We start from the raw sequence: 120,038 nt of genomic DNA on the forward strand, positions 1-120,038 counted from the left end.
TTCCCATATGCTTTGATCTTGTTTTTTATTTCTGTCTTATGCCCTTTCTTCCAATATTGATGGGGCTGAAACAGCTCATATGCCAAATGTCTTATTGTACTTCAACCCTAAACCCTGTACTAGTTTCTTTATTATTTTATTATGCTTTGAAATTTTGCATCACGGTTTTCTGAAAATTGTAAGTATAAACATGAATTGGAAGATGAAGTAGTTTCTTTAGATAATGCTGTTTATTTTTCAAGTTTTGTGACTCTTTTAGTAACCAATTTCCAATCCTCCAGGCAGCCTGTGAAGAGCTGAGGAGCAGTAGGTTGTTTCTCAAGCTTCTAGAAGCTGTCCTGAAAACTGGGAATCGCATGAATGTTGGCACTAATCGTGGTGATGCGCACGCCTTCAAGCTCGACACACTTCTCAAACTAGTAGACATCAAAGGCACTGATGGCAAGACTACACTTCTTCACTTTGTTGTCCAGGAGATCATAAGAGCAGAAGGCTCTCGCCTTTCTGGCACCAAACATCTGACAGCCGAAAACCTAAATACTCTGCAAGACGACCTCGAGTGCAAGAAGCTCGGCCTCCAAGTTGTTGCTGGCCTGGGAGGCGAGCTTAGCAATGTGAAGAAAGCAGCTGCAATGGACTCTGATGTCCTCTGCAGCTATGTCTCAAAACTTTCTGGAGGAATTGGTAAGATAACTGAGGTTATAAGATTGAACGAACCGTTGCAGTCAAACGAGAGCTTTCAGAGGTTCAACGATGCCATGAATGGGTTCCTAAAGAAGGCGGAGACTGAGATCGTAAAACTGCAGGCTCAAGAAAGCTTGGCACTCTCCCTGGTCAGGGAATTAACCGAGTACTTCCATGGGGACTCAGCCAAAGAAGAAGCTCATCCTTTCAGAATTTTCATGGTAGTAAGAGACTTCCTGGCCATTCTTGATCAGGTATGCAAGGAGGTAGGAAGGGTAAACGATCATAGCTTCATTACCTCAACTAAACAGCAACCAGCACCTGTAAACCGAACCCTGCCGCCACTGTTCCCAAGATTACATGCACTGCGATCTGAAAGTTCCGACGAAGAAAGCTGACCAACATTGTCATAGATGATCTTTGTCAGTGCGTCGCCTGGTTATCAGCTGGTAAATGCGGCACGACATAGATTAGAAGCCAGGTTATTTATATATATTTTTTGTACCAGCAGAATCTTAATGCAACAGAATTTTGTGAATAATTATGGCTATATATATATATATATACATAAATCTAGATCATAGAAAGTGGTGGTGGGGAAGATGGCATTGTGTAGAAGGATCTTGTTTGTCATTGCATGATTGTTATCCAGAAACATTCATCTAGTTAGCAGCTCCAGTATTCTGATACATATTTGCATCATGTTGATGTGTAGCACACACAATGCCATGAGTTTAGGCTGCAGACAGTGTATCACCCACCTGTATTTATATCTCCAAGATGCTTTATTGTTAAGCCTGCTTCTTTTCTTATTTCTGTCCCTTGATAGATTTATATTGAATGATCTTGTTTGTAGATATTATTGAATGCAGCAGGTTGGATGGATGTGCATCAGAGTTTATGACAGAGAAAGAAATAAATGGTTAAAAATGCCTACCAGAATTGTTCCTCTGCAAACCCTCACTGACTGAACTCTTGCTGTTGGTTGCTCACCTTGCGTTTGCCCTACCGGAGGCCTCAAAGCACACTGAGATCCGACGATGGAGGTCATATAAAGGCGGAAGTCAAAAGCAGAACTATGTCGATGCGACATGATCTAAATCTCTGAGCCTAAGTTTCGATCGGTCAACGAGATCAAGCTCCATCTAGAAGTTCACCCTCCGAACAAGGTGTGTGTTGTGTTGCTGCAAGCTAATCCAATTTCGATTCTGCAAGTGCAACCACGCTGTTGAGCTGAACTCGTCCTGCTTTGTGGAATGCATTTATGATCTTTACTTTGCCATTGTACGATAATAGGGCCATAGGAATCCTTCATGATGGATGGATGGATGTTTTTGGATGCCAAGATTTTGCCAGTTCTTGGGGATTATGGCCTGCAAACTATTCGTTTTCATCATCGTCTCTCTCTCTCTCTCTCTCTCGCTGTGCCTTCGGGGTCATCAGCTAGCCCAGGAGACAGGAAGCATATATTTAAGGAGCATGATTCGGGGGTGTGATGGACAGCTTCATCTTGTTCCTTCCTCTTCCCCAAACTCCAAGAAACAGGAATGGTCAAAACAAGTGCTCATGGTCTTGGCGCTGTCCCATTAATGCCTTCGATCCCCCATCATTCATTACTCGTCCCCTTTGAACTGCACACACTTTTACTGTGAAGAACGAGCACAAGCTTTGACTGCTTTTGTTTTGCCTGCTCATGTGACACATTATTCTCTTTGCAGCCATCAGAGCTCAATCCTCCTCTCATTCTTCCTCCCTCCCTCAGGCCTTTTTGCACACACCTCTCTCTCTCTCTCATTCTTCCTCTCTCCCTGATAGAAGAAGACAAGTAAATTGCAGAGCAGGCGAAGGACGTGCTCTCAGTGCTAATCTTTACGCGCAGTTGGTGCAGCTGCGGCCACCGTTCCCCATACACGTGGGTAGACAATTCGGTGCCCGTGCAACGCTGCTCTTTGATCGGACGCATCGTGCGGAGGACCTTTCTTTGACTTCCACTGCTCCATGGAAGCTCAAGTCAAAAGCCGATGGCCTTCTCATGTAGGATGGAGTCGTCATATGTCCATAGGTAGAAAGCTACTGATGGATGCTCACAGCCATGAACGAGCTTGGAGTTCCGGTCGTTCCATAAATACGTCTCTCATCGAGTTTCGGGGATCACTTCTCTTCTCAAGTGTACGACTCATACGATCATCATGATTCCAAGAGTTTGAACTGTTCACGAGTTATGCTAAGCTAAACTATTGAATCTGTGCAATTCATGTATGAGAAAAAGCTCGCAAACAAGAAGCATAAATGATGACATGATCTTGCATTTATGGAGAACTAATTTAACCGGTAAGATACACGATCTCTACAGAGTAATGCCGAAGCAGAAGCAGAAGCAGAAGCAGAGAGGAAAGAAGAAGAGAGAGAGAGAGAGAGAGAGAGAGAGAGGGAGGAGGAAGAGGAGACGTGAGCGGATGTGGATCGCATTTAAGGACCGGGCATCATTGCTGAGGCACGTCATCATTATCATGACCGCGCCTTCCAAAGCTTATAGAACTCCAAGAGATATTATATGCATATATGAAAAGTAGGGATCGGTGATGGGTACAAATGGTGTAACGCATTTAACACACAATCTCTCTCTCTCTCTCTCTCTCTCTGCAGAACGGCATTCTGGGGAGGGATTTATGACACCTTTCATTGATGACTCGACCCCTTTCTCGCACAGTGACTTCTGTCTTTACTGATACGTCCCCTGCTATCCTCTGCAAACTGCTGTCTGCCTCCCCCCAACCTTAGGACCAATCTCTCTCTCTCGAGAGAGAAAGCAGTGTGTAATAGGCTTTCCCTTTTTATTTCTTCATCTCGAGCTGACTCTTCATTTTAGCTCGACGGGATTCCAAGAACACAGGGTTTCAGATCGACAAGAACATGATGTTTGTGTTTGAAGGAACGATCTTATGGGGATTCAGTCCTCAAATTCAATAGCTTCTGTTTGACTATGTCACGAGTCAACTCTCAAAAGCTGGCTGGGAAAACGAAAGTAATTTATGATCATTTGCATGCACGAAAAGAAAGCAAGTATAAGTCACTACTACAAGGATCGGATCATGATAGAGAAAGTAGCATTGCCACATAGCAAGAACAAGTAAACACATATCGTCCGACTTTGGATAACATAAAGCCAGAGGTAGAAGATGAAGACATCCTTCCTTTGTTTGTAGTTTTGATTGTGTAACATGGCAGGACTGTCACAGGGACACACTTCTCAGTTCTTTTCCTGCAATCAATCACGCTCCAAATGTTCAACCTGCAACTCGAAATTGTAGGAATACGATTAGAGAATGCACAGAAGGAAGCATAGAGGCATCGATACAGACAACAGTCAGTCACTGAAGAGGTATTTATGTGCAAATGCAATTCTTAATGGAGCCTTCGAAGTGCATTAGTATCATACAATATTCTTTGGCAGTGGACATTAAGTTTGTATGATTCATTCAATACACTACCTAATAAATTCTATGTCAAAAAAGAGATAATTATCCATTGTAATATGTCTAGTAATATCTTGTTATCTATTTTTTCAAGTTCTCTAATCAGCAGTAGTGCGAATAGGGAAGAAGCAAAGAGAGAGAGAGAGAGAGAGGGGGGGGGGGGGGGGTGGAACCTGCCAATGTTTTCTAGAGAGGCCCAATGCCCGGCCGCTCGTCGCCGCCGGCAGCACTCGGCTTCGAGAAATGCCCACTAAACAGCCCAATTGCTGCCGCGGAGGTGGCGTTCACCGCCGCCGCCAGGCCTGCATCATAAGCACCGTTGGCACCCAACCTCGCGGCCAGATCTGCGTCATGATTCCTCAGCATCATCTGGAGGTTGTGGTTTGGATCCCTCGCGGCGGCTGGGAAGAACTGATCCCGTCCGAACCCGAGGCAGGTTATGCCGGTGTGGTTGAGGTTGATGAACCCGTGGCCGGTGGCGGAAGTCACCGGGATGGTCTCGCCAAAACTGGCGCTGGAAGTTCCTGCAGCGGCGGTGGCGGCGGCTGCGGCTGCGGCTGACCGGTACTTGGAGAGCTCGGACTTGGCGCAGGAAAGGTCCATCTGGAGCTGCCGCAGCTGGTGCTGGAGGATGGAGATGACGCCGACGCATCCGTAGACGGGGTCGCGGAGGCGCATGTCGGCCTCGTAGGCGAGGGAGTTGACGGCGTCCTCGCGCTGGTAGGGGTGCAGCTCGTTGAGGAGCTTCGTGACGTTGCTGGCGCCGAAGACGCGGTGCACGTGCACGAACTTCTGCGGCTGGTCCGGCGGGAAGTAAGGGGCGAAGACGCAGTCGGGTTGGCACTTGCGGCGGAGGAACTTGCAGGCGGCGCACGGTGAGCTCGTGGATGAAGGCGAAGCGGAAGACGCGGCCGATGAGACCGGCAGCTGGGCCGATGACGACGCCATTGACAGACTTCTCCTTGTCTATGAGAGAGAGAGAGAGAGATGAGATGAGATGGTTGCGATCATAAGTAGAAAGATTTTATGGAAAGAAGACATTCGAATACACATTATATATACAAAAAACAATTAGAGATTCCGATTTTGATTTGCTCAAACAAATCAAAAGATAGAGGAAACAGATCTTCCAATCAATCAACTCTACGACTAAAAGAACATCGCACGGAAATCTCAGAAAAGAAATGGAAATCTATGTCCGACCAAAAAGGCAGAACCTTTTTGCTGAATCCAATCACTCTTTTCTTTCCTTAGCCGAAAAGGACATATCTTTTCGATCGAGAGTAGTCGAGCCAACACTTTGTACCCTACTACACTCTCTTTCTGAGGCATTCTTCCAATTGAGTCTTTGGCTTCTGATGTGTTCTACAAGAAAGCCGTGTGCCAGAGGACAAGGAGAAGAAGAGAAGGGCGACGGCGCAGTTGAAAACATATACTATATATTATGTATGTATGTATGTATGTATGTATGTATGTATGTATCTACCTTTCAGTTCCTGCCAATCTGGTCCGGTCCTCAGCTCTAGGCTGCGCCTTCGTTTTGCCTCCTCTCGACGTAGGACGAACTCCAACGGCAGCGGAGGAGAAGGATGCGCAGAAACGAGTTGGATGAGCAGATCAAAATCTGAGAGAGCGAGAGAGAGGCAGCGAATTTATAGAGAGTTGGTGTGATTACAGTGGGATATGATAGAGAGAGAGAGAGGTGAGTGCTGTGTGATGTCTGGTATTAAGGAAAGAAGGGATTTGATGGGATTGAGAGATGGTAAGAAAGAATGAGCATGTCTTGATTTGACGTTTACGTTACTCGACTCCATAATCTCTCTCTCTCTCTCTCTCTCTCTCTCTCTCTCTCTCTTGGTTTCACTTAGCAGGCATGTAGAGAGAGCAACAGCGACACCTCGACGGGAATTACGTCGAGCAGGTTGTACGACGAGGCCGCCATTAATTCTGCCATCTGTTCGTCCATGGGCGCTCTTCATGTGAAACTGGAAATACTTGTGCTATGGCCTTACAATCCAATTGCTTGTGATGTAGGCCCGAGCGAGAGCATAAATCCTTCGGTTTAACGCTCCTTCCATGGATGAAATCCTTCTCATGTGTACTTTGGTGCAGTCATTGAAGATGGAGATCCATCTCTAATTGCTTGCACATCCAATCTTTTCCATTTTATGGAAAGCACAAGGAAGCAATTTATTCTTTTAAAATTGATTCTTAATTGGATGATTAGTAAAAGCATAGGCAATTCAGAATTGGTTAATATCAACTACAAAACTAGTGTCGTGGTGTATCCATCCAACGTCGTCGTTGCGAAGCTCAAGCCGACGATACAATTCGAGATCGAAAGCTAAACGAAGAGTTTTGAAAATAGAACTACTCAAGTCTTCGTTAGCTATCATGAATGATGTGGTAGTTCTAATGAATAGAATCTTACATGTTAAGTCCTTATTCACTTGAAATATTCGTTATATCAAGTTATATGACGTCAAAGTGTTTGATTCAAGTGTAAAAACATCCCTTTAATTCCTTCTTGCGGGTATTATTATGACAACTCAACGAACTTCAAGAGCCCATACATCAATCACCATCTCCATTAGGCATCGCGTCACCTCTAACGATCCTAATAATGATTCATCCTTGCTAATGTGATATGGTTCTTATATCCCTAATCTTCATTCATGTTGCGAATTAGGTCAACACAAAAGTTGTCTACCATGACTTATGATAGCATTCTACTAAAGCTAAAAATAATAAGATGTTGTTTCAATCGAAATTAGTTAATACCTAACTATTAAGTCGAAAATTGATGTTTCGAGTCAGAAATTTATTCAGAGCCAATTGAGCTCTTTTTTTCTGCATTGGTCACAAGTGGATTTTCAAACTTATTCAAATTTATCTCGACTTCGAAAATGTTAAACCTCATAAAATTACGTCGAGGGTTAACTTAAATTAGTTTTGGGATCGAAAGATTCAACTAATGCTTTGAGTAGGATTAGAAAAAGTGTTCGAGGAATGTAATGCCAATTCTGAAGAACGATTGTACGCCTCTCTCAAGTTTAATCATGACTATGTCGCATTTAATATATGATATAATAACACCTAATCGATTTGTTCTCGTGTTGAGATGTCAACCACGTACCAACCATGTATTGATCATATGGCTCTGAGGTGTTGACTATATATAAGCCATGAAGAATCGAGGTGTCGACCACCTCAGCATCTCAGGATCATGTGTCTTATATCACTACTAAATACAACTTGATCGTGTCATTAAAATAAAAAAGATTCCCATTAAAATTATTAGATAATGTACTCATCGAACATTATGAATGTGAGAATTTGGATGAAATTTTTGTGAAGAAAACCAATCAAACACTTGCCATTAATGAGCTCTTGTCCTGCACTGCCTGCCTTCCCCCACTTGTCCTTGTTCCATTTAAATTCCCAAACCAATCACCATCCCACCTTCGTTTCATCTCTCTTCTTTCACGGCGGTGGATGAGCAAAAAGAAGCGTAAATTAAAGTTGATCTCGTTGTCCTCTCGAGGTGACCGATCCTTGAGCTGACCGTCACGCCGAAGATGTTTTGACTTCCTCGGCCGAAGGGACGAGACATGTCAACCTCACACGCTTCAACTCTTGGGTAAGCATGCGAGCCTTCTTTAGCATCTCCTCCTCCCTCCTCCTCTCTTCTTGGGATCGACGAGACAACTTACGGATGGTTGTTCAATAGCAAATATAAGGAGTTTAATGATAGACAAACTCGATTAATAGATTAACATCATATCGAAGAATTTTGATGATTATTCGATGCAGTCAATGTTTAATGTCGTCCTCCGATAAAGAAATGCTATAGCAAATTGGTTGATTTTTTATGCTAAAATAATTAAATTTTGGTTTACTTCGATGCAAACGAATGTACTAATTACATCTTAGTTAGTACAAGATTGTATCCTCTATCATCCGTTGAGGATGAAGATGAAGTTTGACTACTATTATCAAGCCATGTGCATTGGTTGATGTAATCGACATTCGTTCACCGATCGATTGTACAACAAGATTGGTCAATGATAAGCAATATAGATTTGGGTTGATAGCTTGATCACGTTGGTAGATTGGACTTTGATTGATTGATTGAAATCGAACAAGACTTCGTTTCGAAGGAACATGAATATGACTTGTCGGCTCATTGTGGATTAGTAATATTAAAAATAAATTGAAGAAGATGAAGATATTTATATTTATTTACAAAGAGGTAGTTTAGAAATATTAAAAAATAAAAAACTTATAAATGATAGAAGAAACTTAAAAATAGTAATATCCTTTTTGATTAGTGGATTATGTTGCATCTACCAACAGTGGATTATGTTGCATCTAACAACATAGTTTTTGAATGAAATGAAGCTAAAAAGTATTTCTATATCCGCATTGATAAATTTGTTCTAATTTTAGTCAATTATTGTTTTGCTTATTTTATATCACTTATTTGTGTACCATTTAGTGGTCTTTATTTAATATATATATTCTTAATGATCGTCTCATTTTCTTTTTTTTCTTTTGATTTACTTTGTTATATTTATTTTAACATTTAGTAATAGAGATACGAGAATAATAACTTAAGAAAGATCGTCAACATCTCAACACTCAGTACTATGTGACTAACAACTCTTTGCTACATGACCGATACCTTGATATCAAATGGACAATGCATCATCACCCCTCGAGTGCACTCTGTGATTACTGACTCAACCTTATAAAAATTAGTATATGAGATCTGGCTTAACTAGTTATTACCTCATGTTCCTTAAATGCGACGCAATATGATCACATATGTAGTCGAAGGAAACATGTAATCATTTTAGACATTAACGACACCATTAATCCAAAAATCAAATACTCCACTATAAATACCCTCCAGATAAATTACACCTTTTATATTCGATATTAGATCGAATCTTTCGAACTTTTTATTAATTTAAATATCGAAGAGGTCTTATCGGATATGCTCTCTACGTAATTCTTTTTCATAAGATATCTTACTGAACCTATCCTTTTCTTGACGTCAAGTTTGTGATAGATTCAGACTCTAATCAAGATTGACTTTATACCGTCTACAAAAACTCAAATTCTATTCAATGAACTATTGTCATCGTAGTTATAAAATATAAAACCAAAATCATGAATCACATCCTCAAATTGTTAGATTTTACTAATTAGATTTTTTAATTCTCATAATTTTATTTACTATAAAAGTACTTAAACTTCTCCAACTACACGTAAATGGAAGAGAGAGAGTGAAATCTATTATATTATTTGCTCTATGAGCCTGTCATCAATCGGTCTATCCAGTACATATCATTCTTTTTATTATAATATTAATTTTTAATAAAATGATAGTAATAATAAATATAATTTTAGAATAAATATATTTCTTTTTTCACATCAAATTAAAAATATAAAAGTAGATGCTTAGGCTAAGTTTAGATTGGGAATATGGAAACATAAATTCTTATTTGTTATTTTTATAAAAATAAATGAATAATAGTTGTTTGACGTAGTTAAGATGTTAGTGATTCCGATCAAAACCCAAAAAAACTACATCCAAACTTGGAGTTCAAAGGATGTCGTTAACAAGAGAAATATATAGCTAGTCTCGTATCTTACCCTCATTGGATAGACTAGAATGCCCATTAGAAATCAATAAATGACAAAGCATGTTAGATGAGAAGAAGGCATCACCAATGTCAATAATGGAAGGAATCATATTGGGATTTGACTACTGATGAGGGTAAGAATGGCGATAAAACCCGGGCGACGTCAGCTGCCCCAGATGACGCCTCGCACCTCCGTTAACCTGACAACACATGATCAACACAAATAGGACAACGACCGGGGCATGCCACATCCTGCGTAAGCCCGGTCGTTCACGTCATGCCAACACCAATGTCAAACGTTACCAGGAATACGCGCCTGCCCCCTGCAAGCAAGCACATTAGGAAACAGTAAGTTTCCCTATAAATACCCTCGCATTCTGAACGAGAGAAAGAGGAAAAAAAGAGAGGTAAAAACCCCTTGCGATTATCCACTAACTTGATCGTCGGAGGAGTCGGGTCAAGCTCTCTCGACTCGACCTGTGTGCAGGGACGAAGATGGAGCTCCTTCCCCCGAACACCCAGGCGAGGAACCTCCATCCCCCGGAGAAGCCCGGCGAGCTCCGACGCGACCCGATCAGCACGATCAACCGCCTTGGCAACCCAGAGGGACGTCGCACGAGACCCTCGCTCATTCAGACCCGAACCAAGCCATGTCGGCCCCGAGGCCACGGCGTAAAGTTGTTACCCGCAACAACTACCGACTACAATATGAACTTGGCTCGATGGATTGATTTGTGCATTTACTTCATGGGGCCTTAAGCCATGTTAAAGATTGTGTAATAGACCGGGTCGGATTTGCTTGTTGTTCCATCAATCCTACCAGCACAATGTGATAGAAAGTAAGACATGTTATTATATGATATTAGCATGGGTTATCCAAATGTACTACAACTATTATGGATAAGGATTCTATTTTAAGCACTTTGTATGAAGGAGACATTATAGTCCTTTTTTTATTTTTTTAATTCTATTTTAGGGTGAATTCTTAGAAAATTCATATAGTCCTTTTTTTATTTTTGATTTTTTTCCACCCTAATTTTTCTTCCTTTATAGAAATGTCAAGAAAGATTTTTTTTTTTGAAGTTTGAGAGCATTTTGGTATATAAAAAAAAGTAGGATGTTATGTCAAAAAGTTAAAAATAAATAGATGGTTTACAAGAAAAATAATAAAAAGGGGACCCTTCTAGGGATTTTTTTCTACATGCATTATACTTAAAATATAATATATAAATATTACTTACATAAGCACGTTGTATGAAGGAGACATTATAATTATAATAATTTCAATTATATTATATAATTTATTATAAATAAAATGATAAACATGTTGAGAATAAATATTATGTATAATATAATAACAAATATAATAGTTTTAGTTAGAATATAATATTTATTAAAAGTAATGTGATAAATGTATTGAGAATAATAATATAATCGACACTTCCTTACAATCGCATGTCGATGTCAGGTGATAAATATGTTGAAAATAATGACATAAATTATGCTTGCAATCATAAATGTGTTGAGAATATATAATATAATATAATAATTTTATTATAAAATATAATATAATTAAAAATGTCGAAGCAATGGATAAACATGTCGAGAATAATGACAATATAGATACTCTCTTGCAATCAATATATGGACGTGTGTCAGAGCTAATGTTATAATATAATATAATAATGTTTAATTATAATATAATATTTATTAGAATAACGACATTGCCGACACTCGCTTGCAATGACATGTCGTGTGTGAGAGGTTACAGCGGCAACTCTACAAAAACCAGCTGCATTTGGCCGGTCGATGACGCAGAGAGGGCATCTGTGGTTCTCCATGGAACTGCTGCAGCTCCCTTCCATCCCAGTCTTGGTGTTCTCCTTCCTCTTCTTGCTCCTCTTGATCAAGAAGAGAGGATTCACCGGTTGCAGAAATGAGAGCTACCTGCCACGTCGTCCCCCCGGCCCATGGAATCTACCCTTCGTCGGATGCATGCACCACCTGGTCGGGCAGCAACCCTTTCGCGCATTCCGCGAGCTCGCCCGCAAGCATGGCCCCCTCATGCTCCTCCGGCTCGGCCAGGTCGACGTCGTCGTCGTCTCCTCGCGCGAAGCCGCCGAGGAGATCTTGAAGAACCAGAGCGTCACCTTCGCTTCCCGGCCTCAGTTACTCGTTACCAAGTTCATCATCTACAGCCCAAACGACATCTCGTGGGCCCCCTACGGCCCTTGCTGGAGGCAGCTGCGCAAGCTCTGCTTGGTGGAGTTGCTCTCCGCACGGCGCATCCGGTCTTTCTCCTCCATCAGGACGGAGGAGACCCTTGACCTGATGAGAGACATCGCGAGGTCGGGCGGAACCCCCGTCAACCTGACCGAGAAGCTCTTCGGGCTGTCGAACGCTGTCGTCTGCCGGGCGGCGTTCGGCAAGCGGCGCGAGCACTGGGAGAGATTCGTCCCGCTAATCAAGAATATTCTGGTGCTCACCGGTGGCTTCTGCGTGGCCGACATGTTCCCGTCGCTCAACTTCATCGACATCCTCTCGGGTTTCAAGTTCAGGTTGCGGCGGCTCCGGCGGCAGCTAGACGAGATCCTGGGCGACATAATCAAGGAGCATGAGGGCAAGGCTTCCGCGAGCAGCGGCGACAAAGCTGGAGAGGTAGACGACCTAGTGGACGTGCTGCTGAGGCTCAAAGACGACCCCCAGCTGGAAGTGCCCTTGACGATGGAAAACGTCAAGGGTGTGATCGTGGTGAGGAACGATCCATCGATCGATCGATTCATTCCCGTGATACTAATCTGTTGACTACCCACATCGCTCTTGTTCTTGTGATCTGCAGGACATGTTCGTGGCGGGCACCGAGACGTCTTCGACCGTCGTCGAATGGGCCATGTCGGAGCTGATGAGAAACCCCGAGATCATGGAGAGAGCGCAGAAGGAAGTGAGGGAATTAGCTGCGCAAAGGAGGAACAGAGTACAGGAGAGCGACATCTCCGAGCTAAACTACATGAAGCTTGATATGACAAAAAATGGCAGACCCCACTCCCGGCAACGTCCCCCGCACGTGGACAGGCGCGGCGCCCAGGGGGAGCAATGAGGGTGACGGTCTGCGTCCGGACGCCAGCTTCACTGAGCCCACAGCCCCCTCGGTGGACCCAGCACAGTCGGACGAGACAGAAGCAGGTAACGGTTGAAGCTCGCCCATACCCTGCGATCCCCCGGTCCCCCACGCAACATCCTCGGCGATGTCGGACGCCATCAGAGGTACGACCCTGACCGACGGGATGGCGCGCCCGATAATGTCGAGCCCCCCTATAAACCCCCCCGAGCCAAGAGGAGAAGGGGGACTCTTCCTCCACTAAAAAACCGCCCCCCACTTCATTCTCTAACGGGATCGTCGGAGGGGTCGGGTCGAGCACCCCGACCCGACCTTTGTGCAGGTACCAAGCCGAGGCTCCCCGTCTGGACGCACAGGCGAGAAGTCCCCGCCCGGGAGAAGTCGCAGCATCTCCCCGAGACCGAGGCCGCCCCCGACCGCCTTAGTAGAGACGAGCAACGCCCCGGGAGATCCCCGCCATTCGGACCCCCGAACGAGCCGAGACGACCCCCCGGGTCACGGCTAAGAAAAAGGTGTTTACACTAACATAATGGCGCTAGAGGAAGGGTCGGTCCGAATGTCAAGCGATCAACAGGCTCACTCCGACGAACCCCCAGCCGTCAGGTCGCACCCGACCGACGCGACAGAAGAACATCCCCAACAGGAGGGGGTTCGGGACGAGCGCCCCGCTGCAATTTCGGAGCGCTATTGGCGATTGTTCAACGACCCGGGTCTATCGCCACCCATCGCCAATCCCGGCGGCCCGTCACCCGTGCCACCCAAAGCCTTCTACGACCTCACACACCAGGTCCGGGCTCTTACGGGGGTGATTCAGACCATCATCCCACTGGTCTCCCATCCGACGTCTTCACACTCAACCCTACCTCCGCCACGGCAACGGTCCGCCGCTCAGACCCCCGCACCGCTTCCCGAGTCCCCCGCTTCACCTCCGGGCCAGTCGACCCGACCCGGGAGTCGAGGAGCGGAGGATCCAGAGGCGCACCCGACGCCCGTGGCCCCGCTTTCAGACTCGGCGGAAGGCTTGTGGGCCCAGCTGCGCCTCGTAGGCCACCGACTGGACGAGGTGCAGCGTGAGGTTCGCCGAACCAGGGGAGACCCGGGGGCCGAGCAACACCAGGGGTCCCCTTTCACCCCCGAGATTCAAGAGCAAGCGATCCCGCCGCATTTTCGGCTCCCTTCATTGGATGCCTACGACGGAGCCACCGACCCGGCGGACCACGTAGCTGCTTTCTGCGCCCAGATGGCGCTATACGGGATGTCCGACGCCCTGATGTGCAGGGCATTCCCAACGACCCTGCGAGGCCCAGCCCGAGTGTGGTACAACAATCTGAAGACCGCGACCATCGCCTCTTTCGACCAGTTGGCCAAAGACTTCGAGCTTAACTTCCTGGCTCACGCCAAGCCGAAGTCGTCGGTGGCAATGCTCCTCGGGCTCAACCAGAGGGAAGACGAGCCCCTTTCTCACTTTGTGAACCGCTTCACCACACAAGTTCGCGGGCTGCCTGATGCTCACCCTTCTTTGATGATGCAGGCATTTATGATGGGCCTGCGGCCTACCCGATTCTTTTGGTCCCTGGTGGAGCGACCCCCCACTTCGGTACCCGAGATGTTCCAACGTGCGAACCAGTTCATCGCTGCTGAAGCATGGATGGTCGGGACGCGCGACGAGCGCAAGAGGGTCAAGCCAGAGCAGTCCCGGCAACAACAGCCCGCTGCCTCCCGGCGTAGGGCCGGAGGCCTCAATGATGCAGTGCCCCGGTCCCCCCCCCCCGGGCCTGAACTCCTCTCGGACCGAAATATTTCTCCACATCAAGGAGAAAGGCCTTCTCAAAGACCCCCACCCGATGAGGAGCCCGCGCGAACTCGCGGACCGCTCTAAATACTGCCGTTTCCACCGACAGCCCGGTCACGACACCGAGGAGTGTCGAGAATTAAAAAGGCAAATTGAGGAGCTCATCCGCCGAGGGCACCTCGGCCCATACCTCCGGCCAGATAAGGAGCTTTCACCACGCCCGGAGGGTCCCATCGAGCGGCACATAGATGTCATAACCGGCGGGCCCGCATCCGGAGGGAACTCCATGACGGGCGGAAAAGCCCACGCCAGGGCCTCCCGAGCCGAAGCTTCCAAACATGAAAAAGGACCCGAAGTCACCTTCCCGACCGGGGGACCTGGGCTAGCCGAACATGATGACGCGTTGGTGATATCAGCCAGAATCGCCAACGCGCAAATGAGAAGGATCATGGTCGACACCGGAAGCTCGGCCGATATACTTTACTGGGACGCCTTCCAAAAGCTCGCCCTGGTCAAGGAGAGCGTGAAGCCGGTATGCTCGACGCTCACGGGGTTCACCGGTGCCTCAATCTCGTCACTAGGGGTTATCACCCTGCCTCTAACTTTGAGAGTTTTTCCAAAGACAAAAACAGTTATGACCTCCTTTCTGGTGGTCGACCTCCCCACGGCATACAACGCCATCCTCGGACGGCCAACCCTCAATAAGATCCGAGCCGTGATCTCGACTTACTATCAAACCATCAAATTCCCGACCCGCGATGGGGTCGGGGAAGTAGCGGGGAACTCCTGGGAGTCCAGGCGCCGCTACTTGACTGCCATGTCGCTAAACAAGAGAGCGAGGATCCAATCCCCGCTGGAAGACCCCCGGGAGGGAAGAAAACCGACTCCCCGCCCCGAGCCGAAGGAATCAACCATCGACTTACCGCTGATCAAAGGCAGGCCCGACCAAACAGTCAAAATTGGGTCGGGACTGCCCGAACAGGAGCAACGGCAGCTCGTCGGCCTCCTGCAAGCCAACACCGACATCTTCGCTTGGACGCCGTCTGACCTAGTAGGGGTCCACCCGGAAGTCGCGATGCACCACCTAAACATCTCGTCCGACGCCCGTCCGGTGAAACAAAGGCCCAGGCGGCAGGCCCCAGATCGGCAACTGGCCATCCGAGAAGAGGTAAACCGACTTCTGGCGGCCGGTTTCATAGAAGAGGCCAGGTACCCACAATGGCTCTCCAATGTAGTCCTTGTCAAAAAACCTAATGGAAGCTGGTGGATGTGCATTGACTACACCAGTCTCAACAATGCTTGCCCAAAAGATTGCTACCCCCTACCGAAGATCGACCAGCTAATCGACGCCACAGCCGGCCACGCCCGTCTCTCGTTTATGGATGCCTTCTCCGGATACAACCAAATCAGGATGGCACCCGAAGACCAAGAACACACAGCCTTCCTCACCGAACAAGGGGTATATTTTTACAAAGTCATGCCGTTCGGGTTGAAAAATGCCGGGGCCACCTTCCAGAGGACGGTGAACAGGATGTTCGCCCGCCAGATTGGACGAAACATGGAGATATATGTCGACGAATTGATCGTGAAGAGCCGAACAGCGGAAGCTCACTCTTCCGACCTGGCTGAAACATTCGACACCCTGCGAAGGTTCGGCCTGCGCCTCAACCCTGCCAAGTGCGCCTTTGGCGTAACCTCGGGGAAATTCCTCGGATTCATCATACACAAGAGAGGGATTGACGCCAACCCGGAAAAGGTCCAGGCTATCATGGACATGCAGCCCCCTCGGACGATCAGAGACCTACAGCGCCTTAACAGGAGGCTAGTCTCCTTATCACGCTTCCTTTCCCGATCGGGAGATCGCTGCCTCCCCTTCTTCAAGGCCCTGAAGGATCCGAAGAACTTCCGATGGACGGCAGAATGTGAGAGGGCCTTCGAGCAGATGAAGCAACACCTGGCCAACCTCCCCCGACTCGCTTCAGTCTCCCCAGGGGAGAGATTGAGTCTCTACCTCGCCGCCTCCCGGCATGCGGTCAGTTCGGTTCTGGTCAAGGAGAACTCCGGCGACCAACTGCCGGTCTACTATGTCAGCCACATGCTAAGCGGGCCAGAGGGACGATACCCGCCAATCGAAAAGCTAGCGCTGGCGCTCGTCCTGTCAGCACGAAAGCTCCGCCCTTATTTCCAGGCCCACCCGATAGAGGTAATAACTGACCGGCCGCTTCGGCTTGTTTTGTCTAAATTCGACGTTGCAGGGCGTCTCCTCAAATGGGCAGTGGAGCTCGGCGAGCACGACATACAGTACGTACCTCGCACTGCCATTAAAGCTCAGTCCGTGGCAGACTTTATCGCGGAGCTTACCCCGAGCACAGGCGAAGAACTGGAGCCACCGCGTGACACGTGGACTCTCCACGTAGACGGGTCAGCCAACGCAAAGGGCCCCGGCGCAGGGCTGGTGCTAGTGACGCCTGACGGCCGCTCGATTGAGCGCTCCTTCCGCTTCGGGTTCAGGGCCACCAACAACGAAGCAGAATACGAGGCTCTCCTGGCGGGGCTCCAACTGGCACTGGAAATGCGGGTGACCGACATACACGTCATCACTGACTCACAACTGGTGGCTAGGCAGCTCGACGGCGGATACGAAGCCCGGGACCCGACCATGGCGAAATATCTGGCACAGGTAAAAAGCCTTGCCACCAAGTTCGCCCATTTTGAATTGTCGAACGTTCCCAGGAGCGAGAATCAGCGAGCCGACACTCTAGCAAAACTGGCATCCAGCTCGACCCCCTGGGCTCGACCCGAGACCGAAGAGCTCCCTCACCGAGCCATAGAGATCGTCGCCACAGTCACGGGCGGCGCGCCGGCCACTTGGGTACAGGAGATGCTACGCTTCAAGCGGGACGGAACCCTACCCGACAATGAAACCACGGCTCGACGCTTGCGTCGGACGCAGGCATGGTACTCTGAAGAAGGAGGACGGCTGTACAAGCGGTCTTTCTCGCGCCCCTTGTTGCACTGCCTAGAGCCGAACGAAGCCCGGACAGTTCTGTCCGACATGCATGAAGGGGCCTGCGGGGAACACATAGGCGAACAAGCCCTAGCGCACAAGATACTCCGACAGGGATACTACTGGCCGACCATGCGCTAGGACGCAAAAGCTTTCGTTCGGCGATGCAGCTCATGCCAGGAGCACGCCCGCACCGCCCGACGGCCGGCGGTCCTGTTCACCCCCGTCGACTGTGCTTGGCCATTCACGCAGTGGGGACTGGACATACTCGAACCTCTCCCACCCGCCTCCGGGCAGCGGAAGTACATCATCGTAGGAGTGGACTACTTTACCAGGTGGGTCGAAGCCGAGCCCCTAGCAACAATCACGGAGTCACAAGTGGAAAAGTTCGTGTGGAGAAACCTCGTAACTCGGTTTGGCCTGCCCCAGTCCATCGTCACCGACAATGGACCTCAGTTCGCCGGCAGGAGGTTCCAAGAGTTTTGCGCCAAGCACAAGATTCAGCTGAGGTTCAGCTCGGTGGCTTACCCCCAGGCGAACGGACTAGCTAAAGTAACCAACTGGTCCATCGTCGACGGTCTCAAGAGAAGAGTGTCCGCTGCCCAATCGGCCTGGATCGATGAGCTCCCGAGCGTCCTATGGGCGCTGCGCACTACCCCCAAGACCCCAACGGGGGAGTCTCCCTACAGCCTCACGTTCGGGACCGAGGCCGTGTTACCATCCGAAGTAAACGTCCCGACTCCGCGGATAGCAGGCTACGGCGAAGAGGCCTCGGGTGAAGGGCTCCGATCCAACCTGGATTTGCTCGAAGAAAGGCGGGCCGACGCGCACCGAAAAACCCTTTCTTACAAAAGAGCCGTAGCGAGGGTCTACAACCGGAGGGTGCGACCCCGATCAATAAAGCTAGAGGACCTGGTCCTGCGCAAAATCGAGGTCAGCCACCCGACCAGGGACGTTCCGACTCGCAACAATGGATGGCGATCCCGTACCTAGGACTTGGAACATACAGAACCTTAGGAAATACTTCATCTGAAGAGGTAGACACTACGCAAGCACAGAAATCGGAAGAAAAGATCATTTTATTTCAAAGGGGGTATAGAAGCGTAACAATGAGGAACAGACAGACCCCTCACACCCTCGACCCCGACTCCGACATACAAAAACCAAACTCTTCACTCTCCTGGAGTCTTTGGGCGATCGTCGAATGGCACGTCCTCCGGCATGTCCACCTCCAAGTCCACGGGATGAGAGGCGAACGGGTCCCTTTCCACCTCGGAGCCAGGAGGGCATGAGCCAAAGCGACCTAGGGCGATTCTATATCCATACTCGTAGGATACTCGCCCCATTCGGGTCAGTCCGAGCTCAAAGTTCTCGGACTTCTTATAAGCTTCGATTGCCTCTTTATCCTTTGACGGGCGAAGGCGAACGTCCTCGGCTAGCGCATCGGTAGCAGCGCGGGCTTCAGCCTCGGCCTTCTCCGCCCTCTTGGTAAGGCCAAGCGCCTCCGACTTCAATAGGCGAAGCTCGGCCCGATCCAAACGGAGAAACTCCTGAAGCTCCTTGACTGAATTGCCCGACTGCTCGAGCTCTGCCTTCAGACGTGTCACCTCCTCCTCAGAGTCAGTCGCGCGCTTTTCCGCGGCCGCTACCGCCTCTGGGCCCGACCCGGCGCGAACCTCCTCTACCTGACGGCACAACTCGAAGTTGAGCTCGCTGAGGTTCCAGATTACCTGCCCAGCGTCACACACTCGGTCCATCAGCGCCGTCGAGTAGTGGAGGCCCTACCATAGAAAAAGGAAGGTCAGCGCACGGTCACAGGGACGCCCGGAGTTAGCGAAACACTCACCAGTGTCAGAAACCTCCCCGCCTTATTGAGCATGGCCTCCGAGGGCAAGGTGTATAGGTCCCGAGCCAGGTCGGGGTGGAGCACGCCCCGAAGAAAAGCAGCCGAGGGATCTCCCCCGGCCCATACCTTGTCCCCTCGGGACAGCCCCTCCCAGCGGGCGACTAGCGGGTCGGAAGCCTCCCCCAGTGGAAGCTCGCCCATCACCAACGACCATAGGGGCTCGTCGGCCCCCGTGCATAGCCCGCACAGGTCATCCACCGTAGGCAGGGTCGACCTCTTCCCGGCCGCCCCTTGGCTAGGCCCATCAACTCGGGAGGGCCCTTCGTCCCGAACGGTCCGCTTTGTGCCCACGGTTGACGAAGGGGTGGCCCCCGCCTTGGCTTTCCCGGGACCAGCCGTCTTCGCCTTCTTTGACGGGCGCCCCTCCGGAATCTCTAATGGAGCATCCGCCGAGCCGGGCAACGGGTCGGCTGAGGGGCGCGGAGAGGAAGCAGCGGACGGGCGTGGGGAAGGAGCCGACGATGAGCGACCACCGCGGAGTGACAGAAGCTTCATTCCTACAAAGGAAACAAGCAAACCATCACAAATTGTGGAAACAAACAAGACACGGGGAACACCCGCTATAAACATACCCCCGAAAGCCGGGCTAAGACCCGCCTCGGCTAGCCACTCCTCGGTCATAGCTCGGATGGCCTGAGAACCGGGAAGGATTGCCCGAAGCCTCTTCAGATCCCGACGCTCCTCGTCATTCAAATCCGGGACTGTGTTATCTATCACCCTCACTGTCCACCGAACTCCGAAGCCCCAATCCTTCGACCAGCTAACATAGAAAAACCGCCCCTTCCACCCTTTGTTGTTCGAAGGGGCTCCCCCGACGCGAAAGCCAACCCGGGCTAACACGAAATAGCCCCCCGGCCCCTTGAGAAGGCGGAAACAAGAGAGAAAGAGGTTTCGGGTAGGGGTGATGTTGGCATAATGACATTCCCCTAAGAACGCTACTAGATAGCGCCATGAGTTAGGCGCCACCTGGGAAGGCGAAATCCGCCACAAAGAAAGACAGGAGACAATGATAGGGTGAAGGGGGAGGCACAACCCAGCCTCTAGGGCATCTTGGGTCAGCGCGAAACCTCGAGGGATCGGGTCGTATGACCGCTGCCCCGGATCAGGCGCAACCAGGACAAACTCCTCCGGGATGTGGAAACGCTCCCGGAGCTTCTCCAGCGATGACCCACTCACCACCGAGTCAAGGTCGTGCGGCCACATTAGAGCCTCAAGGGCCCGCGCCGCCTCCTCGTCTGGGGAGGGCGGAGGCGTGCTCTCCCGGACTCCATCAAGGGACAAAGGTGAAGAGACAGGCAAGAGGGACATCCTTACCGGCTTTGAAACGAACGAGAGAGACGACGAGGGAGCGACTGGGGAAGGACAGCGTATGAGAGGAGAAGGTGCGATGACAGAAGGGACGACGAGGTCCAAGGCTCAGCAGCAAGAATCGTGAAACGGGCCGAGTGCGCCAGTTATATAGGAAAGATCCCGCCGAGAGAGACGTCCCTTCGTCTCCCCACAGCGGCCGACAGCTCATCCGCACCCTCACTCTTCGCATCAGGGAAGCCCAACGAACACCCTATCATAAATGCGGACCTAAGGTCACTGCAGGGGAAGGCCAACGAACTCCTCTGCCGCATGTTCCCGAGACCACCTCCTCGGCGCGGCCAGCTCGCCCGAGACGTGCTCCTCGGCCGCATGTTCCCGAGACCATCTCCTCGGCGCGGCCAGCTCGCCCGAGACGTGCTCCTCGGCCGCATGTTCCCGAGACCACCTCCTCGGCGCGGCCAGCCCGCCCGAGACGTGCTCCTCGGCCGCATGTTCCCGAGACCACCTCCTCGGCGCGGCCAGCTCGCCCGAGACGTGCTCCTCGGCCGCATGTTCCCGAGACCACCTCCTCGGCGCGGCCAGCTCGCCCGAGACGTGCTCCTCGGCCGCATGTTCCCGAGACCACCTCCTCGGCGCGGCCAGCCCGCCCGAGACGTGCTCCTCGGCCGCATGTTCCTGAGACCACCTCCTCGGCGCGGCCAGCTCGCCCGAGACGTGCTCCTCGGCCGCATGTTCCCGAGACCACCTCCTCGGCGCGGCCAGCTCGCCCGAGACGTGCTCCTCGGCCGCATGTTCCCGAGACCACCTCCTCGGCGCGGCCAGCCCGCCCGAGACGTGCTCCTCGGCCGCATGCTCCCGAGACCACCTCCTCGGCGCGGCCAGCCCGCCCGAGACGTGCTCCCCGGCCTCATGCCACCCAAAGCGCCTCTGCAGCGCGGCCTATCTGCCCCGAACATGTGCCTCAATCATGAACCACGAAGAGAACCACCACTTACCGATCAAAGCCACACCTCGAATCCCCTCCATCCGATGTCGAGCCATGGCTTCCTTTGGGGGGGGGAATATGATATGACAAAATGGCAGACCCCACTCCCGGCAACGTCCCCCGCACGTGGCCAGGCGCGGCGCCCAGGGGGAGCAATGAGGGTGACGGTCTGCGTCCGGACGCCAGCCTCACTGAGCCCACAGCCCCCTCGGTGGACCCAGCACAGTCGGACGAGACAGAAGCAGGTAACGGTTGAAGCTCGCCCATACCCTGCGATCCCCCGGTCCCCCACGCAACATCCTCGGCGATGTCGGATGCCATCAGAGGTACGACCCTGACCGACGGGATGGCGCGCCCGATAATGCCGAGCCCTCCTATAAACCCCCCCGAGCCAGGAGGAGAAGGGGGACTCTTCCTCCACTAAAAAACCGCCCCCCACTTCATTCTCTAACGGGATTGTCGGAGGGGTCGGGTCGAGCACCCCGACCCGACCTTTGTGCAGGTACCAAGCCGAGGCTCCCCGTCCGGACGCACAGGCGAGAAGTCCTCGCCCGGGAGAAGTCGCAGCAACTCCCTGAGACCGAGGCCGCCCCCGACCGCCTTAGTAGAGACGAGCAACGCCCCGGGAGATCCCCGCCATTCGGACCCCCGAACGAGCCGAGACGACCCCCCGGGTCACGGCTAAGAAAAATGTGTTTACACTAACAAAGCTAATCATCAAGGAGACGCTGCGGCTTCACCCGCCGGCACTCGCGTCTTCGTCAACTTATGGGCGAACGACAGGGATGCGCGTTACTGGGACGACGCCGAGAGCTTCAAACCAGAGAGGTTCCAAGGCAGAGCCATGGATTTCAAGGGAGTCGACTTCGAGTACTTGCCGTTCGGGGCCGGGCAGAGGATATGCCCCGGAATCGGGTTCGGGATGTCGACCGTGGAGTTCGCCCTGGTTCATCTCCTCCTGCACTTCGACTGGGAGCTGCCCCATGGAATGAGACCGGAGGAGCTCGACATGTGCGAGACCATGGCGTTAGTCGCACCGAGGAAGACGGAGCTGAAGCTGATTCCTACCGTTCGAGTTCCTCTCCCCGTCGCAACCTGAAGCTTTACTTATATCGCGTTGTTTATTGTTGGTGCAGATACTTATCCTATATAATAAAACCGTTGGAATAGGCGAGTTGAAAAATAATATCCACGTCATTATCTGTCATGACAAATCATACTTCACTGTTGAAAATTAATTGAAGGGTTTTTTATATACCTAACTTAATCTTCAGAGTTAGGATACTGGTAGATTCTATAAATAAGATCATGAAAGGAGCAAACGATGTATACTGGCATAAGTTTTTCAAGTGTTTTTAGTTTTACCACTTGTTTAATATTAGTTTAATTTTCTTGATTTAAAGTATTCTCTTTTAATTACATTATCGTATTCTTTGTTTTTATTATTTTCTTACTTCTACGTTTCTAACATTTATGGTATCGGTTAAATTTGAATCGGACATTATGACTTTATAATTCTACGTTTCAACCCTTTATTATCATGTTTTCAGATAAATATTAAGAATTTTTCAATATCAATATCAAGCAGAAATTTCATAGAGTATTTTAAGGATTTAAAAAATTACTGCAGTGCATACATTAATATTTTGACGATAAGTGTCACATTTGAAAATTTTTTTTTTAGTTCTTCGGAAATAAAAGCAGCTATGTTTACCAAAATTTCTGCTCACACCCATCTAACAGCACTGAATTCATATATTATATGATGGGGTGAACAAGTACTGTTCCATACAAGTTTGTCATCAAAATACATTCATAAAGTCCACAATGTCTGTTAAACCAATGGAGGAGTTCAAAACGCAGGCGGCTGATCATCCAACATTCACCGATGTAACATTGATGAGGATAATAGAGAGAGAGAGAGAAAAGAGGGAGCGAATTTGTAGAGAGTTGGTGTGATTAGTGTGGGATATGAGTGAGAGAGAGAGAGAGAGAGAGAGAAAAGAGGGAGCGAATTTGTAGAGAGTTGGTGTGATTAGTGTGGGATATGAGTAAGAGAGAGAGAAAAGAGGGAGCGAATTTGTAGAGAGTTGGTGTGATTAGTGTGGGATATGAGTAAGAGAGAGAGAGAGAGAGAGAGAAAAGAGGGAGCGAATTTGTAGAGAGTTGGTGTGATTAGTGTGGGATATGAGTAAGAGAGAGAGAGAGAGAGAGGTGGATGCTGTTTGAGGGCTGGTATTAACAAAAGAAGGGATTTGATGGGATTGAGAGATGGCAAGAAAGAATGAGGATTTGACGTTTACGTTACTCAACTCTTTAATCACTCTCTCGCTCTCTATCTCTATCTATCTCTCTCTCTCTCTCTCGGTTTCACTTCGCAGACATGTAGAGAGAGCAACAACGGCACCTCGACGGGAATTACGTAACAAAAATTAAAATGTTAACGAGATTGGCAGTTCAAAACTTCATTCGATAAATATGAGGATGTCTCCAAGTTTAACCGATTAAGAAGTTGATTATTTTATAGTAAAATCTAAAATTAAAATGTAAAAAAAAAAGTCAATCGGTAACTGTACAAGCCATGCCTTTACGTACTAATTTATAATATTTATCCTAATCTATTTTATATTGTTATCTTTATTGATAAAGTTTACTATTAATAATAATTTTTTACTATTGACAACCCGCTTGCTATTGATAATTCCTTAAAAAAAATAAATTATTATTTTACTATTTATAGTCCTTGTATTAATGATTTGATCTGTTTTTTCATAATCTCTTATTTCATTTTCGATACCAACATCATCGCTCGTTATGTTTTCCTAGGAGAAGAAAAGAAGATATTTATATTCATTTGAAAATAAATAATTTATAAACATAAAAAAATAAAATAAAATAAAATTTATAAATACTAAAAAAAAAGAAAAGTAGTAAGATCCTTATTCATTAGTGGATTATGTTGCATCTACCAACATAGTTTTTGGATGAAATGAAGCTTATATCATTTATTTATGTTCGGTGATACATCAAAGACAAAGGAAATGACTCATTTAGATATCTTTATTTAATATATATTTTTAATGATCGGTTCATTTTCTTTCTTCTATCTTGATTGGCTTTGTTATATTTATGTTAGCATTTAATAATAGTGATAAGGAATAATGACTTAAAAAAGATCATCAATACATCAACGTCATATTATTGACACCTCAACACCATATGATCGACACTCAGCAACACCAAGTGACCAACACTTCTATGCTATATGACCGATACCTTGATATCAGATCGATAATTCATCATTACCCTTTGGGTGATATGATGATTGACTCAACCTTACGAAAATTAGTGTATGAGATTTGACTCAACTGGTCGTTACCTCACTTCCCTAAATTCGTATATATGGTTGAAGTAAACATATAACTGTTTTAGACAATAACCATAGTGTTAATCAAATACTAAACTATAAAGACCATTCAGATATGTTTTTGAGGGGTATGCTCTTCTTTTTCATACGATATCTTATTGAACCTACTCTTCTCTCGATATTAAATTTGTGACATATTCACACTCCAATCAATATTAACTGTGTGAATATTATTTATTTATATTTATATAGCTAATTAGATTCCAAGTAATGTTGGATTATTGGATATGTTTGCTAGTCTCATATCTTACCCCATAAGATAGATTATAATGCTCATTAAGAATAATTAAGCAAGTTAGATGAGAAGAAGACATCATTAATGTCAATGATGAAAGGAATCATATTGGAATTTGACTACCGTCTACAATATAAACCGATTTGTGCCTCTACTTCATGGGGCCTTAAGCACTCTTAGAGATTGTACAATAGACCGGGTTGGATTGGGTTGTTGATCCATCAATCTCACCCATCACTATGTGATAGAGTAGAGCATGTTATTATATGATATTAGCATAGGTTTTCCAAATGTACTACAACTATTATACGTAAGGATTGTATGTGATAGGTTGGTTTAAAGTTCATGTGACACTGAGAAGATGGATTTATGTATCATAATGTGTAGTAGCTATAGTTATATTATTAGAGGGAATATAGCTTATCTTTAATTTTTTAAAATTCTATTTTAGGGTGAATTCTCAGAAAATTCATATAACACCTTTTTTTATTTTTGAAATTTTTCGTTGAGTACCCTAAGTTTTCTTCCTTTATAGAATTGGCACGAAAGAATTTTTTTTAAAGTTTGAGAGCATTTTGGTCTTAAAAAAAAGTAGAATGCTGTGAGCGTAAACAACTTTAAGCCGTGGCCTCGGGGCCATCGCGGCTCGGTTCGAGTCCGGATGATGGGGGATCTCCCTGGGACGCTCCTCGAGACTGCTGAGGTGGCCGATTATGGTGTTCCGATTGGGACGGGGTCACTATTCCCTCCGGGCAAGAACTCCTCGCCTGTGCGTTTGGTGGGTGACCTCCGACTTCGCACCTGCACAAAGGTTGGGTCGGGGAGCTCAGCCCGACCCCTCCGATGCTCAAGTTAGCGGATAGTCACAGGGGTTTCTTTAACGGAGTTGTGTCTTCTTCTCCCCTCCTTTTTTTTGAGCATGAGGGTTTTTATAGTGAGAATTACCGTTGCCTGATGTGCCTGCCCGCAGGGAGTAGGATCGTACTTCTGGTAGCATCTGACATCGCCGTTGGCATGGCGTGAGGGATCGAGCCTGAGCAGGGTGTTAATGTGTCTTGGTAGACGTTTCGGTCCGCGTTGACCATATGCTGTCAGGTCAAAAGATGTGTGAGGTGTCATCTAGGGCGGTTGATGTCACGCGAGTCTTATCGTAATGTTATGTCAAAAAGTTAAAAACAAATATACAGTTTAAAAGAAAAAAAAAAAGGGGTCCCTTCTACAGATTTTTTTTTGACATGCATTATACTTAAAATATAATATACTTAAAAAATAAATATAGTTCCTTCCATGGAACTAACTAACTGCCGCAGCTCCCTTCCATCCCTCCCTCCCTCTTATTGCGTTATACTTGAAATATAGTATAATATAATAATTTGTCAGCCGTCGTGATAAATGTGTTGAGAATATATAATATAATATAATATAATAATTTTTAATTATAATATAATATTTATTAGAGATAAGTTGATAAGAAAAATGGGTTGAGAATACTGACATGAAACTTCCTTGCAATCACGTGTTTCAGAGCTCACGATAAATGTGTTGAGAAAATATATTATAATATAATATAATAATTTTTAATTATAATATAATATTTATTAGAATAACGACATGGCCGACGGTTGCGACTCTACATAATGCAGCTGCGTTTGCCCGGTCGATGACGCAGAGAGAGCATTTGTGGTTCTCCATGGAACTGCTGCAGCTCCCTTCCATCCCAGTCTTGGTGTTCTCCTTCCTCTTCTTGCTCCTCTTGATCAAGAAGAGAGGATTCACCTGGTGCAGAAATGAGAGCTACCCACCACGTCGTCCCCCAGGCCCATGGAATCTACCCTTCGTCGGATGCATGCACCACCTGGTCGGGCAGCTCCCCTTTCGCGCATTCCGCGAGCTCGCCCGCAAGCATGGCCCCCTTATGCTCCTCCGGCTTGGCCAGGTCGACGTCGTCGTCGCCTCCTCGAGCGAAGCCGCCGAGGAGATCTTGAAGAACCAGAGCGTCACCTTCGCTTCCCGGCCCGAGTTCCTCGCTACCAAGTTCATCTTCTACGGTCCAACCGGCATCGGCTGGTCCCCCTACGGCCCTTACTGGAGGCAGCTGCGAAAGCTCTGCTTCATGGAGCTACTCTCCGCCCGGCGCATCCGGTCTTTCTCCTCCATCAGGACGGAGGAGACCCTTGACCTGATGAGAGACATCGCGAGGTCGGGCGGAACCCCCGTCAACCTGACCGAGAAGCTCTTCGGGCTGTCCAACGCCGTCGTCTGCCGGGCGGCGTTCGGCAAGCTGCGCGAGCACCGGGAGAGGTTCGTCCCGCTCATCAAGAATGCTATGGTGCTCGCCGGTGGCTTCTGCGTGGCCGACATGTTCCCGTCGCTCAAGCTCATCGACATCCTCTCAGGTGCCGAGTTCAGGTTGCGGCGGGTCCGGCGGCAGCTAGACGAGGTCCTGGGCTACATAATCAAGGAACATGAGGGCAAGGCTTCCGCGAGCAGCGGCGACAAAGCTGACGAGGTAGACGACCTGGTGGACGTGCTGCTGAGGCTCAAAGACGACCCCAAACTGGAAGTGCCCTTGACGATGGAAGACGTCAAGGGTGTGATCGTGGTGAGGAACGATCCATCGATCGATCGATTCCCGTGATACTAATCTATTGACTACCCACATCGTTCTTGTTCTTGTGATTTACAGGACATGTTCATGGGGGGCACCGAGACGTCTTCGACCGTCGTCGAATGGGCCATGTCGGAGCTGATGAGGAACCCCGAGATCATGGAGAGAGCGCAGAAGGAAGTGAGGGAATTTGCTGCGCAACGGAGGAACAGAGTAGAGGAGAGCGACATCTCCGAGCTAAACTACATTAAGCTAATCATCAAGGAGACGCTGCGGCTTCACCCGCCGGCCCCGCTGTTACCGAGACTGTGCAGGGAGACCTGCGAGGTCATGGGGTACAGGATCGACGCCGGCACTCGCGTCTTCGTCAACTTATGGGCGAACGGCAGGGATGCGCGTTACTGGGACGACGCCGAGACATTCAAACCAGAGAGGTTCGAAGGCAGCGCCATGGATTTCAAGGGAGTCGACTTCGAGTACTTGCCGTTCGGGGCCGGGCGGAGGATATGCCCCGGAATGGGTTTCGGGATGGCCACCGTGGAGCTCGCCCTGACTCACCTCCTCCTGCACTTCGACTGGGAGCTGCCCCATGGAATGAGACCGGAGGAGCTCGACATGTGCGAGACCATGGCGTTAATCGCACCGAGGAAGACGGAGCTGAAGCTGATCGCTACCGTTCGAGTTCCTCTCCCCGTCGCTACCTGAAGCTTTCTTACATCGCTTTCTTGTCGGTGCACTCAGTCTATACAATCAAGCAGTCGGAAAATTTGAGTTGAAAAATGATATCAATGTCATTATCTGCCTTGTCAAATCGTACTACGATTGTCAATGCATATGGTAGAAATATATGAAGTCGATTAGATGATGTCTTTCCTTAAGTGGCAACTTGTCAAGCTTCACGGCGACAAAGACTCCATAACATTATAAAAGATACAAACTGAGCTTAGATACTCAATAAAAGAAAGATAATTAGTTCATACAAATATACATCGAACCAATAATCAACAAGAGGAAGACTTTTCAAATATAGAAAGAAAGAAATAAATAATGTTCCCATAAGTCACAAAATTACTTTAGATGTTTGAACTCTAACGAACACCATTGAAAGGTGGGGACAGAACCATATACCTCTCAAGAAACGTGCACTTTACTACAACCAGATGATCGTATTGCATTTCTCCCATGGCAGATATATATATATAGACAACAAATTGTCATGTCAATAATCAATAAGAAGAGACAACTACTTACTTAAATATGCTCAATCTAATTCTATACATTTATAGATCATCAAAGTGTTGTACTTATGGATAATATTCGATTTTAGCGGCTTTGTTCAAATCAATTGACCATTGTTGGCTGGCAAGCTAAAGACGATGTCATTTTCAAAGATTTTTTCTTCTTTTGTTGTAGGAAAATATTCTAGAATTATAACTTTTAGTTTCATTTTTGTTTAAGAGAGATGTTTTTCCCACACAAAAAAGAGACACTTAAAATCCATCATCACTAGAATACCACTGAGATAAGGAATTGCTTCTCAAAGAAAGCAACAAAAACACATAAACAAATAAATTTCATGAAAAAAATATGAAAATTGCACATCAGCATTTCCCTTTTATTCTCTTTTCATGAGACATCATTACCCAAAGTGTTCTTCTTTTCCTCATAAAAACTCAGTCACAAATAGAACAAATTCTGCATTCGGACAATTATGATCAATGTTTAACAATTTCATCTTGGTTCAGACATCATCCCTCTTAATGTATACTCTCGTAATTTATCACCATCTCTTCTTGGGGCATTAATCCGATCAGTTCATTGTTGGACTACAACAATTATACTCCACAAACTTTGCATCAAACTATCCTGCCTAAATGATGTTGAAATAAGTTTTTATTCAAGCAAACAAAAGAGAAACAAATTTATGCAAACTATCTATGCTGAATATGATAACATTGCTATCTTCATACTACCCATATCGTTTTTAATCAACCTCCTCTATGAGAGCGATGGAATCTTCTCTTCATCTTTGCCAGCAGTTTCATCTAAGCATGATGGCCTGACGGCTTTATAGTAGAAGAATGCCATTATCTTCGACCACTCATCTGCACTCCGAACCACTGAAACAAAGAAAACTTGGTGACGTCTACTAGAAATTATTCAGATCAGACACTGTGTGATGCAACAGAGTTATGTATGTAGTACGTACCTTTATCGCGATGCAATATCTTCCCCGCTTTAGTGAAGAGAATTTCCGGGTAGATGGACACTTGCAGTGCATCGACGAGGTCATGCTCGACACAAGCATCAATGGCTACACACTGCAATTTGCACAGTTGTTTTCGTTAATACTGAGTCTGCTACTTGATGCAAATTGTCATTGCAAAGCAAAGATTCAAATGTTATGTCACCCTCGGTGAAGGCAATCCGGACTCCCAGAACATCTCCACCGCTCTCTCTAGCTCATTCCTGGCCTGCTCGTTCTCTCGAGGCCTGCAGACAACATCACAAATGCTTTTACAACTCACATCGGTGACCATCACAGTGAAGTAACGGAATTGGAACCGAGGAGGAAGAGAGCTAGCCTTCTGTATCGGTTATGGACAAGAATAACCAGAGGGTTGAAGTCCTTGAACACAGTATCCTCCCACTCTCTTGCTGTGATGTCTTTGATGGGCCGAATGTAATTGTCGTCCTGCCACACGACCTCCTTATCGCTGTCGTAATTGTAGTCATCATCGTCGTTCCTGACATTCTTGATGGTGATCTTGTTGAAGAACTGATCAAGGTTGAATCCCCGGCCATCGGCGTCCTCAGGCCAGTTGGGATCTTCCTCTTCAACCACCAACGGGTAGTCTGCCAAGAGCTTCTGCATCTTGATTCTCCTTTGGACTGGGTCGGTTTCCTCCTCGACGTTCAGGTTCGTGTCGAGCACCTCTCTTATCTTCCTCCTCATTTCCTTCCTCTCATCCTCACTCATGAGTGATGGGCCATCCTCGTCTTCATCCTCGTCGCTCTCGTCACTCTCTGTCTTGGCGGAGTTCCATCTACGTGCATCTTCCTCGTCTCTCCCATCGCCAAGTACTAGCTCGACCGCTTTAGAAGCTCTAGCCTTCAGTTTGCATGCACAAGTGTACGAGAAAGTTGGTTGCTTGGGTAACGTGATCATGGCAGAGAAAGAGCTGAGGATTCTACAGTTACCGTTGTACAAGGCTTGGCGAAACAGAGACCGACAGAAACTAGTGAAGGTGAGCCCAAGCGCGCGTGTCTCATCTGGCGTCGGGCAGGCGAACGAGCGCAAAGAGGAGGAAGACAAAGACGGGTTACTTCTCTTGGAACTTGTGTAGAACACCTGAAGAGCAACAAGCAGTGCGGTGCCGCCATGACCTAACAGCACCGAGATTGCAGCAGAGATCGCAGCAATTCGAGTTGGTGTCTGTGGTCTTTGTTCTTGGGGACGATAACCGTGAGAAGTAGTGATCTTGCAGTGGAGGCGGAAGGGAAGGAAGGCGACGGCGTCGAACACGAAGCCCAGCTTGTCTTCGCGGACAGAGGAACCGAAGCGGGGATGGCCTCCACATAAATCCAACGCTATCTATTACTAGTGGCGGGGCTCATGAGATACACGCCGACACAGGAAACACGGTTCCCTCGCGAAAGTGGCGGGCCCACTTGTACCTTGGGTGGCCCCTTTCCCAACTCCCTGTATAGGCGAACACAGGAGATCTTGTCCCAGGATTTTTTTTTTCTTTTTTCATTAAGTTCCCTCTCACAGAAAATATAGAACTCACATTAACTATTGTAAATCCAACATTAGTTTGTGTAATGTGTACTGTGTGCTGTTGCATAATCGATAAGTTTATATATGTGTTGGTAGAAAAAAATATAGTTGATATCTTCACTAGCACAATATAATCATAATCCATATGCGAGAAGCCATTAGTAGCGACACACGACTTCTCCAAACTCGTTATCCGCACAAAGATCAAGGGGGGTGGTTTCTTTGATTCTTCTAACTCTTTAATCACTACTGAGGTTCTTCTTTTCTTCTCTCTTTATTAATCTAGAGTTAAGAGTGTATTTTTATACTAACCTTAAGGAGAAGGAATATCCCATAAAGATTTTACGGGGAAGGAAGTTCGTAATCGACTCGAATTGCCCTTTGAATTTTTAAAATTTTTTGTACGAATATTTGATAGGGGAGTTAGTTCGTAACCTACTTAAGTTGCCTATGGACCTTCGAGAATATTCTTGTAAATTTTTTATGGGAGAGTTAGTTTGAAACTAATCTGAGCTACTCCATGGATTTCTGAAAATATTCTTATGAATATTTTGTAGGGAGGCAGCTCGGCAACTCGGTGACTAATCAGAACTATTTGTAGGGGAGGCATTTTTACAACTTGGTAACTGACTCAAGCTATTTTTTAAATTCCTATCCATATGGGCAGAAGGGTGTTGGCCGACATTGATATGGTGAATGATGGCTAGTCAATTTTATATTTTCAATCACATGTAACAGTATTTTGTATATAATTTATTATGGGTAATGATAGATTACCCATTATAGTTAACCATGATTAACATTCTAATCCCTATATTTTAAAAAGTACTATTAGGATTCCTACACTTATAAAAATAAATATATAACCCTAATTCTTCTTAAGTCATTAATTTCGTCATTATGAAAAATCACACATGTTATGAAGTGAAAAATGGCATAAATGAAAAAGATAAAAATATAATTTTATTTTTTTAAATTATTAAATTTATATAAACTTCTGATTTCCTCTTTCTCTCTTTTTCTAATATGCTCGCTCGTCGCATTTGCTCATCCATCGCACCCGCTACACTTGCTTGCCCGCTACTCGTCTACCACGAGAGTAAGTGTAGCAAGTAATCAGATGTGATAGACGAACAAGTTGGAAAGAGAAAGGAGAAAGAAATTAATTAGAAGTTTATATAAAATTAATAAATTTAAAAATAATAAAATTATATTTTTATCCTTTCTATTCATGTTCTTTTTGCATGTTACAATCGATGAAATTAATAACGTAAAAAAAATTAAGATTAAATATTTTACTCTTGTAAATGTAATGATCTCAATGTTACTTTTTCAAGTATAGAGATCTAGATGTTAATCATAATTAATTAAAAAATATATATAATTATCTTAATTTATATATATATTAGATTACAAAATTGTGTTGGATTGCAGCCTAGGTGGAGATCTATTCGCAATCTAAACTAAAAGGTCTCCTTTGTATGCTCTTGGGCTCGGTCAGCATGACCAGGTCATTATAACGAGGAACTCCTCTTCTCTACTCCACCGTGATTTCGTCGAACACTGGAGAGACGTTCCCTTCCTCGTTAAATGGAGCAGTCCCTGCGTCCTCGGCAATGGCATCTACTGCTTGTCAAGAAGGTTGATGGTATAAGTGCCTTGTCCACTTCTGAAGGGAGGATGAGAACGTGGAGGAGGGATGCAGTGGCCGCTGCTGCTCACAAGAAACTCCATCAGAGATAATGTTACAGACTAGTGAGTTGATGTCTCGAAGCCGATGGCTTGCTTGTTTACGTTTAATGTTGAAGATGATATTTATTGTATCAATGATAATTTAATTTACATCCACAATAAATTTTCGAGAGCAATCCAGTAAGCACGAGATGTTTGACCCATATTTTCTTTGTTATAATCTATTGTTCTTTACCAACAAAAAGTTGACACATATTTGTCTTTGTGAATGACTAAATCAACAGCTTGAGGTAGAAGAAGGTGGAAGAATGGCGATGGGAGGATGTCATAGCTGTTGTATGCGGAGGAACCTTAATTGAATAAGATGGGATGTGTCCCATCCCCAATCTTAATTTCCATGTCATAACTTACTTGAGACAGATCAAGTCGGCTAGCTTTGCATTTAATTTCCAGATCTTGAATCGTACCAAGAAACGTGTCTATTACTCAATTATTTATCATCAAGAGGATTGATTAATGTGTTGTTCATGTAGCAGCGTTGGTGTGTGTTCAATACAGAGAAAAGAGATCATCTTGGGTTTGTACTCGAAGCAAGGAACCAGGATATCAGAAGACAATAGAAAATGAGATATGTTAGAGAAGACAAGATCTTCAAAGTGTGATCTCTTGGATTAAAGTCAGCCTTGCATGGGAAAACCAGATCTGTGCAAAGCTTATCAAGTGCAGAAAGCTACAAAATTCTCCAAGAGCACAGAATTTTAAGCAACCCCACACCAATCTGCAGGAGGAAGTCCAAACTTGATTGCTTGGGATAGAATAAGGTGCAGTGTATCCAACGCATGGCTTATTTAGCTCAGGAAGACAACAGAGTCATGATGAACGAGACAACCTCTTCCATATCATGATCGAAGTCCCCTTTTCCATCCTAGTGTCGAGAGATCATGAGAGGTAGCAATTGAACTCTTGTTCCTTTTTCTTTGGTCAAGCCACCCATGAACCCTGATCTCTATAGGATATGAAGCCCAAGTTGTGTTTCTTTAACTCCTCTTTCTTGGTAAACGATAGATTTGCCACCTACTTTTGTTTCTTTTGCACATGGCATATTCTTGAGGAACCTTCAGTTCATGGCTTCGCCTGTTGACAGGTTCAAGGCTGAGACACTCGAGGCTTTCTTCCCAGATCGATCTCAGGCAAGTCCTTGGCGATCGAGAGCGAGAGGCTGTTGTTTCCTGGAGACTTGGATGAATCTTGACGTCTTGACGGGAAAGCTAGCTGTGGTATGGACAGAGGAGGTAGGAGACAGAGGCGGTTGCGCTCACAAGTGAATGGCAACAAGGCATTGGATTCGAGCTACTTCACTGCGGAATTCTTCTTGGTGCTCGTCTGCCTCACTGCCTCACTGCTGGTTCTTCCCCTCGTGTTGCCCGCACTGCCTCCTCCCCCTTCCTCGCTGCTGTTTGTGCCGATAGGTATACTTCTTGTGCTGCTGGTCTTGGCCTTCATGCCCTCCGATGCTCGGGACATCGCCTCTTCCCACTTGTGAGCAGCTAAAAGCTTTCCATTATGGATCAAACTGTTCATTTCTTCTTCTACTCCTCGGTTTCAATGAAGGCACTATCGCTTCCGGTGGTTGTTTGAGATAGTTCATTCCTGAATCATTCGGATGTGGTTTGGCCATGAGTTGTAATCTAAGCTAACCATAACATTCTTGTGAGGCATGCGCAATCAAAGTGACAAATTCTGAGAGAACTCATCAGCAAATCTTACCGTGATGTGATGATTGATGTTCATGGCCACTTAAAAATAAGCTCTAAAATTTATTCTTCACCATGTCTCAGTCAAATGTTCATTGTAAAGCAGCCAGTGACTCGGTTGAACATACCAGTTAGAGGTAGTCATTCGTAGCTATTCTGGATTGTAAGTTTCTTGGAAACTGCCTATACTAGTAAAATACTTGAAGCTTTGTGAGTATGCATGTATCTTATGTGGAGATTCTCCGTCGTGTGCGTATCACATATGCTCGAACACATGGGAGCAGGTAGGTGTTCTTGCATCACGTTCGGTCAAAAGTGTTCTGTGTTGCAAGAATGACACCTTTTAATGGAATTTTAATTTTCATTCAGCAATCACGTAAGATATTACGACGTGAGTTCAAACCCTCAACCCGAGGGAAAAGAAACAAGTGAGGTTGAAATCTGCAGCACGGCCGACAGGGTGTGTTGCATCAAAAATATACGAGTACCTTACAAGGAAAAAAAAATCATCTTAATTTTAGTCAACACAACCAAAAATATGTTCTGGAGGCAGCAAAAGCCTGTCCACTGTTGTTCTTTTTAATTGAAATACAAGCAGAATTAACCTGCTGCAACATTCATGAATTCCAGTCCAACACAGGATTATAGAAGATTTGGATGATTGACAAAAATGTTAAATTCAAGGCATATGAAAGACAAATTTGATAAATATATGATGGTCGATGTGTTAAGTGTTCAAAATTAACAGTTCCGACCAATAATGACAATGCCAAAAAGGTGAGATAATGACACAATATATAGTGGTAACTCCAGAGAAAATCAAATCAGTTTAGTAATCGACAACTAGTAATACATTATCTGACAAAATAGTTGTGAAACTGCATTCTTGGTAGACTTCGAAGAAGAATTACGTCTCCTCATCATCGCTATCACTGCCAAAGATTGAGGATACTTTCACACCAATCTTTGGCTTCTTGCTGATGCCACCAGCTGAAGCCTTCTGAATACCAAAAGAACAGTGATGAACAATTAAGTATGTCAGTGAGTAACACATTGAACAATCAGTAAAGTATAAGATAATAAGATCCAAGACATAATTACTTAATTTATGCATACATCATCACTGTGAAAACAGAGTAACTATATCCTATCAGTTGAATCACATAGCCACTCATGTCATCATTTCTACTGACTTATGCCTTTTTTTGTTGATGTGATGATATAGAAGACTAGATTTTGATATTTGTTAAGGCCTATAAGTGTTTTAAGCACATATATAACCAGATATTTACCATGTAAAAAACTCTTCCTGATGAGCTTAAGTTCCCAACAAGCAAAGAAAGACAACATAAGATGTAGATGGAAAATTTACTAGAATGAAGATCCCTGAGTAATTATCTATGGGCTTTATGCCCATGCAAAAAGGAAGCAACCTTGACAAATCATTTTAATTTGGAAGATTCTAATAACAGAAAGAAGACAAGGTACATTTGTATTTCCACAGTCACATTTTGTGATTTGTGCATATGCACATGAGATTAGCATAAATAATTTGAATTAAAATATTTAGTATTAAAAAAAGAAAAAGGCTTATGTAGATAATTTCATTAAAACCTTCTGGAATGCATCCTCCAAATCTATAGAAAAAGAATGAGGAAATCCACATCCTTATATATGACAGCCAAGAATTTTCCTAGCTATTAGGTGGCAACTTCTACGAATCCTCATTAAGTAAAATAAATGCCTATGAGAACAAGAAGAGGATCATATTAAGGACTTCAAATTTGATTTGACAAGCCAAACACAAATACATATTCCATGTGCTAGAATTCAGTGAGCTGCCGAAAGAAACTCAGCCTTGAGATGAAATGACTTTAAAAAACCCAATATCAATACTCTCATTTCTGCATGAGGAGTGATAAACTAAAAACAACCAAATTATCTTATTCACATCAAACGAGATCACCAACCAGTGCTGAACATTTTGCATTGTTGACAATGCAAATCTTAATTTATTTTACAACAAATCTTGATTTATTATGGAACTTCAATGTGGAACATCTTTATGTGATAATCTAAAATATAAACTTATAACCTAGTGTACCTTGCCTCCTAATATAAAAAAGCGTTCTTGTCATAATCAGATTTCAAATACACTTCCCAATGGATAGGGAAAATGTTAACTAAAAGTACTAAAATTTTGGTATATGCTTAAACTGACTAAATGCAATTATTAGCAGCTTACTGTGATAAGATTGGTATTTTTGATCATTTTATGACCACATGCATGCTGTATTATTTGGATTATTATAAATTTGGGTGATTGAAAATCATACCAAATACTCCAGAGTACAGATTTCAGCATATAAGAAAACAAAAGGCAAGTGAAACTGCTAGGTGCAACAATATGGCAATTTATTTCAACGGGGTACAATTTCAGGTGAAATATGACTCGGACATTCAAATATACTCAAATTTAGTAGGAATATTTATTTATTTATTCACATGGAATTTGTTTTTGCATAACAATCATATATAAAACATAACCTTAATAAGTAACCTAGAATCCTACTTCACTGACCTTTGAGGGACCAATTTTAGAGAAGCCGAATTTCAGAGCCTGCCGCTGATCCTGATTTAGAACTTTTGCGGAAGTCCTAGCCGCACCAGCATCTGAAGAGATTTCAGACCCTTCTTGCTGTTGTTGTTGTTGCTGTTGCCGTTGCTTGTGAGCATCTGCCCTGAAACAGCAAAAACAAATATGTAGAACAATTTTGAACACTGTAAGCTCACAAATAAGATTTATTTTTTCCTTTAATATTTTGTAGGAAAGTTAAGAATACATTTGTGCAAACTTTGCCATTTCCTTCTCTTGACGTAGTTGTTCCCGTTTCTGTCTGTCATCGCGGCTGCTGCTTCCATGCATTTCTTTCATTTCTTTAAATCTCTGCACATTTATGCAGTTGCCAGAATGAGCTTGATAACAAATTGCTTTTATCAACAGTTCTCAAGATCTATTGACACTGTTATCAGGCCTCGTGCCGGAAGTAGTAATCAGAATAAATTATATTACTACTTGGAGAATAAAGTTTAGAACCACCAAAAAAAAAAAGTGCATTCAAATGTTCAAGCATAGTGAGATAACTGATCATTTACATGGTCACCATAAGCCAAGATGTCAGTGCAGATTGATGCCAACTACTATAGTCCTTTTTGTACTACTAATGCATGTGGCTTCATTTCTAAAGACAAAATCATTTGGCATTCTTATTATCCATAGTTTGAGAGAATGGTACCATGAAGGCATGAACCAATTATCTTCATCAGTATATCAGGAACTGTTAAATGTTTATCCCTCAGGAGTTAGACATCTCTTGCAGACTATAGGATGATTTACTTTATGAAGGATTGAGAAGCCTATGAAATTAGTAAAGCCTGTAGAATGTGGATAAAAGTATGTTGTCTTGTTTGAGGGAGAAGGTAATATGTAAATTCATCAAAGAAAACAACAATCTTAGCTGCATGTAGATGAAATAAAACAAACCATGAGAAGAATAAAACAAGGTGGTTACCTTTCTGTGATTGTGGTCATAAGAGCTAAGATGACTTTCGAATTCCATTGCCAATTTGTATTGCTTGTTGCAGAGATTACAATAGAAGGCCTTTTTTATTTCTTTCACCTCAGACTGGATTTTCTGCTCACGCTCTGCTATCACCTGGATTGTCATCATTTGCACGAAGCAGGCAGAAGAAGCCACCAGGTAATAAAAAGTGCACGAAATTCTCAATACCCTCGAGAGTTGATGCTCCCTTATGATATATCATTCCCGTCAAAAAGACATACATGCGATTATATGCTGCCTTCTACTATAATGCAGTTTTTACAACGTCAAGCATCAACCCCAATGCATCTAATAGTTGAAACATGACAATCAGTTAAGTGCTAGCATCTACAATCATACCTCACGCTTCTTTATATTTTCCTCAGTCTCTTCTAATTCAATGTCAAGCTTCCTCCTCTGAACATTTCCTTCAGAAGTGAAAAAGTCATCTTCTTCTTGCTTCCCCACCCCCAGTTTTGGATCCCTAATACCAGCTTTTATGGGCTCAACTATGCCTGCATATCCTCATTGAACAAGACAGAGTCAATAAACTAAAATAAAAACTGTGGTAGACTAAATCAAAGACATCAATGCAAAACAAAAATAACTATCCAAACTACCACTAGACTAGAATTGTTATAGTCCTGTGTGAGACACACTCCAGTATTTCATAATATCACTAATTTTCATGTTGTGATCATTGCTGATTAAACAACATCAGCATGCACCTTTCAGTAGTATGTTATTAATGCCTGTACAGGAACATTCTTTTCTTTCCATTGGACCAAGTAGTTGGAGTATATTTCACTAAAGTAAAAAATAATTAGCAAGAGTACAATGGTAGGTGATAGTCAGCAAATATTAGCACATATAATAAGTCTGAAGCACAAGTCAAAATTTCAAATTTCAGCTGGAATACAACATAAAACTGTTTTTTTTGGCAGAAAAATTGTTCCATTTACCAAACGAACCACAGGTCCATCAGGTCCTATTCCTTTTTTAGCACCTAAGTTTATCTGATTTAGATCAGAGAATTAAATGTAGGCTCAAGCACTGGAAGTAAATAGAAGGTAAATGGAATGGTTAAGAAGAGATCAACAGGCTGAAGGTTTTTTTTTTTCCTTTTTGAAAACAGAGTCCTAACAGGATGGGGAACAAAGTACAAATTCGAAAACACCAACGCACCAGCTGTCCTAAAGATCTTAGTTTTATTTATAGAAAACAAAAAGAAGACATGTAAAGAACATAGAAAATAAGACCACATACCCTGTATTTCCTTCCATTATTATTTTATTTCAAAATTTCATCTTGCCTTGTTTGCTAAGTATCCCATTCTTTACTATTTTCTCCTTGCATAAAATTCTCATGCTTAGTGGTCATATTCCAATCCATGATTACACTCTCCAGATATATACATAGAGATTTACCAAAAGAAAAACTCAATCATATTCACACAGTCACAAGGACATTGACTTTGGTTACACAAGAAGCATCAAACATCAAACAGTATTTGTAAAAAAAAAAGCACGATATGATTGGATTCTGAAGTTATTAATACAAATTTGGAGAATACCTTGCTCATTTTTGCCAAGACCCTTGCCTTTCCATCCCATTTTCTGCAGAAGCCTAAACCCTACATTAGATGATGTCAGTTGTTTATCCAAAGATGCTTGCTCCAGTTCATCAGTATCAAGGTTTTCTGTGGGTCTGTGATATATTGGCAAACGGAAATCTTCTGCTGAATCCTCGGCCAAGGAATTAGGCTGTGCCATATCCTAGGGAGAAATGGCATTTGATTATATTCAAAGAAATTCAACCATATGGAAGAAATAAAAAAAATATAATATGAACTTCAGTTTATGTTTATATCTGGTCTGTATATAATATATATATATATATATATATATATATATATATATATATATATATATAGAGAGAGAGAGAGAGAGAGAGAGAGAGAGATTATTAATGAATAATCTAAATCAAATGTTCCAACTATACCGGTAAACCCAAGCAACCAAACCACTAGTGAGGAAAAAGAAATATGCAGATATAGAATACTTACTGAAATTAATTGCACAACAAGACAGATAAAATATATTAGGCTACCATGGAACCGAGGCCTATAAAGTATGATATAGAAAAATATAATCTAATTACATAAGTATAAAAGGGCAAATAATGCTAACCTCTTCCCGTGCTCCGTGTTTATTTTGAAAGAGTGACTCTTGCCTGCCATCATACTTTTCACCTTCCATTATGAGGCACCTAATATACTGTTAATAATTCATATTGATCAAATTTTTACTCCAAGAAAACTAGAAAATACACACAAAAGACAAAGATAAGGACAGAATCATCATTATATATGTGCACAAACACAAATAAGGGATAGAATATAAACAACATAAAGATCAATTATTGTCAGCACATGAATGGATTAAAATGATGGTACCAGAGGTGATAATTCAAGTGGGTTGGGACAAATTAGTTAAGATGTTTTGGAAAAGTCAGCAACCTAAACCAGATCCATTTATGATCAAGTTAGGAGATCTCAATCAACATCCAACTAAATGGGGTTTGGTTTGATCAACTATGAAAAATAAATAACACATCAAAAGTACAACATAAAGCCAACAGATATGCAGATCTGGTATCAATGATGAGGAAAATAAAGCCCACCATCATTACAAATATATCTAGGCTCTAAATTTATACAAATTACTTGTCAAGTAGGCATGGTGGAGAGAAATCAATTTTTGCAACACTGAAAATTCCATAGCAGAGTAAGAATAAATAGACCTTTAAATATAAAACCCTGATTCCAACACTTAACTCTCCATACTTTCTGTTTGTCAATTATAACATTAAATCAAGCTTTCTCTCAGTTGTTTTTTCCTCAGAGCATAATCAGGAAATATTTTATTATAGAAATTGTTGACCTGTAATCAATATTTTTTTTAGACTAACTCAGATCACATGGAAAACAACAATGGTCTGCTATTCATTATTGTCCACGGGTGGTGGCAGGCCTTGACCACTTCCTGATATAAGAAATAACAGGATAACCAATGGTTATGCAACCATTACTGATACAAGATAACCATAACTTCCTGATATATATCCAATGGTTATGCAACCAGGCATAACCAGGACCTCACTCTTACGACCATTACTTTCAGGTCAAAAATATCAATATCAATCATTCTCTTCAGTTCGTTTACAGATGCAACTATTATTAAACATTAGTGAAACTTCAAACATTAACGTTAAAGATAAATTTAAATCAAGGCGAACGAAAACGAATTTAGCTTATCAAGCTGCATAGGATCCAAATTTTAGGCTTAGTTTAGGTTTCATCAGTTATGTAACAAGCCAAACCTTATCATTTATCTAGGCTTGAAATAAATTTCATGACTAGCTTGAGAACGTGTAACCTAAGCTCAACAGATTACACCTTTATCTAGGTTATCACAAACACTAAATTTAACAGAAGAATTACGCAAGATCTGGATCATGAGGAAAAATTACAAGAACGATGAATTCCCTCAACCTAAGAAACTTTCAAAGACAACACCATTACAACGAAAAACATCAAGGACACGATTTATATTCATCTTAAACTGATAAACAAACCAAACATCTAAAGGCATAACAAGATTCCTGACATGAAACTTTAAATTCAAGAATTAGTAAGATTACACCAGTCTCGTCGTTTTTGTTATTATCAGACATATCCGATCCAAGGTGGCTATCGAATGAAATAAAAATAAGAAGAAACAAAAAAAAAAGATCAAATCGGATCTCCAGCCAACCCTATTAAAAGAGGGACAGGATTCTCATAGACTAATTACACAGACGGGAATCAGATCAGGGAAATAAAACCTGCTTTCGAAGATGATAGGAGAGCTTCGATGAGAACACGACGAAGCAGGGATCTGAGCCGAGGAGGACGAGATGATTAAGCTAGGGTTAGGTTTTAGGTCGGGATACGGAGAAGACCAAACGACGCTGGGGCGGTGAATTCGGGGACGGTAACGTTAACAATAATAATACTAGGGCATGTACAAGAGGGACATATATGTAATTTCATCATATTCCAGTAAGCTTACGACACTGTTCAACTCGGAGAAGAAACTTGAGACTATAAAGCACGCTAATTCCGAAAACACTCCGCTTCACTTCAACGAGCAATTCCTCATCCGCTCGAACTCCGCCGAAAACCCTAATTCCTCACTTGACGAATCCAAAACCCTAACTCCCCAATGTCTTCTCTTTCTTTCCCCCTCCCTCTCTCGAGTTCTTTTTCTTGTAAGCAGCCGCTCCGATTCGAGATTTCCTCTCGGGTTTTCTTCCAAGTGCGTGGCAAGTGGCCGGAGGCGAGGTGGCACGCGTTGCTTGCACATCCGAGGAAATCTTACGTGACTTCGGAAACCGCTTTACCGGCATGATCACGGTCCGCTGCCGCTCACGTTCGGTTCTTGTAGTTCCCATTGTTTTGTGTTGATATCGGTTTGCTTACCTTGATCTTGTTGGTTTCTGATATGCTTTGTTCTTTCCTTATAACGTGTTGGTGGTGTTGCAATGTCGGGAAGTTCTACCGACGATGTGATCCAGGTGACTTGCCTCTTTCTTGGGTATGTTTCGTGGGGTGATAGGGTGATGATGTTTCAGTTTATTGGTTACAGGATTTCTGCCGCTGTTGGTGCTGCGCTGACAATTATCCTCTTTGTGAAATGAGTAAATTTTTGGAGGTTGTTTACGTTTTTGGGGATTAATCTGATGTTTTTGTATTGGTTTCGTTTATTTAATGAAATCTCCCGAAAATTTTGATGACAATTTCTTTCTACTGAACAAAAACACTTGGGATTATTTAATACTGAAGATTTTAGTCAGAAAGAACATTACAATCTATGATTCAAACTTTTTTGGTTAGAAAACACATGCTAGGAGTTTGCATGTTCTGTTTTTATTTGCTTGGTATCCATAAACTATTATAATATCTTGCCGTTAATCTCTCTTTTATGTTCTTTTTCCATTGCCAAAGAAGCTCAGAATTATGTTATGAGGGTTAACATGAGTAAAAATGTGATCTTTGGTTTAATACCACTTGACATATTCAATTCAAGAAACTTTATAGCATTCTTTAAGTTTTCAAATGCATACCTGTTTCGAATCATCAGGCATCCAAATGCCTGATGGTACTGCTGTTAGAGAAGAATCATCAGGCTTCCAGTTCCCTAGCATTCAAAATGTTCTACCTTTCTCCAAGTTTGATCATTCATTTTTGGATTGTTTTAGGCAAAGATTGTGACGGTAATTGGCTGAAGTTCTGTTCACTTGAAGACAAGACTGGTGTTTCCTTGATACTAGTAATCTGGTTTATAGCACTTGCAAGACCCATTGCCAAAAAGTATCAGTCCCGAGTCCTGACATGTTTACCTTGCAGCAATTTGACACTACTGGAGGCGGCTATATAATATGCTCAGCAATCTTCCCTATTATATATCAAGATCTAAATGAAATTGCCAAGAAGCGATCCAGAGAGAGGAACCCTGTCACCGGCAGAAGTAATACATTGAGCTCTAACGCCTGCATTAGTGCCCCCAGCTACTCCCCCTTTTTTTTTGCTTTAATTCTTTTATGTTTATAACAATAATCAACCATCTCTTGCCTTTGTGCCTCTGAACAGTCAAGATATGCAGGCCCTTAGAAGTCATTAAAGATGCCTCCTTCCTAAGAGGATGTTAATAGCAGGGAAGATGATGAGCAAAGAGTATGCAGATATGCAAGCCTGAGGTATGCCTTGAGCTTCTGGACCTTTTTTTTGTCATTTAATATGCTGTTGATTAGTGTCATATTTTTCCAGTTTGAATGCATATTTGTATTAAGTCATCTTTTATCTGACAGGTATACTCTTATTTGGATGTTAGAAGGAAATGTTAAAGTTCAACATCTAACACCAATAATCTGAATGGACTTCTGCAATTGCATACAAATCAAGGCAAAAAGAAAGCAGTAACATCCTGAAGTCTGCAATGTTACACTCGATATCAAGAATCACAAGGCTCACACGAGGCACGATGGAAGGAGATGATTGGGAGAGATATACCATTCTCTATATGAGGTGGCTGGAGACCTGATGGAGTGATGAGTCGAAGGAGATGAGTGTACACCAAATAGGAATACTGAAAGTAAGCAGGGGGGATGATCCTTTTGGCTAGCTTTCTTCCGGTTGAATTTATTGATTGGGACGAAGAAAGGAATGGGAAAAGAGGGGCAAACTTCTGATGATATCAGATAAGTAGGGATCTTCTCGTCTTCCTGGGGTGAGTCAAGCTCACTTGTCATGGTGTTCCTCCTTTTGCTGGTCCTCTTACTCAAGACAATGTGTAAGCAAAAAACTGATAAGACCCTAAAGTCTTATCGTCACTCTGATACCGATTGATAAGACCCTAAAGTCTTATCGTGGAAGAAAGGGGAGAAAAGGGAATGATAATGATCGTTTCGAGGGGATCGGCCCTCCTTGATCACTTCGAGGGGATCGGTCCTCTTTGATCACTTCGAGGGGATCGACCTCCTAGGGTTTATCCACAGAGTGGAATAACATTTCATTGATTGATTGATTGATTTAAAGAAAGGGTTACATCGCTATTTATAGAGTTCCACCTAGAGTCCACCAAGATTTGAACTCTTAATAATAAATAAATATTAAATAAATCTCTACCTGACTCTAATTAAACTAATAAATAACTGAACTAAACAAACTCAATAAACATTATTCAAAAGCTCAGAAAAAGGGTCTTAATAGTTCCTCCCTCTTCAAATCAGCTTTGTCCTCAAGGCTGAGCAGCATTAATCTCGGGAAGCTTCTCATTCAACACTTTAGTTATAGACTATTTGCAACGCATCACAACCCGTTGATCAAGTAAGTATGATATCCACTTTTTGATAGTGTAAGCAACAGGTCGGTCTTTCAGTGTAGTAATCGTTGCAAGAAACTTTTGGCCTTGTATAATCAATTTTATCTTTGTATCTTTGCTATCACGAGTGAAAATTCATCCATCAACGATTTTTACTTCGAATCTGTCATAGTCTTCAATGTGGTGGGCCAATCGGTCAACAGTCTCACTGTCCATAAAATTGTTAGTGCTACCAGTATCAATCAAAACTATAATAGGTTGATGCTCCAGAGTTTCGCCAACTTCCATAGTTTGCTGGTTAGAGTAGTTGGCTAATGTATGTATTGTATGTATGGTAGGTTCAACATCTTCATTAGAATTTATACCTTCATGATCGGAGTCCACATTCTTAGCTTTCGGCTCCCCTCTAATTGGTTCAACATCTTCATTAGGGTTGCGGCTGGGAGGCGGGCGGCAGTGATGGAGCAGTCGGGAAGCAACAACGACGGTGGGGAAGAAGTTGCCTTGCAGCGGCGGTTGAGAAGGGGAGCGGGGCTACGGTAGGATGAGACGCTGGCAGCGTCGTCTCCTAGCAACGATGGTGACTCGAGTGGGAGGCGACGGCCACGGTGGACTCTGGTCGGAAGCGGGGCAGGGTAGATCGTTGGTCGGAGAGCAGCGACGACCGGCGATGGGCTAGCCGCAAGCAAGGGAAGCAAGGGTGCGTGGCTTCGACTTCTCTCTCTTCTTTCTCTTATTTCTTTCTTTCTTCCCTTTTTTTTTTTTTTGAGATGATGAACTACAACGAGAACGTTGAGGATCGCTACTCTGATACCAATTGATAAGACCCTAAAGTCTTATCGTCGCTCTGATACCAATTGATAAGATCCTAAAGTCTTATTATGGAAGAAAGTGGAGAAAAGGAAATGATAATGATCGCTTTGAGGGGATCGACCTCCTTGATCGCTTTGAGGGGATCGACCTCCTTGATCGCTTCGAGGGGATCGACTCTCCTTGATCACTTCGAGGGGATCGACCTCCTAAGGTTTGTCCATAGAGTGGAATAACATTTCATTGATTGATTGATTCAAAGAAAGGGTTACATCACTATTTATAGAGTTCTACCTAGAGTCCATCGAGACTTGGACTCTTAATAATAAATAAATATTAAATAAATCTCTATTTGACTCTAACTGAACTCAATAAACAACTCTCTATTTGACTGTAACTGAACTCAATAAACAACTGAACTAAACAGACTCAATAAACATTATTCAAAAGCTCAGAAAAAAGGTCCTAACAAAAACGTAAGATTCAGGTGGGATGCTGTTTTGATCGGTCTTTCAATGTTTAAGCAAAAAACCTAAGATTCATGCGGATTCTGTTTTGATCAGAGCTTCAATTGAATAGTGAAGGGTGGGGTAGTTTTGTATTTGCCAATTTATCTTCTTTAGAAGGTTGTATCGAAACACTATATAATAACATCAGATGTCAAAGAAAATTTCAGCAGATTAAATGCATAACCTTTTTCCCTTAGAAAATGGTCCAAGGTTTATGCTAAATATGCTGTTTAAACTATGGATTTTTCCCCTGTTATTCCTATGGCTTTCTTGATAGATCATGAGCTTGAAATAGAATAAATGAGTCCTGTACTATGTTTGTAGTCTAGGATGATGAACCCTATTGTAAATGATACAGATAGACGTGGATGTGTGAGAAGGCTTGCTTGTGGAATGATTGCTGCAAGTGAGAGGCAACATGTGATATTGAACAGTTAACATACATATACATATTAAGTGGTATGAACAAATCCGATAGCATTAAGGATCAAAAATGATAAATGATGATCAACATCCAGAATTTTTCAGACAATATCAAATGCTACTAATTAAATTATACCTTCAAGATCGAAACTATCAGACAGCTGCATTTGCTGTGGCATACGTGAAAATCAAGTGAATTGGATCTAAAACGAAAAATATGACGAAATTGAAGTAACTCCAAGATTCACATAATTGCAGGACGCATTTTAGAAGACAAAATGATGGTACATTCTTTGTGAACGCCAAAGACAATGGCATGCATACAACAGAGCAGGTTCTGATATCAGCTGAATTCCATATCAAACTGAGACCTACGACAACTTCGACCTTCATACACACTGAATTCATGAAAATGAATAATTACGATGATATCTTCTAAACAAGTGCAAATGCTCTGGCTAATAGTGGTGAAATACTACAAACTATACCTCAAGTGCTGGTGCAAATATATGCAACTCCTGAAGAAAGCATCACACTAACATAACTCACAACCCTGTGATCATCATGAAATAGTTTACTCCAATAACATGACCTCAGCCGCAATAGTGCACAAAGTTGCATGGTCATGCTTCCTAATCTCGAAGACCAAGTTCGAGCTCCAGCTCGTCGTCCTCTTCAAACAGTCTCAGGAGACGAGCATGTTGCTCTTCCCTCTTCTTTTTCTGCCAAAGCTTGAAAAGAAAAACCGACACAAGCACAGTTCCTGCAATTGCCAAGCATATGAAAAATACTTCACGGCTCATGTTGCTAGCAGACTTAGAAGGGTTAGCCTCTGCCTTGGCTGCATCATTTGAACTTGATGGATCGTCAGCCAGAACTACAACAAAAGAGAAGTCTACTCACATGCATGAACAACTAGATTAAGATAGAAAAGAGGAAGTACAAGACACTCGAAATGACAAAAGAGAAACTAAGATGAAAATTCAGATCATAAGTATCACTGAACAAAAGCATCTAAAATGTTCTTAGTAAAATAGAATTATTGGGCACAAGTTAATTTCTCTTGGGCACACCATGTGCCAACATTACATGTCTTGCTGGCACATTATAAATTAAAGTATGTGGTGTCCATCACAAGTTAACAGATTGCAGAATTGTGTGATAGTACTTCCTGACCATTATGGACCATTGTTTTAGCATAGTATGACCTGGCCATCATGCATCAAAATTCACAGAGACAAGAAATGTGGTCTAAATAAGGGATTAAAATTGTCGGTGCAAACCGAGCATAACAATATAAGATATACTGAAGAACATCTAAGTAGACTTACTGACTGAAGCAGTCTGAACCTCAAGTTGCTAAATTGGAATCTATTCTGTGAGTTCTCCAATCTTATTTAATTTCCAAGTGATTTAGTATTATTCTATATAGAAAATCCTGGATCACCAAAAACAAATTTCATATGTTACATTTTAGACACTGTAACCATCTCAAATCCTCCAGATCATGAAGGTCTAAGCAATGGTGGTAACAAGGTTAATTTAAACATAGTTATCGACATTAGCTTTTCGGACCAAACAATAATCCAGTATCAACACTAGCAGATCTCAGTCTATCTAGTGACAACTGACAAGGGCATTTAAATCAATAGGACAACTAGAAGAATCCCATGGCTGGAAGAACAATTGGCAAGATACCCATTCCTCCGACATAAGATGAAGGTTGGAAAAAAAAAATGTCGAAAAGAAAGAACCAATATTTTTTTAATAAGAAAACTAATATTTGATGACAAGTGCTGCAACCAATTAAGACATGTTACAACAAACATGGGTTTTATAGTTTCAGCCTTAATCCCGTCAGATCATTACTGACAATTTGTTTAAGGTAGAACTCAGATTTTCCTATATAGAGTGACAAAAAATCTTCGGTCCCAACATTTGTTTTCATGTTTGCACGAAAGAAAGACAAGCAAGTTCGGTTCAGAACGAAGTTCCTTGTAGTCCGGATCAGAATTCTAACCATTTGATTTCCAACTAGAACCCAAAATCGACATGAAACTTCTTTTCTCTGAAGAGTTAATTCCTAGTTTCAATTTTATGAAGACAGACAAAAACCTGCCAAACTGACCCCTGCAAAATTCTGTAAAAGTTTTTTTTTTTCCCCAATAACTCGAATGATGTCTGAGAACGACACACAATTTGCCTATTTCTAGCGGCATCCTGCAAACAACTTGCTAATTTCTGGAACAACTCAATTGTTTCCATAACAAACATCATTCTTAACTACGAATAAGATTAAATCAACCAGGCAAGTGGAGCAGAAGATAAAAAGAAGTGATTCGATTCAAACAACACCTTCAAAAAACGTAGGACATTGTGATTCAGAAGTAACGAAGAGCTAAAACCAAGAGTTGGGCGTGCCTCCTACGAGATCTCAAAATGAGATCTCAGATACCAATTCTGGATCAGGGATCAAGGAAAAGTGCGAACCTGCGGTCGATTGAAGAGATATCGCGACGATGAGGAGGAGTAGCTTCTTCGATCGCCCACCGATGTCTCCGCTCATCCCTCCTTTCTTCTCCGTTGCGACGCCAGTGGTGTTCTCCTCCGCTCGTTCGTCGTGAAATCGAGATTTTAGGTGCTTTATGATTAACCAAAAACATAAAAAGAAATGCTTTATATAAAGCAAGGCTATTAATAAATCGATCCGACCCGATTTGATATGAGATCCATTACGATAGAATCCGATATGGAACGAAGTCTGACCCATTGACTCAACCCCATCTAATTATAAACGGAATTGGACGCTAATGTTGACCCAATCTGGGCAAGACACGTAGAACTTTAATTTTTTGTATCGATTCTGATCCGATCCGATTCGAGTTGTTTCCGGGAGAGATTGAGGTCAAGTTGATCCGATAAGGGAGAGATCCGATCCAAAATATAATTAAATATATTATATATTGAAACACTGATCTATTTTTGCATTATCCCTAAATCTGTCAGTATTTCATAAAAGTACAGTTTGTTCATTTTGTAATTATATAAAAGGGTTCTCAAATCTCTGGATTTTTGCATGTTAGTCCTTTTAGTGGATGACGGAATAAGGCTTTAGGAAGTTTGTAACAATAATAAAATTTCAAGGACTTGTTCAGAAAGTTCGAGAGGCTTGAGGAGCTATACGTACCCGCTCCACCCTTTCTCGAGCGTGACCTCGATCTCCCTTTCTCTCCCTCTCTCTCGTAGAAGTGTGGTGGGAGACAACGACGCTGGCGAGCGCCGGTGGCAAATGACGGTGAGTGTTCGAGGCCAAACCTCCTCCTTCTCTATTTCTCTCTCTCCCCTCACACTTCCGTCTCTCTCAGTCACTCTGCTTCCCTGTTTCTCTCGGTCCCAGAGATCCGGTGCTCCGCGATCGTAATATCTTTCCTGAGCTCCTCCACAGCCCTCTCCTGGTCTCGCGAGAGAAGGCACTTGCTGCCGCCGTGTGAGGTGGAAGGCGAGGAAAGGCTTCGTTAAGGTTCGGTGAGCCGGATCCGATCGGATATCCGATTTCCGGTGGAGCAGATCTGGATTGTATTTATGGGCTTATTTTTAGATTACGTGACATAGATCTAATTAGATTCTAATTATGTTTATCTTTTTATAAAAAGAAAATTCAATTATGGTAGGATTCTCTGCGAGATAAATTGATGGAAGCAACTCTCTTAGACCTCTGCTTTTGTCTATATAAAACTTCTAGGGATCGTATCAAGATCTTTTCTCACCTCGATAGGTATTGAAAATACGAAGAGAGGAGAGTCTAACTTCTTTTCTGTGTAGATTCGCCGGCGCATGCAGATCACGATCGAGGTATCCTGTTGATTATCGTGTTCAAAAGATACGCAACATAATACAATACTTGATTTCAATCCCAGCATTAAATTTTGTATAATAGTTTTTATTTTACACCTATTCAGCCAAACTACCCCGTACCAGATTGTATCGCCACTCGATCTTCAACCTGGATCTCACAAATTAATCTACCTTTAACAATTGATAATTGAAAGTTAGGCTTTGAAATGTTAATGGCATTTGCAAAAACGTGAATTAAGAAGACTTTCTGCAGTATTTACTTGAATTGGTTAGGCATGGACATAGGAATCCATTTAATCGTATATAGATAGCCTACATGATCATTTGTTAAATATTGATTATTTTGACTCGCTGAGGAATACAAATACAATAGTCGATCTGTATAATATCTTTGTTTGGATTTGTAATTATTTTCCCAGTGGCTCTATTTATGTTCTTGTTGTAAGTGTAACAATCTGTATTGCATAGAATACTCAATCCTATACCCGTGAGTCATATAAATTTGTGTTTTGCAATTTTCTTGTTGCAAGGAACTTTCGTTGCCTAGATGGCGTGCTTCTGTTCATAAGTCTTTCTAACATAATATTTCCTTTTGAGTGTTACATGTGTTTTTCCAAATCTTTATAGGAACTTCATGGTGTTTTTGAAGCTTAGATTTCTCCTATCTCTTGCTATACATGTGATTCTTGTACTTGTTAAGGGCTCCTAGAATCTTTTTGTGTACGGAACAAAGAGGGAGACCAAATGTTAACATCTAGGTCATATTGTTACTTTGCAGGAAATTTGAACATAGCCATGAATTTTCTCATACGAGCTGCCCATCCTGTAGTTCCTGAGGTGTCCAATGTTGCAGAGACTGAGAATCACAAGGGTGTAACACCTATTTCAAGACAAACTTCTACTTTGGAGGGCCTTATTGCAGAAGACCCATTTCAAAGTCCTTCTACAGGGGATGATGCTGATACAGACAGTGATGTAATTACTGACGTAGGTAGCTCAACACCAGCTCCAACTTCCAAAAACCAAGGAAACCATACTGATGTATTAGAAGACGATGGTTGGATAACAATTCCATATAGTATGTCCACTTGCATATCTTATCACTTTTTCAAGCATCTTAAGAGTCATATATTTATCTCAATTCGCAGAGACATCCCTGGAACATGGATAAGCAAGTGTGTTGACCTAAATGTTGCTAATGTAAGCTGGTGTTATTAACTGTTACATCAATAATAATTGTGAAGCTTGAAACTGTTCCTGATTGTTTTTCTTATCAATTCAGTATTAGCTACCAAAACTTTCTATAACATTAGTTTACAAGCTCTAGGACTAGGAACCAAAAGATACTAAAACATGTTCTAGATGGTTAATCTGGTTGCAGTTTTCAGTTTCAAAAGTTTTTTCTTGTTTATCTTGGTTATAAACTTTTATTGAGTATGCTCATTCACATTGTTGAGACTGACCTTCATTATGTGTTATGTGATTTGGTTGTTGGTCACAGAAGAATATCGGATATAAGATTAAAGAACATAATTCTTTGGTTTTGATTTGCATATGCAAATAAGTCTTGAACTGTCTCTTTGGGCCCTCATGAAATTGGTTGATTTTTGTAGTCATTTGGAATGATACTTATCTAAAAGGTATAGACAGGTGCATCGTGCTATAGTTGTTGTTCACTTTTCCTTTTACCTTTTGCTTCGTTTTTGTATTCTTACCCATCAAACTTTGACATGATTAACCTTTATGTTTTCGTTAGAACTTATTTGTAATCCATTTGATGTTTTTATTGAACCATTTTGATCAAACATTGACGGAGTAGCGGAATATGATTTTAAAATGCATATATTGAAAAGTGAAGTTAAGGAATTCTGTGTATTCAATTCCATAAAGCTTGGTTCAATCAAGGCTTATCTGAATACAATGTTTATAATGCTTCATCGTTTTTAAATCTTAAAGCTGTTTTATTTCATTGTCCAATTGGTTTTACTTTTATGCTTACACTTGCAGAGGAGCTTCCAGACAATTGGACTGATGCAGCAGATATTCAACAGCTGAGGTCCTTGGACCGTTCATTCATTTTTCCTGGTAGCTACTTCTTTCTATTCTGAATTATTTTTTCTTAGTCCTGAAAATAGTACTTTTTCTAAGATCTGAATTGTTTTTTTTTCTCAGGTGAGCATATGCATATACTGGTTTGCCTGTCAGCATGGAAACAGGAGTCTGAAATCATAACTCCATTTAGAGTTGCTGCCGCAATGTCTAGAAATGGTAAATCCAGCTCAAATAAAAAGCAACATATTGAAACTCTAGGGAAGCCATCTAGTCCAGTCAGTCTGAATGGGATTGTAAGTAGCATACCTGAAGAAACCGTCGACCAAAATGCGGAAAACAATAGTGAAACCCTTTCATCTGCAAGTGATTTGAGTCCTAAAGATGATATTTCTGCAACTGAGTCTCTCCTCCGTATGGAGTCACATAAACAGCAAACTGAGATTATACTTGAAAGTTTTAAAAATTCAAATTTCTTCATCAGAATCATCGAGTCAGATGAACAACTTTGGTCTAGAAGAAATGACCCTTCTGCCATGAATTCTGAGGTAGTAGGGAGAAGAAGCCACCCTAATAATGGATCAAAAAAGGTCCCAAAGAGCAATGTTTTCAGTGCAGTAGTTGATAAGGGTAGTTTTGATGGCAACGCATCTGGTGGAGTAGCTAGAGATACTGTCAAATGCTATTCTTTGTCCAATGGTGACATAGTGGTATGTTTACAGCAGCTTGGTATTTTCTTATTTGCAAGTCATGGAGAAATTATATAAACCTTGTAGTACTTGCACATGATATCTAAGTGTGGATTATTCGATTACTTGCAACTATTTGCCTGTTGTCATATTCTATGATCTTTTTTCAAGTAGTCATTCCAATAATATATTTCTGTTCTCCTTCACCAGAAATTATGTAATTTAGATGGTTAAAACAGACATATAAGGACACTGTTTTATACTATACTGACTACAGAGTTTTGGGGTCTCTTTGGCACCATGTAACATGTCCAACAAATCATCAGGAACATTATGTTTGACTTATGTTATGATAATAATACAATTTTCGACACCTTATATGTTTACTTTCTTGAGGTTTGAGGGTACGAAGACATTGAATGTAATGTTAAATTCTTGGATTAGACATTTTCTTGCAAGTCTCTCACTGCTGATGATCGGCATGCTTCATTAGGTTAATTCAGTAGTATTGAAAGGTTAGGTAGCATGATGCTTGGTACCAATTTAATATGGTGTTGGATATTGTGGCGATTCATTAGTTTATTTTGTGTTGCATTAGAGAACTCCGTAAGAAGTTTGCATATAACATCTGTTTTTTTTTTTTCCATTTTCCTTCCTCTGTGCCTAGCCATGTGAGCATAAGCAAATAATTTTTTTTGGAAATTCTTTAAAAATTGCTCTAATAGAACAGTGTTCTTCTTTAAAATTTTTTACTAGAACTTCTTTTAGTGCTCATACTGCATATTTAATACCATCGAAGGTGGTTGACAACATATCAGGTAGGAAGAGATGACTTCATGGGGAGGATGAGGAGATGGAGGAAGAGAGAGGAATGAGAGAAATAGAGAAAGGGAGAGAAAAAATAGCTGTAACAGTTGTCATTTAGAAGAAAACAAAGAATACATATACCGAGCTGCAGGCTCATCGCCAGTATGATTTGGTAGGCTTACCATCCGGTATCGTTCGGTAGACTTACTGAACTATCGACAGCCTGATAAGTTTGGTACTCGTTATCTATGGCTGGTAAGCTCAGCATGATGAACTTATCGGGCTGTACAATCCATAGTTAACCAGACCGGTTGGGGCAACGAGCTCGACACAGTGAACTTAGTGGATGCCTGAGTGACACAGTCCATCCCAAACTGGACTGAGTGAAATCGTTGGATTCACATATAGGTTCTCTACCGAACCAGTAAATACTGGTTTGTACTGACTTGGTGCAGGTAGTGTTTTAAATCTTGATCAGAACAAAACCTTACATAAGGGAGTCACTCATTTGTGCTCAGTTCTAATGCCTTGATATTAATATAAGTCAAAGTTGTGCTCTTGCTTTCTATATCTTTGCTTTTTATTTTATAGTGATCAATGCTTAGATGAATACAAGTCATACTTGTTGCTTTTTCAAAATCTTGCTAACATATTTTCTAGTAATCCATTTACAGCTTGCCATTGCGAGCCATCAGGATGCATTTAGTTCCAATGTCTAGTGGTTGGAAAGAACCTCAACGACACTACTAGCTTGAAAACATTATATTTCTATCAAATCCCTTTGATGGATAAAGTTGACTATGATTTACTCTGTTATAGCTTATGCAAAGGCTAAAATCTTCATACATGGAATTGTCAGAGGTTCCTCAAGTTTGTTTCTACTGATATTTGTTTCTAAATGACATGCCAGGGGTATCATTTATATCAATCAAATATGCTAATATATCAATATATTGTGCTAAATCTGTCTGTTGCATTGATGCAGGTTCTTTTAGAAGTTAATGTTGGAGTGAACAATTTAAAAGATCCTGTCCTTGAGGTTATTCAATTTGAGAAATACCAATCTAGTAATTCTGCTTTCGAAGACCATAACAATCTGCTGGTTCCAAATATTGACGATCCATGTCGGGAGCTGCTTAATTGGTTGATTCCTTTGGATCGCACATTACCTTCTTCTCGTCCACTCTCACCTCCATTAACATCAAGCGTATCACAAAAGTCAGCATATCCTGCTTCTGGGTCGCAAATTTTTTCTTTTGGTCACTTCAGAAGCTACTCCATGCCTTCATTTCCTCAAATTACAGGACCACCTGCCTCTATAACTTCATTTTCTAGCTCAAAACCTGCTTTTGATCTTGAAGATTTTGATCGCTTGTCACAAGAGAAGCTCATGAAAAATCAAGATACAAGAAATGAGGGGCTTTTATCATTTCGAGGTGTCGCACTGGAGCCACAACGTTTTTCTGCACACTGTGGCTTAGAAGGCATATATTTACCTGGCAGGAGGTGGCAACGAAAGCTTGAAATTATACAACCAGTTGAAATCCATTCTTTTGCTACTGAATGCAATACAGAGGATCTCCTTTGTGTTCAAATAAAGGTATTAATGCTGTTTTTTTTCCTCTAGTTTCTTTTGTCCATTCCATACAAGGCGTATGCTCTCTTTCGCAGAACGTGTCTCCAGCTCATATACCAGAAATAATTATATTCTTGGATGCCATAGCTATTGTCTCTGAGGAGGAGGCATCAAAATGTGGTCCACCTCTATTGCTGCCAATTGCAAGCATTGAGACAGGAAATGGCCATAGCTTACCAGATCTTCCCCTCAGGTTCTTTCAAATAGTCCCATTTTGTTGCTTCTCTATTGTTGTTGATTTGTTATATAGCATTACAGATGTGCACCAAATTCCTAATGGCATAGTCTCATGGAATGCAAAGGTGCACTTAAGAAAAACTCTTGGATGCTTGAGGTAAGATGTGTAGATAAAGTGCATGATTGTTGAAGCAAAGCAGAAACAATCATCTTTTGTTTTAGAAAATAAAAGAAATATCAATGAGAATTAGCAAAAATGTCACAAGTTTCATATTCTAAATTCTTAGAGAGCAAATAAAAGGATAGAAAGTAAACTTTTAACAGAAACAATAATAAAATGATATATTAATTAATTAATTAGTTGATGGATCAAAAGATCAAAAATTAATTATTTATGAATATAATATAATTTATATATTTTTTAGTATTAGAAAAACATTATAAAATGAAACAAAATGGAATGTAAGATAGTAATAAAAAATGTTGGTAAAATAAAAGTTTGATTATACTTCAGTTTTAGAAACATTAACAAAAAAAGGAATTCTGAAAGGCTAAAAGTAAGAAAAATAGAAAATTGCTAATGAAATAAAATATTGAAGAAATATGACTTTGATTGATTGAAGAGAAACTTTTTTCTAATGTAATTATATTGGATTCTATAGTGCTGAAACTGAAAACCATTACAAGTTCTTTTCCTAAATGTTCTGTATTGGATCTATTCTGTTTATCAAAGTCATTCTTTTTTAAGAGGAAAAAAGAGATTTTGTGGACTCTTTGAGAAGTCTCATCATTATTAGAAATTCTCATCCAAAGAGTCTATCTTTAATTGGAATGACAATGATTATTAGAAAAAGAAAAAGAACCCAAAGGTGAATTTTTTGCTGTATTCTTTCTGATGTAGTGGAGGTATGTATCCATCACATCTTTGTCATCTGTTTCTTGTCCTTCCACCATAAAGTGATGCCTATTGTAGAGGCGTCTCTTCTATTATCTTACTGTCTCCTTTTCTTTCTTTATTGACCTTGACAATTTAGGTGAAGTCAATGAAGCCTGTGCCTGGGCTGACTCTCTCCTGCTGCTTTAGCATGGAAAGTACATGTCTCATTGAATTCACCTAGCCTGGCTCCTTCAGAGGTGAACTAGCAGCACCTTGCTTTGCCCAAGCACCTAGGTGCGCACCTTGCTCACCTTAATCAGCACTGTGACTACTAAATATGTTCCAAATTGCACTTCACATGGCTGCCTATAGAATATTTCTGTCACTTAGCCACATTGTGGAGGTAATTGTTTGACTTGCATATTGACTGATGTGACCATAATGTGTGATAAATTGCATATGCAAAATTTCAGCAGCATGTGAGGCCACACATTGTTAGACGGCTATATTTTGCTATCACACAAGAATGTAGTTGTATTCAGAGTATGGTTTGCTTTATTGGTCGATACCGTTCTACCAATCAGTTGTCGGTACGATACATACCTAGCTGTATCGACACATAGTACACTAGGGTATATTGATGTACTGCTCGTATTGATCCTCTATTGGACTGGTACGTACTACTCGTACTGAGTGGTACGTTTCGGTACGTCAAACCTTGATTTATACTACACCAAGTAAATTATTAGTAGGAAGGGAGCTAAGACTATACCTAGGTGGATGGGGAGTAGTGATAAATGGGGTGAGGGTGGAAGGGGAATTTGATATTGATTATGATCTTATTTTAGATTTCTAGATAAAATAACCTTAGATATTGGTCAAAGAATAAAGAAAATCAAAAGCAAAAGGCTTATGTAGTGTAGAACTATGTAGGTGAGATATGCAAAGGATTAAATCAATTCAAAATAATATTTAAGAACCACAGCATTTCAAGGCTTATTGGTAAATCAACAATATATTGATATAATTATACTGGGAAAGAACAAACATATGGATATAATTACAGAAGAAAGGAGAAAAGAATAGAGGTAAAAGGAGAAACAAGGAATTAATCATCTATGGGATTGGTAGAGCTGAGAGGATATCAGGACTCAATTGATAATTTATAGAGGTTAAAGTAGCAGCATATTTTTCTGACATCATGACTGAAGGAATATTCTCATATCCTTTAGTATCTATATACCTATCTTGTACAGGTAGCAAGGATTTTAATTTCGAATGATACCGCTCAATACCGTTGATCTATCCTCATATCAGACGATACGAGGCTATATCGGGCGGTAACGGTTGATATTTCGATCGTTACCGCCCGAAACAGGTCGGTAACAGTCAATTTCGACTATCGCCGCCTACTACCAGGTGATATCAACTTGGTTGTGGCCTGGCTGCGGCGAGGGAAGAAGAAGTATTAAGGGAGAAGAGAGAGAATCGGGAGAACCTCGATGCTTCTCGATCTGGCGCCGCCCTCCCTCGACAATCCTGATCCAGGAGGTAACGGAGAGGCAATGACTCAGTTTCTTCACCGAAGACCAGAGACGCTTGCGGCCTTCATCGCATTCTTCACCGAAGGCTGAAAACGTCTGCAGCCTTCAATGTCTTCGCTGAATGCCACAGATAAGAAGGCTGCGTTCTTCTCCTCGTCTGATGCGACGAGGAGAAGAAAAGGAGGAGACCAGTGATTTAAAAAGCGCTAGGCGCCAAAAGGCGCCAAGGTCCAAAAACGCCCGAGGCGCTAGGCGCTCGCCCAGGCGCTCGCCCGAGCGAAGCGAGGCGCTAAAATATAAAAATATAAAATATAATTAATAAATATAATTATTTAAAATTTTAAATAAAAATATAAAAATATATAATATAATTAATAAATATAATCACATTAACAGTATAAACCTGCTGACGGAGAAACGAGGAAGCAGCGGCGAGCGGCGGCAGCAGCGGCGGCGAGCGGCGGTAGCAGTGGCGGCAGCGGCAGCAGCGGCGGTGAGCGGCAGCAGCGGCGGCAGCGGCGAGCGGCGGCAGCGGCAGCGGGAAAGGGAAAGGGAGCGGAAGGCGCGAGCAGCGGGAGGCCTCGAGGGAGGCGCGAGCAGCTGGAAGGCTCGCGGGAGGGCTCGCAGGAGGCGAGAGGGCTCGCGGGAGGCGCGAGCAGCGGGAGGGCTCGCGGGAGGCGCGAGCAGCGGGAGGGCTCGAGGGAGGCGCGAGCAGCGGGAAGGCTCGCGGGAGGGCTCGCAGGAGACGCGAGCAGCGAGAGGGCTCGCGGGAGGCGCGAGCAGCAGGAGGGCTCGCAGGAGGCGCGAGCAGTGAGAGGGCTCGCGGGAGGCGCGAGCATCGGGAAGGCTCGCGGGAGGCGCGAGCAGCGACAGCGGCGAGCAGCGGCAGCGGGAGCGAGCGACGAGATCGCGATCGGGATCGGCAGCGACAGCAGGTTAGGGTTGGGGTTATATCGGTTTAGTTGGTTCGATTGAACCAACTAACAACCGAACCAGGACCGAACCAGACCTAAAATTCTGGTTCGGTTTACCCAGGCGCTCGCCCGAAGCGCCCAGCGCCTGGGCTCGGGCGAGCGCCCAGGCGGCGCCTAATTGAAGCGCGCCGCCTGGGACATTAGCGAGGCGCTCGGGCCTCGCCTCGCCTCGCCCGAGCGCCTAGGCGAGCGCCCGAGCGCCTTTTGCAATCACTGGAGGAGACATCATCGAAGTAGCGTACGCCTCCTTTTTTATATATTATTTTTATATATTGATTTTTATATTTTTATATATATTATATATATACATATCGAGCGGTACACCCTGGTGTACCGCTCGGTATGCTCATACCATACCGTACCAAGCAAAGCACAATATGTCGGTACGATACGAAATTACGAACCTTGATAAGTATTTCTATCAAGGTATGCAATACCGTACCGTACCGGTGTTTCGAGATTGTCTCGGTACAGTACGGTACTGGCGTACCGAGCGGTACACCAGGCGTACCGAGCGGTACACCAGGCGTACCGAACAATTTTATATATTTTCTCCTTACTGTAGCACTGCTACAGTGTAGTACTGTAGTATTGCTATAGTGTAATACTGTAGCACTGTACCGGTACCGAGCGGTCCGCGTACCGGTATGTCGTCGGACCGGTACATACTGCCCGTACCGGACAGTACGATTCGGTATTGCATACCATGATTTCTATAACACTTATCAAAAATAAATACATTTATTCAGAAAGCAATAATAAATTAAGCTAAAACCTATTGTGCAATCATACAAAGTAGAAAAAGTGAGCCCTTGGGTGCATTCAACTAAATGACTAATCAAAACAACACACTGCTTAATGTAGAAAAAGTTTTTTGCTTACACATTGTCTTGTGTAAGAGGACCAGCGGAAGCTGGAACAATATGGTAAGAAGCTTGACTCTCTCTCTCTCTCTCTCTCTCTCTCTCTCCCCTCTTTGTTGCAAAATCCCTTGCTGGGCAACGAAATTGCAAGTGGGTCTGGCTGAGTGGCTTAATGCGTGACCATCCCTGATTATAAGTATTCCTATTCACTTTGATTCTTGTCTTTTATCATCTCGTACTTCTTTTATTTCTTTATTGTTATGGATTAACATGAAGTGTTCACTAGCAGTGCAGTATGGATGGTAGCTAAATCATGCCTATGGCTTACAATAGACTTTGATCTTATATAGAGCATTTATCATATGTCAGTACGCTGGCATGGACCAGACTCATACTAAGTTCAATTATAGACTGACATGGGTCCAGTACCCAAAATATCAATTCTTGGCTATAACTATTTTATTAGATATTTTGATACACTTTATTTCTTTTTCTTATGTGACGAAACAAAAACTAAATAATATTGTATTATATATACTTTATTTGTATTTTTTTCTTTCTGAATATACAACAATAAGAAGACCATAAGTCCAACTATTTGGGGTCGGCTATATGGATCTGTTGTCCCTATTGAGATCTATAAAAAGCCTTTTCCCTTTCTGAACATAAAGTTGGATGTTTCCTAGTTGTAATAATTAGCTGCATACTCTGTATCTACTATCGTGGCATCACCCGGTATCAGTCTACAAAAAGTAGTCACTCTAGTTTGATCTTCATTTGCAAGCATCTTAATTGCTTAATATTTTGTCGATATGAGATTGATTATGGAATTATTATTAAATGAATAATTGTTGCTTGAGGAACTTCAAATTGATTTTCAATGGGTTTATATTAATCGTACTGGCTCTGTTACATTTTTCATTCAAATTGTAAATATTAGTATTCAATTCAATATTTATATGATCAGAGATAGTCACTTATAACTCATTAAATAGTGGTGATCAGTCAAAATGAGTGCTTTATATCATCTCACAATAATTACGTTTTCAGGAGAGGTGAAGAACATTCTTTTATTCTCAAGTTGGCAACTACAGCAAACAAAGATCATAAGGGCAACAATGAGGCAATTCCATATTCAAGAACAGGTGCAGCTGCATCAAATACACATAAGATGTCAAGTATTAGTGAAGGGGTGACAGTTTTTTCCCCTGTAAATCAATTTGCCATCTTGGTATCTTGTCGTTGCAACTATACAGGTACGATGGAGACCCTGGATGACATAATTGCTCCTTTCAAGATTTTTTAGTTAATAGTTTAATCTTAAGTCTTGTAATTTATTTTCGCCATAGAGTCAAAATTGTTCTTCAAGCATATAACAGATTGGCAACCACGTATTGCAAGGGATCTTATGATCTCCATAACATCAGAGTCTCATCAGCAAACCGGTAGTCCTAATGTAAGAGCACCTCAACTTCCTGTCAAGGTATTATAACTTTTGGTACTTCTTGCTTTTAGTAATATTCAAAATTTGGGTTTTGAACTCGAACATAAATAATGATTTCCAACCTTGTGACTTATTTCAGGTCTTAACCCTTAAAGCTACAAATTTATCATCTGAAGATCTTACATTTACTGTTCTTGCTCCGGAAACATCTTCCTCTCCTTCAGTTTTGTCATTGAGCTCAACACCAAAAGCCCCAATGAACTCATATGCTGCTTTTCATGATTATGTGCCAAGAATTAGGGACAAGAGTGAAAGCATTGTTCAGAGCCAGAGTTCAGTACATATTGCAACAAAATCTCAGAATGAGAGCCAACAGACTGCTATAAAGTCTGATGTAATTTCAAGAAACAGCTCAGGCCTTACACATCTATGGTTGCAGAGTGCTGTCCCCCTTGGGTAACATCATCTGCAATGTCCATCTTCCATCTCAATCTATAGTCTAAAAGCTCTCTTTTTGACATCATTCCATAATGACCCAGATGTATTCCTGCACGTTCAAGTGCCACAGTCAAGCTTGAGCTACTCCCTTTGACCGATGGGATAATTACACTTGATACTCTGCAGATAGCTGTTAAGGAGAAAGGTGTGTCTTACTTGATGCTTGGCATTCATTGAGAATGTTAATCTTTTCCATGCATGAGTCCATGAACAAAATTTGTTTGTGCCTTTGGGTAGTTAGAGGGAAGCCTTGCTTGTAAAGATCAACTTTTGGCAGCTTGGTAATACATAACGGTAGGTTTTGTACATTCAGTTGACAAGATTAAAATGGAACAGAACTATCACTTGAGTGTGAGAACAAACAGCAAGATGTACTGATTTTTCTATAGCAGTTTTGCTACACTTAACCACCAACATCCTCTCCCTCCAAAAAATTAATAGGAAACTAAAAAACATACCCACATACCCACACACATGGGAAATCTCTCTGGTTTAGTTTGTCTTGTATAGATAATCATCACAAGACAGTAATTTACGGTTGCTAACAAGGTTTCCTTCTCATGCATCTCTCTACAAAAACTATTTAGACAAACATGCATGCTATGTTATTCTCTGCAAAATTATATTGAAGTGTTTATATGTGCAAGCATGTATATATGAGATAAGTGAATTTCTCCAACTCCTATTTCAATTGCTTTTTTTTCTCATTAGTTACACATGCAGGAAAATTTTCCACCTTATGTATATCGTTAAATGAGACACAGATTTTCCTTAGAGAAGCCTTCCATGTGACTATAGGTTCTTACCTAAATCAGGTTTTTCCTCTCTACTAACGTTTCATAGACTTTGCCATCGCATTTGTGGACCGGGTATTGTGTTAATAGTGTAGATCTTAAGCTTGTTGTTTTATGTTATACCTTGTCAATCAGTCTATGTTTTTAACCCAATTATCATTTTAGTCAAAGCAGTAACTTGCTATCCATGCTTGATTCAATATCTCTTTTCTTGATATTCATCTATAACTACAATCTCATTTTCTGTTGGTGCTTGAATGGCATACATATTTTATCTTATTGTCCTATCTTATCTGTGTGCAGTCTGAGATTCAATACATAAGTATGATTGTTATCAAACATCATTATGTGAAGAAATTCATGCATACACTAGTTCTCATTTTTAAATGTTGAAAGTTCCATGTCATGTGATCAGCTAAATTTCTTCCCACATGTAAATTTGATGTCGAAATACCAAAGTTAGTTTTGCCTTTGATATTCTTGAGAGTTCTATCAAGTGAATAAAAATTTGCATTTATTTCCCTGTCTTTGAAGGAGAAATTTGTTTGTAGATTATCCTCCAATGTTATATCAGTTTGATATTCACAGTGTGTAAGTTGGTATTCAAAGAGATTGTTTTGGACATCAGATTCTAATATAAAGTGGATGAGTAGCTTTGTTTTGTGTTAGAATTATAAACATTATGTTTACTTGTGACAATTGGAACTTCATCAGTGCTTTTCCAATATCACAGGTTTGACATTCATACCAGAGCATTCTTTGATGATCCATGCAACTTCCAGTATTGCAACTGGAATCTCATAGAGCATGTCAAACTTCTGCCAACCATGATTTGATAGTGACAAACATCATGGTGGATCAAGTTGTTGCCTGCTAAAATTCGGTATGAAACAGGATGATGGAGGTTATATCCACAAGTTCTCATTCAAGAATAAATAGCTCTACTATCATCGTTTCTGGAACAGAAGCCAAAATTGTGCCTCGCTTTTCCTGTTGATACTTCCATTTTAAGTTGCTGAACCAGTGCTCAAATTTTGCAACCTGCTTTATGCATTTTGTTGTTGTACGCACCTTAGCACCTCATTTTTGCTTCCACATCAAAGAATAAGAGAGGAAAAACCACAGGAATTTTTTTGGTTAAATATCACTCAATTTGTCACTTCTGTAAATGACTCTGAATATTAGTTCAGTATCTTATTGCTTTCTTTCTGAAGAATGGATATGGTGACTAGATGTTCATGTAACATGTTGCCGGACGATAAAGATATCTGATTTCAACTACCAGCTAGAGAGATCCTCTGTGAGGCTAAACTTACTGTTCGTTGCAATCTTTTCCGATGTGTATGCACAGCAATAATTCTCCCACCAGAAATGTTGGAAAATGGAGATTCTGCTTACTGAAGTATAATCAGGCATAAGAGGCATTCTTAGATGTAAATTGATCCTATTTAGGGGTGACCAGAAAGCAATTTGCTTTATGTTACCATCTTGATGTCATAGATCGAAAATTGGTACGGTTTGGTCTTGCCCGAAGATGCAAGATCATCCTAGAGGGTCCTTGTGATGATCAGGTAAGGAGGTTGTTGTTGAGTCTAAGCTAGCAGGGACAGTTATGAGGTAGCTTCTAAGCATCCGAGGTCATTTCAAGGCAGGGTTAGAATGGGCTTCGGTCTCCTCGAGGGCCCTGCACAATAAGTCGATGTCAGGGGGATTTTTTAACTCGATCCTTTTGACGCTTAAAGTAGCTTTGTGGAATTAAGATAGTTTGGGGTTCAAAGTCTAATCCATGTTCAAGCATTGGGGATTGATTTTCATACTTGGGAAGTTACTTGAGGGGCACCCCGGTTGATTAGGATTGACTCATATGTCCTTCTACGGTGTATTCACGTGGACGGCCAACCCGCATAGCCCCTCGCATCACAGTACCAGCAGAGGACGACAAAGGGAGCGTCGCTTGTCAACCCTAATATTTGAAAATGCTGAGTTGGATGGTTCCTTATGGGTTGTCACCCACAAGGGCTAACTAGGAGAGGGCGCAGGTTGGCTCGATCACTTAGGAGGCACCACCCCCAATAGTCAACCCGAACTGCCTCCCATGTGACGATCCATGGTGGCTGACAGGTTGTTGCCCCCCTATCGATTGTAGAGGGGATGACCTGGACCTTATATCTTCTACGTTAACTCTTTAGTGGTGACCAATTGACGGGCTATGATTGATACCGGAATATTTTCTATCACTTTATGATGCTTGCTATGCTACTATAGTGTTCTTCATGTTTAGAGAGGGTGATTCATAGTATCAAATTGTTTATAGGATTCAAATTTTCATTCTATAAGGTAGAGGATCCAAATCCATAAGGGATGCTCCCATTGCACTTGTTTTAGTTTGTATCATGACTCAACTTTTATATTTACCCATCACTTGTCACCTTTGCCTCTCGCCGTTAGTTGTGTTCACCTCTACTTCTGCTCTCACCTGTCCTCCCCTCTTCCTCTATCGGTTTTGTTGTCCTCCCTCTCACCCTTGCCATCCTTATTTGTAGTCCTCTCTATAAAGGTTGATGATGAAGACGATAAAAATGACGAGTAGTGGGGGTGGGAGCAATGAGACGAAGGTGGAGATAAAGATAAGAGTAATGAACCACAAGTAGCTAGAAGTTTATATGAGGACGTAACAAGGGGCAAAATCATTTTTTAAGAAAGAATGAAAGCTCTGTAGCATTTTTTGAAAACGGGGAGTGCTCTATGAAAATTTCTAAAAGTATTTAATTTTAAAAAAAATTATCATAATTATTTTATACATGGTATAAAACAAAACCTATAATTCCTTTTTTTTACTTTAATTAAACTTTTTTATTTTTTAATTCAAGAGTTCTGGATCAGCTCATCGGCGTGGATTTGAGTTGGTCCGCCTTCATGGGCCTCTCAATTCCCAGCTCGGTTCACCCCATAGAGAAGACCCGTGCCAGCGCAGGTCTCTGTTATTGGAGGCGGAACCTAGACGGCTCAAATCTCACTTTTTATCCCATTGAATTCCACTCGTCTCACCCTCCGCCGCCCGTGACGCCCTGAGGACCTCCCAATTCGATCGAATCTCTAATCAAATAAGGATTTTGGGAATCTCTTCTTTGTCGATCGGCCATGGACGCGTGGGCTCCAAACCTCAAGAGTGGAGGAGGGTTATCCGTCTTTGGGGTGACGAGGAAGCACGCGAAGGTGGGATTAGTGGCGCCGTGGTGGGCCACCGCTGGGTGGAGGGTCGTTTGCAGCGAAGAGGCCCCTGCCGGCGTGATCGATGCAAGGGTTTCGTTGAGGAGGCGGAGTTCGTTGGCGTCCGGGAACCGGTCAGTTGTGGTGAAGGCCAGCGGTAAGAAGAAGAACGACCGTGGCGACCTCTCTTCTTCTGGTAAAAGCCTTCGCTTTTCTCTTGTCTATACCACTTGATTTGGGATCTTTGGGTGTTCGTTTGTGATCTGCCCCAAAAAGAGGCCGATTGATATTATTTCTGTTTTTTAAAGACGATTTTCTAGGTTTATCAGTTCCGTACATTGCCAGAACAACTAAGCTACTAGCAATTTGATTGCTGTGGATACAGGAAATCTGATGATCTGGTTTGTTAGTTTTGGTTCTCTGTGCTATGTTAAGCAAATAATTAGTGGGAGGATAATAAATTAGATCAATGAAGACCACGATTGTGTTTATATTGGATAAAATTGAAAGTGTATATATATATATATATATTATTTTACCAGTTTCTTATGTTTCACCAAAAAAGGTATTTGCTCCATTGTTTTAAAAGAAAAAACTGACGATGGAGGACCTTTTGAATTTTAGTTTCGGCCCTGTTTGTTGCATATTGTAATTGATTGCAAGATACTTAGGCCGCAATGAGAAAGGCACTAATTGCATAGTTTTTTCTGCTAATGTTTCTGTGCAATATAGTACTTTCTGTTCTTTGCCTGTTTTCAGGAATTCTGTTCTAGATTATCCATATTTATAGTCATGTTTGTGATGGTAGATTTTAAGAAATGAATGTTCTGCTGTGACTTCCATTCTGCTGGTATGTTTTAAGAAATGCTTTTTTTTACTTCTGCTGTGAATTCCATTCCTTTTTAAGTTACAAAATCTAGTTGCATGCTTCACAAATATGTCAGGTCAGTTCTAGCATTAAATAAAAAAATTGGATAATCTTGTCTATAATTATGTTTTGGAGAAGGTAGTCAGACTATGTTGTGTTTATAGTGGATGAAAGGGATTTGAAGTTCCCTGAGGGATGACATTGTGTAAAAAATTGTTATTGATGATTCCACATGGTATCAATGCATGGAACATAGGAACATATGGTTCGATGCGCAAAACACAGGACAATAATAGCTGGTTCAACGGCAAAGTCTGGCAACCCGAGGTTGTTTTTTGAACCTTCATATTTGTATCTTTCATTTCAACCATTAGCAGCAAGGCAACTATTTTGAAATCTTAAGCTCATACTAATTTTAGGAAGCAAAGTGCTAGTTGATATCACCTGTTTTGTGAAATGCAATAGAGAAAAGGCTTTACACTTTGCTACTGCAAGCTATTTTATTCGGCCCAAGATCTAGCAGTAGTAAGAATATGCATGAAGGTAAATCTACACGAAATTATTACCATAGTTGATCAATCCAAATTTAAGGACAGTGTTCCTAAACATATTGCAAGTGACATATATGTTAAGTTTATTTTTTCTTTATTGATAATAGGTATGAAGGTTTTGCCTAACCTATTGGAATAATTTTTCTGGTAAAAGATCCCAAAAGGATTATTCTTTTGTTGAGACTGAAGATAAAATCTGTTTTTTTTTTTATGTGTAACACTTAATGTGGGATTGTCCTTCTGTTTGTATGGTCTTCTGTCACAAAGTGCAATATCTTGTTTAGGACTTACCTTTTCTCTAGATTATTAACTTCAACGATGCAGTTTCTTTGGATGTTTAAAATTTGCTTGCCTGGCTATTGTGAAGATTTTACAATTTGATAATGATATTTCATGAAATTAAAGTATGTTCAGCAGAGACAACAGTAGAGGATGATTTTGGTGCTAACGAAGAGGCCTTCTTTATTTTTTAGCTTCTTTTGCTCTTGAGACATCTCTGGCTCTTGTTGATCAGGGTGGTCAATTTTCTCCTTTTTGATTCCAGGATTGGACAAAAGATTTTGACTGGAGTGATGGGACTAGTCTTGGAATCCGAAATATCTGATCTGAATATTGTCTATTTCTAATTTTCTTCCTGCTGAATATATAGCTGTAAAAGATGAGAATCCTTATGTAATCAAGGCACAAAGATCTTTGATGTATTCATAAGAATTAATCTTTTATTTCCTCTTAGTAGATGCTGATATCTTCTGTTGGTTAGTTTCTCATGAAGCTCCTGACTGATCTAGTGTAAGGGAATTCAGTTTTCTAAAAAGTTCATGCCACCTATAGCTTGTGGTATAAGCCCTAGTAAAGAAATATCTTCTGTTTAATTCCTTTCCTATATATACAAGCTTGTGGTTTAAGCCCTAGTAAAGAAATATCTAATAATTTAGTCTCACAATATTGATTGAATTCTATTAATCATTCATAAACTGTACTTTGAATATATGTACAATGCTTTCTAGTTTCAAAAATTATTTGATTAGCAGGAAATAATGATCCTTCAGTTCCTGAAGAAGATGGTCATGAGGGAAACATTCCACAGTACAACAAATCAAAATTCAATGACTCCACAAAGTCCAACCGTACATTGTCAGATTGGCGAGATTTCAGAGCAAATCTTGTTGCCTGGGAGCAGGTGAGCCAAAAAAACTAATACAAGTAACAAACTGTCCATCCAACAATTGTTATGTTATGTATTGATCTTGTGCAAGTAACAAACTGGTAAACTTTGCATGTATTATATCAATTTCTTGCTCTAAGCATCAGTTATTAAGTATAAGATGTTGATCATGATAAATTAAGATATATTTGTTTGATTCTTCTAGTGCTACAAATTTTTTCTTGATTTTTTTCATTCTCCACATGGACAAAATTCATGTTCATTGTAAGTTGTTTTCTTGCAACATGTAGACCTTGACTTTTGTATGCTTTGAAGAAGCCTTTTTATCTGAATAAGATTGAAATTGAGTTCCAAGACCATAGAGTATTATTCTTTATATATTATTACCTGATTGCCAGCCTTCAATTCATGATCAATGTGGTTAGTTTTAAATGGTTCAGTGGTTATAATATGTGATCGGTTGGATCATGCCTGTTCCACTTGTGGCCAATTTGCAAAATACATGTAATGATTTGGTTTGCAATGGTGTGTGTGTGTGTGTGTGTGTGTGTGTGTGTGTGTATGTCTGTTATATTAACCCAGAGTTGTTTTAAACATAATGGGGAACTGATGCATGTAGCTTTTTCACACGCTGATTTAGGAGCAAGAAGTCGATTCTGGTACCCTTGTAAAGGATACTGCTTCAAATGAGCCATCCCAGAGGCTTGGTATGAAGTGGGCACACCCCATTCCGGTGCCAGAGACCGGATGTGTGTTAATTGCCACTGAAAAGCTTGATGGTGTCCCCAGCTTCGAGAGAACCGTTGTTCTTCTTCTCAGATCAGGGTCTAGAGACCCTAGAGAGGGTCCTTTTGGAATCATTCTGAACCGTTCGCTGCATAGGAAGATCAAGCATATGAAATCATCAAACCCTGACCTTGCAACTGTCTTTGCAGACTGTTCTGTTCATTTTGGGGGACCGCTTGAGGCTAACATGTTCCTAGTGAGGACAGATGACAGCTTACGCGTGCCAGGTTTCGAGGAGGTGGTCTCAGGCGTTCGATTTGGTGCCAGGAACAAATTAGATGAAGCTGCAGCACTAGTCAAGAAGGGAGTGCTTCGGCCTGAGGATTTCAGATTCTTTGTTGGGTATGCTGGCTGGCAGTTTGATCAGTTGCTAGATGAAATCGAGTCCGATTACTGGGTAGTTGCTGCTTGCAGCTCACATCTTATCGATGGGGTAACTTTGGATTCTTCGTCAGATTTGTGGGAGGAGATTTTGCAGCTCATGGGAGGGCAATATTCTGATTTAAGCAGGAAGCCAAAACAAGATGACTATTAATTATTATCGATGGTGCATAGAGAGAGGTTAGTAACGAACTATTTGTACAGGATTTGCTTATAACTTACTATTGTCATTGTCTTTCACTGAAGTAAAAACATGTACATAGTGCCTTGTTTTACTCTAGAATCAAATGATTCTAACCTTCCCGTTTGCACGTATAAAGTTTCTGATGCAACTTACTATTTTGGTTAGGCTGTTGGATCCATGATCAATTATATAATTTTCGTTTTGTGTTCATCTATTTCTGTGGTTCATCAAAGAACATATTGTCTAAGTATGTGTTGATCTTTGTTGGTTGTTGATGCCGGATAAGATGATTGTTGTTCACAGACATCGGAGCTTGGCTCTGAAAATAACTATGCAAGAAATATTCCAGTGTGTATATGGTTGTTACTGTGTCTCAAGCTAGGTTTTTAAATCTAATAAATGGCCATCAAAGCATCACATCTTTGCAATTTGGTTGCTTGTTTATCCATGTTGCATTGCATGAAGCAGCCAACTCAGCATGCACGCATGACCACAGCTCTTTTTATTCAATAATTCTTTCGTAGAATTACTATTCTAATTTTTATATGATATTTTATCCGTTCATCTCTGTTTTTTTTTTCCATTTTTGTTGTTGATTCAATTTCTTATTCATTCCAATAATTAAAGTTCGGTTGTAAAGTTCGATTCATTAGCAGTTTAATAACATAATAAATAACAACATTTCGAAAAAAAATAAAAAAATGAAATATGTTTAAATGATATTAGGTGATTTTTCCGAAATCCAATCAGTCGAATCGGTTTAATATTAGACTGTATTTTAGTCAAATAAAATAACTGGAGTTGAATTTCTTTAAATATTCATCAGTGATTATTAATTTTATCATATGTTTTGAAGATTTTATAAAATAATTTATAAGAGACTTCTCGAATGGTTTTGAATGGACATTACGATTATTTTGATATATTTCACAATGAAAATTAGTATACTTTATAAAATAATGAAAATAAATAAAAGTGAGACATTATCCGGATTTAAACATATATTACTGATTGTTATGATAAAAGTAATTTGTGGATGGGGTGTAACTTTTCCTACAAAATTGTATAAATGGTGCGAGAATTAAAAAAATATTTTTTTTTTATTTTTCCTAAATAATACTTTTATTTTTCATAATTTTGTATCGTTGTCTTCGTCTTGTCATCGTACCGATCAAACTCTTGCTCCTAGCATAATCTTTCGACTCTAGTGCTATCTTCGTCCTCGTTCTCGTTGGCTCTTATCGTATATTTTTGATGTGACTTTTATTTTTATTATAAAAGTATTTACATGATTATAATAGATAGAGGTAATATCTGACAAAATATAATAGGAGAAAAAAACCGAAAAAGGGGCTTTAAAATTCACTAAAAGCAATTAAAAGGCGTCGGACAAATCCCACGTGCTTCCCTCGTCCCGGACCGACGCGTCGCCACCCAATCTCGTCCGGCGACTCTCCGTCGAACGGACGACGTCATCTCACCGGGCATTGGGATATTGTTGATTCATCCCGAGGCTAAAAGTGTCAAATGAACAGTAATAACCAAAACAAAACAGGAAAAAAAGGGGGAAGAAAAGACTGTAAGAACAACGTGACCGGAGATTTAGGCGAAGATCTCCGCCATAATAGTTCGCGTTCGTTCATCCCCTTGTCCGCGCCTCTTCCGCTGTGGATTCACCGCGTCGAGACCTTTTGATTTCGTGTATGTGTCCCCCTCTAACAGGAACGCAGTCCGGGTTCTTGGCTCTGCGCTAGCCCAGGGTTTTGCGGAGGTTTTAGAGGGTCTCTTCGATTTCTGCTGGAGCAGGGGAGTGAGGGAGTCTCGATTTCTCGAGTAAGATGAAGAAGGATGAGATGAACAAGGAGGAGATAGCGGAGGACTACTGCTTCGCATGCAAGGATGGAGGGCATCTGCGAGTGTGCGATTTCAAGTGAGCTCCATTTCGTTTTCTTCTCCCTTTTCCGTTCTCATCTATGATAGTTTTCTATTAGATGTTTCCCTATGTTGATTTCTGTGACTGCTTTAGGTCATCTTGTTGTCTTTATCACAGTATTCTTCGTTTTTCTCTTATTGTATCGCATTGAATATCTCTTGAATTTCAACTTGTTCGGTCTCTGAAATCAGATTCTCCAACAAAGCAGAAGTCCACTTGTTAAGAGTACTTCTCTTTGGTGGACCTGTAACACCTGCCGGTAATATCTCCCTTTGGTACTCTGATTCTGATCATCCAACCCTTCAATCTTGGGGAAGGAGCAAAGACGTCCATGTAGGATTAAACCATAAATGGTCATCAAAGCATCGACACAGTAAGCGTGAAAGATCGAAGCAGTGATGCAGCAGACTGAACCCTAAAATTGGGTCTTAAAGACATTAGTTAAATTCCACCAGTATGTTAAGTACTAGTTCAACTGGTTTCCTTCAGTTTGGCTGAACCAGCAAACCATGCTATCGATTTTACTCAAAATGGGTGCAGTCCGCATGCTGATTTGTGCTTAGACCATTATGTACCTTGCACTAGTTACCGCTTGCAAGTCAAAGTTCTCACTGAGATTAATTTTATGCATTTTAATGAATTGTGTGATATGCACCAGTCATATATCACAATAACTTCTTTCAATGGTTTTCTAGGAAAATTCATCTTTAGGAATTATATCATTTCCTTGAAAAGATGAGAACCATTAATGGTATGTGTCCAATTGTAGCTATTTGATTACTGGTTCAGTAATGCCAATAAGGTAACTAAGACTTTCCATCTTGACTAGGTAGATTGGTATCATCTTCATGAAATTCTTCAAATAAAGTAATGCGAAGAAACATAAATGGGTGGACAAATGCTACAATTTGTGATACTTGGACTACTTTTGGACAGCCTTATGAGTTGTTTTATTTTCAATGGTTCTGAAGCTTTGGAGTTACTTGTAATTTTGGTTACTAGATTGAATTTGACAAAGGAAACGATTTTCAGTAATGCTAAAAAATGATAATGTTTGAACCAAAAAAAAGAGTCTGTTAAAAATTCATGGAGTATACATATGTAGTCTGATTTTGTGGATTGCTTAAATCTCTGAATGTGTAGTACTGTCAATGGAATGAAATGCTCAGATTTTTGGTTGTTATCTCATTGATCTTCTCAGTGCTTCCTTGTTATGCGAGTTTAGTTCCTTAGTTTCTTAATGTTTTACTCATTATATTATTGCTAGGAAATTACTTTCTATGAACTTTAGACAACACTTCTATCTTCCAACTTCTACACTAGAACTCTAAGCTAATAGTAAAAAAAGAGTAAGTATAAATGTTATATAAATAGCCTTGTTTGTTCCTATTGAAGTTCTGGAAAATATAATATTTTATTATCAAGTTAATAATCATTAGTAAACTAAGACTTCCAGGGCTTAGTCTAGGATTGTTAATTTTCTCTTGACCTCAATTTTCATAAGTTTTTGAGTTTTAATTCAATATTTTGATCTAATGTGATGGCTAAATTTTGAAACAAGTTTACACTACAATGTTACTTTTAAAGAAGTTTGCATTTTGGTGCAAATGAACTGAAGCATGAAACCATAAACTTTATGATTAGGATCAGGTCATTCGACCATCACTTCATTGAGAAAATTGGTTTTGCTGCATCAATTGGATGCTATTGTCGGCAACCATACTTTGAGTTGAGAGCTTTAGCCTTGAACTTTGTTAAAGGATGTCTTATCATGTCTATGTTGCAAGTTGCTATCCTTGTTAATTTACTTGATTGCCTGTAACTGTGTTGTTTACTGTCAGTTACCATCATTTTCTCTTTGTTTGGTGAATTCTTTGTTTCCTTTATATATTCAGTGTCCAAAATGAACATCTCTAAGGGGGATTATTTTTTTCTTTTCCAGCAAGGTTCTCTGAGTATGCCATTTTTTTTTGCTTAGTTATGTGTAGGAGACATACTTTTGTTGTTATTGAAGTTTGTTTTTGAGGGATACTTTGCATCGGACCTTAACAAAATGTTAAACTGGCATTCTGTTTTTATCTGTTTGTATTATTTCATATTGCTATTTAGTGGCACCTGTATATCTAGTTGAAGCATGCCTGCATTGTTATTGGAGTTTGTTGTTAGGGGATACTTTGCTTTGGAACTTAACAAATTTTAAATTGACACTGTGTTTATCTGTTTGTATTATTTCATATTGCTATTTAGTAGCACCTGTATATCTAGTTTATTTGTTGCAACTTGGTCCCTTTTTTTTTACCATTTTGACATCCTCATTCATCTGGTGGTCTTGTCCTCAAGGATTAGAAAGCAGCAGGTTTGGGAGATATATTTTGGAATCTTTAATGCTAAATCATGCTATTTTCCTTCTTCTAGGAATTGTCTTAAAGCTTACCATCCTGAATGTGTGGATAAGGATTTCTCATTCATGGAGACTGATGAACATTGGACGTGTGGTAAATATCTAAGAAAACTTTTTTTTTCTATATCTAATTGATATTTTTACAACCAAATTGTTTCTTTAGCTAGGATATCGTACATATTTACTGCATTTTACTGCTGGTTGTGCCAACCATCATGTGCTATGATTCTACAGAAATTGTTACAGTGGACAAACTATTTCACAGGATAAAACTTTATAGGTGATAAATAGTTCCCATGCTGTGGAACTTGTGTAGAAAGGTGGAAATTTTGTAGTTCTCACATTATGTTTGTCAAAGAGATTCTGCTCTTTTAGGAAGCCTCATACCATCTTCTTGATTGTCTAAGTTAACACAGTACCATTCATTTGAAAGATCAAACAATAAAATCTGCTTTTTAGAGTACTTTAAATTAAGATTGTGATGGTTATGGTAATTTCATGTAATTTTCTTTTATAGCTATAAGTTCCTGTTATTCTGCTTTTCTTTGTTGTTTATTGACTTGGTCTATCTGTCAGGTTGGCATTCTTGCTTTATCTGCCAAAAGGCTTCAACTTTCCAATGTTACTGCTGCCCAAGCTCTGTGTGCCGTTCATGCATAAAGGAAGCTGAGTTTGTTCATGTTAAGGAAAGGACAAAGGGCTTCTGTAATAATTGCTTAAAGCTAGCAATCTTAATAGAAGAGAATATTGATGTTGATTCAGATGGGGTATGCTCTATATAAATCTTCAATAATTTTAACAGATTGTTGGCGTTAAACATTCAACTTCTCCACACTTAATTGATTTCATAAAGATCTTGAAGGTTTTCAATTAAGAAACTTTGTTTATAATTTTGGTCCTAGCCCTAGATTCATGGACATTTTCTTGTACCACTCGTGTAAAATGTTTCACATTATATAAATAAAAAAATGGCTACTCTAGAGTCTGGAAATGTTTGTTTGATGTGTTGCATAGATCTCTTTCCAGTAGTGGGTTATTGATGTTGTGATGTACCTTTTTCATCACCAGATATTCCTTTGCTCCTTTCCTGTTAAAATCAAAATTTCTTGTTTCCAGGGAAAGGTGGACTTCAGAGATTCTGAGACCTATGAGTTCTTGTTTAAGGAATACTGGGAAATAATAAAGGATCAGGAAGGACTGAAGTTAGCTGATCTGCAGACAGCAAATACTCTTCTTAAAAGAGGTGAAAATTTGAAGGGTGGATCAGATTCAGATAGATCTCCTGAAGATGATACAGGATCTGAATTTGATGAGATGGAAGATAATTTGGATGATGGGTTGCCATTTCTTGAGGAACCGAAAGGGAGGCATGGTAAATCAAAAAAACGAAAGAAAAGGTCTATGTCAAAGAAAAGAGTGTTTTCTAGTTGGGGCTCAGTGGAGCTCATAAAATTTCTTACATCTATTGATAAGGATACAAAAGAGCCACTTGCATTGTTGGATGCATGTGACATTATAAAGGATTACATTCAAACAAACAACCTCTGTGATCCAGATACTAAAAAGAAAACTAATGTAGTGTGTGATGACAGACTGTATGCCTTATTTAGAAAAAGGAAAGTGAAGTTTCATAAGATACACAGCTTGCTGGAGAGTCACTTTGCTTCAGATAATGTCTCAGATGATGAATTTAGCTCAGAAGAGGGTGATGACTCATTTGCAAGGCACAAGAAGAGAAATACAGCTGCTGATAGCAAGTCTAATAAATCACATCCAAAGAATTACAAGGATGATATTTCTGTGCCAGCTAAAAGTTATTATGCCTCCATAATTGGAAGGAACATAAATTTAGTGTATTTAAAGAGATCTTTAATTGTGGAATTTCTTAGAAATCCTGATACTTTTGAAGAAAAAGTCACTGGCTGCTTTGTGAGGGTCAAAGTTGATCCTAATGAGTTCTACTCTGTACCGGAAAGGATGTACAAGCTTGGACAGGTCACAGGTTTGTCTGTTGCCTTGCATGCATCTAGAACTTTTTTTAACAAAATCTGTTGCTTTCTAGATTGATGGAATGGTTCCCTCTTCTAACCTTGAGATGGGTATGTGGCAGCAATCAAGTTTCTGTCATTCAGGTGTTTGGACCTGAAAAAGAGGATGATAATTGTACTGTCATTTATCCATCTTGAGGTTACTCAATCTCCAAGCCAAATGAGTGGCAACAATAGTTAAGCTATAAAAACTTATTATTAAATCACTATAACAGGTGTTAAGAAGGCCTTACAGGCATACAAGATAGGGGAAATGTCTACAGATATGGTTCTATGTGTTTCTGATATGCATAAGGATGTTCAAATATCGACGCTATCCGAAGATGACTTTGAGGAGGTATGCATAATTGTATTGGATGGGATATTTTGCAGCAAAATATTTCATTTTTTTCTTTTTGTCGCATATATTAATATATTTTTTAGCAGTATGTTATATAACTGTTGATAGATGTTTTATAAAGTTTTCCAGGATACTTAAAAATCCATAAGCATACAGCATATTTTTCACTTCATGGGAAATTATGCAAGTTTAATGAGAAGTTGCAACACTTCATTTGTAGGATGAATGTGAATATCTTTGCCACTTAGCCAATGAAGGCCTCTTCAGAAGACCCACTGTCGTGAGTTTCTTCTTCCAAGACTACTTTTTTGTTATGATAGAATATCTGTAATCCTGGATTTTCTATTTTATCTCTTGCTGTCTGATAATTGTTATTTTTTTCATTATAATATATTCCACTTGCTCCATTACTCTAGGAATTGTTTTCCTGATGACCATCCGATCCTTTCCCTTCTGCATGATATTAGACGATACTGCTCTAAGTTTCATTAGTTTTGTTGAAAATTCAGATATATAATGGTGGCATTTTTGACGAAAATGAACCTCTTATATGTATCATCAGCCTACCAAAAGAGTGGAGGAGATTGGCCAAATTTGTAGGTAGATGATTGTTTTATTTTAGTATTGTGGCTACATAGAACTGGGCAAATGGACGTCATTTGTCTTGTTTACATAAACTTTGCCATCAGCTTACCAAGAAGATCATGGATTGCCTTTCCAACTTCCATCCTGTGCTAATCATGGGTGCAACTCATACTGTATTCCAGCATGAAGCTAGTGTATCAGTTGGGAAATAATATGAAAAAGAAAGGAGGTAGGACATTGGACAGAAAAGAAAACTCGTTCTCTTTCTATCTCGTGGCTAAAGCCTTGTAGGAACACTACTCATTGAAGACTTGAATGGCTGGTCAAATCGGACAACCGGTGCAGGTAGGAGGGAATGTGAGAGCATGTCAGAGGATTCTTGGATCAATCTTGGGGCACTGGAGCCATTTAGTATGTATCAACTGGTTTCAGTTGAAGTTGGTTGGATTGCAACTAAAACTGGTCAAAACTTTGAAATTTTAAATGTTCCAGTTGAAGTTGGTTGGTACTAAAACTGGTCAAAACTTTGAACTTTTAAATGTTCCAGATGAAATCCGTAAATTCAATAAATGGTTGGGGTTTAGATGGTGCATGCTCCTCAGCATGTTGTTTCATGAGATGTACATTCATAATCAAGATGCCACATGAAACTTGAGAAAAATCACATTTTTGCTTCCAGAATATGACTGGAGATTTTGCATTAATGGAGTTATTGTAAACAAGTCAGAAAAAAAAATGATATCTAGTTTGAAATTGGATTAATTGAGTAGTTGAGTTTGCCATAGTGATATCACTTGTTTCTTACACAGTTTTTGAGTGTCCATGGCCATGGAGAATTTAAAAAGCATTATTTTCAGACACTTCTCACAAGACATCTCTTTGGTGTCTTTCATAGAGCTTGATTCACACACAAGAGGTTTTTCTTTTTCTTTTTTCACGGAGACAATGCTTTCCTTTGAAAATTTATATTTGTCATGCCCATAATTCGTTTAACTTCTTGTTCTTTCTTCTTGATTGTTATCTTGTTCGTCTTGAAGAAGTTTGAAAATGCCTTGTTTGCATATTGTTATTTGCTGAAGCTTTGTTGTTTTTGCAGGCGGAGCTTGAAAAGAAGATCAAAATTGTTCATGTTGATATAATGAATCATGTATGTATATCAGTCTCGCATAACACAGTGGTTATGATAATTTGCCTATTTTGGTATGAGTTCTTATTTCCTGTGACCAGAAACTTCTGATGCAAGCTGTTTTTTTTTTTCTATTTTCTCTTGTTAGTGGAATTGACTGTCACAGCCATAAGCCATTTGAAAATGAGATTGGCCCTTGACCTGTGAAACCAGAGTTCATATTCCTAACTATTGTTAGCCCATTAACTATCACTATATGGTCATCCTTTTTTTAGACACTATCCCCGGTCCTTTTCTGCAAGGAAGTCTCATTTTTTGGAATGGTAAAAGGAAATATCTCAAGCTCCCTAGTCCATTTCTGTTAGTCTGCTGATTCTTTTTTTTTTTTGGTTTAGGCTGATTACATTCTTTCATTGACAGTGGATTGATAAGGAGATTGTGAAGCTACAAAAACTAATAGATCGAGCAAATGAAAAAGGATGGCGCAAAGAATATCCTTTTGAGTCTAAAATTGAAAATATGTATAAATGTTTACAATGTATAACCTAATATATAGTCAACTACTTGCTTTTTTAACATCATTTCTGTATCATCTTAGGTAAACAACTAGAAAACTTTAGTTTATATTGCTTCACCTTGACCCTTTTTTTTTTCCTATTACGCTATATGACTATATTGATAAAAGAGAAAGGCTTCGTACATCTGAAGAACGACAACGTCTTCTTCGGGAGATTCCACCAGTGGTTGCTGATACATGTCAAATTGAGCCAAATACCAATAGTCCACATAATTCTCTTGCAGAAAAGAAAGGTTGGCTGATTAATTACGCACATATTGTCATAATACTTAATAAATTGCAATAGATCATAAATGAGAACTATCTGACAGGGATGCAGTTTCATGCTGGCATATTTGTTGAGAATTTGAATGCCCAGGCATTATGAACCAATATCCTGACCTTAAAAGAACATTACTAGATATGCTTATATGTTCTTACCCCACATATTTTCTCCCACCTTCAATTAGTAATTCATCATGGCATTTTCATGTTGTTTCCTCTATGTTCAACCATTCTGTAAGACTGGTGGTTATTATTTATCTCGTTTTGCTGCTTCTGTTATACAATTGTAAGCTGTTTTATTCTTTCTCTTGATTTACACCTTGGTTTTCTGCTTCCTTATGTTCTGCTCACTTCTGAATATTTTCCTTTTCTAATTGCAAATGATTGTTTTATGAAAATAGGTTTATTGTTGAGACTTACTATTTTGTTGCTGTTGTTTTATGTAAATAGGTTTTATGTGCTTCTTAGAATATGGAATTTTGTTTTCTTGATTTAATATTTACACCCTATATTACATAGCTATGGGTGCCATTGCAAGCACCAGGAGTCCAAAGTAGACTACTAACATTAAATTGCAATTTTATTAACAAAAAAGACAGATGCTCGAAACATTCAATAATTAAAGATCCAAAAGTTGAGTCCTTTATCTAACAGAATCACTGCATGCTCAATGAATGGAGGTCACTGATTCACTACATGCTTGAGCAATGAAGTAATGTTCTGCATTGTTTGTCCTTCGTCCTGGGGAAATAAACTGGTGAGAGAATGGACGGTGAAAGATGGGGCCTTGGGGTAAAATTTGGGACTTCCTGAACTGGGTGATTAACCTGTTATGTCAATGAATGAGATCCATGTCAACATGAGCTGCAGATTAAAAATTAGGCTGAAATTACTGCCTTGGTTCACTGCATGGTGACCCACAATATCAGCCAGGGCAACACAAATGTGCCCACATGTATGATCTGTCAAGGACCTGTAAAGAAAGAAACCAGTAGCCAAAGGGGTGATGACAAAATGCCATCGTCCTCTTCAGAAGCAGCGGAACAAGTAATTGATCAAACAATTTGAGGACTTTATTAGCCAAAAAGGCAAACCGCAAGTTCACGAATGGCAGGCACAACCAGCACAACCGGGTGTCGAAGGGCATGACAAAGTCTTAGGCACCGTCGGTTTTGGTCCAATGCCTCTGTTGATGGCTAAATTGCCTTAGTGGACTGTTTTGTACAACAAAACTAGGGTAAAACAAATAAAATTACAAGCAAAACATGACTTCAAGAAAACACAAAACGATAAAAGACAAATGGACCACACAACAAGGTTGTTGCAGGTGTGCTTGTAGCTGTCCGTGACATGTTGGTATGACAATCCTTTCCTAATGTAATTGCTTGACGTTAGAGCATTTTGTTCCTTGCTGAAACATAAAGAACTCCTTGAGTTGCAAAGATAAGGTGTAAACATGTAAATCAAGCATTATCTGAGAAAAGAAAAGGTCTTTACCTGAGTTTTAGACAGGCCTTCTGTGAAAAAGTGAGTATCATTGTTATCCCGTTTAAAGACACATATATCCTGTCTGCATTGTCATAATGAAAGAGGTTTCTCAGACAGGTGATTAAATATACTGAAAAAGTTAAATATATTGAAAAACGAAACCTAATCCTTTTAAAGTCTGATTAAAAGCTTACACTGGAAGAAAAAAATCAAAACAAAAAAGAAAAAATAAAATGGCATCTATGTTGTGATGTTTTGTTCTAACTGAACAACATATGGTTGCAAATGTAGTAGTAATACCAATGATGTGAATACTGGCATTAATTCTATTCTTGGAACTCATACTCTGAAATCTGTGTATCATATTCTTTATGCTTTATGATCTCATTCTATCACTGGTACACAACAAAAACACTTCATATCATTCTAACAGATATTATTTAATGGCTTTGATTCATGGTTTTTTCTCTTTACTTAAGAATATACGCCTTGGACTTGGTCTTGGTTGCAGAATGTAAACCAATTGAAGCTACTCAAGTCAATGCAACCAGCATCAATCCAAGTTACTGAGATTAAAGATGAAGTCCCAAATTCAACAATAGCCAGCAAGATACAAATAATGGATCTCTTTGAGGATACGAGATTCAGGGAACAAGCCAGTTAATAGAAGATGCCGTATTGTAGACAGACTCACTCCATCCCTGTCAGTAGAATTTCTTCATATACAACATGTCAAGGCAGGTGGAGATTGTTTGTCTGATCTCACAGAATGCTGCATCCAATACTATATATATATATATATATATACTGGGTGCTAAACCACGAAAACCATGTGTAGGTTTTTCATTTTCTTGAAATAGAAAGCTGCTTCAATTATCGTTTTTAACCATATGGGTGTCATTGTACATGGATTGGCAGCTTATCTGCCGATTGTCTGATATGCTGAGTATAGATTGCAGTGGAATCAAATTTATTGAGTTCCTAATGTTGCTTGATAGCCAATTATGAGAATGCATTTCTGTAATTTTCAGTGGTCATGAATGCAATGTACACACATTGCAGAAATCTGTGTTTCCACAAATGTCTATTTTGCAGAAATCTGCTGCTGTTATGATGCGGAAGGTCTTCAGGTGGCAAAAGAGACAACCCAGGCTTCAAAAGTTTTGTTGATACTTAAAGACTTTTTGATTCGTTTTTTCAAGATTACTAGTAAAGAGAACATGATCCTGATGCTGTCTTTTATTTGGCCAAATGCAGCTATTCTTCCCTTTGCGTTACTGAAGATTTGAAAACAAAGACAGGAATGAGTAGAAACAGTTTATGCTGTCTGCTTACAGAATCTGGTATGTCCTTTTCCTTCAGTAAGATTGGAAACCGCTTTTGAGTCAGTTTTGTGGAGTTTTAGATATAAACAGCAAGGAATAGTAATTAGGAAGATATAAAATTTGAAAATGATAGATAAGCCTGTGATTACTGTGTAAAAGTCACAATAAAAACCTTTTTTTTTTTTTGCTTTCATTGAGATTTGAACTCAAGACCTCCCGCTTACTAAACGGGTGCTCTAACCAACTGAGCTACGAAAGCAATCTTTATTTCTCTTTTTTCATGTTCCTTGAATATTTTAAAGAAAGAAGTCACGTTGGTTTGCATGTGTGTGTGATTTTACGTCATGCTCTCGAAAATTTTTTCTGTGTAAGTTATAGAATCAAAATTACTTCTAGTCCTAGCAAGATACATTTAGAGTGTCATAATAACTAAGGAATGTTAATATTATACTTAAGTGTTAGAAATGATAGCCAACCTCATACTATGAAGTTGAATCAACCTGACTCATTCCTTAAATGTTGTTTCTCCTCCTTTTCTCTTGATAACAAACTCCTCTAGAGTCGAGGGATCCTACAAAACTATGTTGGGGGATAAATCCCTGTAATGCTTAAATCAATAGAAAGCTCAAGAGAATGAGTTTTAGTTTAGAGAGTTAGAGGTGAGTTCAGAGAGGCCCCTTTTATAGGTCCTAAGCTAAGGTATCAATATAGAATTTTTTTTTTTTATATGCCTTGTCTAGGTATGCTCACGTTACATGATGACTAGATAGACTACGCAAGCTTAGGTGGTGCCACATCATCATAATACTAGTTGGGCTTTTATGGCCAACTAGGTGACAAATGTTGAGCTTCAACTGGTTTCTTAAGGTTCGATGGTATCTGTCGAGTATGGATAGATTGACTGTTAATTCTAGTCATATCATTCATCCTCTATTGTGCTTCATAGAAAAACTTATCTATATTGAAGCATAATGTCTAACTAAGAACTCGATAATCGTTACCTATATTATGAAATAGTTAGGTAACGACACTCGATAATCTTTACCTGGTTATTTTCTAGTACTCTGAATTATGATAACAGAAGGCCTGTCTAAAACTATGTGAAAAAGTGAGTATCATTGGTATCCCATTTACAGACAAATATATCCTATCCACATTGTCATAATGAAATAGGTTTCTCAGACATTAGGTGATTAAATATATTTAAAAAGTTAAATATATTGAGAAATGAAACCTCATCCTTTTAATGTTTGTTTAAAAGCTTATACTGGAAGAAAAAAATCAAACATAAAAGAAAACATAAAATGGCATCTATGTTGTGATGTTTTATTCTAACCGAACAACATATGGTTGCAAATGCAGTAGTAATACCAATGATGTGAATACTGGCATTAATTCTATTCTTGGAACTCCTGATACACTGAAATCTGTGTATCATATTCTTTATGCTTTATGATCTCCTTCTATCACTGGTACACAACAAAAACACATCATAACATTCTTACAGATATTATTTAATGCCTTTGATTTATGGTTTTTTCTCTTTACTTAAGAATATACTCCTTGGACTTGGTCTTGGTTGCAGAATGTAAACCAATTGAAGCTACTCAAGTCAATGCAACCAGCATCAATCCAAGTTTTTGAGATTAAAGATGAAGTCCCAAATTCAACAATAGCCAGCAAGATACAAATAATGGATATCTATGAGGATACGAGATTCAGAGAACAAGCCAGTTAATAGAAGATGCCGTATTGTAGACAGACTCACTCCATCTCTGTCAGTAGAATTTCTTCATATACAACATGTCAAGGCAGGTGGAGATTGTTTGTCTGATCTCACAGAATGCTGCATCCAATACTCTGTACATATATATATATATATATACATATATATATATATATACATATATATATATATACATACATATATAAATACATATATATATATACATATATATATATATACATACATATATATATATATATACATACATATATATATATACATACATATATATATATATACATACATATTTATTTATTTATTGGGTGCTAAACCACGAAAACCATGTGTAGGTTTTTAATTTTCTTGAAATAGAAAGCTGCTTCAATTATCGTTTTTATCCATATGGGTGTCATTGTACATGGATTGGCAGCTTGTCTGCCGATTGTCTGATATGCTGAGTATAGATTACAGTGGAATCAAATTTATTGAGTTCCTAATTTTGCTTGATAGCCAATTATGAGAATGCATTTCTGTAATTTTCAGTGGTCATGAATGCAATGTACACACATTGCAGAAATCTGTTTTTCGACAAATGTCTATTTTGCAGAAATGTGCTGCTGTTATGATGTGGAAGGTCTTCAGGTGGCAAATGAGACAACCCAGGCTTCAAAAGTTTTGTTGATACTTAAAGCCTTTTTGATTCGTTTTTTCAAGATTACTAGTAAAGAGAACATGATCCTGATGCTGTCTTTTATTTGGCCAAATGCAGCTACTCTTCCCTTTGTGTTACTGAAGATTTGAAGACAAAGACAGGAGTGAGTAGAAACAGGTTATGCTGTCTGCTTACAGAATCTGGTATGTCCTTTTCCCTCAGTAAGATTGGAAACCACTTTAGAGTCAGTTTTGTAGAGTTTTAGATATAAACAGCAAGGAATAGTAATTAGGAAGATATAAACTTTGAAAATGATAGATAAGCCTGTGATTACAGTGTAAAAGTCACAATAAAAACCTTTTTTTTTTGCTTTCATTGAGATTTGAACTTAAGACCTCCCGCTTACTAAACAGGTGCTCTAACCAACTGAGCTATGAAAGCAATCTTTATTTCTTTTTTTTCATGTTCCTTGAATATTTTAAAGAAAGAAGTCACGTTGGTTTACATGTGTGTGTGATTTTACGTCATGCTCTCGAAAATTTTTTATGTGCTAGTTATAGAATCAAAATTACTTCTAGTCCTAGCAAGATACATTTAGAGTGTCATTATAACTAAGGAATGTTAATATTATACTTTAGTGTTAGAAATGATAGCCAACCTCATACTATGAAGTTGAATCAACCTGACTCATTCCTTAAATGTTGTTTCTCCTCCCTTTCTCTTGATAACAAACTCCTCTAGAGTCGAGGGATCCTACAAAACTATGTCGGGGGATAAATCCCTCTAATGCTTAAATCAATAGAAAGCTCAAGAGAATGAGTTTTAGTTTAGAGAGTTAGAGGTGAGTGCAGAGAGGCCCCTTTTATAGGTCCTAAGCTAAGGTATCAATATAGAATTTTCTTTTTTTATATGCCTTGTCTAGGTATGCTCACGTTACATGATGACTAGATAGACTACGCAAGCCTAGGTGGTGCCACATCATCATAATACTAGTTGGGCTTTTATGGCCAACTAGGTGACAAATGTTGAGCTTCAACTGGTTTCTTAAGGTTGGATGGTATCTGTCGAGTATGGATAGATTGACTGTTAATTCTAGTCATATCATTCATCCTCTATTATGCTTCATAGAAAAACTTATCTATATTGAAGCATAATGTCTAACTAAGAACTCGATAATCGTTACCTATATTAAGAAATAGTTAGGTAACGACACTCGATAATCTTTACCTAGTTATTTTCTAGTACTCTGAATTATGATAACAGAAGGCCTATCTAAAACTATGTGAAAAAGTGAGTATCATTGGTATCCCATTTACAGACAAATATATCATGTCCACATTGTCATAATGAAATAGGTTTCTCAGACATTAGGTGATTAAATATACTTAAAAAGTTAAATATATTGAAAAATGAAACCTCATCCTTTTAAAGTTTGATTAAAAGCTTATACTGGAAGAAAAAAATCAAACAAAAAAGAAAACATAAAATGGCATCTATGTTGTGATGTTTTGTTCTAACTGAACAACATATGGTTGCAAATGCAGTAGTAATACCAATGATGTGAATACTGGCATTAATTCTATTCTTGGAACTCCTGTTACTCTGAAATCTGTGTATCATATTCTTTTTGCTTTATGATCTCCTTCTATCACTGGTACACAACAAAAACATATCATAACATTCTTACAGATATTATTTAATGCCTTTGATTTATGGTTTTTCTCATTACTTAAGAATATACTCCTTGGACTTGGTCTTGGTTGCAGAATGTAAACCAATTGAAGCTACTCAAGTCAATGCAACCAGCATCAATCCAAGTTTTTGAGATTAAAGATGAAGTCCCAAATTCAACAATAGCCAGCAAGATACAAATAATGGATCTCTATGAGGATACGAGATTCAGAGAACAAGCCAGTTAATAGAAGATGCCGTATTGTAGACAGACTCACTCCATCTCTGTCAGTAGAATTTCTTCATATACAACATGTCAAGGCAGGTGGAGATTGTTTGTCTGATCTCACAGAATGCTGCATCCAATACTCTGTACATATATATATATATATATATATATATATATATATATATATATACATACATATATATATATATACATACATACATATATATATATACATACATACATATATATATATACATACATATATATATATATACATACATATACATACATATATATATATATATATACATAGATATATATTTATTTATTTATTGGGTGCTAAACCACGAAAACCATGTGTAGGTTTTTCATTTTCATGAAATAGAAAGCTGCTTCAATTATCGTTTTTAACCATATGGGTGTCATTGTACATGGATTGACAGCTTGTCTGCCGATTGTCTGATATGCTGAGTATAGATTGCAGTGGAATCAAATTTATTGAGTTCCTAATTTTGCTTGATAGCCAATTATGAGAATGCATTTCTGTAATTTTCAGTGGTCATGAATGCAATGTACACACATTGCAGAAATCTGTTTTTCGACAAATGTCTATTTTGCAGAAATGTGCTGCTGTTATGATGTGGAAGGGCTTCAGGTGGCAAATGAGACAACCCAGGCTTCAAAAGTTTTGTTGATACTTAAAGCCTTTTTGATTCGTTTTTTCAAGATTACTAGTAAAGAGAACATGATCCTGATGCTGTCTTTTATATGGCCAAATTCAGCTACTCTTCCCTTTGTGTTACTGAAGATTTGAAGACAAAGACAGGAGTGAGTAGAAACAGGTTATGCTGTCTGCTTACAGAATCTGGTATGTCCTTTTCCCTCAGTAAGATTGGAAACCACTTTAGAGTCAGTTTTGTAGAGTTTTAGATATAAACAGCAAGGAATAGTAATTAGGAAGATATAAACTTTGAAAATGATAGATAAGCCTGTGATAACAGTGTAAAAGTCACAATAAAAACCTTTTTTTTTTGCTTTCATTGAGATTTGAACTCAAGACCTCCCGCTTACTAAACGGGTGCTCTAACCAACTGAGCTATGAAAGCAATCTTTATTTTTCTTTTTTCATGTTCCTTGAATATTTTAAAGAAAGAAGTCACGTTGGTTTACATGTGTGTGTGATTTTACGTCATGCTCTGGAAAATTTTTTATGTGCAAGTTATAGAATCAAAATTACTTCTAGTCCTAGCAAGATACATTTAGAGTGTCATTATAACTAAGGAATGTTAATATTATACTTTAGTGTTAGAAATGATAGCCAACCTCATACTATGAAGTTGAATCAACCTGACTCATTCCTTAAATGTTGTTTCTCCTCCCTTTCTCTTGATAACAAACTCCTCTAGAGTCGAGGGATCCTACAAAACTATGTCGGGGGATAAATCTCTCTAATGCTTAAATCAATAGAAAGCTCAAGAGAATGAGTTTTAGTTTAGAGAGTTAGAGGTGAGTGCAGAGAGGCCCCTTTTATAGGTCCTAAGCTAAGGTATCAATATAGAATTTTCTTTTTTTATATGCCTTGTCTAGGTATGCTCACGTTACATGATGACTAGATAGACTACGCAAGCCTAGGTGGTGCCACATCATCATAATACTAGTTGGGCTTTTATGGCCAACTAGGTGACAAATGTTGAGCTTCAACTGGTTTCTTAAGGTTGGATGGTATCTGTCGAGTATGGATAGATTGACTGTTAATTCTAGTCATATCATTCATCCTCTATTATGCTTCATAGCAAAACTTATCTATATTGAAGCATAATGTCTAAGTAAGAACTCGATAATCGTTACCTATATTAATAAATAGTTAGGTAACGACACTCGATAATCTTTACCTAGTTATTTTCTAGTACTCTGAATTATGATAACAGAAGGCCTGTCTAAAACTATGTGAAAAAGTGAGTATCATTGGTATCCCATTTACAGACAAATATATCATGTCCACATTGTCATAATGAAATAGGTTTCTCAGACATTAGGTGATTAAATATACTTAAAAAGTTAAATATATTGAAAAATGAAACCTCATCCTTTTAAAGTTTGATTAAAAGCTTATACTGGAAGAAAAAAATCAAACAAAAAAGAAAACATAAAATGGCATCTATGTTGTGATGTTTTGTTCTAACTGAACAACATATGGTTGCAAATGCAGTAGTAATACCAATGATGTGAATACTGGCATTAATTCTATTCTTGGAACTCCTGTTACTCTGAAATCTGTGTATCATATTCTTTTTGCTTTATGATCTCCTTCTATCACTGGTACACAACAAAAACATATCATAACATTCTTACAGATATTATTTAATGCCTTTGATTTATGGTTTTTCTCATTACTTAAGAATATACTCCTTGGACTTGGTCTTGGTTGCAGAATGTAAACCAATTGAAGCTACTCAAGTCAATGCAACCAGCATCAATCCAAGTTTTTGAGATTAAAGATGAAGTCCCAAATTCAACAATAGCCAGCAAGATAAAAATAATGGATCTCTATGAGGATACGAGATTCAGAAAACAAGCCAGTTAATAGAAGATGCCGTATTGTAGACAGACTCACTCCATCTCTGTCAGTAGAATTTCTTCATATACAACATGACAAGGCAGGTGGAGATTGTTTGTCTGATCTCAGAGCTGCATCCAATACTCTGTACATATATATATATATATATATATATATATACATATATATACATATATATATATATATACATATATATTTATATACATATATATATATATATATATTTATTTATTTATTTATTGGGTGCTAAACCACGAAACCATGTGTAGGTTTTTAATTTTCTTGAAATAGAAAGCTGCTTCAATTATCGTTTTTATCCATATGGGTGTCATTGTACATGGATTGGCAGCTTGTCTGCCGATTGTCTGATATGCTGAGTATAGATTACAGTGGAATCAAATTTATTGAGTTCCTCATTTTGCTTGATAGCCAATTATGAGAATGCATTTCTGTAATTTTCAGTGGTCATGAATGCAATGTACACACATTGCAGAAATCTGTTTTTCGACAAATGTCTATTTTGCAGAAATGTGCTGCTGTTATGATGTGGAAGGTCTTCAGGTGGCAAATGAGACAACCCAGGCTTCAAAAGTTTTGTTGATACTTAAAGCCTTTTTGATTCGTTTTTTCAAGATTACTAGTAAAGAGAACATGATCCTGATGCTGTCTTTTATTTGGCCAAATGCAGCTACTCTTCCCTTTGTGTTACTGAAGATTTGAAGACAGAGACAGGAGTGAGTAGAAACAGGTTATGCTGTCTGCTTACAGAATCTGGTATGTCCTTTTCCCTCAGTAAGATTGGAAACCACTTTAGAGTCAGTTTTGTAGAGTTTTAGATATAAACAGCAAGGAATAGTAATTAGGAAGATATAAACTTTGAAAATGATAGATAAGCCTGTGATTACAGTGTAAAAGTCACAATAAAAACCTTTTTTTTTTGCTTTCATTGAGATTTGAACTCAAGACCTCCCGCTTACTAAACGGGTGCTCTAACCAACTGAGCTATGAAAGCAATCTTTATTTCCTTTTTTTCATGTTCCTTGAATATTTTAAAGAAAGAAGTCACGTTGGTTTACATGTGTGTGTGATTTTACGTCATGCTTTCGAAAATTTTTTATGTGCAAGTTATAGAATCAAAATTACTTCTAGTCCTAGCAAGATACATTTAGAGTGTCATTATAACTAAGGAATGTTAATATTATACTTTAGTGTTAGAAATGATAGCCAACCTCATACTATGAAGTTGAATCAACCTGACTCATTCCTTAAATGTTGTTTCTCCTCCCTTTCTCTTGATAACAAACTCCTCTAGAGTCGAGGGATCCTACAAAACTATGTCGGGGGATAAATCCCTCTAATGCTTAAATCAATAGAAAGCTCAAGAGAATGAGTTTTAGTTTAGAGAGTTAGAGGTGAGTGCAGAGAGGCCCCTTTTATAGGTCCTAAGCTAAGGTATCAATATAGAATTTTCTTTTTTTATATGCCTTGTCTAGGTATGCTCACGTTACATGATGACTAGATAGACTACGCAAGCCTAGGTGGTGCCACATCATCATAATACTAGTTGGGCTTTTATGGCCAACTAGGTGACAAATGTTGAGCTTCAACTGGTTTCTTAAGGTTGGATGGTATCTGTCGAGTATGGATAGATTGACTGTTAATTCTAGTCATATCATTCATCCTCTATTATGCTTCATAGAAAGACTTATCTATATTGAAGCATAATGTCTAACTAAGAACTCGATAATCGTTACCTATATTAAGAAATAGTTAGGTAACGACACTCGATAATCTTTACCTAGTTATTTTCTAGTACTCTGAATTATGATAACAGAAGGCCTGTCTAAAACTATGTGAAAAAGTGAGTATCATTGGTATCCCATTTACAGACAAATATATCATGTCCACATTGTCATAATGAAAGAGGTTTCTTAGACATTAGGTGATTAAATATACTTAAAAAGTTAAATATATTGAAAAATGAAACCTCATCCTTTTAAAGTTTGATTAAAAGCTTATACTGGAAGAAAAAAATCAAACAAAAAAGAAAACATAAAATGGCATCTATGTTGTGATGTTTTGTTCTAACTGAACAACATATGGTTGCAAATGCAGTAGTAATACCAATGATGTGAATACTGGCATTAATTCTATTCTTGGAACTCCTGTTACTCTGAAATCTGTGTATCATATTCTTTTTGCTTTATGATCTCCTTCTATCACTGGTACACAACAAAAACATATCATAACATTCTTACAGATATTATTTAATGCCTTTGATTTATGGTTTTTCTCATTACTTAAGAATATACTCCTTGGACTTGGTCTTGGTTGCAGAATGTAAACCAATTGAAGCTACTCAAGTCAATGCAACCAGCATCAATCCAAGTTTTTGAGATTAAAGATGAAGTCCCAAATTCAACAATAGCCAGCAAGATACAAATAATGGATCTCTATGAGGATACGAGATTCAGAGAACAAGCCAGTTAATAGAAGATGCCGTATTGTAGACAGACTCACTCCATCTCTGTCAGTAGAATTTCTTCATATACAACATGTCAAGGCAGGTGGAGATTGTTTGTCTGATCTCACAGAATGCTGCATCCAATACTCTGTACATATATATATATATATATACATATATATATATATATATACATATATATATATACATATATATATATATATATATATATACAGATATATATATATTTATTTATTTATTGGGTGCTAAACCACGAAAACCATGTGTAGGTTTTTAATTTTCTTGAAATAGAAAGCTGCTTCAATTATCGTTTTTATTCATATGGGTGTCATTGTACATGGATTGGCAGCTTGTCTGCCGATTGTCTGATATGCTGAGTATAGATTACAGTGGAATCAAATTTATTGAGTTCCTAATTTTGCTTGATAGCCAATTATGAGAATGCATTTCTGTAATTTTCAGTGGTCATGAATGCAATGTACACATTGCAGAAATCTGTTTTTCGACAAATGTCTATTTTGCAGAAATGTGCTGCTGTTATGTTGTGGAAGGTCTTCAGGTGGCAAATGAGACAACCCAGGCTTCAAAAGTTTTGTTGATACTTAAAGCCTTTTTGATTCGTTTTTTCAAGATTACTAGTAAAGAGAACATGATCCTGATGCTGTCTTTTATTTGGCCAAATGCAGCTACTCTTCCCTTTGTGTTACTGAAGATTTGAAGACAAAGACAGGAGTGAGTAGAAACAGGTTATGCTGTCTGCTTACAGAATCTGGTATGTCCTTTTCCCTCAGTAAAATTGGAAACCACTTTAGAGTCAGTTTTGTAGAGTTTTAGATATAAAGAGCAAGGAATAGTAATTAGGAAGATATAAACTTTGAAAATGATAGATAAGCCTGTGATTACAGTGTAAAAGTCACAATAAAAACCTTTTTTTTTTGCTTTCATTGAGATTTGAACTCAAGACCTCCCGCTTACTAAACGGGTGCTCTAACCAACTGAGCTATGAAAGCAATCTTTATTTCCTTTTTTTCATGTTCCTTGAATATTTTAAAGAAAGAAGTCACGTTGGTTTGCATGTGTGTGTGATTTTACGTCATGCTCTCGAAATTTTTTTTTGTGCAAGTTATAGAATCAAAATTACTTCTAGTCCTAGCAAGATACATATAGAGTGTCATAATAACTAAGGAATGTTAATATTATACTTTAGTGTTAGAAATGATAGCCAACCTCATACTATGAAATTGAATCAACCTGACTCATTCCTTAAATGTTGTTTCTCCTCCCTTTCTCTTGATAACAAACTCTTCTAGAGTCGAGGGATCCTACAAAACTATGTCGGGGGATAAATCCCTCTTATGCTTAAATCAATAGAAAGCTCAAGAGAATGAGTTTTAGTTTAGAGAGTTAGAGTTGAGTGCAGAGAGGCCCCTTTTATAGGTCCTAAGCTAAGGTATCAATATAGAATTTTCTTTTTTTATATGCCTCGTCTAGGTATGCTCACGTTACATGATGACTAGATAGACTATGCAAGCCTAGGTGGTGCCACATCATCATAATACTAGTTGGGCTTTTATGGCCAACTAGTTGACAAATGTTGAGCTTCAATTGGTTTCTTAAGGTTGGATGCTATCTGTCGAGTATAGATAGATTGACTGTTAATTCTAGTCATATCATTCATCCTCTATTGTGCTTCATAGAAAAACTTATCTATATTGAAGCATAATGTCTAACTAAGAACTCGATAATCGTTACCTGTATTAAGAAATAGTTAGGTAACGACACTCGATAATCTTTACCTGGTTATTTTCTAGGACTCTGAATTATGATAACAGAAGGCTTGTCTAAAACTATGTGAAAAAGTGAGTATCATTGGTATCCTATTAACAGACAAATATATCCTATCCACATTGTCATAATGAAATAGGTTTCTCAGACATTTGGTGATTAAATATACTTAAAAAGTTAAATATATTGAAAAATGAAACCTCATCCTTTTAAAGTTTGATTAAAAGCTTATACTGGAAGAAAAAATCAAACAAAAAAGAAAACATAAAATGGCATCTTTGTTGTGATGTTTTGTTCTAACTGAACAACATATGGTTGCAAATGCAGTAATAATTCCAATGATGTGAATACTGGCATTAATTCTATTCTTGGAACTCCTGATACTCTGAAATCTGTGTATCATATTTTTTATGCTTTATGGTCTCCTTCTATCACTGGTACACAACAAAAACACATCATAACATTCTTACAGATATTATTTAATGCCTTTGATTTATGGTTTTTTCTCTTTACTTAAGAATATACTCCTTGGACTTGGTCTTGGTTGCAGAATGTAAACCAATTGAAGCTACTCAAGTCAATGCAACCAGCATCAATCCAAGTTTTTGAGATTAAAGATGAAGTCCCAAATTCAACAATAGCCAGCAAGATACAAATAATGGATCTCTTTGAGGATACGAGATTCAGAGAACAAGCCAGTTAATAGAAGATGCCCTATTGTAGACAGACTCACTCCATCTCTGTCAGTAGAATTTCTTCATATACAACATGTCAAGGCAGATGGAGATTGTTTGTCTGATCTCACAGAATGCTGCATCCAATACTCTGTACATATATATATACATGTATATATATATCTATATATATATTTATTGGGTGCTAATCCACGAAAACCATGTGTAGGTTTTTCATTTTCTTGAAATAGAAAGCTGCTTCAATTATCGTTTTTAACCATATGGGTGTCATTGTACATGGATTGGCAGCTTGTCTGCCGATTGTCTGATATGCTGAGTATAGATTGCAGTGGAATCAAATTTATTGAGTTCCTAATGTAGCTTGATAGCCAATTATGAGAATGCATTTCTGTATTTTTCAGTAGTCATGAATGCAATGTACAATCACATTGCAGAAATCTGTGTTTCCACAAATGTCTATTTTGCAGAAATCTGCTGCTGTTATGATGTGGAAGGTCTTCTGGTGGCAAAAGAGACAACCCAGGCTTCAAAAGTTTTGTTGATACTTAAAGCCTTTTTGATTCGTTTCTTCAAGATTACTAGTAAAGAGAACATGATCCTGATGCTGTCTTTTATTTGGCCCAATGCAGCTACTCTTCCCTTTGTGTTGCTGAAGACCTGAAGACAAAGACAGGAGTGAGTAGAAACAGTTTATGCTGTCTGCCTACAGAATCTGGTATGTCCTTTTCCCTCAGTAAGATTGGAAACCACTTTTTGAGTCGGTTTTGTGGAGTTTTAGATAAAAACAACAAGGCATAGTAATTAGGAAGATATACACTTTGTTGCTGCTCCTTTGTTCCTGCATAATTTCTACCAATCTCCACATTGAGCATCAAAATCACACCTCACTAAACTTGCATTTGGGATTGAGCTTCTGTTAACGATCATTTCCTTTATCTCGATCGAGATGAAATTGAGGCGGCTTTGAAAATGATAGATAAGCCTCTGATTACTGTGTAAAAGTCACAATAAAAATTGAATTTTTCTTTGCTTTCATTGAGATTTGAACTCAAGACCTTCCGCTTACTAAACGGGTGCTCTAACCAACTGAGCTATGAAAGCAATCTTTATTTTTTTTTCTTTTTTTGAATATTTTAAATAAAGAAGTCACGATGTTTTGTGTGCATGTGTGATTTTGCGTCATGCTCTCGAAAATTTTTTATGTGCAAGTTATAGCATCAAAATTACTTCTAGTTTTAGTAAGATATATTTAGAGTGTCATAATAACCAAGGAATGTTAATATTATACTTAAGTGTTAGAAATAATAGCCAACCTCTGAAGTTGAATCAACATGACTCATTCCTTAAATGTTGTTTCTCGTTCTCTCCCTTGATAACAAACTCCTCTAGAGTCGAGGGATCCTATAAAATCATGTCCGGGGATAAATCCCTTTAATGTTTAAATCAATAGAGAGCTCAAGAGAATGAGTTTTAGTTCGGAGAGTTAGAGTTAAGTGCAAAGAGGTCCCTTTTATAGGTCCTAAGCAAAGGTATCAATATAGAATTTTTTTTTTTTATGTCTTGTCTAGTTATGCTCAAGTGACATTCCATGATGACTAGATAGACTACACAAGCCTAGGTGGTGCCACACCATCATAATACTAGTTGGGCTTTTATGGCCAACTAGGTGACATGTGTTGAGCTTCAATTGGTTTCTTAAGGTTGGATGGTGACATGTGTGAGTATAGATTGATTGTTAATTCTAGTCATATCATTCATCCTCTATTGTGCTTCATAGAAAAACTTTTCTATATTAAAGCATAATATCTAACTAAGAACTCGAAAATCATTACCTATATTAAGAAATGGTTAGGTAAAGACATATGAGATGTAAAAAATACAGTGATAAAGCATATCTTGAACTACTCGTGTAAGTAGCGTTAGTCAGAAGAGATACATGAGGGTTTCAAAATATGTTTAAATTATCTAAGTAGGAGATTGTCATAGCGTCGATGCATGTCGATGCATGCTAACTTGAACTACTTGTATAGGAAGTCTTGGTTGCAAAAATGAATGAGGGCATTATTGTATGTTGACTTAAACTATCCACATAGCAGGCATCAAATATTGGAGATATATAAAGGCATTCGGATATGCTGACTTGAACTACTTGTTGCTTAAAGGGTAATCAAGTGCATAAGACTTGTGAGGGCATCGACATGTGCAAACTTAAACAACTTATATATATAGTGTTAAATGCATAAAACATACGAGGACATTGAGGCATGCCAAAATAATAGCCCACATAGTGGTACTAGATACATGAGGTACATGAGAATAGTGTAAGTCTACTTGAAACTCCAACATGAGGGGTGTTAGATGCATGAGACATTCAAAGGTATCGAGACATGTTGACTTATACCACCCATGTAGAGGTGTTGGACATATGAGACAAATGAGAGCTTTGTGTCATACTACCTTGAAATTCTCGCATAAGAAGGATTAAATGCATGAGATGTGATGGTATTAAGATATACCGACTTGAGCTACTCATGTAGAGTGTCAAGACATGTTAGGGCATCATGTGATATCGACTTGAATTATCTAAATGTCAGACACGGGAGACATATAAGGATATCGAGGCATGATAACCTGAATTGCCCACATAGGGAGTATTGGAAGCAAGAGATACTCGAGGGTGCATCAATATGAACTACCCACATAGGGGTATGTCAAACACATGAAATGCATAATGGCGTTGGGGCATATTGCCTTAAACTACTCATGTAGAGGTTGTCAAAATTATGAGATGTTTGAGGGCATCAGAGTATTCCAACTTGAACCTCTTTGGTAGGTGGTGTCAAATGCATGAGGTGCATGAAGACATCAATGCATGCTAATTTGAACCACTTGCATGGGGGTTTTGGATGCATGATATAAAGAAGGCATCAAGGCATGTCTTCATCTATCCACACAAGGAGCATCAAATGCAAAAGTACATCGTGGCATGTTGACATAAACCACTCTCGTAGGTACTATCAAATGTATGAGACTTATGATGACCTGAAGCATATCGATTTAGACCATCAACATAGGGCTATCGAATGTATGAGGGCATTAGGGCATGCTAGGTTAAACCTCTTAGGTAGGAGTGTCCAACACAAGAGGTGCACAAGGGCATTGACACAAGTTAACTTAAGCTACACATGTATCTCAATGCCAATAATATAAGGTGCCTCATTCATATCAACTATTTTACAATTCTTAGTGAAATTTCTTTTGGTTTGGTACAATAAACTAAGATCACTAATGGGAAGCAAAATATTATCCAAACATAAGATCAATATAATAAACTTACTCCTACTGATCTTTAGATAAAAATATTAATCAAAAGTATTTTCCTTAAATTTGAAGGAAGTAATGGTATAAAAAAACTTTACATATTATTATCTGGAGATTTATTTAAGGTTATAAATTAATTTCCTAAATTTGCATACTAAATTTTATATTTCTTTTATTTTCTCTACGAATCATTATTTAGGTTAATTCATATAAATCTAGATTTCCATTCAGAAAAGTTATTTTTACATCCTAATCCTATATCCACGTGATACTCAAAATCATAATGAGTTACTAATATCATAATAATTCTTAATTAGTTTATTTAAAAAAATTTAAAAAATATCTCGTTATGATCGATACATTCTTTATGAGTAAAACCTTTAACCATAAGTCTAGTTATCATATTGTTCTATATTACTCTTTTAAGTCATGTTTATATAATAAACTCTTTTACAATTATTAGGCAATTCGACAAATTCTATTCTGGTTCATTTATTTCAACTCTTTTTTTATTGCATCGTATCATTTTATAGAATAATTGTTTTTTATAACTTATGAAAACAACGAGGAATCCCTTAGATTCTATATCATAATATGATTCTTGTAGATATACCATATATAATAAAAAATGATAAGTCTCTTTTCCCTTTGAAATATTCTAAAAAATGTTGGTGTTTATCAATATTATTAGCAATGACATCAACATCATGTGGGAGTTTATCAATATTATTTTATTATTCACCCTCATTAATTTTTTTAGTAATTTGAGGAACAATAATATTTCGAATATAAAATGATAAAGGAATATCAACATGTATTTCTTTAATATCAAAATTAAAATTTAAGATTTTCACTCTTATTGTTTTGTTATTTTCTAATAATCTTACATTACTAGATTTAATTATTCTCGTACTATGACTAAAGGAATAAAATTTATATCCCTTTGAATTTTTTGGATAAATAATAAAATATTCAAAAATAATCCTTGAATCTAAATTCATTTCATGTGAATTGAAGACCCTAATCTCTTTAAGATAATTATAAATATATAAATATCTTAAATTGAGTTTTCTACTAGTCCATAACTCAAAAGAAGTTGATGGAATTAACTTACTAGGAATCTTGTTTAAGATATACATAATCGTTCTTAGGGCTTCACCTCACATTAATTCAGGTATAGAAGAATAACTTATCATGCTCATAATCATATCCATAAGAGTACGATTTCGTCTTTCAACAATTCGTTCTATTCTGGCACATCTAGTAAAACATATTAAGTACAAATACCTCATTTTTCTAAGAATCTAATAAATAACTAGAATTATGATTGGGTTCATCATAACTACTATAAAACTTATCACCCCTATCAGATAATTTTGACCTTTCTATCTAATTATCTCTCGATTTTATTTATATACACCTAAATGTGTCAACAATACGAGACCTTACATGAATTAGATATATATAGTTATGTCTCAATTGATAATATATAAAGGTGATAAAATATCTTTCTCCACCAAAATAGAAAATATGAAGTGACTCATAGATGTAAGTATATATAGTCTTAAGGAGTTCAAGAAACTATGTTTCATTCTAATATTTCATTATAGGATCATTGTAAACTCAAGATTCATATTAACTCTGTATAGACCATCATATAGAAAAAATTATCTTTTATTGAATTATGATAAGTTTACCTCCGTCAAAAGAGAAACAATATCCTAACAATTTCAAATAAAAAACTTAAATTTTTAGAATTATGAAAATATAACATCATATGAATCGTCTCTGGGCATAGGCGATAAGTATCAATTACTATCGCTTTCGCTTTAAAATGATTTCCATAACGATAGTTCATAATATTTTAGTTCTTATATTAAAATAAATTTTTATTATTGATAATATAAGTTGAAGCATTAGGATCAATTCATTAAGTTTTAGAAAATAAATTTTATAATATTTGATTAGAAAGATATAAATGTTAGACTTACATCTTTCCTTTTCGAATCAAATCTTATAACCCATCTTCACGTGACCTTTCTTATCACAGAAGTAGCAGTTTACTATGAAGATTTTTTTATGGGTTTATATAGCATTTATAGACTCAGGTGATTTACGTTTTAACTTATTACCCATTCCTTAAGTCATACTCAAATTATTATGAGTCTTTCCTATTTTAATTTTAATTCTTTCTAAAGACATATACTAGCTAGTTTATTTAAGTTTCACCCATCCTTAATTTTATAATAGTAAATTTAAATGAGCGAAGAAATAAAATTAAGAATAGATTATATAAGAAAAAACTCATATATATTTATACATAATGTTCTTGAGCTTACAATTTTGTCAAGTATATTGATAATATAATCTTGAATTTCTCAAATACTTTCATACTGAATTTCAATTAGTACTTTCATTAATATGTCAACCAATAGTTTGTTAGTAAATTTAAATTGATCTTTAAATATTCTAGTGTGCTAATCATAAATTATAATGAACTCTAAATATTATTAGCAATTATCATAAAATTGAGTCTTTTATATATTTTTCGATCATTTATCTTAATTATTTATTTTATAAAACTTTTAGTAATTATGTATGTGATCTATTCAATGAGTTTGATCAAGGTCTAACACAATTTGTGTAAATTACATATGTTCAAGCCATTTATGATAATTTAATCCAAAAAAATATAAATATTAGAAAGAAGTATAAAAATATATTGATAAAAGTATGGCTATAAATAAATAATATTAATACTTTAAGTTTTTAAGTAAATATTGAAAGATCGATATCATCTCTATTTTACTTTTGGGTGAAATATTGATATATCTAGTATTCATACAAAATTATTTATAGAAGACTAATATCATCCCTATCGAATAATATTGTTACAATTAGGTTTACAACCCTAAACTGCAATGATATCCAAAATAGTATTATCCTATTCTATCACATAATTATTCAAAATAGATTCTCCTTTAAGATTATCTAAATCTCCTAATTATGTCTGTCATTATAAATATTATTTTTTTAATATAATTTAAGATTGATTTTTTAATATAATTTTATAAGTTAGGTCTATGCCACCTTGGTAGCTACAAGACTAATATAATAATTTAAAATATAATTTAAAATATCTTATAAATGATAAAATATTTATTGTAATTCATTTCTAATAAGTCTATTATTCTAAGCCACTTTAGTAATTATCAATTAAATAAAACTTAGGGATGTGAGCTACAAATAATATTCATCAAAATTTTTCAATCTAATTTATGTCAAAATAGTTTAATAATAATAAAAAATAATCATAATAAATTATCAAATATCAATCAGTATTAAAAAAACTCGTATAATAACTATAATCATGATAAATCATAAATCATACCTTTATGTGAAAAATAAGTATTATTTAATAATTTTAAAATATACATGTGAATAACCAAATAAACATATAAGAATAATAATTAGATTTTTATTATCACATGTAAAATTTTATCAATATCGAATGAGAAAACTATAAGAGAAAATCATAATTTATATTTTTTAAAATTCTATATATAACCTCTTAGACCAGTTAACTCTATTTAATTGGACAAGCCCAGGATTAGGCTATCCAAATTAGGCTAATAGATTTGGGCCAATCATCCACCCAATTACGCCCATCAAAATTAAAGTTGATTAAAGTCAAAATTTGATCAAGATTTGATTTTTTTTAAATTCGACAAAAACTTGATAGATCAATAAATCTAATTAAGTAGTCAAAATATAATTATGATCAAGATCAAAATATTTGATTAAAATAAATCAAATAAATTAATTTTATAATTGAGGACATAAATAAATCTTTTTAATTTCTAAAGGGTACAACTATAATTTTATACGGGATATTGAAAGAAATATCTAATTTTTGAATGATATAATTGGAAAATAAGATTTAAGGACACAAGTTAGAATTATTTTATTTATGATGGCTAAAAATATCTTTTTATTAAAAAACTCTAATTCTCATTCTATCGTCACTACGTTCCACCATGCCCATGCGCATGGGTCTTGTCGACGATGCATCGATCGTCTGCTTATGTGTCGCTCGCTGTGGCACGACCCTTCTCACGTGGTCGACCAGTGACCTCACTAGTCGTCGCATCATGCTGTTGCACCCACATGCGGTTGTGCGTCGTCACGCTGTGTTGTGTCGTCGTGCCCACACATGGTTGTCGACCACACCGCTGTCATGGTGCTTAGCGATGCTTATAAGTCCATCACGTAGTTGTTAGGTACTATGGCCTTTGGCATATGGTCGATGCCGATCGCGGCCAACAAATGCTACGGCGACGTTGCAATTGCTGTGCGCAGTGGCACTACTATAGTCGTCACATGCAATGGCGCTATTGCAACCGCCGCAAGGCTGCCATACCCTATGAGGCTTCTACTACATATGTAGCCGCTACTCGTAACTGGACTTTCGACCCCTGAAAGTCATCACCCTCAATAATACTTTCGTCGATAGTAAACTATCGACAGTGGTCCATCAATCAAACTCGAGAAACCTCACATCGCCGCAAGTATGCGACAGGACAGACTAGATAGAAAGCAAATTGACAACACAAACATATCGTTCAATGTAAATCAAAACCAAATAACATCTTTTCACAAGCAAAGAGTGCTAATAAATAAATCTAAATACAAAATCGATTTGAAATATTTTTACGTTCTAAAGTATTTGATTTCAAAACATGACTCTAATACCAATGATAAGTATAAAAACTATAATATGCTATTATTATGTAAAAAATCTTAATATTAGAAATTAAAATAAAATAACGATAAATCAAATATCAGTAAGTACGCTATCGTTAGATCCAAAAACTATAGTGAAGATCGTCTTCTTCTCTTTTTTTATTCTACATATAATCGTTATAAGCAATAGATTAAGGACAAAGGAGATATGGAAAAAGATCTATAATCTCTCACTCACTAGTTGGATTGATTCATCCTTAAAATATCTTATCATTTTACAGACAAGAATAGAAAAACTAAGATGAGTGATTAGGAAAATTCTTCCCATAAAATTTATCTACTAAGAAATCTTAATATAATCATATTTTCTTTCTATTGGTCATAACTATAATCAAAATCAATCATATTTATAACATATATTACTTATTTACGATCTACCTATATCTTCACACACAAGAGACACAGATTTTTTAACTTGAACTCTATGGCTAATGTGTCAAACGAGAGATGTGTGCGCATCACGTTCCTTTTTTTCTTCGTGATTTTGTGGCTTCTTAGGCTAGAGTTGGTGCATTCTCGAAACATTTCACTCTCGAAGAAAATGTAGGAGAAGATTTAGAGGAAGTTGAGGGTATCCCTCGGAGAACTTGAAGAAACCCTCCGTTCTTGCCTTTTCTTCAAAGATTTTCCATCAAACTAATATTCTTCTTCTCACATCACTCTTTATCATTTTTAAAAAAATATTCACCACCTTTAAATTAATCTCGGAGCTAAACATGACCGAAATCTGCACGGATGGGGAGATGACAAATTAAACCCCCAAGCATTGATTTAATTTGGTTTGGATAAGTTGGGTTTGACCAGTTTGACGAGGAAAGGGGTCAAAGTGGAGTGAATGAAACACCAAAGTCAGAGGCAACGGCATCAAAAGTTTCAAACAAAACTATGAATTTTCACAGACAAGATTTCTTTACACCAAAAACTTGTACCGCAACGAAGAACACAAGCATGATCGACACAATAGCGAGAATAAATTTATTGCAAATAAGATAGAAGAGGAACTTGAAATGTTTACATGTCAGAGGTGATGGTTGGTTTATTGAGAAAGATAGCATAACCAGAAGAGAACTACATAACCTCAATGACTGCCCGGCCGATGATCTTTCCATGGTTCAGATCATCGAATGCAGCGTTGGCTTCTTCGAATTTGCATTTCCTTGTAACTGTGTCACGAAGATTGAAGATTCCAGTTTCTGCAAGCTTGACCACCTGCGGAAGGTCTTGTCTGGCCCTTGCACCATATGAGCCAATTATTTTGACCTGCTCCAAAAAATCACAATTTCCATTAATCTGAGCCGAGTAATTGGTAAATCATAGTTGCTGGGAATGAAAAATGTAGATGCAGCGACAACAAATCATAGACTTAGCAACCTTCTCTTACTAAGCTAACAAACAAAGATATGAAAAGACTAGTGATAACATCAAAATAACAAGTTGTACAAAGATTATGTCTATTAATCGAGTGTTTGATGAAAACAGATGGAGATAACCAAATCTACCATAACATACATGTCAACTTAAAAGTCACATTGTATAGTCTAATTTATTATTGCTGAGTCAAAGTATGGCAATGCACTGTCACTTGTGAAATTCATGAACTGAACAGAAATTTGGAAGCTTAAATGAATCAACAGGCAAAATACATGGCTGGAAAAAGATATTCTCGTTGCTAATGATCTACAGAACTCTACATTCTGGAATAGGATTTCCAAACTGAACAAAAACTGTTTAACAGAGTGAGCAACACTGAGCAAACCTGACATAGTTCATTCAACAGTTTCAATGCCAATATATACTGACATGAAAGCCTGGAAGTTAAAAGTTGCAGCTCATCTAGAGATTAACACTTGGAAAGACTATTAAAAGAATTGCATGGTTAAGAAATACTAATTCTCTAGAAATTTGTAGTGTCAATACATGTACAGTTGCTTATATGGATAGTTGTCGTGTTGTCTGTTTGAAGGCAAATCAGGTTTTTTATTGCTCATCACTGGTGGAAAATTATCTTGCCTCAACAAATAGTAAAATGGTATCACACCATAGGAGTGTCCGACAGGCTTTCGTCGCTTTGGTGACATCAAGCAATATCTCATGTGTCCAATAAAAGATCTGGACATTGTCAAGAGTTCATGCATATTTTTTCAATTCCATTTATAGTATTTAGTTACTTGGGTCTGACATCTATTTACAAGCAATATAACATAATAAATCTTATTAAAACAGTCACAAGCAGTCCAATGTGCTACAATATGCACCATGCATGTACATTGTCACTGGACTTAAGCATGTGTTGCATAAAACTAACCGGCCTATTTACAAGTCCTGTAGCAGAAAAATACTGCATGAACCACTGATAATCGACATGAAAAGTGGTGATGCTAATTGTACTTGATATAACATATTGGACACTGATTATGTATTTCCTTTTTCCAACTTTTTAACGGTCTTCTGTCACTAATTTCTCTCCATGGAGAAAGTTCTGTTAAAGAAGCAGGTAGACTAACATTCAGATAATGAAAGTGGCCCATATATCTATTTACATAACAGATTGGAGAACTGTGGAGTCTTTGGTTGAACTTGAATTTCAAGATTTAAAACATTACCTGTCTGCGGACAAGACGAGTTATGTCTACCTCCCCTATTGCATTGGTGGCGGCAAGACCTATCATGACAGCTTTCCCTCCATCTCTTACACTTTTGGTGCATTGCATAAATGTCAGTGGTTTCCCCAGTGCCTCTACAGCCACATCAACACCCCTTCCTCCAGTTATTTCCTACCAAGAGTCAAAATTGATGCAATTATAGCAAGATCCAAGGGATAGGAGTTAGAGAATAGAGATAATGCAAAGTCGTCTAAAAAGAAAGGTACTTTGCTCTATTCAAAGCTTTCAAAACCTGCACATTAAATTTATAGTTAGTCAAATATGATATATCTATTATCAGCTATGTAATGTTGCAAAATACGGGAAATTATAATAATGCCAGAAAAGCTTGATTCTCATTTTAGAACAATACTGTAATTCAGTCAAATGACTACTATTGGTGGTATGAGGAGAGATAAGAGGAAGAATTTTAAAAACTTTTAACAGAAACTATAAATAAAGATTTCTCTTAACTTATTAGATATCTAAATGATGATAAAAGATCCATTTAGTTGATTCCAAATGGTTGCGACTACGCTTTTGTTGTAACTGTATTGTAATTCAGTCTCTTTTTTTTTCAGATGCATAAAAATATTGTCATGGTATATTTTGCACACAAACAGATAGATGGCAAATAAAATCACAACCAGAGAAAGAGTGAATTTCTTTAGTGTTCAACCGAGTTATTAATATATCATGTTATATGCTGACTATTCAAAATTCTGTGATTGCTATAAACGCTATTTTTATTATATGCTTACTGCTCTATTCACGTTTGCATTTGATCAATATAGACACACAAAAGTCTTCTATTGTAGACACATCTTCCATTAATATTATTAGTCAGGCAGATGAGTCTGTTTCTAAATAATTTAGCATCAAAAGCAACAAAGAAACATTATTTTCAAGTCATCTTCATAAACCAGGAACAGATAAGAATGAGGATATTAAAATATCTACCTTGATCTTGTCGACAACATCTTCGTTTAATCCATTTATGGTGTGTGTAGCACCAAGAATTTTGGCATTCTGAAGTTTCTCGTCAAGAACATCCACTGCAATGATCTCAGCAGCACCAAATGCCTTCGCTATCTGCAAACAACTGAAGCAGATAACTTAATCAAAATGATGCAACCACCAAACATAGGCATTAACAATATACATAAATGTGCATTACAAGTAAGAAATAGATACTATGTCTTATAAGTAGTGACATTGAATAAGAAATATAACTATAAGCAAGTTCAGAAAGCGTCCTCTTTTTTCTTTTGTGATAATAAGCATCATTAAATATTGAACAAAATCATTTTAATATTTAAATAAGCGTACAATTCTACTTTGCGGCTCTACAAAATATTTCAATCAAAGATGCAAGGTAGAAGTAACAAATATTTCACTTTATCATATTTAATATTCATGTGAATCATTTTTTACCTGCAGGATTCATAACAAGGCAGTACAGACTAAAGAGTCCATAACTTCACATGGCTTTGTATACTGATCACATCTATTAGAGGGGAAAATGTTTTCTAGTTTGTACCATTATAATCACAAGTTGATGAGCTACTAGGATGGGAATAAACTGACATATGCCTCCGATAGCAGATATAACAAAACACTACAAACAACTCAGATATTAGAGACAAGCATGCATAATTATCTCCACTTCGAAATGCATGGACCGCATTCCAGTGGACACAACAATTGTGATTTCAGAGCATCACCTGGATCCGACACCACCAACTCCAATAACCGCAACTGAATCACCCGCTCGCATTTCAGCTGCATGCCTCATAGCACCATATGCAGTAAAAACAGCACACCCTAATATTGCTGATTCTGTGTATGGAAGTGAATTGGGAAGAACAGCCAATGCATTGGCTGGTACAACACAATATTCAGCCATTCCACCCATGCTGTACATATACACTGGCTTCCCTATATAAAACAACAAACATTCAGACATAACAGAGGAAGTATATTTTATTACATGATTACCACATGAAGTAGATTCATCTGTCACGAGAACATCTTTTTTCTCTTATATTTCTTAAAGATGGAATGTAAAGAACCACATGTGATCATGAAAAATACTGTTTTTCGGCATGATTTACTGCATAAATGACATATGCAAATTGCTAAATGAAAACTAAAAGTTAATGTTGTATGCTTTGAAGTGCAAAGAGTTATCTTTGAGGTTTGAATAAGCTAACAAAAGGGAAGTAATGCTAAATGTGGAATAGTACCATTGCTGCGAAGATATAGTCGTGTTTCGCCATCATAAAGAGTTCCTTTTGCACGATTGTAAGCAAAGAAAGCCTCACAAAGGTCCTCCTGACCCTGTTATTATATTCAAACTATAATTACAAAATAGGACACCTACTCGGGGCTCACTAGAACCCAACAACTTAAGGAAAAGCCATCAAACACAACACAAGCATAGAAGCTGAAATTTTCTACCTTCACACAGAAGAAACAATTACCACAGGGCATTATAAAAGCTCCAACAACATGACTTCCAACTGGAAACCTGAAAATCTTGACAGATTGTAACTTTCTGAAGCAAGTAAAAAAAAATTTATGTACATTGACAACCAAAAGATTTCCTCCATGTACATCTACCTCTTTATAATCCCACTGTCAGTATGTGCACCATGCTCAACTACCTCCCCAGTTATTTCATGTCCGACAACACAAGGACTTGAGAAAGGAAGTTCACCTTTCAAGACATGAAGATCGGAGTGACAGACTCCACATGCTGAAAATAAAAGCATTAAGCTCATTTAAACTACAATTTAGGTTACATAATAAAGCCAGCTGCACAAAAGTTTAGTCACAAAAAAGGTCAAAATAAGGAATTGAACAGAGAGCAAGTACAGTTTCATAAATGAAAATAAAAACTAGAAAGGCACATATTACTAAGCATAAACCACATAATTGCATAATTAAGCACCACCAAACTATAAAGGCAAAAATTACTAATTTGTGAAATTTTAATAAATCTCATGCAATTGAAATACTTAATCATCTATAATTGGTGTTACTTTGACCTACATTTTCTTAACTTGCATGAGTAAAAACTGAAGCAACCGATACATCTATCCAAGTGAAAAAGACAGACTCTAAAGAGGATGCCATTTCAAGAATTCTTCAGATTGGAGGATGTCAATATTTACAATCTCGGAATTAGATGAAATATCAATGTTTCTGATGCATATGGTCAACAATAGTACTCAATCTCCAGATACAAGTATAGCTTGCTCTCTAGCCACATGAAAACCCCCCACAATCAAGGAATAGGAATGAGATGACTTATTTATAACCTTAATATGTGAATAAACAGTCTTTGCAGAAACACTTGTATGCACACAAACTAAAACTTGGCAAGGTTGCTTAACAAAGCTGCAGTCAATGAAGGTGGAGCATGACATGACACAGAAAAAGATAGGAACACAGAACCTGGGAAGCTTTTCAGTTCACTGAACTCTCATGTAGAGACTATAAGCAAAATGGACCAAAGTAATCACTGCTTAAAGAAAACAAAAGTTTTTAGAACAAAACTTTGGAGGATTGAAAGGCAAATGCAAATAAAATAGCATACCAAATCAAGACAAGGAATATGATTATGTCTCAGCGACGATATAAAAATTAAGGTTTGGTGATACCATAGATAATAATCCGAAGATTACAGTATAAATTAAGGGATTATATGATAAAAATAATATGTTGAATGAGGAACTGGACTCGAATCCTTAAGTCATGGTTAAATATGTAACTTTCTTTTCTGTCTTATAATGGTACGTAGTCAATGAGCAATACAGCTAAGAGAGTTCAGATGCCCTGATGGACTTAAAGCTGATAATATTATCAGATCAATACTATGAGATAAGCTCATAACGTTCCAATGTCAACCTATTGATTTAAGAGAGATCATGGAAAAGAAGAAAAAGCAAAGCAAACAAGATCACCTATTTCAGTTCAAAAAGTAAATTTAGTTCCTTTATAGTTTAAAATGAAATACTTTTATTTGTAAATAACTATGTATCCTTTGATAGAGAATAAGATAAAAGAAAATATGATACTAACATATGCTCAAGAGATAACAGAAAAGGATCCAAAAGAAAATTTTAATAAAAAATTTAAATACTCTGAACCAAACTAAACATATGATATTTTATCAATAATGATGATCTATATAACCGATCGCAAATAGTTGAGACTCAAGCTACTGTTGTTGTACATGAATATCGAATTAACCGATTGAAAGATACCCTCGAAATAGATCGACAGAGACATTAAGAACAGCAAACATGACCTAAGGGGGGAAGCAAACGCAAAGACAGATCGAAATCGAAGGATCCATCCTTGACCTTTGGTCTTGATGAGGAGCTCGCCGGCCTTGGGTTTGGGCATATGAAACTCCTCGATGGTGAGGGGCCGATTGGGCTCCCAGAAGACGGTCCCCCGCATGAAGGACGGCCCGCCCGTGACGTGGTATCCGGCGGCCGCGATGCCGTCCACGCCGGAGGCGCCGCCGCCGGAGATCCATCGCCGGGGGAAAACGCAAGGCTTGGCGGCGCGCCGAAGAATAGAGCGCGAGATGGCGGCAGCGAAGAACACCATCTTAGAAGGAAAGATAGGGACAGATTGCGACGGTGCGTGGAACTTCAGCTTAACGGTGGTGAGTGCGAAGGCAATTCGTCTTACCTTGACCGACGGTGACCCAACCTTCTGGTATGGCACATCACTGCATTGACTCGGGCTTAGTCTTGCATACTCTACTAGTGTTTGTTGGGTGCGTTACTTTGGCGGTGAGAGTTGGTATCAGGTCACCGCGTTGCCGGCCAAGGCGATCCGATAATGTCCGAGCTGGAGAAAACGATTACGTGTGCAGTTACGTAACTGGGTCGTATGACTGGGATCATTGAACTCACTATATATATATAAATGTTTAGATTAACAACAGGAAGCGTCGATATGTCCGAGTGGTTAAGGAGACAGATTCGAAATCTGTTGGGCTTTGCCTGCGCAGGTTCGAATCCTGCTGTCGACGTTGCATTTTTATTGATCTATCTATGTCAAAGAACACAACTTGAACTGATTTTTTCCCCTTTTTTTGTCAAATATTCATAAATTTAAACTACCTGAAATGATATTTTTAATTGTTTTCAAATATTCATAAACAATAACTTCTTAGATAATTTACTCAAAAAATACTCATAATTGATTTTTAGTTGGGAGGAATTTACTATGGTTCGAATCCTACTATTTATGTCAAATAACACAACTTGAAATGATTTTTTTATTTTTTTTCAAATATTCAGAAACAATAACTTAATAGACAATTTACTCAAAAAAAAATACTCATAATTGAATTTTTATTTGGGAGGAATTTACTAGGGTGCCCCTAAGATAAGTATGTCTTTGTCCTTTAAGGATTATTACACGATTTAAGTGTGAAATTATCCAAATTCAACTTAGAAATTCTTGAAAGCATCTGAAATAGAACAACCAATGAAATCTTGGAACTCAGAGTTATGCCCTAAAGTAATAATTTGATGGAAGCCACAATAGTGTGAAATCCATCCAAATCAATGCAAGGAAGCAAATGAAACACACATTATTTATTTGCAAATGAATTCAGCTCTTAAATAAACACAATCAATGCTGCAGGTGACAGTCAATCGAAACATAAACACACAGTGTATTTTCCCAGCACACTTCTTCTCTCTAAGCTGCATGCTAGCTTTTGTGGTCAAGAAGGTGCTACAGTACGTTGCTCGGACATTCCCTTCTCGCTCGTATAAGGCTCACTACGAGAGGCTTCATTGATCCCCGCACCCTTCTCGATCACCTCATGGACTGATGGGGCCGCTGGTTGTTGACTATGGGATCCGGGAACGACAGTCTTGTGGACATGCACACGGTCCACTACGTCCACAGCCTCACGTTGGCCGGCCATCTTCTTCCTCCTCCAGCTGGTGCAGCAGCAACACGCGACCCCTGCGAGGATCGCGAGAAGGAAAAGGACGACGATGGAGACCAACACGGTGCCGATGAAATGGAGGTTCAGGAACGGGAGCCCGAACGACAGTTTAGGTATGTGCGGTTTCGGCAGATCCGGGAGTGGAGGAAGTTTGGGTATTGGAGGCAAGTTCACCGGTGGCAGTTTGGGTATTGGAGGCAAGTTCACCGGTGGTAGTTTGGGTATTGGAGGCAAGTTCACCGGTGGCAGTTTGGGGATCGGCACCGGTGGCAGAATTGGTGGCAGTTTCCAGAGCCGTCGTCGCGGTGAAACTCCAAGCATCTTGCGAGCTCCTCGCCGTGGCATTGTGCTGCAAGAGACGGAGATTATAGCGATTTTGTTATTGAACTATGAATCGATATATACGTATATATATAGACGTATGTACAAGATTTAAATAATAAATGTTGCCTAATTCAAGGTAATATATCATATTCAGACTATATATATATATATATATATATATATATATATATATATATATATATATATATATATATATATACAGTGGTAGAAAATCTTGAATAGGTAATTGTTGGTAGAGCAATATGTGTCAATCGATTATGAGAAAAAAGAAATCCTTCATTTAATTCGCCAAATTTGTCCAATGCATTTGGTGGCATTCTGAACTCTCCGGAGGATGAATGTTCGAGATGTTCAACTTGCGTAGATAAATAGTATCTTTTCAAGTTACCTCATATAAACATTTGTAATTTGAGAGCGTGATTGCATAGATAATCTAACCTAAATGATTTCTTTTTTTACTAATGATACGATAATTGATTTCAATATGTCTTATCCCGATAGGGTCAAGCTGCCTAATTATCATAATATAACTTGGAAAACCCTAAGTTATTAACCAATAAATTTTAAAAGATATCTCAATCGCGTAATGATTATCGAAAACTAATTAATTATTTTGAGGAATAAAAAATAATTAATTGTTTTTTTTTATCTTTGGAGGCAATCAAAAAGGTTTGAAAATTCTTTAATTAGGATTATAATGATATGATCGATACCTTCATGATTACAGGGTTGACACTTTAGTATTAGTTTGATTATACTTCGATGACAATGGTTGACATCTCAATATTATATTCATAGTACTTTTATCATATGTGATTGATAATGCTTCGTAGATGTTACTTACTACGCTTCTCGAATTTAATATAACACAATTCCACTTAAATAGAAAAATATATAAAATTATCTCCGACATTAATACACATTTGCAAATATAATGGTTCCAGAGCCATACTATTAATAGTCGTGTTCCAAAATACAAAAATAAAAAAGCTCTCAGAGAATATATGCTTATGGTTTTACATTCTCAACTCAAAAATAAAAAGCATCTTAACTTTTAAGTTAGTATAAGCATTGGAGGGACTTTATTAAGCAATATAGTTTTATAGAATTCGATATCCTTTGGATTTAATATAGTCTCATAGTAATTTTTTTAAAAAGTCATATAAAACTTCAAATACTTGAAGCTATTATAAATTCACAAAGATATTTGTTTAGTCAACAAACCAAATTCTCCCTAGTCAATTATAATTGATTGATGGAACCATATAAACTTTTTCATCAATTTACTAAGAAAATTATTTTGAATATCAAGTTACTGAAGAGATCATAAACTTAAATCTTCAATCCAATCATAAACTTAAAACAACCTAAAATGATTTCTCTATTTATTTATTTATATATTATTATTTTATAAAGGGTACATGATGAAAATGGGATTAGGACCTAACACCTTCCTTACCTTACGATTTTTATTAACTAAACTAGATAGCACCTTAAAAAAAATTAATATTTATTATTCTTGTTTTAACATTTGCAACTTTCATTGTTTCCTTAAATCTCTTGTTAACATATGGCATTGTCATGTTTATTCTTGATGATGAATGGGGGGGGGGGATCAATGTGCCTCCCTTCTTCCTTTGGCCAAATATGTTATGAAGCTCATGATCTAAAAACATAGGTTCATGGATACTTATCTTTATATACACCATTTAATACAATCTCAAGTTGACCTAATTAATTATTTTTTAAAGATAAAAATATTTTTATTATATTAAATGACATTTACATTAGACTGGAACCCTCATACAATAAATAATACACTAATGAACTCAGATGTCTCATCAATAATAATAATAATAATAATAATAACATATTACTTATTTATAAATGAATACAGTTCTTAAATAATCACAATACACACACAGCAGATAACAATGAATGGAAGTGTAAACAGGCACACAATCAAATAAGCACACGTATTCAACGATCATGCATGGTTCTCAGAGCTTTGGCGACCATTTCTGTTGTCTGCTAGCCTTTGTGCTAAAGAAGGTGGTGGCGACTTGTCACAGAAGGGCCAGCGCCGCCGGTCCTGCTGCTCGAACGTTGTTTCCCTGATGCAGGCTCACTAAGTGAGGCCTCACCGGTCACCGTGCCCTTCTTGAACACCTCATGGACTTTGATATCTTCGTCGATCGACAGGGTCGCCAGTTGTTGGCCATGGGGTCCTGGAACGACAGTCTCGTGGACATGCGCATAGTCCTCCACGTCCACGGCTTCGCGTTTGGCGGCCATCTTCTTCTTTCTCTTCTTGATGCAGCAAAACAGTGCCGCCGCGAGGAATGCGAGGAGGAGAAGGCCGCCGAGGGAGGCGAACACGACGATGATAACGGTGTGGTTTGGGCTTGGTGGCGGAGGCGCCAGTGGTGGAGGACGGACGGGTGCCGGAGGCGGCTGCAGCGGTGGCAGGTTCGGCGGAGGCGGGGCCATCTTTCTTGGCGGTGGTGGTGGCGCTTGCTTCGGAGGTGGGGGTGGCGGGGGGCTGCGGCGAGTTGGTGGCGGTGGCGCTTTCTTCGGAGGTGGGGGTGGCGGTGGTCTACGGCGAGGTGGTGGCGGTGGTGCTTGCTTCGAAGGTGAGGGTGGTGGGGGGCTCCGGCGATTCGGTGGCGGTGGTATGGTCGGGGAAACCTTTGGAGGAGGTGGCGCAAATGGACGCGGTGGCACTCGAGGCGGGAGGAAGGCCATTATGTTTGAAGAGACTCGAGGACAACTGTGGAGGGGATGGAGAGAGAGGATGGGGTGTGTGGGTATTTGTAGCATCGATCGAGAGGTAACAGAAGAAGAGGGCCCCATTGGGCAGTAGGTTCTCAAAAAACTTGACTCTCATGCTAAGGCTTTGCAAGGGTGGCTTGCAAACAACTGTTGCTTAGGTTGAGCATTCTTGGCCCTTTGTGTCCTTCGACATGAACTGGCTGCCATCTTGAGCATGCTCTTTTGCTTAGGAACCCCAGAACAAGATTTAGAGCTTAAGGGTGTTAACACAAGATAAAAAAAGGAAGTAAGAACAGACACTGCATTATACAACTTGAGGTACAGTGGGGAAGCTGTGCTTGTCATATAGGCTCTGGGGACTGCTTATGATCTGTTGTTTTTATGGGAGAACATCTTCTTCATATTAATTCATTTCTTGTATTTTATATGTTAGCTACTGGTGACTTATCACCAGTTTTGATTCCTGGGAAGGTCTTTTTCTCAGAATAATCTATAGCTAGCGATGGGGAAGAAGGGCCATTATCATGCGTGAAACATAATTTTGCTCAGCCAGTTTTCAAGCACCTACACTTATCATTTCCTCGACTCCAAGATTGTCTGACAGATACTGGAGAACACAATGCTTGCTTCACAGTCCATGTACTGTCCAATCATCACGTGCAACGGGAGTTCATTGCACATATCTGATGTACTTAACTATGCTCAGCTTGTGCACTGATGTGCAGCAGCAGCAGCAGCAGCAATATCCAAATGGAAATTTATTCTGGATGCATAAGTACATTAAATTCCTAATAAAAGATGTGGAAGAGCATGTGTGCTTATGCAATTCACGTTCCTGCTGTCAGCATTTGGAAGCCACCGTTGCAAAGCCGTAGGATGGGAGTGAAGTCTTTTGCAAACCTATTGCCCAATTGCCACCTCTTCTCGATCGATGCTACAAATACCCACACCCCCCATCCTCTCTCTCCATCCCCTCCACAGTTGTCCTCGAGTCTCTTCAAACATAATGGCCTTCCTCCCGCCTCGAATGCCACCGCGTCCATTTGCGCCACCTCCTCCAAAGGTATCCCCGACCATACCACCGCCACCGAATCGCCGGAGCCCCCCACCACCCTCGCCATCGAAGCAAGCACCACCTCCCCCACCACGCGGCAGACTCCCGCCACCGCCACCAACTCGCCGCAGCCCCCCGCCACCCCCACCTCCGAAGCAAGCGCCGCCACCACCACCAAGAAAGATGGCCCCGCCTCCGCCGAAGCTGCCACCGCTACAGCCGCCTCCCACACCCGTCCGTCCTCCACCACCGGTGCCTCCGCCACCAAGCCCAAACCACACCGTTATCATCGTCGTGTTCGCCTCCCTCGGCGGCCTTCTTCTCCTCGCTTTCCTCGCGGCGGCACTGTTTTGCTGCATCAAGAAGAGAAAGAAGAAGATGGCCGCCAAAAGCGAAGCCGTGGACGTGGAGGACCATGTGCATGTCCACGAGACTGCCGTTCCAGGACCCCATGGCCAACAACTGGCGACCCTGTCGATCGACGAAGATATCAAAGTCCATGAGGTGTTCAAGAAGGGCACGGTGACCGGTGAAGCCTCACTTAGTGAGCCTGCATCAGGGAAACAACGTTCGAGCAGCAGGACCGGCGGCGCTGGCCCTTCTGTGACAAGTCGCCACCACCTTCTTTAGCACAAAGGCTAGCAGACAACAGAAATGGTCGCCAAAGCTCTGAGAATCATGCATGATTGTTGAATAAGTGTGCTTATTTGCTCGCCTGCCTGTTTACACCTCCATTCATTGTCATCTGTTGTGTGTGTATTGTGATTATTTAAGAGCTGTATTCATTTGGAAATAAGTAATTCGATCCTCATATTCAATTTGGATGACTTTTACATTCTTGTGGCTACCATCAAGTGATTCATTTAGGGCATGACTTCGAGTCACGATATTGGTTTTGGATGGTCGTAGTTGCAGAACCTGCATATAACTTTAATTAAGAGGTGGCGTATTGACTGTGGTCATTGGATCATTTAGAATGAGCATCACAATACCATATTCTTCATGTGTTAAACATAGAATAAAAGGAGGGGATATATATATAATATATATATATATACAAGATGGTTCCACTATATTCTCTAAGACTAAACTAAATAAGACCAAAAACACTACTCTCTCAGTCAACTTAAAGTTTCAATTTCTTTTCTTCCTATTAACCTTAAGAGAAAATTTATATACCTTTATCGTTGAGCTAATTATATATTACCTTATGTAATTAGTTACCTTTAGCATATCAATCTATACACTTTCAAAAGTTATAATACGAGCTATATATTTATGAAAATAAAGTATTTAATCTTGTTTCTCCTTATACTATTGACTCTATTGATCGAAATATCATATATGCTTAGCGATAAACCGAAGTGAGGCATAATCAACATATGTTTGATCGAAATATCATATATCTTGTTTTTCCTTATCTTTTGCCTTCTCCTCCCCTACCTTTACCTCTTCCACCTCTACCTTCATCTCCTCTTCTCCTTATCCTCTCTACTCCCTCCTACTATTATTCTCTTCATTGTCTTCTCTATCTCTATTCTCACCTTTGCTTCATGAGATTTATCGAAAATTAATCTTGTTATAATAAAAAATGAACTGAAATGCACTCGATCATAAATACGATCCAAAAACATATCAAGTTCAATAATTATCTTAAAATCATAAAAAAAATAAAACTCTACTAAATTCCTTATTAGATTAATGTTATAGTGGACTCGTGGAAGTTTCAAGTCATTTAGTAGAAATTGACTCGTAACATTCAAAAATAAATTAAATAGACTCATTCAAAAAATATGATAAATTTTACAAGTAATTATCCTAAAATTATCATAAAATAGAAAAACTAGTATAATCCTTGTTTGATTTATGATGTAGTAGAATTATGAAAATTTAAAATCGGCATGTGAATTTTATAGTTGAATGTTTTTCGATTCAAATCAAGTATATTTGTGTGAAATTTATCTAAAATATCACATGCTTGTACATTCATGCCCACGTATAATTATAACAATCATTCCCTTTTTTTTTTCATCTTTTGGAAGATTTTAGAAGTATTATTTTTTGAATTTCATATGTTTTGAGGGTGATTCTATAGTTGAGTATATTTCAATTCAAAGGCGATTCTATAGTTGAGTATATTTCAATTCAAAGTTGAGAGTGTTTGAATGAATCATATCTTAAAACATTTTAAAGCTTGTATATTTACAACTAATAATGCTCACTTTTAAAATAATTTTGGGAGATTTTAGAAATATAATTTTTTGAATTTATAAGTATTTTAGAGAAGGAAAATGAAGAAGCAAATAAAGGAGAGACCAGAGGAGAAGAGTGAGGAGATAGACAAAGAGGAGGTAGAGGGGGAGGAGACGAATAAGAGAGAGAGGATGAGAAAAAGAGAGATGAGAAGGAGTCAACGAAGGAGAAATTTTTTTTGAATTAGTTTGGATCGATTCAAGAAAAAAAAAATCTAGTCATGTAAAACTAAATTATTTAATAGAACGAATAAGAACATAATTTTTCATTCGTAAAAAATGACACCTCTTGGTAATTTCTGAAAAGAGGGACGCCACCCCATAAAAAGTAAATAATGAGATTTTTTCGATAATTACCTATATGATATTTTCTTAAATTAGATAATATTCTATTTTGATATTATGAATGTGCCAATATATATCGATTCGATGAGAAAATGGCCATTCTCACAAGTGTGAAGCTCTCCATTTCACGTATAACGACGTCACCATCGATCAATGGGTTGGGTGTTTCCGATTTTACCACGACCACCGTGGTTAGTGACTCCGGTTAAGCCACAACCTCCAAACGTGTCGAAGCCGCCAACTCATGCGAACCCCCCGCCAGCTCCACCTCTGAAGCAAGCGCCGCCAGCCCCACCTCCGGGCCAAGTGCCCTCAGCCCCACCTCCGGAGCAAGCACCACCAACCCCACCTCCGGAGCAAGTGCCACCGCCCTCACCACCGAAGCAAGCGCCGCCACCCTCAAGTCCGGGAAAAGTGCTACCAATCCCACTTCCGGTGCCAACGCTGCCACAACCACTTCCGGTTCCAGTGTTGCCACTTCCAAATCCGGGGAAAGAGACGCCAATCCCACCTCCGGGCCAAACGCCGCCACCCCCACCTCCTGAACAAGTGCCACCTCCGCCACCCCCGTCACCGCCAAGCCCACCTTCGCCACCCCCACCTCCGCCACCCCCGCCTCCGGAGCAAGAGCCACCACCCCCACCTCCGCCTCCGGAGCAAGAGCCGCCACCCCCACCTCCGGAGCAAGTGCCGCCACCGCCACCACCTCCATATCAAGTGCCGCCACCTCCGCCCCCACCAAGAGTGCCAGCTACGCCTATCAGTCCTCCACCACTGAGACTGCCACCACCCGAAACCAATCCACGGAGCCCACACGACGCCATCATCATCGCTGTATTCGCCTCCCTCGGCGGCCTTTTACTCCTAGCGTTCTTCGCGGCGGCCGTGACTTGCTCCATCAGGAAGAGAAAGAAGAAGATGGCCGCCAAAAGACAAGCTGTTGACGTGGAGGACCATGTGGATGTCCACGAGGCTACAGTTCAAGGACCCCATCGCCAACAACCGGCAGCTCCGACGTCGATCGACGACGATATCGAAATCCATGAACTGATGGAGGAGGGCGAAGTGGTCGGTGAAACCTCACGCAGAGAGCCTGCGGGGGATGCAACATTCGAGCGGCGGGGCCGGCGTCGCTAGCCCTTCTAAGGCCGATCACCGCGACCTTCTGGAGCACAAAAGCTAGCAGGCTATTGTGTGCTCGCAAATCAGTGTTACGTCTATTGTTGTTATTTTATGTATTAATTTGCGGATAATAATACTTGTTTCATTGGCTTCTTTGTGTGTTTCATTGACTGCATTGTCTATATGTTTCTTTCCCGTCGCCAACGTTCTATATGATCCAAGTCGAAATGCCAAATTTACTGCCTGCACTTGAAGCTTCATGGTCTTTGTCTAAGAAGGACCGATACGGGAAGAAGAAGAAGTCACGTATGTTTCACACAGGTAACGTCCGAACTGGATCTACTTGCTGTCGAGGAGTCAACTTGAGGTAACGATGACTAACGATCTGAGGCATGTGGATCCCTGATCTGGATCGTCAGTTGTTCTCCATCACTGCAGCGCG

The 120,038-nt window shown here is 39.4% G+C and overlaps 15 protein-coding genes, 3 long non-coding RNA genes and 7 other non-coding genes across 44 annotated transcripts in view; 13 read left to right on the forward strand and 12 right to left on the reverse strand.

The window, feature by feature from the left end:
* LOC103986397 (formin-like protein 1) overlaps nt 1–1,496 on the forward strand; it is a 7,561-nt gene extending 6,065 nt beyond the window's left edge. Inside the window, exon 4 of the mRNA XM_009404407.3 lies at nt 282–1,496. Within this exon, the coding sequence (XP_009402682.2) occupies nt 282–1,082 (801 nt within the window). The 3' untranslated portion in view covers nt 1,083–1,496. The remainder of the gene's footprint in view (nt 1–281) is intronic.
* Nucleotides 1,497–3,715: 2,219 nt separating this feature from the next.
* On the reverse strand, nt 3,716–5,775 carry LOC103986527 (protein ASYMMETRIC LEAVES 2-like). 2 transcript variants are annotated; one of them, XM_009404544.3, is made up of 3 exons: nt 5,647–5,775; nt 4,334–5,126; nt 3,716–3,976 (listed from the first exon to the last, which is right to left on the reverse strand). In XM_009404544.3, the coding sequence occupies exon 2, from the start codon at nt 5,106–5,108 to the stop codon at nt 4,347–4,349; it is 762 nt and encodes a 253-aa protein (XP_009402819.2). In that variant the 5' UTR covers nt 5,109–5,126; nt 5,647–5,775; the 3' UTR covers nt 3,716–3,976; nt 4,334–4,346. The 2 variants fall into 2 exon arrangements, with proteins under 2 accessions (XP_009402819.2, XP_018681727.2); XM_018826182.2 differs by lacking the exon at nt 5,647–5,775 and adding an exon at nt 5,378–5,524.
* A 5,820-nt stretch (nt 5,776–11,595) lies between these two features.
* Nucleotides 11,596–13,063, forward strand: LOC135613022 (premnaspirodiene oxygenase-like). Its single transcript, XM_065109912.1, has 2 exons — nt 11,596–12,562; nt 12,651–13,063. Exons 1-2 carry the CDS (start codon nt 11,621–11,623, stop codon nt 12,906–12,908), a joined length of 1,200 nt encoding a protein of 399 aa, XP_064965984.1. The 5' UTR covers nt 11,596–11,620; the 3' UTR covers nt 12,909–13,063.
* Nucleotides 13,064–17,892: 4,829 nt separating this feature from the next.
* LOC135611613 (uncharacterized) lies at nt 17,893–18,721 on the forward strand. The gene is made up of 2 exons (XM_065107246.1): nt 17,893–17,960; nt 18,064–18,721. Exons 1-2 carry the CDS (start codon nt 17,893–17,895, stop codon nt 18,719–18,721), a joined length of 726 nt encoding a protein of 241 aa, XP_064963318.1.
* Nucleotides 18,722–22,021: 3,300 nt separating this feature from the next.
* LOC135611614 (alpha-humulene 10-hydroxylase-like) lies at nt 22,022–23,029 on the forward strand. Its single transcript, XM_065107247.1, has 2 exons — nt 22,022–22,175; nt 22,653–23,029. Exons 1-2 carry the CDS (start codon nt 22,022–22,024, stop codon nt 23,027–23,029), a joined length of 531 nt encoding a protein of 176 aa, XP_064963319.1.
* Nucleotides 23,030–27,234: 4,205 nt separating this feature from the next.
* On the forward strand, nt 27,235–29,015 carry LOC103986522 (premnaspirodiene oxygenase-like). The gene is made up of 2 exons (XM_009404540.3): nt 27,235–28,194; nt 28,279–29,015. The coding sequence occupies exons 1-2, from the start codon at nt 27,253–27,255 to the stop codon at nt 28,903–28,905; spliced, it is 1,569 nt and encodes a 522-aa protein (XP_009402815.2). The 5' UTR covers nt 27,235–27,252; the 3' UTR covers nt 28,906–29,015.
* Nucleotides 29,016–29,873: 858 nt separating this feature from the next.
* LOC103986396 (thioredoxin-like fold domain-containing protein MRL7L homolog, chloroplastic) lies at nt 29,874–31,779 on the reverse strand. Its single transcript, XM_009404406.3, has 5 exons — nt 31,402–31,779; nt 30,786–31,312; nt 30,612–30,693; nt 30,410–30,521; nt 29,874–30,320 (listed from the first exon to the last, which is right to left on the reverse strand). Exons 1-5 carry the CDS (start codon nt 31,582–31,584, stop codon nt 30,199–30,201), a joined length of 1,026 nt encoding a protein of 341 aa, XP_009402681.2. The 5' UTR covers nt 31,585–31,779; the 3' UTR covers nt 29,874–30,198.
* A 2,056-nt stretch (nt 31,780–33,835) lies between these two features.
* LOC135611889 (uncharacterized) lies at nt 33,836–35,500 on the forward strand. The gene is made up of 2 exons (XR_010486679.1): nt 33,836–34,727; nt 34,818–35,500. It is a non-coding gene; the product is annotated as an uncharacterized LOC135611889 (long non-coding RNA).
* A 614-nt stretch (nt 35,501–36,114) lies between these two features.
* On the reverse strand, nt 36,115–43,070 carry LOC135613023 (uncharacterized). Of its 4 annotated transcripts, none has more exons than XM_065109914.1 (9): nt 42,915–43,070; nt 41,219–41,305; nt 40,603–40,804; nt 39,390–39,544; nt 39,219–39,237; nt 39,000–39,133; nt 38,271–38,374; nt 38,009–38,168; nt 36,115–36,427 (listed from the first exon to the last, which is right to left on the reverse strand). In XM_065109914.1, the coding sequence occupies exons 2-9, from the start codon at nt 41,285–41,287 to the stop codon at nt 36,335–36,337; spliced, it is 936 nt and encodes a 311-aa protein (XP_064965986.1). In that variant the 5' UTR covers nt 41,288–41,305; nt 42,915–43,070; the 3' UTR covers nt 36,115–36,334. The 4 variants fall into 4 exon arrangements, with proteins under 4 accessions (XP_064965986.1, XP_064965985.1, XP_064965988.1 ...); XM_065109913.1 differs by having other exon boundaries at nt 39,219–39,291; XM_065109916.1 differs by lacking the exon at nt 39,219–39,237 and having other exon boundaries at nt 36,115–36,424; nt 39,000–39,143.
* A 120-nt stretch (nt 43,071–43,190) lies between these two features.
* Nucleotides 43,191–47,558, forward strand: LOC108952792 (uncharacterized). Of its 7 annotated transcripts, none has more exons than XR_010487173.1 (6): nt 43,191–43,646; nt 43,718–43,783; nt 44,331–44,401; nt 44,479–44,599; nt 44,722–44,828; nt 44,940–45,325. It is a non-coding gene; the product is annotated as an uncharacterized LOC108952792 (long non-coding RNA). The 7 variants fall into 7 exon arrangements; XR_010487170.1 differs by having other exon boundaries at nt 44,331–44,384; XR_010487168.1 differs by adding an exon at nt 46,384–47,558 and having other exon boundaries at nt 44,331–44,828; nt 44,940–45,358.
* Nucleotides 47,559–47,937: 379 nt separating this feature from the next.
* On the reverse strand, nt 47,938–50,339 carry LOC135613024 (uncharacterized). Its single transcript, XM_065109917.1, has 2 exons — nt 50,185–50,339; nt 47,938–48,571 (listed from the first exon to the last, which is right to left on the reverse strand). Exons 1-2 carry the CDS (start codon nt 50,258–50,260, stop codon nt 48,327–48,329), a joined length of 321 nt encoding a protein of 106 aa, XP_064965989.1. The 5' UTR covers nt 50,261–50,339; the 3' UTR covers nt 47,938–48,326.
* Nucleotides 50,340–50,879: 540 nt separating this feature from the next.
* Nucleotides 50,880–65,106, forward strand: LOC135585432 (uncharacterized). 5 transcript variants are annotated; one of them, XM_065109919.1, is made up of 12 exons: nt 50,880–50,989; nt 51,060–51,214; nt 52,328–52,627; nt 53,557–53,634; nt 53,722–54,308; nt 56,080–56,694; nt 56,766–56,923; nt 62,216–62,421; nt 62,515–62,648; nt 62,749–63,065; nt 63,149–63,252; nt 64,635–65,106. In XM_065109919.1, exons 3-12 carry the CDS (start codon nt 52,345–52,347, stop codon nt 64,703–64,705), a joined length of 2,553 nt encoding a protein of 850 aa, XP_064965991.1. In that variant the 5' UTR covers nt 50,880–50,989; nt 51,060–51,214; nt 52,328–52,344; the 3' UTR covers nt 64,706–65,106. The 5 variants fall into 5 exon arrangements, with proteins under 5 accessions (XP_064965991.1, XP_009402671.1, XP_009402670.1 ...); XM_009404396.3 differs by having other exon boundaries at nt 50,900–50,989; nt 51,092–51,214; XM_009404395.3 differs by lacking the exon at nt 51,060–51,214 and having other exon boundaries at nt 50,903–50,989.
* Nucleotides 65,107–66,848: 1,742 nt separating this feature from the next.
* Nucleotides 66,849–71,210, forward strand: LOC135613026 (uncharacterized). Of its 3 annotated transcripts, none has more exons than XM_065109922.1 (3): nt 66,849–67,307; nt 69,559–69,710; nt 70,336–71,210. In XM_065109922.1, exons 1-3 carry the CDS (start codon nt 67,043–67,045, stop codon nt 71,014–71,016), a joined length of 1,098 nt encoding a protein of 365 aa, XP_064965994.1. In that variant the 5' UTR covers nt 66,849–67,042; the 3' UTR covers nt 71,017–71,210. The 3 variants fall into 3 exon arrangements, with proteins under 3 accessions (XP_064965994.1, XP_064965996.1, XP_064965995.1); XM_065109924.1 differs by having other exon boundaries at nt 66,850–67,307; nt 69,580–69,710; XM_065109923.1 differs by having other exon boundaries at nt 66,853–67,307; nt 69,562–69,710.
* A 1,399-nt stretch (nt 71,211–72,609) lies between these two features.
* Nucleotides 72,610–82,785, forward strand: LOC135585804 (uncharacterized protein At5g08430-like). 3 transcript variants are annotated; one of them, XM_065109926.1, is made up of 11 exons: nt 72,618–72,679; nt 72,769–72,976; nt 75,395–75,474; nt 75,957–76,147; nt 76,497–77,382; nt 77,644–77,765; nt 77,989–78,048; nt 79,450–79,500; nt 79,900–79,970; nt 80,141–80,289; nt 82,320–82,785. In XM_065109926.1, exons 2-11 carry the CDS (start codon nt 72,885–72,887, stop codon nt 82,376–82,378), a joined length of 1,761 nt encoding a protein of 586 aa, XP_064965998.1. In that variant the 5' UTR covers nt 72,618–72,679; nt 72,769–72,884; the 3' UTR covers nt 82,379–82,785. The 3 variants fall into 3 exon arrangements, with proteins under 3 accessions (XP_064965997.1, XP_064965999.1, XP_064965998.1); XM_065109925.1 differs by having other exon boundaries at nt 72,610–72,976; XM_065109927.1 differs by lacking the exons at nt 79,900–79,970; nt 80,141–80,289 and having other exon boundaries at nt 72,610–72,976.
* Nucleotides 82,786–83,318: 533 nt separating this feature from the next.
* On the reverse strand, nt 83,319–83,392 carry TRNAT-AGU (transfer RNA threonine (anticodon AGU)). The gene has a single exon. It is a non-coding gene; the product is annotated as a tRNA-Thr (tRNA).
* Nucleotides 83,393–85,878: 2,486 nt separating this feature from the next.
* On the reverse strand, nt 85,879–85,952 carry TRNAT-AGU (transfer RNA threonine (anticodon AGU)). Its single transcript has one exon. It is a non-coding gene; the product is annotated as a tRNA-Thr (tRNA).
* Nucleotides 85,953–87,756: 1,804 nt separating this feature from the next.
* Nucleotides 87,757–92,592, forward strand: LOC135611890 (uncharacterized). The gene is made up of 3 exons (XR_010486680.1): nt 87,757–88,279; nt 89,843–90,763; nt 92,327–92,592. It is a non-coding gene; the product is annotated as an uncharacterized LOC135611890 (long non-coding RNA).
* On the reverse strand, nt 88,444–88,517 carry TRNAT-AGU (transfer RNA threonine (anticodon AGU)). The gene has a single exon. It is a non-coding gene; the product is annotated as a tRNA-Thr (tRNA).
* TRNAT-AGU (transfer RNA threonine (anticodon AGU)) lies at nt 90,928–91,001 on the reverse strand. The gene has a single exon. It is a non-coding gene; the product is annotated as a tRNA-Thr (tRNA).
* An 818-nt stretch (nt 92,593–93,410) lies between the features above and the next one.
* TRNAT-AGU (transfer RNA threonine (anticodon AGU)) lies at nt 93,411–93,484 on the reverse strand. The gene has a single exon. It is a non-coding gene; the product is annotated as a tRNA-Thr (tRNA).
* A 2,497-nt stretch (nt 93,485–95,981) lies between these two features.
* TRNAT-AGU (transfer RNA threonine (anticodon AGU)) lies at nt 95,982–96,055 on the reverse strand. Its single transcript has one exon. It is a non-coding gene; the product is annotated as a tRNA-Thr (tRNA).
* Nucleotides 96,056–104,027: 7,972 nt separating this feature from the next.
* LOC103986389 (uncharacterized) lies at nt 104,028–110,400 on the reverse strand. Of its 2 annotated transcripts, none has more exons than XM_009404389.3 (8): nt 110,091–110,400; nt 108,343–108,478; nt 108,181–108,250; nt 107,967–108,060; nt 107,445–107,658; nt 106,681–106,822; nt 105,682–105,852; nt 104,028–104,338 (listed from the first exon to the last, which is right to left on the reverse strand). In XM_009404389.3, exons 1-8 carry the CDS (start codon nt 110,341–110,343, stop codon nt 104,147–104,149), a joined length of 1,272 nt encoding a protein of 423 aa, XP_009402664.2. In that variant the 5' UTR covers nt 110,344–110,400; the 3' UTR covers nt 104,028–104,146. The 2 variants fall into 2 exon arrangements, with proteins under 2 accessions (XP_009402664.2, XP_064966000.1); XM_065109928.1 differs by having other exon boundaries at nt 108,440–108,478; nt 110,091–110,380.
* Nucleotides 110,401–110,691: 291 nt separating this feature from the next.
* TRNAS-CGA (transfer RNA serine (anticodon CGA)) lies at nt 110,692–110,773 on the forward strand. The gene has a single exon. It is a non-coding gene; the product is annotated as a tRNA-Ser (tRNA).
* Nucleotides 110,774–113,869: 3,096 nt separating this feature from the next.
* LOC103986519 (protein TRACHEARY ELEMENT DIFFERENTIATION-RELATED 7A-like) lies at nt 113,870–114,819 on the reverse strand. Its single transcript, XM_009404537.3, has one exon. The coding sequence runs from the start codon at nt 114,794–114,796 to the stop codon at nt 114,095–114,097; it is 702 nt and encodes a 233-aa protein (XP_009402812.2). The 5' UTR covers nt 114,797–114,819; the 3' UTR covers nt 113,870–114,094.
* A 991-nt stretch (nt 114,820–115,810) lies between these two features.
* Nucleotides 115,811–116,677, forward strand: LOC103986387 (protein TRACHEARY ELEMENT DIFFERENTIATION-RELATED 7A-like). The gene has a single exon (XM_009404387.3). It carries the CDS (start codon nt 115,830–115,832, stop codon nt 116,505–116,507), a length of 678 nt encoding a protein of 225 aa, XP_009402662.2. The 5' UTR covers nt 115,811–115,829; the 3' UTR covers nt 116,508–116,677.
* Nucleotides 116,678–120,038: the final 3,361 nt, after the last annotated feature.

Source organism: Musa acuminata, chromosome BXJ2-5 (assembly GCF_036884655.1).
Source record: "Musa acuminata AAA Group cultivar baxijiao chromosome BXJ2-5, Cavendish_Baxijiao_AAA, whole genome shotgun sequence".
In the NCBI taxonomy this organism is placed as follows: Eukaryota; Viridiplantae; Streptophyta; class Magnoliopsida; order Zingiberales; family Musaceae; genus Musa; species Musa acuminata.

Excerpts from the sequence above, each read along its gene's own strand:
- LOC103986396 (XM_009404406.3), bottom strand. The coding sequence starts at position 31,584 with ATGGCGGCACCGCACTGCTTGTTGCTCTTCAGGTGTTCTACACAAGTT. Across the intron at positions 30,694-30,785 it reads GTCCATAACCGATACAGAAG|GCCTCGAGAGAACGAGCAGG; the intron begins GCTAGCTCTCTT and ends TGTTGTCTGCAG. Across the intron at positions 30,321-30,409 it reads GATATTGCATCGCGATAAAG|TGGTTCGGAGTGCAGATGAG; the intron begins GTACGTACTACA and ends TCTTTGTTTCAG.
- LOC135613024 (XM_065109917.1), bottom strand. The coding sequence starts at position 50,260 with ATGAGCGGAGACATCGGTGGGCGATCGAAGAAGCTACTCCTCCTCATC. Across the intron at positions 48,572-50,184 it reads ATCTCTTCAATCGACCGCAG|TTCTGGCTGACGATCCATCA; the intron begins GTTCGCACTTTT and ends CTTTTGTTGTAG.
- LOC135585432 (XM_065109919.1), top strand. The coding sequence starts at position 52,345 with ATGAATTTTCTCATACGAGCTGCCCATCCTGTAGTTCCTGAGGTGTCC. Across the intron at positions 54,309-56,079 it reads TGTCCAATGGTGACATAGTG|GTTCTTTTAGAAGTTAATGT; the intron begins GTATGTTTACAG and ends GCATTGATGCAG. Across the intron at positions 56,695-56,765 it reads TCCTTTGTGTTCAAATAAAG|AACGTGTCTCCAGCTCATAT; the intron begins GTATTAATGCTG and ends TCTCTTTCGCAG.
- LOC103986522 (XM_009404540.3), top strand. The coding sequence starts at position 27,253 with ATGACGCAGAGAGAGCATTTGTGGTTCTCCATGGAACTGCTGCAGCTC. Across the intron at positions 28,195-28,278 it reads ACGTCAAGGGTGTGATCGTG|GACATGTTCATGGGGGGCAC; the intron begins GTGAGGAACGAT and ends TGTGATTTACAG.
- LOC135611614 (XM_065107247.1), top strand. The coding sequence starts at position 22,022 with ATGGCAGACCCCACTCCCGGCAACGTCCCCCGCACGTGGCCAGGCGCG. Across the intron at positions 22,176-22,652 it reads GTCGGACGAGACAGAAGCAG|GAGACGCTGCGGCTTCACCC; the intron begins GTAACGGTTGAA and ends CTAATCATCAAG.
- LOC135585804 (XM_065109925.1), top strand. The coding sequence starts at position 72,885 with ATGAAGAAGGATGAGATGAACAAGGAGGAGATAGCGGAGGACTACTGC. Across the intron at positions 72,977-75,394 it reads CTGCGAGTGTGCGATTTCAA|GAATTGTCTTAAAGCTTACC; the intron begins GTGAGCTCCATT and ends TCCTTCTTCTAG. Across the intron at positions 77,766-77,988 it reads CCGAAGATGACTTTGAGGAG|GATGAATGTGAATATCTTTG; the intron begins GTATGCATAATT and ends CTTCATTTGTAG.
- LOC135611613 (XM_065107246.1), top strand. The coding sequence starts at position 17,893 with ATGCAGCTCATGCCAGGAGCACGCCCGCACCGCCCGACGGCCGGCGGT. Across the intron at positions 17,961-18,063 it reads CCTGTTCACCCCCGTCGACT|GTGGGTCGAAGCCGAGCCCC; the intron begins GTGCTTGGCCAT and ends CTACTTTACCAG.
- LOC135613026 (XM_065109922.1), top strand. The coding sequence starts at position 67,043 with ATGGACGCGTGGGCTCCAAACCTCAAGAGTGGAGGAGGGTTATCCGTC. Across the intron at positions 67,308-69,558 it reads TGGCGACCTCTCTTCTTCTG|CAGGAAATAATGATCCTTCA; the intron begins GTAAAAGCCTTC and ends TTATTTGATTAG. Across the intron at positions 69,711-70,335 it reads ATCTTGTTGCCTGGGAGCAG|GAGCAAGAAGTCGATTCTGG; the intron begins GTGAGCCAAAAA and ends ACGCTGATTTAG.
- LOC103986389 (XM_009404389.3), bottom strand. The coding sequence starts at position 110,343 with ATGGTGTTCTTCGCTGCCGCCATCTCGCGCTCTATTCTTCGGCGCGCC. Across the intron at positions 106,823-107,444 it reads GTTGGTGGTGTCGGATCCAG|TTGTTTGCAGATAGCGAAGG; the intron begins GTGATGCTCTGA and ends TATCTGCTTCAG. Across the intron at positions 104,339-105,681 it reads CTCGTCTTGTCCGCAGACAG|GTCAAAATAATTGGCTCATA; the intron begins GTAATGTTTTAA and ends TTTTTGGAGCAG.
- LOC103986519 (XM_009404537.3), bottom strand. The coding sequence starts at position 114,796 with ATGGCCTTCCTCCCGCCTCGAGTGCCACCGCGTCCATTTGCGCCACCT.
- LOC103986527 (XM_009404544.3), bottom strand. The coding sequence starts at position 5,108 with ATGGCGTCGTCATCGGCCCAGCTGCCGGTCTCATCGGCCGCGTCTTCC.
- LOC135613022 (XM_065109912.1), top strand. The coding sequence starts at position 11,621 with ATGACGCAGAGAGGGCATCTGTGGTTCTCCATGGAACTGCTGCAGCTC. Across the intron at positions 12,563-12,650 it reads ACGTCAAGGGTGTGATCGTG|GACATGTTCGTGGCGGGCAC; the intron begins GTGAGGAACGAT and ends TGTGATCTGCAG.
- LOC103986387 (XM_009404387.3), top strand. The coding sequence starts at position 115,830 with ATGGCCTTCCTCCCGCCTCGAATGCCACCGCGTCCATTTGCGCCACCT.
- LOC135613023 (XM_065109913.1), bottom strand. The coding sequence starts at position 41,287 with ATGGAAGGTGAAAAGTATGATGGCAGGCAAGAGTCACTCTTTCAAAAT. Across the intron at positions 39,545-40,602 it reads TCTTGGCAAAAATGAGCAAG|GCATAGTTGAGCCCATAAAA; the intron begins GTATTCTCCAAA and ends GAGGATATGCAG. Across the intron at positions 36,428-38,008 it reads CTAAAATTGGTCCCTCAAAG|AAGGCTTCAGCTGGTGGCAT; the intron begins GTCAGTGAAGTA and ends TTTGGTATTCAG.